Raw genomic sequence first — 116,381 nt, forward strand, 5'->3', positions numbered from 1 at the left:
TATGACCTTATAGTTCATAACCATATGCTCTAATCGACTGAGATTTTTTTATTTTTTTTATTTTTTTCTTTTAAATCTTATAAGTAATAAAAGATATTATTTAAGGTATTTTTAGTCAAAAATATCTTAAATAATACAGTCTAAAAAATGGAAGAGAAGTATGTAATGCCTTTTTTTGCTAAAAATACCTTAAATAATCCCCTGATACATTTTAAAGGGGATTATTTAAGGTATTTTTTGAGAAAAACACTTTAAATAATCCCTTCATATTTTTTAAATGGCATTTATTTAAAGCACTTTGGGATAAAAAATGATTTAAATAATCCTTTTAAAAAAATAAAATAGATTATTTACACTACAAGAAATTTGACATATAGTGACACTAAAAAAGCATCAGTAAAATCTCAAAATCTATTAGTATAGCACCATAAACCCTATATAGATGGTCAAAATGAGTATTCCGATAAATTTTTAACCGTCAGTATATCTCTTGTCGGTATAAACCTATACTGATGATTTTTAAAGTGTTGAAATAGCTTACAAAGATATACCTATAATTCATAATTATTAGTAACTGTATATCTATTGGTATAGCATCTATTACGTGTTAAATCATTATACCTTTTATCAATGGTTAACATTTGTTAGTATAGCTTGTATGTTTTAATTTTTCTTGCCTATCTTGACGGTTAATGCTCATCAGTATAGATTGTTAGTATAGCCTGAAATATTTCAATAGTAAAATGTGTCAATATAAATTTTAAGACATCGGTGAATTTTTTTTAATTATATTTTTAATTATTAAAATTAAGTTATTTATAATTATAATATGATATGATTTCATATAAAGTAAAAATACACAAAAAAATAAAAATATTTAATAACATTTGAAATAAAATAACAACCAAATTATTTTACAATCCACAAATTTAAAATAAGTTAAGAACTAACAACATTGTGCCAAATCCAAAAAAAAAAAACATTAATCTATGATTGAATATCTACAAACATAGTGCTCGAAGTTTGCATAAAAGAATCATCTTGGTGTTATTACTAATGGCTAAACCTCAAATCTTTTATATATATTTTGAACAATGTTTTGAAGATTGTTCACATCATATGCATATTGACCTGCTGTAACTCTTGTTCCAATGTCAGTGCTACATAATTAATTTTTTAATCAACCAAATTATTATTTAAGAAATTCTTGTAAAAGTGAAGTAAGAATTGAAATTTCAGAAAGAAAAATTTTTTTTTGTATTGTTTTTATCTGAAAGGCCTAAGGATAAGCTGCTTACTAGATTAAGAAAAGAAGCTCTTCCCCAGCTACTTGTTACATAGTTACATTTATCAAGAAGCCATCAATCCATAGTATAACAAATAAAGTTTTCATTTGTTTTTCCTATTAAAGATGTTCCATTAACAAAAATAGTGCCGTTAATAACATTTTCAGGCATTCTTTTATTTTTTGAGGTGACAAATACTAAGCATAGATTTATCCAATATAGCCAAAAATCCCCCCCAAAAAAGGCATGCTCGATGACACAAAATTGAAATGCAAAAAATGAAAAATACCTTTGAGAAATGATGAGAGTCTTGATGTTTCAACTTTGATTCAGCTTTAAAACAAAATAGGTACCGATGAGTTTAAGTTTATAAAGTAGATGAGAGGTGGAGAGAGTTGGTGAGAGGTGGAGATTAAGTATGTAGAGTCAGTGAAAGGTGGAGGTAAAGAAAATGATTTAAATTCATAAGCCTACCATTTTTTTTTAGATTATTTAAGGTATTTTTTTACCGAAAATGCCTTGAATATTCTCTTACAAAAAATTCAATGGGGTTATTCAAAGCGTTTATTATAAAAAACGCCTTAAATAATTTCCTTAACAAATTTTGGAAAGGATTATTGAAGATATTTTTTGTTAAAAATACATTTAATAATCTTTCATAAAAATTTATTGAGGGGATTGTTGAAGGCCTTTTGATAAAAAAGGCCTTCAATAATCTCTTATAAAAAATTTAATGAGATTATTCAAAGCGTTTTTGATCAAAAACTCCTTCAATAATCCTTTGAAAAGTCCTTAAAACGCTAGAGAAATAGGTTGAACCTACGACCTTATGGCTAATAATCTTATACTCTAATTGACTAAGCTGCTTCAATGTTTTTGTTAATAGATTATTCAAGGCATATTTTGCCAAAATGCCTTAAATAATCCTATTTAATTTTTTGTATGGATTATTAAAGGTATTTTTTGTTGAAAATACCTTCAATAATTCTTTTCCAAAATTTTTTAAATAGGTTATTAGAGACGTTTTTAGCAAAAAATACCTTCAATAATCTCATTTAATTTTTTGTAAGTCAATAGTATATTTTTTTTTGTTTTGAGCCTATACTGACGATTACGTTAATAACCGTTAGTATATAACATATTTATACTGATGGATAGTCATATACCATCAGAAAAAGTTTATTTATACCGATGGTTAAATAAAGTATTAATATAAGTATGATATATTCTGACGGTATTAAAAATCCATTAGTAAAAGTTTATTTTACTGATGGATTTTGACCGTCAGTAAATAATTTATATAAAAAATTTTTTGCATGGATTATTGAAGACGCTTTCAGTCAAAAACGTCTTCAATAATCCCATTCAATTTTTTACAAGTCAATAATTTTTTTGTTTTGAGCCTATACAACGGTTATATTAATAACAGTCAGTATATAATATATTTATACTGACAGATAGTTATATACCATTAGAAAAAATTTATTTATACCGATGGTTAAATAAAATGTTGGTATAAGTATGGTATATTCTTATGATATTAAAAATTCGTCAGTAAAAATCTTTTTTACTAATGAAATTTGATCATCAGTATAACCAAGTGTCAGTATATGAAAAAATTTGTATAGTGTTAATGCGTTTCTCTATAAAAAACGATTTAACTAATTCTTCATATTTTTTTATTGATGATATTTTATAAATAAAAACAGTAATCAAATAAAATATTTATCTTCTTTCGTTGTTAATGGCATCATTTGTCGTTTAGGTATTTATTATTAATAAAAACTAATAAAAAATTATCATCATATATATCAAAAACTCCTTTAAATTTACTCATTCAAAAATTAATATATATGATTTCTCTCAATTAAATAAGTAAATTTGAACACAAAATACTCAAAAAATAAAAAAAAATCTTAAATATTGTATTTTTTCAAAAATCATATATTTTTTTTAAATTTAAAATTTCACGAACTAAACATCCTGTCAAAGTTTGCCTTTACCTAGAGGCTATATCCACATTCTATGGGAAACATTCTCCATATGTTTTCTACTTAGCAGTACAACTTGAAATTAAGCTAGGGCTAGAATCATCGAACTTTCTTGATAAAAAAAAAAAAAAAAAAAACTAATTACAATCTGATAGCCAAGGAAATGATCTGCAGTACGCAAGGAATGGAGAAATTATGATCTCTTTGTCTCTTGAAACTAACCCTTAATGGTTCAATATGACCATAATCGTTGCATCATATGCCAAATCTGAATAATAATAATAATATCCGGAAGATTCAAAGTCATAGCTGAGAGTTGTAAGTCTTTAACAGAATGAAAACAAATGTGTCAGTCAAGAAAGGTGGATTCCCGCGACTCACGTTGAATTTCAAGTTGCGTTGGAAAACATTGTTGAAAAGTTGGGCTCGTAGCATTCGGCAGTGGTTTCAGTGAAAATGACCATAGATTGCCAAGTGGTAAAGAAGGAGGAAACTAGTATAAAAAGTAACTCCATGTATTTGTTTACTGCTGCTTCTTGTAACCATGGCTGGGACAAGGCCCACAACCACAAACCTCTATAGGCATCTCTTTTTGTTTACAGCTGTAACCAAGAAAAGAAAATATATGAATGGAAGGGCAAAAATAATAGAAAATACATGAGAATTGAGTCCAAAATTGTAGTCCAAGTGGTTTAATACTACAAGAAGTTCATATATAAATGAAGCAATAAGAAGGAAAAGTAAGAAAGAAAAGACCAGGTCAAAAAAGATTATTTAAGATGAGCAAGCTAAAGCCTAAAGCCCCCTGCCCCAGACCCAGAGCCATGATCACAAATGTTATTCCACAATTATTGGTGTGGGGACGTACTGACCTCATGGTTATGGCTCATGATCTTCCGGTTCTTGGGAGCAAGCTGTTTCCCTCTGAAAAACAACACATTCCTCTTTCTTTTCTAACTCTCTCTCTCTCACATGCATCACGAGCATTTGCACGCATCGACTGCAATCTACACTCTACCAACCTTAAAGCAAAGAACAAGAAAAAAAGGACCCAAAGACAATCTCCTATAATATCAAAGATTTTGTCTCCCAATTTCAAAATCCCCTTTTTACTTTTTACATTTTTTATATGGGTTTTGAGTGGGTGCCCCATCAAACCACAACCACCAACTTATAGTTTTTCCATGTCACTCTTTCATCATTTTTGTATCAATTCTTTATTATCTTAATAACATGAGCAAGATTTTTCTCCTTTCAGTCACTTTTGCCATTTGCTTGTAAGATGGTTTAAACAAGGAATGTACCAAAGGAAACCAAATATTTTTCCCATCAAAAAGTGGGTAACCATGCTCTTTTTTTATAGATTGGGAACGCCCTGGAAAGAAGCCTCAAAATATTACCTTCCAATATATATATATATATATATATATATATATATATATATATATTCTAACACGTGAAAAAAGTAAAAGAAAATTCCTCGCCCTTATAAAAGACTAGATACTATTTTTTTTTTCTTTTTAAACAAGATAGATTCTATTTTTCAAAGGAAACCAAAAAAAAAAAAAAAAGAAAAGAATTAAAGTAGTAGTATAAAGTTTCTGGCATATCACAAGGATATAGAGAAAATTTCTTTTTTTTTTTATAATCAGATTTTTTTTTCGGAATATTTTGAAAGTAAAATGTTAAATATATTAAATTGATATAAAAAAAATACTACTAAAATCGTTCCAGAAAACAGCTCAAACTTAAACAAATTTGAAAATATTTATGATTGCATTATTAAAAAAAAAACTTAAAGATATTTGATCCACTCAGATTCATAGTAGACAAATTAGAAAAAAAAAAAGCAGGGAAGAAGAACATTGAAGCTCTATGGTAAAAAGAAACATGAAATACTAGTAGTAGTTCCTCTACTTTTCTTTTTTTATTTTTTTTTAAAGGAGTGAGAATAATTTTTGAACCTTGAATTTAAAATTAAATTTGAGTTTGAATTTTTTATTATATTAATTAGATTCAACTTCTTAGAAAAAATTATGGTGGGTTAAATGGGAGTTAGTCTAATCTGATTAAGTAAAGGATACAAAAAGGGAAGATTCGATCAAATAAAGTTAAGAAGGAAACATCCCAATTGTTTAAAGTGTAGATTGAGAATGGCAAAAGCATTTTGTGAGCATTCTTTTGCCTGTCCTTTACTGCTTTGCTTCAAATTCATCCACTTTTTTTTTTTTTTTTTTAACAAAAGCGCCTGCACTTCCAATTTTTTAATAAATTTAGTAGTTAAATTAATAATCTCAAAGTGTATAATTATTTTTGTAACCTTCATATTGAAATATTAAAATATTTTATATTTTTATTGAAATATTAAATAGTTTAATATGTTTTATTGGTTTTACTTCTTTTGTTCTTTCTCTCCCTCCAATAAATGTGTTGAAAATGAAATTTATTTGTTTAATAATAGTAATTAATTACAATGTAAACTAATAGAGTTTTTAATGAATCATTTATAAATAAATTTAAGTTTTTTTATTTATTTATATTCATTTATTAATAAATAACTGTTTATTAAACCAATCAAATATTATTAGAGGTTTGTTTATTTTATTTATGTTTATTAATAAATTTATTTAAAATTCGTTTAAAACTTATTTATTTATATTTATTTATGGTTCGTTTATTGTTCAATAATAATAATAATGTTGCATTTTTTCCTTTATCCTATTATTCTAATATTTTTACTCTTTCAACTTATTTTATAGTTTATGTTCGTTTATGATTCATTTATATTCATTTATTTTTAATTTTTAATTATATGTTTGTTTGTTTAAATTTATTTGGTAATAATTTATTTATTTTTCATAAACATGTTCATTTATATATATTTATAAATATATTTTTTTAATATTTATAAATGAATTTGTTAAATTTAAACGAGTCGAATATAAATATTTTATTATTTAAATGAATAAAATTTGAATATAATAAATAAATTTTTATCAAACACAAATAATTTAAAAAAAGTAATTATACTCTAAATATATATTTATTTATTCATATTTAATTCGTTTACATCTATAAACCCAAAGATCAAGTCAAGGCCCATAGAGGAAGAACAAGGTATGTGTGAAAAAAATTTTCATGAAATTTCATAGGTGAAATTTATGAAATTTTTTATTAAAAGTGAGTAAATAAAAATTAAAATAAAAAATTAAAATTGATAGATTAAAAAATTTTATCATATAAATTACAGGTATGAATTTTAAAATTTTTTTAATAAATTTTGATATATTTATTAAATAGATATTTTTAATAAAAATATTAATAAAATTTTTATTGTTAAATAAATATCGATTAAATTTAAATTATAAATAATTTTTTAAATAATTTTTTATATATTATCTATCTTTACAATTAATTCTATCAATTTATAAATTCAAAATTTTGATTAAAATATTTATTTATTTTTTTAATAAAAATTTTCATAAACTCTACCTATATAATTTCATATAAATTTTACCCATTAGATATATAGCTTCTCATGACTCTGATAAACAACTACGATCGAACTAAAAGAAAAAGCATGGAAACTCCCAGAGCGACGGTGTTTGCATAATGAAGAATAATTTTAAACATGATATAAAAATAATAAACTTAAAATTTTAATAAAAATATATAAATTTAATAAAATTAAAATATGTATTTCATATTCAATTAATTTGAGAGAGGAGAGGAACAGGACCATGGTCACCTCAACAAAGGGGAAGGTTAGCACTCGAAACGAGGTCAAAACTCCCAATCCAAAAGTCTAAAAGCCGAACCCCACTTGCCGACAACCTCTTCCTTGCTTCACATGCAAACAAACCCTCTTTTTTCTTCCTCTGTCGACAATTTTCCATAACCAAATACACCATCACATTAAATAAACAAATAAAATATAACCATTTTGTCACTCATTCTTGCTACATGGGTCTAATACTAAAGATTTTTTTTTGGGGTTCAATGAGAGGACTTCTCACAAACAAAAACAATATAATATCATCACGGATAAAACAAAATTATTCTGAATTTATTTTATATATGATGATATAATAGTAAAATATTAGATGTATGTCCATATAAAGTACTGCTTTGAAAAGACACTTGCAGATGGAAAAATAGAGGTGCCAAATATACAAAGAAATTGACTGCATACATTCTTCAATGCACCTTTTTTTTTCTTTTTTGTCTAATTTGCGACCCGTCTCTCAACAACTCTCTCCATCCCCCATTCCATCAGTTTGAAATAAGAATTTGGAGGATTCTTGGAATTGTAGAGATGGGAAGGCAAAGCAGAACTTTCTACTTTTGTTTTCTGTTTGAACCAAAAGGAGACATAAGCATAATAAATATAGATCTTTTTTGGACAGAGAGAGATTAAGATGGGCTGCCAACGACGTCTATAAAGACTCGGTTGAGTGATGGTAAACGCACTCCTTGTTCTTGGGCTCTGCTCTTCTTAAAGGGTGGCTCAGGTGATGAGTACACTGAGACTGACGACCCCACAGCCCAAGAATCGTTTGAGCTATCACTGCTAAAAGCAGCATCAATCACGCCACTTGGGCTGCCAGGAACCGTCTCAAGCTTCCTCTTGTGGAGATGAGGAGGATTGCTATCTGCATTATTTTGGGGTTTTGTTGATAGATCAAGAATGAGCTTGTAACAGTCATTTACTTTTTCCTGTTGCAAAGCAGTGGAGCAATTAATAAATTAAAAAGATGATACTAGTAATATTTAATAATGTGCAAATAATTGAAATAATTTGCAATTAATGGAATGATTTTTTTTACATAAAAAATGATGAAGAGGCCAAACTAACTACTTTAATGATCAAATACAACCTTGCTTATTTTAAGAACAGTCAGAAGTTGGTTCTGGCAGTCAATGGGATTGAAAGGCTCAACTTGGTCTATAACGTTCATCATTGTTGCAGTGGCCAATACAGAGGGGAGATAATGGACAGATCTTGAATCTACACACCCAAAAGAAAACATAATAGACCAAATGATGAGAAAAAAAAAACACAAAGGGTATCTTTTTTTTGTCCTTTTGGTAACTGTTCTCAATGAATCTGTCTTAAGTTAATATCAAAGTGAACTTGGCAGAGCAATAATGGAATGCTTACCAGAGATTACACAGAGGAGGAGACGCTCACATCTCCTTAGAAACTCCCAATGGAGATGAGTCCTCAGTCCAAGCCTTCTTATAATGTGATCAAGAAATGAAAGCGGTGTAATTGGATGCATCTTCCATTTCAAAGTGGAGAGAAGCAAAAGCTCCATTCTTTGAATAGTTTTGGCCTCAAAGACATATTTTGCCTCCTCAACCTAAAACGAAATGAAAACAATAGATGTCATGGACTCTCAAATTTAAGGATGACAATTTAAATGGAGCATGTTTGTCAAGATTGTTGTTTTGAACATACCTGTAGGTCTAGAAGAAGAGGCACTTGCGTCTCTTCAACTTTTGCAGCCAAAGAGAGACAAGTCACGGCTACAAGGTGGATCATCCAAGGCTTATCTCTTTGAAATTGAAAGCTACTTAGGAACCTATCCAGATAGTTAATGGAAAGTACAGCTGTAAGAGTGGTGAATCCGTAGCGAGCATTGACTTTTAGCATCCACTCAACGGCCTTACGGCGAGCCACTGCTAGAGACTCATCAGTTTCCACATTGTTGGGATTGAGATGAGCCGACTGTTGCTGAATTTCTTTAGAGAAGAGTGAAACAAGCTCCTCATCTTCCCAGACCAAATCTTGCTCCAACAAAAGTGGAAAAAGAGAAGCGTTCCTGGCATTTTTACAGGCTCTGGAAGTCTCTCCTTGTAAAACTTCCCCTACATCATTTTCATCCTCTTCCTCTTCCCATTTCTCTTCTTCACAGTAAAGAGCATCTAGCAAGAACGAAGGGTTGTTCTGTTCCTGTTGCTGTTGTGAATATTGTTGTTCATGTCGTTGTAATGCCATCTTCTTCCACTAAGAAGAAGAGGGTTTTGAGTCCACCTAGCTCATTAGACGAAAGAAAACAGCCATAAAAAAAAGCTGGCTAATAGCTGTAGATGGGGATAGACTATAGAGATTGGAGAAAGAGTAAAAGGCAGAGCTGAAAGAAAGAAAAAGAGCTGAGGGTTGATTTTTTTTTTTTGCCTACACTTGTCCTTCTGTTTTAATCAATAAAATATTTGTATGTTTGTGAATTGTGAATTGGCGATGGGATTTTATATGTAATTTTACGTTTGGGAAAATCTTTTCTGTGCTTTCGGTGTATTTCGTTGACAGGCAGAGAAATGTAATGGCACACACACCAAGCTGGACCCCCATGAAAACTACTCTTCTTCTAGTTATTATGCCTACCAAAATAAAGATGCACTGTGCTTTACCATTCATCCTTGAGGGGAAAAAAGAAAAGGGAAAAGAGAGAGCTTAAGCTTGCAAATTGCAGTATTGAAATTTCATATTTCTACTGCTTTATTTTAAGTTTTAATGTCAGAATGACAAAACTTCAGTTTATTTAAACAACAAAAAAAAAAAAATTTGCTGGCTAAAGATTACACAAGTAGCATAAAAAAAGACTTCAATGACAGATTAATGGTCCATGGCAATAATATTTTATGTTGAAAAGATTTGGCACGTTGTACTTTGGGGTCATTGATAAAACCACCAGCTTTTGTATTCGAGTCCATCGAAGTTCTCTTCGTTTAAGGCGAAAACGTCTATAACTCCAGGGGTCATTTCCCAAACCATGATTTTGATTAGAATAAGAAAAAAATTGTTTTCTTCTTGGACCACCTCTTCTAACTCATTGATACTATTTTTCCCTGTAAAATAGAGAGCCAGCCAGGGCTTGGCTATTCGGCAAAGTCTTTCCCTCAGATGGCCTGGCCCACTTAATCGTTACTATTTATATACGTTTAGCCTAGAATACAAAGATATTTAGGGAATATTTGAATCATGAAATTTTGAATTTCGAAAAAAAATATAATCCCAAAAAAATGTGATCCCTGAATAATTTAGGCTCTGTCCATTTTGTAAAAAATTATTTTTAAAATATAATTTTTATATTTTAAGATATTTATTTAATAAAAAATTAATTGATGGATGAAAAATAAGATAATTTTTTAAAAAATTATCTTCTCCTTTTTAAAAAGATAAAATAATTTTCGAAAAAGAGCTGTGTACGAATATAACTATTTATAAATGTGTTTGAAAATAATTTTAATCAAATTGGACCTTATACATGATTTTTAAACTCAAATTTAATTTGATTTGATCCAAAAATATTATTATATCAAAAAATAATTCTTTATTTAATTTTGCTAAAAATTAAAATATTAATATAAATGTCTTTTAATATTTTAATTTTAAATATTTTTATAGTTTTACTCAAGTAAGATTTTGAATATAACATTTTAAATTCGAACTTGATTTGAATCGACTTAAAATATTATTATACTAATAAAAATAATTTATTTAATTTTAATTTAAAAAATTAAAAAATTAGCATTAATAGTCTTTTGATATTTTAATTTTAAATATTTTTATTTTGTATAACATAAACATAAATATTTTTAATATTCCAATGATAAATAGTATTATATTGTTATTTTAATAATAAATAATAACACATATAATAATTTTTTATTATTTTAATAATTAGTATTAAATAATATAATAATACTATTTTCTTAATATGAATATTTTTAATAATTCCTTATTGATTTTTAGTTTAAAATATATAATTTTATATTCTATTTATTATGGTATTTAATTTACTATTTTAATAATAAAAATATAGAAAAAAGATTTTTGTTAGATTTAATAATATATATTTTAATATAAAATATAAATATTTTAATAATAAATATTATTATTTTAATATTAATAAAATAAAAATTTAAGAATAATAATACTCTTTTAAATATTTTAAAATATTAATATAAAGAATAATAAATAGTTTTATTTTAAGAATTTTACATTAATATAATATTTTAATTAAATATTATTAAAATATAATTATTCTTGAATATTAATAATTTTAATAATAAAGAATTTCAATATACATTAATAATAAATTATTTTAATATTTTAATAATTATATTAATATTAATTGAAAAAAATAAATTTTTTAAAATTTAAATTTTAATACGTACTATCTATTTCTTTATTAATAGGCATGGAAACCATCAGCAGCTGTTAATTACCCATCTCTACTTTTTTCTTGTGCATTTTTTTAGATTTGGTTCTCAATTACATAACAGATCAAATCTATCTTTTGGAAAAAGAAAAACATCAAAGTGAATGATTCGGTACTGCCGACCTAATTACCTGTCTGATCAACTGTTTTTAACCGGTGTTGGCACATCAATTAGGGCAAACATTTTGATTCGCTTATCAATTCGTAGTAACAATTCTAACATTATTATTATTATTCTTCTTCTTTTTCTTCTGTCTAGTTTGCTTCTTTTCATGCAACGTGGTGGCAATGATGGCTATAACTACCACTGATATTTAGATTTTGGGATGTGAGATCTCATACATTTTGTGTAAGAACCAGCAAATATTGCAAGCCAGCTTCTAGATGTTTTTTTTTTTTTTTTTTTCTGTATATATGTGAAAATTTTCTTACAATCTAAGTGATCGATGTCATTGTCGGCAATCAAATTTGTTGACTTCTATTGCAAACAGGAACAGAAGAAAGTTGACTTTTATTGTAGATTTTTTTTTTTGAATATTTTTGGATTCAAATTATAGAAAGCAATGAATTTTTTTTTATAAAAAAAGTCGTATCTTGAGGATAAAAAAAATTATAAATATTAAAATTTGAATGTAATATTTATTTATTTAATATTATCCGTTAAAAATGAATATATAAATCAATGTAATTAAATTTTGATTTTAAAAATTAAGATGTTATTCTATAAGTATTATCTACGTTATCAAAATTTTAAATAAGAACAAAAAACTTGGATGTAACATTCATCTTCGGAAAATTCTAAATTTAAAACCAACAAAGTCTAAAGTTTTGTTGCTTGATCATCACGGTGGATTGGTTCACAAAGTCAAAGCAGGAAAACATTAGAGAATATGTAACTTCATCTGCTCTGAAAGAAACCTGTTCGATATATTCACCCAATAATATCTTACATTGCTTTGAAAGTTTGAACTAAAAGGGAGAAAAACCAACCATCCCCAACTTATATATGTATAAAAAAAGGATGATCACTGGCCTGAGCTTGACATCTCTGACTCAATCCATCAATAAAAACAAGGTCCAACAACCCTCTTGAAATGGCATCCTTGGAAGAGAATGAGGTAGGAATGGAAGTTGTCGACAAACTCCATGGCTCCCACAGGCCACAGTTGCTTAGTGGGGGTACCCAACCAGGTGCTTGAATGTGACTTGTTCAATTCATTTTTAATCAATTTCCCCCAAATGTGTATCATCACTATTATAATCGAGAGAGTTTTGGAAGATTTCATGCTTTTAACCACATTCTTAGTAATATTTTTTTTCACTGGTTAGCATATGAATACAGCCTGGTTTGACGAATATAAGTCATAATTGCCATAATCAACGAAAAAAAATAAAACTGTATTCCTGGAAGTACAAAGTGGAAACCGATTATTATTATTATTATTATTATTATGCATGCAACTGTGAAACAACTGCTTCATGTAATCAAGATCGTAGCTGTTTTGTCTTTCCAAAACAGATGATTACCACGAAAACTCTCAAGTGCAGCTGTTCCATGGCAAACTCATAAAATTTGTCCACTAGCTGAACCTCATGCAAAACCATTGGGAGACAGTCCTTGTACATAGACAAATACATGGACATTACCACATAGGATTTCAGGATATGGCTGTAGACAAGTTATTTTGCAAGAAGGTATAGTCTTATGCAGTTTGTGCTTGTTCGGAGAACACTCCACAATTCTGCACGTTGCGCCTTGTAAACTACATTCCTGGAGTACTGCACCTCGTAACACTTATATGCTATCAAATAATAGCATGATAGCATTTGCAAGGCCCATGCAACGTTTGGATGATGGACAGTGTACATTCATCAAGGCCGTTATGGTTAGCAGAGGAAAGTTTGGGCTTCTAGTAAGTCCTATTAGAACCTAATTTCACTCCCAGAAAAGGCCCGACAAGCCGTTCCCAATTAAAATAGGGAGATCTCACCATCCATTGCAAAATGATATACACCAAAAGTTCTAGCTCTTGTTTCGTCACTAGGATATCTAGAATTTTAAGTACTTTTTATGGTTACACGTGAAAGCGTAATGCATTTGGGTTACACATCCCAACCCTGTCTCAAAAGATTCGGACCTAAAGACGTCTAAGTTCTAATAATTGGAATATCTCCTCCTTGAGGATTTTTAGTACGGTGGTGGTGGTGGTGGTGGATAAAGGCCTGGAAAAGGACCTGATTGAAAAACAGAACAGAATTTCAGTATTATAATTAACATGCAATTAGTAGTATCAAAAGATATGTAACACACGAAGGAAGTCACCTGGGTGATAATAAGGTGAAGCAGGTGGATATGTAGCTGGGGGATATGCTGAAGGTGGGGGAGGGGGAGGGTATGCAGAAGGTGGAGGAGCATACATGGATGAAGGATATGAAGGATATGCGGGATATGGCGATGGAATTGGATATGCCATGGCTGGTGGTGGATAAGAAGCTGAAGTTGCTGGTGGAGGTGCAGAGTATAGAGGTACTTGATGAGGAGGGGCCGCATAAGGTGGTGCTGATGGAGCATATGTTGTGGCTCGGTTCTGCAACAATCCAAATGAACATTTAGTTACACTTGTTAGAATAATATCAATAGAAATGGAAAATAAAGTACGACAGATGGGGCTTACTTTGGCGTTTCCATAATGCATTATGAGTCGCACTTCTCCTGCAAATCTGCAATTTTAGAAAATTAAGAGTCAGTAGATGCTCACGGATGTTTGGCTAAAAGCACTCATTAAAACTTCTAATACACTAATATCTTAAGAAAAAACCACAAAAAAAACCACAAAATGGTGAATCACATGCTTCACAGATTTTTTTTCTGTTTACTGCATAAATTCAAACATACTCCTATATTTTTATTTTCTGGAAACAAATTGTATTTAGATTGCCATTCTGACTAACATACATGTACTTCCAAGAAAATATTACGGTATTCCAATAAAGTTATAAGTTAAACCACCATATATGAGAAACTATGAAAATAAATAAAAAACAGAAAATGGTTTTGACAACCCAAAAGTATGAAATATGATGTGAAATTAACTTAAAAGTTAAAACTAATGTAGATTTATTTGGTTACCTTCTAAATCTAGCTTCTAGTTTTCAAATCAATAAATTAGTAAAGTCACTAATTCTTGAAACCAATTTTCTCATATTGAATAACAAATAATGCTTTGACAAACTCAACTGCTATTGATGAAAATTAATGAGACCTCAAAAATTCAAGCAGAATACACCTTGAAACTAATGAATCCAATTTGTCAAAGCCAAAAAAAGCATGCTAGCTCACAATGACCACAACCCTAAAGGCAAAATGCAATTTGATGTCAAAAACAGTATGTACATCAATGGGGCAAGACATTTCTGTAACACATGTTTGACAGCAACTATGTGTCTATGCCACGAATAGAAGCTCTATTAAGCAATATCTTTGTGTTCGAGGACAACTGTTACATGCATACATAACTATGAGAACCTATTTTCTTCCCCAAACTGTTAAGAGTAAAAATGAAGCCCAAAGCAATAATGTTTCAATTTTAGCAGTAATTATAGCATAAAAGACATTACATCATTGCACTTGTAAACTCTAGAGGAGACTAGGAGAAACTAGAAACAACAGAGATTCCAGAGTTACATGGGGAAATATGGTTTCATAGCCAATATTGCTACAGCATTCAAAGTGATTAATATACTATCTAATTTGTAAGATAGCGGAAACATCAATCTCAAGTGCCATTAGACTTCAATTCACATTACCTGCCAGTTTTAGTCTGAAGCGACCAAGGACTATCATCATAGCCCTGAGAAAGAACCTTCTGCAATTGAACCCTGTAAACCAAAAATCTCAACAAAAACATTAGAACCAAAAACCAAAAAAAGGACATATCTTCTCAAAAGCCAAAGACTTTAAACACAATTTTAAGGAGAATTCTTACTTTCCGTTGCCAATGAAATCATCGTACGTTAAAGTATTGCTGTTCCAAACCACTAAATTTATCTCTCCCAGCCCTTCAATCAGCGTGAAGGTAAACTTCTCCTGGAATGTGGGCGTTTTGCCACCATCTAACGAAAACTCAAATTATATATCAGACTCCAGAGATCAATTTTCGACTAAGATCCCATATCCCATATCAGATCAATTTTCGACTAAGATCCCATATCCCATATCATGAACAAAAAGGAAAAAAGTTTACATAAAGCAGAGAATTACCTGTGCAGGTTCTTGTACGGTACTTGGTGCTACCATATTCAAGGCAAACGTAGGGATCTTGCCTTGAAATCCATTCAGTATCCTTCAATTTATTACATCCGACAACTGCCATAAGTCCATAACCAAAAAAAAAAAAAAAACCCAACATCAAAACAAACAGAGAAACAAAAAAATGACAAAAAAACATAAGAATTACCCAACAAAACAGAAAAGAATAATTAAAATTTTGAGAAACATACATACATACCAGTGACCTCAAGAAGGTGGCCTTGAATACCCGAAACCGGCATGGAATACTATGAAGAAAAGTACTGGGATAAAAATTGGACAATTGTTACACAGAACGACTCTCAAAGGGCTATCCCTTTTATAAAGTACTAAATAAAAGATAGGTACTGGGAAAAGGACAAGAAAAATGAGTTTTCCCGAGTAATAATGATTAGATAATCCGCGTATAGTTTATTCCTTAATTTAGGCGTTAACGATGGTTTTTTTTTTTTTTTTGTCTGCAGGGTTATCTTCCTTGTAGTTTAATACGTATAAAAGTACGAATACGAACAAAATTTAAATTAAAAAAATGGATATTGTTATTTATTATATTTTTATATTTTTTAACATTTATTAAATTTATTGTTATATAAATCAATCCTTATATAAAAAAAAACTACTTATTAAATTATTAGACTAATCAACTTCATCAATAATAAATTAATTTTTAAAAATTAAAATTTTATCAATTTTAATTTAATTTCATGTTTTTATTTTATTAAAATAAAAAAATAATTAAATTTATATATTAATATTAAACTTAAATTTCAATTCAACTAGTTTTCTACTATTCAACTTTATCAAGTATGTATTAATATGAATTAAAAAATCCTATTAAATTTTAAAATACTTCTTAGACGATAAAGATTACAAAAAAAACAAACAAACAAAAACAAAAGTCCAACCTATGATTGGGAAACTACAAAATATTAACAGCGAAGAGGCTCTGGCAAATGACAATGGAATTGGAGAAAAAAAAAAGACAAGAATCCTTTTTCGTGACGACAAAAACGCAATCACCCGAACAAGGAGAGACAAGACAAGAACCAGGTCAAAATCCAACAGCAAAAGACAGACTAAAATGTTTTTTGCTGATCTTGATTTGACATTGTCGGTTGATCCTACAGATAACAAGAGAAATGAACAAAACAAGCAACTGTTCCAAGCTATCACGACAAACGCTGCAAAACAAGTAGATATATAAATGCAAATGACAAACTAATTTTCTTCATTGAATAATGAAACCAATTCCATTAACTTTAATTCACCATTTAATGCAGCGATTATTTTAACATCCACGTTATAATGCTACAAATGACTGTGATAATGATACAAATGAAACGAATAAGATTGAACATTACTATTAGGCACGTGTATAATTTGCAAACCAATTTATGTACAGAAAGTTTGACATCAGCCCTAGCTTACTCACTTTCATAGTCTTCATCATCTCCAAAAGTGAAAACAGATGCATCAGCAGCCATTGCCTTAAATTCACTTTCTGAGCTGGAAACCTGAACACCTGCAGCAGCAGCAGCAGCAGCAGCAGTTGCAGCAGGAGCAGCAGCACCAGCAGCTGCAGCATCTTTTCTCGGCTCACTAGTGGTGTGCATCTGTTGGGAGTTTGCACTTCCTAAAGAAACTTGTTCAGTATAATGCACCAAACTTGCAACTTGATCAGAACTGGTATTTGTTTCTGATTTGGAGGTGGCTGAAGGGGCAGCTGCTCCCTCAGCAGATTTTGCCTTATGCCGTCTGCTCTTTGATGAACCAGATTCTTCTGCCTCACTGTCTGAGAACACATCATCTTTGTCATTATGTCCAGGGTCTTTGTTTTTGCTTGATGGGGCTGCACTTCCATCAGTGGATGCAGCACCGGTCCCTGAGCTTTCATCTGGCTTATTGGTGGTAGTTTCAGTCTGGGGCTTTGTTGGAACAGTGCCATTATAATCTACTAGCACAACCTCAACCTGGAAACCTGGGGATGGCAATTTCCTCTGCACATATTGCCCAAAAGAAGACAGTAAAATCAGAAAAGACACTATTTGGGCCAGAAAGAAAGAAAGATCCTAAGTCATGATGACAGAACATCACAAATAAAAGTATCATCTCATCATAACACATTTCACGTTTTACCTTGTCAAACCAATCAAGATCACCGGTATTCAGAAATTTTCTGTTTTCAATCATTATTGTGTTTAACCAACTGATAAATCAGAAGGACAGAATCACAAAAACGATCAGTTACAAATCATAAATAGGTGTCAAGGAGCTAATTCTCTACAGAGGAGGCTAACAACAGACCAGTAAAAATCTCCTTGCCGATCATGAAATTGAATTTTAAAGTCCCCAGCCAACTCAGTCAGGCCAGGTTCCCCAGGCAAAGCAAAGACCATAACTCCTTTCTTTGGTGCGCTAAACCAAAAATCTTCTGGCTGTGAAGAACAATTACATGCTAATTATTTCAAATTGGCATAACGATGCTCAGAGCTTCAAAACAGCATTTTTTAAACGTATGGGTGGTGATCATAATAATTACACAAAACAATCTAACAAACATACTGAAAGATCCTTGGTACGTGGATGCTTCTTTGTGGAGAAGAGAACACCTGTGCAGAAAGAGCAATGAAGTTCATCATGATTTAATCTTAGGTTAAGAGCTAAGATGGCTTGACTATGACAACACAATGACCACATGTCACTTGTTAATTTTCCATGCTTTCTATCTCTTGGATTAAGTAGCATAATTAAATTGAAAACGCCACTGTACTAGAGTTGTAACCAGAGACAAAGATTGCATAAAACTTTGGGTCTGCACCTTAAACATAAGAAGCAAATGAAGTCAACAATGAACTTATGGGATTGCACGCTTAGCTGTTATTAGGAAGAATCAAATACAAAACAATAGTTTGAGATTACAGTTATAAATTTAAACACATTTATGCCATACCACAAAACAACACCAGTTAATATGATTTTGCAATACTAGTGACTGCCTGGAGCCCTAATAGTCGAGGCAGAAATCTCATCTTCAAGTCTATTCTAAAGGAAGGCCAAAAAAAGAGTCTATCCCAGGGAATTTGTTTATGTACCAAGAACATCTTATGTATCAATAACACACCCAAATGCAATGAGAAGTTCAGCATAAAGAACAATAAGAAAGCACAAGTCATCAATCAAATAAAGAAACCTATTAGCGGACAAAAAATAACACCATTATGATCAGAGACAGTGATGGAGGGCCTGATCCAATAAGGGCAACGATGAAGCCGGAATCCCCTAAGCATGCATCTGTATAGAAAGTGAGGTCAGCACTAATATGAAGGCCAAAGATGCAATATAAACATGGTATAGCAAGAGAATACCTGCGCCCAGGCTGGTTTTCACCATTGAAGTATGTTAAGGTACGTTCAAAGTATTTGACATATCTCTACAAAACATAACAAGAAATAAAGGCAAAGATAAGAAATAAACAGCTTGCCAGAGACCCAAAAAAATCCTGAAAATACAACTCCTCACAGAATATCATTAGAAATCAGTTGCTCACAATTTGACTTGGCAGAACAAGCGCTTTTCCATCCACACATCTTTTCTGGTTGTAGTAGTCAATTGACTCTTCAGCAGTGGGGAAGAACTGCAGAGGGATAGCAAATAAGTTATAAAAGCAGAATAAACCATTGTGGCCAAGAAATGTGAAGCTACATCAAATTCACTAGCATTTCTTCAAGAACACGTTCATTGAATCAAACCTTCAAGTATAGAAGAAGGCTAGAGATCATCAACCCAGTCCTTGCCATCCCAGCTTTACAGTGCACAACCACAACATTCTCAATATCCTCCTTCAGCCATGAATAAGCACTTTGACAGAAAGATATTATTAATTGAATTGGGGGGCAATTATGGTCATCGAATGGGAAACTAGCCACCTGAAGAAAAAGTTTTATACAAATATAAGAAGATGGTAAATGTATATTTCACATAGGTCATCCTACAGTCAGTTTTAGTTGATTTGAATTTCATCAACAGGCTGTATTAGCTGTCATGAATGCATCAATGGAAAAGAAAAGATGGTGAAGCTTCATCAAAGTTTGGGTAAAATTGACTCTTCCCAGGAATAATCCTCTCCTAATGACTGATTTTCATCATTAACTGGAATAGATTCCTCCCCATCCCGTGACATTTCTATTGACAAATAGTATAGCAAGAAATTAGTGGTTGATTTTATCAACTTGAGTTGAACTTTTTTTGTTTCTGATTTTTCCACAGGTCCCACCAAATGGGGTCTTTAATCTCTTTCTAATGTCAACATAGAGCAATATCATGGTTATTTGGTTAAGAGATCTCTGGGGTGATAAAAAAGGGTTCCTTTTATCAAAGCTAAATGATCGGTACATGGCATACAAAAACCAGCTAACCACAATTTAAGAAATAAGCCCAGGTGAAATATTAGAAGTAATCATGTTCCTGCGTGAGTTCCTATAAAAATCATAGCATACCTTTCCTTCAAATAATGAAGCATCATATAGTCTCTCAGAGCAAAGGTTATATACTTTGTATTTGCCCTGCATATAGAAAGTCAATTGATTTAAGGACCAAACAGTATAATGCATAACAATGGGTCAAGGATGAAACATACACATATATTAATAAGAGACAAAAAGGCCCCTTCAATCCCAATCTTTTCTTTTGAGTAATACAAACAAATATTCAGGAACAAGGGCTTTAACTGCCCCAGCAACCTCAACCAACAAGGTTCATAAAAATATTGAAGGAGAGGTGAACATAATGGGAAAAAGGTATAGGCCAGAAAGTTGACGATAGTATTGTAAAGTTTCTTTTTAAACACAGACAATTGATAAAGCAGGCATAGCACAGAGCAGAGTGAATGCCGAGCCAGTTATCATGCTCAAAGAGCTGAAAACATATTAAAAGAAAAGGCAAGAATAATCTCTCTCCACCAACATAAATCAAAATCAGTATATCAGTATTTAAATAAGTTGTTCTGCACACACACACACACACACACACACACCCCTTATCATTGTTGCACTCAGTCGGGTAAGATGTTTAACATATCACAAATACTGACAAAACCTTACAAAATAGACACAGGCTCTGTTTGTTTTGCAGAAAATGACTTTTGGAAAATAATTCCCACATTTTCACGTGTTTGTTTAACAGAAAACTGACTGGTCAACGGAAAATAACTTACTGGTCAATGAAAAATCAAATCATTTTTCTGGAAACTGTCTTACGGATTTGAAAAGAAGAAGATATTTTTCGGAAAAAAACTGTCTATGAGTATAACTATTTATTAATATTTTTTAGCATAATTTTACTTATAAATAATATTATATAAATAAATAATATACTATTAATATAATATATTAATAAAAATATTAATATAGAATATTATAATATATTCATAAATAATAAATAATATTATATTAATAAATAATATTATAGTAATATTATAATATATTAATAAATAATATTAATTTAATTAATAAATATTATAATAATATAATATTAATAAATAATATATTAATATATTAATAAATAATATAGAGAATAATAAATAGTTTTATTTTAAGTATTTTTTATATTAACATAATATTTTAATATTAAATATTATTATAATATAATTGTTTTTTAATATTAATAATTTTAATAATAAATAATTTTTAATATTTTAATAGTTATATTAATATTATTTGAAAAACAAAAAGATTTTCCATAAAACAACCAAACAACGGAAAATATTTTTCATTAAATCATCCAAACAATAGAAAATTTCTTTCAATTCAGAAAATGTAAATATTTTATAAAAATCATTTTTCGGAAGTCATTTTTTGCGAAACAAACATAATCAAAGTTTTTATTTTCATTCAACTTATGAGGACAGCACAAGGTTCCTGCCATCTATGAGGTAATAAATGGTAAAGCAACAACAAAGAAATGGTTTTAGAAAAATCAAATCATCTTAGTCAATTATTATATGCAGCCATCATAAGACAAAATTTGATGTAAAAAATTTTAAAATAAAAGCACATGCATTTGGGGAGAAAACCAAAATGTAAAAAAAATGATGCAGGGAGTGGCAAATTATATATCAATAGACATGTCATTACCTTGTGATGGGTTTCAAAAAACTTAATCACTTCTTCCATGTGATTTCGATATAACCCCTGTATCATCGAAATTATAGAATTTTAAGGTTAATTATAAAAATATAGCCAAATTCAACCATTGATTAGTTCAGCTACCTCAACAAATCCAAAAAACCCAGAGCTCATGTCACCAGCAGGGAACCCCATAGCAATTATGTTCTCTGTGATGTATGTCATATCTAAGTCAAATCCTCCTTCCTAAAGTCAAGGTGCACAGGTAAGTTTACAAATATTGAGATTCAAATCATAGTAAAAGACGACAAATACAAGATATGTCACATATGAAATTCTTCATTTTACAAAAAAATGAAAGGCTGGGGATACATCTCTATGCTAAGAGAACAGTATAAGCCCCACCTGGTATCTCCTTTTGTTCTGTGAAACAACATGGCGAGCCTTGACCTGTACAGCTTTCACTGCATTTTTAGATGAGTCGACTATGCCTTTTGTAATTGTTCCTAGAAAACCAGGTTGTGTAGTTGTTGAAGCCCCATCAGAACCATCCTTAGCGGGAGGAGATTTCAGAGGCGAGCGCAGCCCTAGCCCACTAGTAAACCGTGAAAAAGTTGATTTTCCATCATTTCCTGTTGGTGAGTCCTCTTGTGAGGCAGCAAAAGGCTGAGGAATTTTTAAACTTTTAGCCCATGACGGCAGCTTTGATGGTGCATCATGAATAGAATTACTTGGTCCTGAATCTGTGGCAGCAGGAGTTTGTACATCAGGAGATTTAACAGGAGGTGAACTTGTTGAGTCAGCAGGTACATTATCCATTTGCCGTTGCAGAGGCCTCAATAATTATTGAAGGTCAAGAGTTCATAGACCCAGCATATGAGAAACCAGTTTATGTACTCAGAATTACAACTGCAAGCATAAGGTATAAGTTCAGCCAAAAAATAGTAAATGCTATGTAATAAACATGGACTTCTTGTTCTTCCTGCCGTAACTAACAAAAATCATAAATTTCTAAATACCATATTCATTTGACATAATGCCCAAAAGCAAGTAATATACTAAGAAGGAAATGTATAAAGTAAAATAGCCATGCAATTCTACTACTCTTCTCGGGTCTACATTATGCATTGCAATTCATGCCTTGCCAGTCTCTTATCCTCCAGAGAAACAAAGAAGGAGCCAAAAGACATAACTGCATTAACCCAAGGTATAGAAGGAGTCACTGTTGGATTTTTTAGTTTGTGCATTCATTTACAAAAGAAATTCCAATTGCCCAATATTAACAAGTAATAAAAGCCAGTGATTACAGCATGTTAGGCAAGCAACTGTCCGTACCGCATTGAAGCAACTTATGTCAGCCCACAACCAAATTCATTAAGTTAACAGGACAAGTAATTATGCAAAGTATTAATTCAACTGATCCAGAAATCAGTAAAACTGTGTGGAAATTAGAAACTAATGTAAAACAGCAACTAATATAACTGTTTCAAATGTGGGATTAACAAATAACAATCACTGATTACTTACTGATTACTTAGCACCCTGATTACTTACTGATTAACAAATAACAATCACTGATTTTTCACTCCAAAGATCAAAAGACTACATTCCATTGGTATCTACAATTACATTTAACTCTTCAGCATCGAATCAAAATCAAATCACAATTTTAGCTCCCAAATCAAAACCAATCAAAAAAAGAATATAAATCAAACTTCGAAAACTCAAATAGTTCAAAACCTAACACTGAAATAAAAGAAACCATCGATCGCCTTCAAAAAATCTACGGCAATGGTCTTACCTTGTATCGAGACTACGGAAAAAACAGAAGCAGGAATTGCAAAACCGGAACCTTTTAAAAACACGTAGGGTTTCTAGATTTAACACGGCAACGGAAAGAGAAAGGGTGACTGAGACTGGCGCTTCGCGACTTGAAGGTGCTGGTTTTTCCGTCGCTTCACGTGCTTTCCGTGGTCAACGAATCTGGACCGCTGATTTGGCGGAAATTGTATTTAAGATCGAAGTTGGACGGTAAGAAATCATGTTTTCCCAATTAAGAATCTTGTGTACGGCTCATATCAAGAGAAATGATCCGCCTCCGCCGTCTTGATCTAATCTCTTTTGGATTTTTTGTATGGCCCCACATTTTCTTTCTTTTTTTTTTCTTTTTTTAATCTATTTTCCACATTCTTTCTTTATTTTATGTTTTATAAATATATCAAAAATATTTTTTTGTCTGAAACTTTCAATATTCTGTAATTATTTTAGATTTCGAAATTAAATCGGATCAAATTTTATAAGGGAGATAAATTTTTTTAATTTATTTTTTTTATTTATAAAATTTAAAATTAAATTTTAATTTAAAAAAATTAAATTTTGTATCATTCAAATCAACAAATATTGATAAATTTATCAAATTATTAAACTTTAAAAACCACCCAAAAAATCCATATGAAAGATATGCTCTGAGCCTTCTCTTAAAGCATCTCTTTGCTTCTTCTTTCTCTTTTTTATGGGAAAGGATCGAAATTATATTTTTTAAGAAGTTTTTCTTCTTTTCTTGTTATAATCGCATTCAAGGTTTTTTGTTTGTTTTATCTTATGAATTGCAGAGTTAGACACAGACAGATTAATATGTCTGTATATGTGGAAGAAATAGCTATGCTAGGTATCATTGATCAAGAAAATATTAATAAAATACAACCACACGTCCATATACAATGTAACACATTAGTTTTACCTTGCTGCTATATTTAATAGAAAATGATATATTAATATTCATAAATTATTTGAATTTGATTACAAAAAAATTTAAATTTGATTTAATTATTATTGAATCGAATTTAAATTCGAATAATTTAACTTATCAATCAAGTACAATTCAAACATTCTTATATCTAATTTAAATTATTTGTTAGTCTAATCAAATTTTTATATTTTAATATATTTTAATTGATAAAATATATTAAATTTAAATTCAAACTCGATTACAAATAATTAAAATTTTATCAAATATAAAAATTAAATTTATTTTTACATATTAATTAAATATAATTGAATGAACTTCAATAATTTAATTTTTATCTTAAATTAAACTTAAATTAAAAAAAATGATCAAATTTGAATTAAATTTTAAATTTCAAATTTAAAAATAAATTTAAATTCAAATTTAATATTATATTGAATTGAATTCAATCTATTTATAAAATTAAATGTTAAAGAGATTGATGAGATTTGAAGTGTCCATGTCACCATTTAAAATATTTTTTTAGTTTCATATTATTTTTTATTTCACTTTTTTGTTATTTTTTTTCATTTTTATTTAATTAATAGAAGTCCTATCATGAGTCATGTCAATCAGTTTTGTTTTTTTTTTTCCAAAATTTTAAAATTTTTTAATTTAATTGATAATGGGTTCGATGTTAATTTTTAAGAAAATGAAAATTTAGTTTTTTATAATAAATTTATTTAATAATTAAAGATATATTAATTTTAAATTTGAAAAAGAAAGAATTAATTTTTTATCTTAATATTTAATTAAATATAAAATTATTATACTTATATTTATTTTTTGTTTACTTTTTTTTCTTTTTATATATATGCTTTACCTTTTTTTTTTGTTCACTTAGTTTTATTTTACTTTTTATCTATTCTTTCACCTTTTTACATTCAGATGATTAGTGTTTTATCTCAAAAAGAAAATTGTGATTGAAAGAAATTATGATATTGGGTGGGTGAGGGAAGTTGATGACAAACAAACTTTCAACTTGTTATTTGCTTTTTTTTTTATTTATAATTTTTTATTTTAAAAAATTCATAATTTATACAATTAAAATTTTAAATTTTTTTTTAAATTATGAGAATGTGATTTTTTTTTTTTCTCTTTCTTTTTCAAATATCATTTTCTTTTTGATTACTTTCAATGAATACCAAACATACATAATTTTTTTCACATGCCACCCCTGTTATTAATCCATTAAAATTTTATATTCAAAATCCATAAAAATATATTTTATAGATTTTTAAGCAAAGATAGACTATCCACGTGTCAATCTGGAAACAAAATTCAAAACAATTTCTGAATTTAATAAGTTGATTGGCTGTTGACACTTAAACAGGTTAATTACTCTTATTTAATATGAATAATAATTTTCTATTATTAAATTATGCTATGATGAAGACAAAGAGAAATGAATATGGTTTTTTTTTTCACATGTAATATTCATAGGTGGCCTAACATAATTAAAGAGCATAAGGTGTTAGGACTAAAAAAAATACTTACTTATTATGTACTTGCTTATTAATTAATTTTTTAATATTTTAGTATGAGTGAGGACAGATTAAAAGCATGCTATATTAAAAGTACAAAGTGGTGGTGATTATTAATTAACACATTATATATTTCATTGAAAGTATATATTTAATATATTTTATTATGATTTTGCTTATTATTTCACTCATATATATTTTAATATGAGTTGGCCTTGATTGTGTGTTTGCTTATTAACTTAAATGTATGTTTCTTTATTTATGTAGTTATTTGAAGTAATTATCTATCGTGATTATGCATGAACAGTTGACTTAAATTATTATTATTTTGGGTCATTTTGCTCCTATGCTCTGCTCCTTGAATGGATTAGAACTTAAAATATTTATGCAAATATTGATATTTGGGAAAAGAAAATAAGGTATCTACTTCTTAATAGACCATAGGCCTAATGGGCCTATAGTCATTCACTCTCTAATCTCTATATTTCTGGGTCTCAGGCGTGTGAACTGTGAAGAAACCTTGAGCTGGGTAGTGGGGTTGAGGTCCTTCAAGCTGATTGTTACGTGTAATAAATTAAATATGGGCTTCGGTCATCGTCTGTCTAGTTGCTTTAACCCATCGACCATTACTTTCACAAATTTGTCTAAACCCACTTGTCATGTGGATATACACCTGCTGAATTATTGATTTGGGTTGTTCACTTGTTCTGCATGTGAAGTCGAACTGGCAGGACCATGGAAAAGCAGCATCAGCCACTGGGCAACCGGGGCTGCAGTCTTCAAGTATTTATTCCAGGGGTTGTACAATCAAAGCTACCAGCCTTGATGAATTTAAGACCCATTTTCTTGTGAAGTGGTGGAGCTACAGTTCTCACATCCCAATGGCAGGCCAGTTTCCATGTAAGGGAATTTTATCATGTGTATATCGAATTGAAAGCCCAATTTTCTTCAACTTTCAATTGTTTGAGATAAGAAGGAAGCATTAAGTTGACTGATGTGAATGGTGGCTTTGACACCAGCTTTCCCTTCCAAATAGTCTGGCCATGTCCATGAGACAACTGTGGAAAGAACAATATATGAAGGGAATGTGGTACTGATTCCATTTGGGCTTGTAGGAAAGAAAATGAAGGTCAATTTGAAAGGTTAAAAGCTGTGGAATAACCTAGACTAAATTTCTTATTTTTGACACTTACACAATGAGAAAAAAGTGAAATATCTATTAATCTCTTGGCTGAGACTGCCACATCCATTTTGCTTCTTAATAACTTTCTGCTTAAGTTTGAGTGCTCTTGTTCTATAGCTAGCCTTGACGGTAATTGCTATATGGGAAAGACCCCATAAATCGTAAAACTCACTCTTCTCTCTCTAATCTCTATCCAAGATGAAAAATGGAAATGCTACAGCTCTCCCTTCTCACCCATTTTTTTCCCATTTGTTTCTTAATGGTAAATGCAGAAATTGAAACGGCTAGCCTTAATTTTTCAAGTATTGTCACTATCCTTTCATTGCCCCCACGTGAATTTTTCCGTACAGCGTTAAAAGTTATAACACGCCCTTTTTTTTTTATTTGAAAAACTTTAATTATTGCAATTAAAAATTTAGTATTATATTAACAGACCATATAGCTATTGCCATTTGGCGAACCAGAATGTCTTAGAGTTTAAGATTGCAGTTTTTCATATGTAACTGTAATACAATACATTCCGACTGCTTCTTCTATCTTGTGTTCTTTTAAAAGAAAATTTCCTTGAATGGTGTTGCAAAATATTAATATCATTGATTGGCTCCTTGGTCGTTAGTGGTTTTCCCATCAAATCAACTTTTCTTTTGGTTTACCCCACATATCTTGCATAAAACGAATTGGCAAGAAAGATAAAGCAGTATTAATTTGATATTATAAACTGGGATTTCTTATAGATTTCTTATCTTATATTTAGAGATTAATGTACTTGTTCCGTTTGAAGAGGGATTATAATTAGAAGAATATTGAAAAGTAAGAAGCTTTTGAAGTGGGGTTTTCTTTTCTTTTGTTAATAGCTTTTTTTGCTTTTAAAAGTTGATGGTAAGCCTTTGTTTTCTTCCTTTTTCTTTTGTTTGAAATTGTCTCGGCATACTTTTTGACTCGTAACGTTTACGTCGAGCAAAAATGAAAAAGCTTTTCTTTTTGAGATAGATGATCCACTAATCACTGTTTTCAATAAACTAATGATAAAATAAAGCATGTCACTGTGCTGTTCCTTTGGATAGAACCTTTCGACAGTGGTGAAGATTAACTTACCTCAATTATGGTCTACTTCTTTCCCTACTTATATCCGACCCTACTTTTTGGGCATTCTCTCAAGGATCCTGTGAAAGAAAAAAGAAAAGAATGCATACCCTTTCTTTCTCTTCATTCTTATTGTTCACCGTCATTTTTCATTTGTGTTTGCATCACGAGGTGGCTTGTGAGGATCCATTGATTGGGACAAAAAGAGAAGCATTAGAAATAGTCATTGGTAGGGGTGGTGAAGCTTCTCCCCCTTCTACTGAAAAAGAGGACTGTATTTCATACCCTCCTCCTCCCCCGCCTGAACCCAAATGTCCACCACCACCCCATCCGCCTCCGCCTCCACCGCCTCCGCCTCCACCACCTCCATGTAAGTTCCCGACCGCAAATGGCTGCTTTGAAAACGCGCGACTTGCAAAAGCTCATGACGTAATCCAAAAGTTCAAGGAGAGAATCCACGTTGATGCTAATAGCATCAAATACATAGAGACATGGCAAGGCAACGACGTTTGCAAGTACAAAGGCTTCAGCTGTCGAAAGCGTCCTGACGTGATGGAAAAAGCAGTTGCTGCAGTACACTTCAATGGTGCTAAATTTGCTGGGCGTGATGGTTCCCTTCCCCTTGATGATTTCATTGATGAGTTAGACGATCTAACCATATTCCATACCAACTCTAACAACTTCACTGGTACAGTACCTTTTGGAGTATCCAAAATTAAATACTTGTATGAGCTTGACCTTAGCAACAACAATATATTTGGTGATTTCCCCATGGAAGTTCTTGGTGCCTTGAATTTAACCTACCTAGACTTAAGGTTCAACTCGATTAAGGGGGTCGTTCCACCACAAGTGTTCAAATTAGATCTTGATGTGCTCTTCATCAACGACAACAACTTTGAACAGAGGCTTCCTGATAATCTCGGTGACACACCAGTTCTCTATCTCACCTTTGCCAACAACAAGTTCACTGGTCCTATTCCACCAAGCATTGGCAGAGCTCGTAACCTGTTGGAAGTGCTTTTCCTCAACAACCATCTTACAGGGTGCTTGCCGTATGAGATTGGGAATCTGAGTCAAGCCACTGTGTTTGATGTAGGCAATAACAATTTAACAGGCCATATACCATACCCGTTTGGGTGCTTGAAAAATATTCAGATACTCAATTTGGCCAATAACGAGTTCTATGGGGAAGTACCGGAAATAGTTTGCCAGCTCTCTAATCTTCAAAACTTCTCTTTGTCAAACAACTATTTCACTCAGGTTGGCCCTTTTTGCAGGAATTTAATTTTGAAAAAGAAACTCGATGTCAAGAACAACTGCATTTTGGACCTCCCGTCACAAAGATCAAAAGCTGAGTGTGCTGCATTTTTCTTAAGAGCACAGTATTGCGAGAGGAATGAATCATTCAAGTGTGTTCCTTCCATAAAAGATGGTTATAATTATTCCAATTCAACGGGGAAATCAGATCAAGAATCAACTGCTTCTGTCCCATCCGGTAGAACTTATAGCACTCTTATTCCTCATCGGCTGTGACTTCCATGCTTTAGATGGACCTCATCAAGAACATCATGCTGGGTCATTGGCTACTTAAGCGTATATCTCTGTGCTGATACTGTCTGATATTTGATGCAGAACTTCAATGTATTAAATTTTTTAGTGAATAAATCAACATCCTTTTTCCTTCTAATTAAGAAGCCCTGTTTCCTTAAACATCCAAATTGCTTGCTTGCAAGAAGATAAGTTTTAAAAAAACTAGTTACAGGTTCAATCAAGTTCATAATTGCAGAACCTACTTGAAAGCTACGGTTGCTGTCTGTATATGTCTTTAATAAAAGTTTTCTCCAACATTTGGGACACTCGATTTTAATAAAGAAAATGCCCGAGACTTTTTTTTTTTTCGATCTTTTTCTTTTCAGCTTTCACACTTGGATTAATGATTGAATTACACAAAAAAAAAAGTAATCCCCTTATTTAATTCCATCTTGCACTGAAATTTCTTTTTTTGTTAAAAAGTGCTATCAAATCACAAGAATTTTGAGGAAATTTGCTTATTTTCTTTAAATATTATAACAAAATTGACTCTGCTGTCCGGTCACTGGTGTTTACAGAGTGCAAATAGAGGGGTCCACTTCTTAATGCCGACAGTTGTAACTTGTAAGAAGCAATCGACTCTTCAATGCCCTGCTTGATTACTTAATTAATGCAAGTCCTTGCTTGCTGCATGGGTCACTCAGGAGTCGAGAGTCAAGAAAAGAAAAATAAAGCCGAAAAATGTTGTCCTATTTCTCAGTGACTTTGATTACTTTTTGTTAATTTTGTTTTGGTATTTTTTTCTGTTAGTCTATATATTTTAATTATATCAAAATATAATATATTTAAAGATAATTTATTTTATTCAATTTAATATAGAGTAATATCAATTATTTTTATTTGTTTTGATGAATTTTAATGAAATAAATTATTTTGATTGATATATCAAAATAAAATATATTTTATAATTTTTTATAATTTTTATTATTTAATTATTTTTAATTTAATAAAAATAAAATTAATAAATAAAACAACTCGTGAAAGTTAAATATTTTTATTTTTTTACTGCAACGTATTTTTTATATTTTATTTTTTTAAATCAAAATTTATAAATATTTAAATCTCTTTCAAAAAAACAAATATACTTTCTCTCTAAAGTTTAAAATTTTAAAATTAAAATTATTTTTCATCTTTTTATTTTTATCTTAATATATTTTTATATTAAAAATAAAAAACTTATTTAAATATCATATGATCAAATTAAGTATTTAAAAATTAATTATATTATTTATTATATTTTTAAATTTATTTATTTTGTTTTTTAAGATACAATATATTTATTTTGTATATTATTAATAGTATTATATGAAAAAGGAGAAAATAATGAAAACTTTATTTTAATGACTTGTCTATTACAATAAGACTTAAAGTCTATTTATAAAGAGATAAAATGTTACAAAATAAAAAATACAATTAATCGAAATAATGACTAAATAAATTCTTATAACAAACTAAATCACTATCTAATATTCTTTAAATTAATATCAAATCAATCTAGAATATTGCTAAAATATTACTAAAATAATAACCTCTGTAAAATCAAGATGGTAGTGTAAAGACCAACTTAAGTTTAAAAACTTGGACAAGAAATTGATTAGGTGGATGTGATTTAGTAAAGGTTTTTGCTTTTTTATTAGCATTGGTAACAAGAACAAATCAAAGAGTTTGAGAAAGCAAATGATGACGAAGAAAGTGACAATTAATTTCAATATGTTTAGTACACTCATGAAAAATATCATTGTGAGCTATCTAAATGTCACTTTAATTATATCAAAATATAGGATTACTAGAGTGATGAGAAACACCTATATCATGAAGTAGCTATCATAACCATAGAAGTTCTAATGTGGCATCTATAAAAGCTCAATACTTAGCTTTAATGTTAGAGCAAGATACCATAGTTTATTTTTTACTTCACCAAGAAATAAGAGAAGAACAAAAAAAAAATAGTAGCCTGTTGTAGAACAACGATCAGTAAGATCTTCTGCCTAATTAGTATTATAATAACAATGCAAGTCTAAGAAGGAACTAGAGGAAAAATGCAAACCATGAAATATGGTACCCTTGACATATCATAAGATTCGAAAGACTGTAACAAAATAAGTAGATTGAGGAGCAGACAAAAATTGACTAACTAGATGAACAACATAGGCAATGTCTAGACGAGTAACTATCAAGTATATGAGATTACCCACCAAAGTTTGATACAAAAAAGGGTCTGAAAGTGGTGTACCATCAGAAGGAGAAAGTTTCAAATTCTATTTAAGTGGCAATGATGCAATCTTGTTATCAGTTAAACTTGCTCAAGCAATAAGATCAAAAGTATACTTTATTTGAGACAAATATAAATCGGTAGAATCACTGATGATTTCAAAGCCTAAAAAATAACTTAAAGGACCAAGATCTTTCATCTCAAACTTAAAATGAAAAAAATTTTTAGATCTTGAATACTATTTACGTCATTACCTGTAATGATCATATCATCCACATAAAGTAAGAGAAAAGTAGTACCATTTTTGGTAGTTTAAGTAAAAAAGATAAAATTATGATTATTAGATATAAAATCAAGTTGTGTAATAGTGATACTAAACTTCGAGAACTAAGCTTTAGGGGCTTACTTAAGACCATATAAAGCACATCGAAGATGACAGACTATGTTGAAAGGTACAGATAAACCAAAAAATAGCTTTATATAGACTTCATCGACAAGATCACCATTCAAGAAGGTATTTTTAACATCAATTTGAAATGTTAACCACTTTCTAATTACAGCAATAGCTAATAGTGAATGAACAGATGTGAGACGTGCAATTGAGGTAAAAGTCTCTTCATAGTCAATGTCATATTCTTAGGTAAATTATCGAGCAACAAGACAAACTTTGTAACATTTCACTAACCCATTAGATTTAGTTTTGATCTTGTAAACCTATTTACAATCAATCACTGACTTATCAGAAGGTTGTTCAACAATATCCTAAGTATGAATTTTTTTAAGAGCTTGAAGCTCTTCTGCCATTACTTGCTACCATATAGGATAAAAGACATCTTCATGAAAATTATGAGGTTCATATAACGTGGCTAAAGCATAATAATAGTAAAAATCACGAAGTTGAGTGTTGGGCTCTCTTACTTGGGTGAAACGATGAAGTGGAAGCGATATGTATAGGGAAGAGACAATTGTATTAATAGAAATCTCAGTCATATCAGATATAATAAGAGTGGAAGAAGACGGATCACTGTTTGAGAAGTACCTATAATAATCTTTTTGTTTGAAGAAAAATCAAAAGATGAATCTGTAAAAATACATAAAGAAGAACATGGTGAATGTAATGAGGACACATTAGTGAACTTTTTATGTTTCCAAATAATTACATGTCTTGGGATGCGAATACATTTAAACACTAAATCATAATACCTATACCCTTTGTGTTTTATACCATAACCCAAAAAATAACACAATCTAGCTCTAGGTTCAAGTTTCGTCTTTTCGTGAGTAGGAAGTAGAACAAAGCAAGCACATCCATAATTTTTGAAAGAATGATAATTAGATACCTTATTGTATAAATACTCATAGAGAGACTATGCGTCTAATACTGGTATAAAAACACAATTAATAGTGTAAATAGTAGTAAGAGCAGTTTTACCATAAAAAGGTTCAAGAAGGGAAGAGAAAATGAAAAGGGCATGAACTATCTCAAGAATATGACGATGTTTTCTTTTTACTCGACCATTTTATTGTGAAGTATATGGACAAGACCTATGAGGAAGAGTTTCATCATCTTTTAACAAGTTATGAAACTTAATTTTTGTATATTTAGTAGCATTATCAAACTTGAAAATTTTTATTTTTCTATAAAATTAAATTTGTATCATGTTGTTGAATTCATGAAAAATGGGTAAAAGTAAAGTTCTTGGTTTGAATAAATATATCCAAGTATAACGAGATAAATTATCAATAAATATGATAAAGTAACGTGAACCTCCTAAGGTTGGTATAGGAGTTGGACCCCAAATATTATAATGGACTAAATCAAAAGAAGCAGATGAGATAGAATCATTTTTATTAAAAGATAAAATAATTTACTTTTCAAGTTGACAAGACAAACAATCAAAAATATTATGAGAAACATTATCTAAGACACTAGTGAAAATAAGTGACTTTATTTGAGAAATAGATATATGTCTTAGCCTAGAATGCCATAAATGTAAAAAAACTACAAATTTGGTTGTAGCAGCAGTAAGCAAATGTTGTGGAATTTTTAAAGTTTCAACCTCAAATAGTATTTCAACTTTACACCCTGTCTTAACTTTCTGACTTGTTTGAGGATCCTGTATAATACAACTATATCGTTGTGAAAAATACAAATTAAGACCAAAGTCATAAAGTTGGCCAACATAAAGCAAATTTAAGGTAAGATTAAGAACAAGGTATGTGTCAGATATACATAGTTTTAAATTTTCAATATTACTAATATGACTAACTTCTAAGACAGATCAATTTGTTGTTTTAATGATTGGACCATTAAGTATAGGTATCTTACTTTTGAACAAATAAGGGTTAGTAGTCATACGATTTTCACATGTAGTATAAAATAACTAAACATTAACTAATGTGGCAACAAACATCATAAAAACATGATATCGAAATAACATTTAATTGAACAAAGTTTAAAGATCAATAATGAAGATTGTAATTGCCTCAGAAAAAGACTCAGAAGTGTTTGGTTCAGTTATTGTTACTACAGTAGGCATGTTAGTGTGAGGATCATGAATTAGACTACTATTATAATGATATTTAGCTTTATATTTCTGAATGGGATGATTAGTCCTCCTAAATTGTGAACAAGACTTATGAAAAGTAAAGCTATTACTTTTTTGAGAAACAGTACCAACAATAGTATAAACACCGTAAGTCTGACTCATACCCAATCGAAGTGAAAACTTGGTATTCTCAAATTAGTCTCGAAGTGCTATTATAAATTAAATAAGATGAATTTGATTTTGATAAATAATATCACTTTCATATTTGAATTTTGGCTTAGAATTTTCAAGCATGTTCCATAAATATTACATTTTAAAATGAAAATCATCAATTGACCTGGTTCTTGACAAAAGCGAGATAAAGTAGTCAAAATATGATATTGATGAGTAAGGGTAGCAAAGCTTTATCGTGTGACAAGAAAATTTTAAGCATCTTTAATAAGTTTAAATCATCTAAAATGTACATTGATAGAAAAACAGTGGTGTTGGTGAATCATGTCAGAATTCGATAATTCTTACTTTCTCATTCCTTTAGTCAATCTATAAATTTATCACCAGATTTTTCTTCTTTTCTTTTTGGTGCTTTGTGTTTTCTAATAATAACAAGCCATAATTTCATTCTCTTTAGATAACTATGCATAGCCATAGCCCATCTATTGTAGTTATTTTTATAATGGATAATGAAAATTGGTTGTATATTTTCTCGTTGAATACCTGTCATTAAGCTCTTGAAAAAAATAAAAATTTGAAAAGTTATGAATATTGATATAAAAGATGAATCTTGAAAATGGGAAGAAAAACTCAAAAAATGAATCACAGATGCAAAAGCTTAAGTTCAAAAAAAAAAAAAAAACCAAGGATGAGAATATGCAATATTAATTATTCCAAGATGATTCACTTTCGTAATAAACCATGAAATCGCTTTGATACCATGAAAAAAGAGAAAATGATGAAAACTTAATTGTAATAACTTGTCTTTTATAATGAGACTTAAAGCCTATTTATACAGATCTAAAATGTCACAAAATAAAAAAAATATAATCAATAGAAATAATAACTAAATCAATTATTATAATAAACTAAATTAATATCAATATTCTGTAAATTAATATCAAATCAATCTAAAATATTAATAAAATATTACTATAATAATATCATTGACATTATTATATACAAATCTATATATATTTATAAATATATTTATATTAAATTAAAAATAAATAATATATCAAAATAACTGATATCAACATTTATCATCTAAAAAAAATAAAAATATTATACGATATGATATTAATAATTTTGCTCTAAATCAATGGTAGCATTTTCTTCTTTGGGTCTTTGTTTAAAGCTAGTAGTCAATTTTATAAGGCCAAAATTGCTGATTTTGAAGGGCCTTTTTTTTCTTGTTATCATTTTTCTTAATGTACAAGCTTTGTTGTTTGAGTTTGAGTCCACCACTGCATCTCCTCTTCGCACATCTCTTGAAAAATCTATGTAATCCTTCGCTGTATGTTAGAAGGCCAGTAAAATAAATACAATTTTATATTCTAGCAATGCATAGCTATTTTTTTCCACATTGAAAAAAGAAAAGAAAGTGTTTTAGTAATTTTATTTTATTCTTTGTTCATTCCCCTTCAAAGTTTCATTTTATCTTATTTTCTACAAACAAGCACAATCTTACCTCCTGGGCAGGCTTTGCTTTATGTCTTAATTGACTACTAAATATATCAACAGTAATTGATTAATGGGGAAAAGATTGAACTCTTACGACTTAAAAAAAAAAAATCTATAAGATGATATATGTGATAAAGGCACAAAACATTTGAAACATTTTAAAAAATAAACCTAATAATACGTGTATTTGTATAATGTAAAATATTGATAATTTATATTTTTGTATTGTTTTTAACGAAAATTACGTGTCATAGTTCGTATCAACACGAAAATATGAAATATTTTTTTTATTTTATTAAATTTATCTATAATTTTTGCTAAAATTTTAAATTATATTATTTTTAAATTTTTTATTTCTATTATATTATCGTATCTAAAAAAAAAGTAAGATAATGTGTCCCAAAAAGGCGTATAAATGATTAAATTTTGGAAATTTCAACAAAAAGATTGAGGAATGGGAGGGAAATAGTAGGAGGCAGTGGGTGCATTAAGGGCAACATGGTTTTTTGAGTTGAGAAAATGCTTGGCACAGGTAGAAATAAGCAAACCATTTATGTGGGTGAAGCCGTTTGTACTCAACTTGGCTCCTTATGTCTCCCTAAATTTGCAAATAGAGCAACTGTTCAAAATACATTCATTGAAGAAAAAATTTGGGTAAAAAAATTTGTTTTTGCATGTGAACCTAATAAAATTTATGGCTTAATAATGCTGTGGAATAGGTACGGATTTTTTTGGGGTTAAGGTTGTCTATTTCACCTTTTGCGTGTAACCTTTTGCCAATGACAATCGAAGATAGTTAAGAGTTTATAAATGCTCATCACATCAATAGCCTGCAACATGCATGCAGTTCAAAAGTTTGCGACTTATTGGCGCACTAATTTCCCCTTAATGGTTGACACCACTTTTGCAAATATGAAAGCATCTCATCACTTCACCTAAGTGATAACAATGGTGGGCGATTGGGGGATTTTCTTTTCTTTTTTCTCCTTATCATTTGTGGAAAAAAAGCAACAGTGACCATTCGATCTAGCTGTCCCACCTAATCTATAAATCTTACAATTTTTTTTATATCTTTTTTTTCATTATTAATCTTATAAAAACTTTACTTATTTATAAGTATATAAATATGTTTATCAATACTTTATTTTTTTTTTAAAATTTTCTTCACTTATCTATTAAAAAAAAAAATTTTAATTTTTTTTTACAAATTTTTTTATCCATAAAACAATATTTAATTAATCTCCAACAAATTTTTTATAAAATTTCAGTCACTATTACCGACACATATTGAATGGGTGCAGCAGAATACCATGAAAGCAGGTGTGTAGGAGGTTTGTTACCAGAAGTGTCGAATCTTGGAAACCAAAATTGTTGAATTTTTCTGTTTCTTGGAAATTGCCAGATTGATGTTAACTACCTCTTTGTCGATTAACTTCAAAATCGAATTTGATTTGATTTCAATCAATGCCATGAAGCTCATTAGGGGCACTTCAGAGCACCACCCTGACCCTGACTGTCCCGGCCATAATCCATCAAACCGATAACAATAGAACCTCGTGGCCGATCAGTGGATCATGGATGACAAAGAAGAGAAATTAATCTCCATCCCTTAGCCTAGAGGTATTCGAGTACCTCAGGATGGTAATGAACATGATTCTGTGTACAAACTGATCTTAAAAAATGATAGTAGTATCATATTTATGGTAAATACTAAATGAAGATCGCTCCAGTAATTGCAGATTAGACTAGTAACATATAACGACCTTACAAGTCTACCTTTAAACAGATCATTCAAACTCTGGATCACGGACATAAACCAAATATCCACCTACCAAATCTAATGGGAACCATATAACATAATGAAGCATTCAACGTCTACAAACAGAAACCACATGAAAACATTTTCGTTTCGAAAATGATACCCAACAACCACACTAACCATTATATAACACCAACCTGTAAGATCTTTTAATCCTCAATCTTTTAATGTTATCTCCCCCATTTCCTTCACACAATCGATGGAAAATTTTACCTTCTTCAACAAAGCCTTCACTTACATTTCCATTCTTCTCCTTCCATTTCTCATTTCTGTGCTATGCAAGAATGGTTCTGAAAGTCCAGTAGTCCCATCTCCACTGGCAGTCACTGCACAATACTTAATCTTTAAAGACAGGCGGCTAGCTGTTGTGTACCCCATAATCCAAGCATTCAAGAGAACGATCACAGAAGATCCACTTAACCAAACCGGTAACTGGGTTGGTTCTGACATATGCAACTACACAGGCCTTCACTGTGATAATCCACCCGATAACGAATCAGCCCTTGCCCTGGCTAGCGTTGACTTCAATGGGTTTCTCCTAGCAGCCCCGACTCTCGAAGGTTTTATAGATAAGCTGCCTGACCTTGCAATCTTTCACGCGAACTCAAACAAGTTTTCTGGGTCCGTACCAGATGTCTCAAAACTCCCATATTTTTATGAGTTGGACATAAGTAACAATGTCTTCTCTGGCACATTTCCTACGACAGTTATTGGCATAAAAGAGCTCTCGTTTTTAGATCTTCGTTTTAATTTTTTCACAGGATCAGTGCCTCCACAAATTTTCGAGCAACCTCTTGAATTATTCTTCATTAACAACAATGATCTCACGGCAACACTCCCAGAAAACTTTGGTTCCACACCGGTACTTTATCTTACCTTGGCTAACAACAAATTAACTGGTCCAATCCCACGAAGCATTGGCAATCTTAACGCGACATTGATCGAGGTTTTACTGTTGAACAACAAGTTAACAGGTTGTCTTCCCTACGAACTCGGGTTTCTGAAAGAACTCAAGGTTTTCGATGTTGAACACAACCTATTAACGGGTCCATTACCCCGTTCCTTGGCCTGCTTGGAGAAAATCGAGCTGCTCAACTTTGCTGATAACCTACTGTATTGGGAGGTACCAGAGGAGCTGTGCGCACTGGCAAACTTGGTGAACTTATCGTTATCAGGTAACTATTTCACCAAAGTAGGTCCAGCGTGCAGAAAGCTGATCAATAATGGGGTTCTTAACGTGAGACAAAATTGCATCCACGATTTTCCCGATCAAAAATCGTTGCAGGAATGTGCAGAATTCTACTTGAAGTACATTAGGTTTTGCCCGTACCCTGCAACATATGAAATCATCCCTTGCAGGCCTAATGCTCCATGGCACAAACATTGGGCACCGTCCAAGAAAGCTCCAGTTACTTACAAAACTCTTTCCAGAAACAAGTTTTAAGCTCTTTTTTTTTTTTTTTTTGCATCTGTATTATTGCAAAGTTTTAATAAATTGATGCAAGCATCTAGCATATGCATTATATATGTAATCATTGGAAAGCTGAATAAACAGCAGTATGACTGTTATGATTTTGCTATTGGAATTGGCAGCACTCTTGCTGCAGTTGTTTACTTTCTTTTTCCACTTTTTATATGTGTTGGTATATACCATCATCCATTTGAAAAGAAACAATGCAATCTATAGCAGCAAGCAATTATGTCTAATTAAAAAATAGATGAACACGTGCAGATTTATTTACCAATAATTTGGAAGCATTTTTATTCTTCAAAAATATTTGAGGTATCAGATGCACATGTAGCTTCAAATTAATTCAGCATGCATATGAATGGAAATGGCGTGGATAAAATAAAAATGAAATTATCTTGTGCTGTTAAGGTATAAATTTTAACTAAAAGATTGACAACTGACATATCTCAAGGTTCAGAATCAAATAAAAATAAAAAAAGCAGAAGAAAATTATGTGATCAACTTGGATTATATGCTATCAACAAATGTTAGATTCAAGTTCAAATTCTTTAAAAATTTGTAAAAAAATAAGTTTTTATAAATTTATTAAATTAATAATAAAATTTTTATAAATTTATTAAATCAATCTAAAAAAAAATTATTAAGTAAAATTCAAAAATCTCTTTATCCTTTTAAAAAAATTAGGACTATATGCTGTTATCCACTAAAGTGAGGGATGGTGGCTGGTGCTGAGTGCCAATGCCCATTTGCTCCAAGTTGAAGACAATAAAGCGACAAATTTCAGAAAATTATAATTTGCCAAAAAGTGCTGTCGAAGAAATGTTGGCAGGTATGAAAGATGATTGGATCATCACCCATATAAGGCTACGGAGCCATTCGGAGGGGAAAGACCACAAGGAATCGGCAAAGAGCTTTGCTAATGGGCTCGGAATCGAAGCCGTACTCTAGCTTTGAGCAAAAGTCCAAATATGAAGCTAAATCCTAATTTAAATCAATAAATATATTAGTTAATTTAATAAATTAGTTATACCTTATTAATAATTTAATAAAAATTATTAATATTTTACAAATTTTTATATTTAAATAACATTAAAATTATTAAGTTGTATAACTATTATAATAATATACTTAATTTGATACTTTCAAAACAAAATAATATTTAATTTTCAATAATATCAAATATAATAATTTTTAATTTTTAAAAATTAATACTTATTAACAAAATGGTTAAAATAATTACTTTATCAATTAAATTATCATGATTTTTTAAAAATAATATTAAATGTTACCTAAAATATCATCTCCCTAAAAAAGAAGTGGATGATTCATCGGAGAGAAGATCTTTCACCATCGCTAAAAAATAAGTAAGATGTTCACTATTTCATCTTAGAGTGATTAATGAAAATCGAAATTAATTTATAGTTAAAATTTTAATTATTTTAAATTAATAAAAATAAATAAAATTAGTTAAGAAATACAAAATAATTAATATGAATAAATTCTGATTTAAGATTTGTTTGGAAGTATTTGTCTCAATCTATGATGAACTCCATAAATCCAAATCTACCCAACTCCAAGGCCCCATTTGGATGGAGGATATCAGTTCGCTGATTCACACTGCTCTGATAATTTTCCAGCAAACTTGTTCCGTAACCGGGCCCTTCAATTAAAATCAGATCCTGACAAGTACCAGAATGATATAGTAACCCCTGTCAATAAATTCTCAGTAAATTTATCTATTTATGTTTTTTTTTATATATATAAAATATTAATATTTATATATTTTTATTATATTTTATATAAAAATTTTATATCGATATAAAAATATAAAATATATTTTTTTATTTTATTAAATTTAAATATAATAATTATTAAAATTTTAAATAGTATTACATTTATATTTTATATTTATATCATATTTGTATTATATTATTATATTATATTTTAAAATATCATGTTTAATTTTCAAAAATTAAAGCAAACCCCACCAAAAATAATAAATTTACTCTGCCAAATTTTGTGATATAAATGAAGTATTTTTTATGCTTGGTATGAATTTCATCACATTTTTTCGTGTGTAACGTAATCGAACTCACTATACTATTAATTGAATGTAAATGTTAAATTCAATAAAATTTATTTTGTATTAAATTTTTTTTCATTCATAACTACAACAACTTATATCACTATCTATTCAAATAAAATCTTAATTTGAATAATAATTTATTTCAAAATTAAAAATAATTTGAACACAACTGTAACTTAAATATATATATATATATATATATATGTAGATGCCTTGAAGAGTCAATTAGGTGTTGTTCTACTATTGATCTTAATTAATTCATCATTTTCACTTATTAAAGTAATAACTTATTTTCATGAAAACAACATAATTAAACTTTAAATTAATTCACAATATTTTAATGTATAAAATAATAGTAATGGTTATTGATTAAGTTGTTATGGATTTCAATTATTCCTAAAGTTTTGTCAAGTTCCAAGTTAATTGTATTATAATTATATCATCCTTGGTTGTTAAATAAACAATTTCAATTGGACCCCAATTGGATAAATTTTCAAATTCAATTGAATTTTTGTCACATTCATTTTACAATCAATCAAAAGGGATTAGATCAAACTTATCATCAATGTATTATGATTTAATGTTGAATTTTGTCATAATATTTAAATTTTATTGAATTTTTTCATTACACTTTCCAATTTCAATGATTTTTTTTATAAAAATAACACAATTGGAAAATTTTACAAAATATTTCACAATGTGAGTAGAAAATTTTTGTCAATTTTGTTTTTTTTTTTATAAAAAAATCAATAAAATAAAAAATATTGCAAAAAATTTTAATAAACTTGAAATACAGTGAAAAATTTTAATATTAATCCACAATATAATGCAAAATTTGACCTTAATCCTCTATTAAGAACCCTTTAAGTTCAATCCAAATAATAATAATAAAAAAAGTTAATAACTAATATCATTTTAGGCTTCCAAGTGATAAAGTTGGATGCACTTATAACTTGTAAACTTAGATAATAAGAGTCAAATTTGTTTAAATTATGTGTTTTATTTTATATAAATAAAATAAAATAATAAATAATAAGAGTGAAATAAAATTTGTATAAGTATCTTATATTTAAAATTTAATATTTTTATAACATAAATTTTGAGATAAAATTTATATTTTAAAGAAAACAAGAAATTTCATTTTACACGTGTGAGTGAACAGTGAAACAAGTGCCATATCCACGTTTTATTGCCACACCGACACCTCACCTTCACTCTCCTGCAATAACGTACGCTTTTACTCACGTGAACCACGTGATCTGTATATTGTATTTATTCAATCACAATCCCGACCACGCAGCTTCTTATCTGCACGCTCCCCCAAGCCAATTATATTAAGAGTTAATAATCATAGAGCTTCGGAGCGCGTATCTCCTGGGCCCCACCGTTCCGAGGATTCGAATCTTTATTAGTAACATGGGTTTTGCTAACCGAGCATTCTGTCTCTCACCTCGCTCCAACGTTGGACATTCCTTCACTCAATCGGCCACCGACGCCTGCTGATACTGCCATCACTTTCCTTTTGAACTTTTTCTTTTTTTCTCTTTTCTCGTTTGGTTGCCGAGAAAATCTCAGGGAAACTAATCGAATTTTCGTTTTGCTTGGGATTTCTAATTTTTAATACTAATATATTGAGTTTTGGGTTTTCGTCTAGGTTATTGGTCAGAAGCACATCAGCCAAGCATAGTTAGGAGGTTTTAAAAAAAATATATTCCAATTTCAATTTCTTCACTTTCCCACCAGTTTTCTCAGCAATCAAATAGAACAAGTATTTCAAAGGCAAAAATTCCAGATTTAAATCCTGTTTTTTTTCTTTCCCCCCCTTTTCTCGGCAACCAAACAGAACTAATTGGCCACAAAAAAGTTAAAAGCATTCAAATCTCGTAAAACTTGATTATATTTTTTTCCGGATACATTTCCAATGGTTTAAACTTTTAAACCTATATATAAATACACTTTTGTACTGATAAAAAAAAAGTTGTAAATGATACAATTTGCAAAGAGAGACAAACCCATCTAAATCTCTCAATCATCATCTTCTCCTGATGATAAAGAAACAGACAAAGGCGACGATGATGTCAAATTCTTACAAAACCCAGACTTCTTACCATCATCACTCACTTCTTCTTTTTCCACTACAAAATGTCCCAAAGAATTCACTGTTTCCACCAAGTTTTCTTCACACAAAAACTCGTCGCTAAAAATACTTTCAACGTCCCTCTCAAAATCATGCACAAAAACATGCGTTTTTCTACCTCTCTTCTTGCTCCTTGCCAACACTCCCGCCGTAAATATCGGAGCCATCCTCCCTGGAGCATCTGCGAAGTAGCCACGTGGCCCGTCGATTAAGATTACATCCCAACTTAAATCGTAAATATGGTTTGGCATGTCGTTGATTGCGAGTTTACAATCAGAAAAGAGTAGGTTTTGGACTGGTTTGCAATCGTTTTCGATGTGGGATTTGGCTAGGGATAATAAATCTGACATTTGGTTTACTTTGGTGGTGTATTGGATGTCGTATGCTTCGATCTCCGGGTGGTTGCGGTCGAATGAGGAGACTAAGTACTCGCTTTCGTCGAGGAAAATGGTGTGGCCGTGGATGTTGAGGGAGTGCCATAGGAGGGATTCGTGGGTTAGACCAAAGACAAGGAAACGGCAAGGCGAGGAGGGGCAGTTGTGGAGAGTGGAAGCAATCAGGGAGAGTTCGGAAGATGACATGTGGTGAGTGGTGGTATTGATAGTGGCAGTCGAAGCATAGTGGAGGAGCGCGGTGGTGACGGAGGAAGGTAGGGAGGCCGTAGAGGTTGATAGGGAAGGGATGGTAGAGTTGGAAATGGAAGTGGTGGTGAAGAGAGTTAGAGTGAAAGCTAAAGCGAAGATAGAAATGAAGAAGAACAGGAAGAAGCGGTGAGAGTAAGAGGAGTATTTGTGGATCGAAGGGTGGAGGAGAATTAGCTTTGTATTAGGATTGCTCTTCATTTCTCTTTCTGAGAAAGCTGAAGGAGAGAGTCTGGAGTTCTTTTCTATTTTCCTCTGTTTCTTTAGCTTTTTGAAAACTAAGAGAGAGGGAGGGAAGAAAACCAAGAAAGGTGAAGGAGGAGGAGGAGGAATCACGGAGGAAATTGAGAGGACCAAGCACAAATTCCAAGGGATGGACTGTAGGAGAAGGAAATAGTAGCGGAAAATGGGATCGATCTTCTTATCGGGGGAGACGTGGATGGGGAAGAAAGGGATGGGTTAAACGGCTATCGTTGTTCTTGTTGTTGGCTTTCCCTTGGATTAAGTATTAATTAAAAATGGAAGCGAGACTGAAGGATGACAAATGGACAAGGTAATTGAGGGAGGATGTTGGAACCGCGAAGTATGGCTAAGTCAGCATTTATTACACAGCTTATTCTTTGTTTTACTTTTGAAATTGATGAACTCCCTCTTTTCGAAGTGAATTTTTCTTTCTTCAATCATTATTCCTGCATTATCATCAAATAATGAGATTGGAGATTTGGGTTTAGCCAAATTCCAGCATATAATAATAGTCTAATAGACGATAAGAGGTAATATTAAACCTTAACGATCCGTATACTCTTCTACTTTTCCTTTTCTGATGATTCCCCTCTTTTTGAAGTATGATTGCAAATTTGGGTCCTACAATAAATGGGTCTTTCCCTAATTACTTTGTAACCTACATGTTTGAATTTCGTAAGGACTTAATCTTTATAAAGAAAAAAGAGAAGGAAATTTTAACTCAAAATTAAAAATTTTATATTTTCATAAAAAAATTTTAATCATTAAACCAAGAGGTGAAGGATGATTTTATAAGTTTTAAATCTTAACAATAAATGCTTTTTTTAAATGATTGTTGATAAAGTTTTTAAATTTAAGAGGGCAATAATATGATACATATTTCATAAAATATATTAAGAATAAAAAATTGAAACATAAGTTTTTTTTTACTTCTTTTGTAAAATTAAAATATTATATAAATTGTGTATCAAAACGAATACTTGATACTATCAATTTTACTACTATCTGTTTAATTGATTATTTATCCTTTATTTTTAAGCATTTTTATTCTTTATAAAAAAATAAAAACAAAAATAATAACTAAATGGAATCTAAATTTTTCATTAATTTCTTGGATTTAAAAGATAAAAAACATCAATCCTGACAGAAGTGCGCTTCTGCCTTAACTAGAAACACTTGATAAGCAGTTACGCATCATTTTCCTGTCTTAATAAGAAGTTAGAAATTCTGGTGCAAGAAAATTCAAAGGTTTCAATTTCAAATTTTAAATGGAGGAGGAGGTCGTTAAAGGAATTTACTCCGCATTTCGCGGGATTTTCAGTTATACATGGTTGTTACTGTCATGGTCAACAATGGAAACTGTATTTGACCCCAAATTGAAGAATTTTTTAGGTAAAGGGAATCACTCAAAAAAATTTGGGTTAAATTTTGAAATTTAGATTTATTAATTTTTGTTAAATAACTATATGAATTAATTAGATAAAATTTTAAATTTTAAATTAAAAATTTCTTAAATATTTTATCAATAAAACGTGATAAATTTTTTTTTTTTTATCTTAGTTTCCAACATTAACTTAGAAAACTATATAATAAGTTAAGAAAGGCCGATTTATTTGAACAAATTTGGACGTCAACTTATTTATAACACGTGAAGGAAACTCTATGTTTGATGTAATTTTTTTTTTGAAGAAAACCGATAGCAAGAAAAAATAAATTAAAACTTAAATTTAAATAAAGTTTTAGTTTAGTAACAAGAATGAACTTTTAAACTTATGAGATTTTAGATTCATATTTTATTGTATGAGTTTGATTATTTAATTATATTATAATTTACTAATTGATTATTCAATGATTGTAATTTAATTATATATAATAATTTATTATTAATTGATTATATGATGTAATATTTTATTATGAATATAACTTCAAAAAAATAATTATTTTTTTAAAACTCTATGTAAAAAAAATTAAATTAAAAAATATATGAAATATAAATTAATTCTAAATTATATAATTTTATAATTTTTAATACAATTAGTTTCAAAAATAATTTTTTGGTTTTACTTATGTTTAATATTCTCTTGTTCGAACAATCTTGAGATTATACTTCACACAACGTCCAAATACATTTAAAATTTTATTTTAAAAATATTTTAATAATCAATTAAGCATTATCAAACCAGGTGCCAATGATAACAAGACTTAGTGTTGGACAAAAGCTGTCTTTGATTAATGAAAAGTTGGATTTAATGGTTGGAAATGCTAACTTTTGTATAAAGTTGTAGGTATCAGACCCTACACCATTCCAAAATTTCAGTTCCACTTTGTCATTTGTTTTTGTTGCCCCAGGCATAAAGCAGCCCTCTTTAGTTGTGAAAGAGGAATTTGGGCACGTGAGAGGCTGGAAAAACTCACCCTTCCTATAGCCATTCCCTTTTCTAGGTCATGTTCTCAAAAGGCTTAGGAACATTGGTATAAACGAAAATTAATGACAATTTAAATTAGTATTACGTAAGAAAAAAATTTTCTTTGATAGAGAAGATAAAACATTGCAATTGAATATAAAAAATAATGCTACAGATATCGAGATTTAAATCATAAAAATATTGAATGTTATTTTTTTAAAATGATACTTGAGCTTCAATTACTATTAAATTGAATCAACAATGTAATTCTTTTTTTTTCTTAATATTATTCGTTTTATAATTTGGAAAAGAAGGAATGGAAATGGAAGAGAAAACTTGCAAAAACAGAATATGATTCAAGAGGCAGTAACTTAGTTGGGCCAATGGATCTTTGCCGGGCTCAATGCTTTTTATACAGGGAGCTGGAAATCATGTGAATAGGCTAAAAAATTAATTGATAATACAATATGAATATGATATAAAAATAATATAATTTAAAATTTTAATAATAATTATATTTAAATTTAATAAAATAAAAAAAATATATTTTATATTTTTATGTCGATACGAATTATGACACGTAATTTTTATATAAAATTTAATATGAATATATAAATTTTAATATTTTACATTACATGAATACATGAATCATCAGGTTTAATTAATGAATGGTAGGCACTCCAATCAAGAGAGCCCACTTGTGGTTAGGGGTGTAATCGAGTCGAGTCGAGTCGAATAGTGAGAAGTTCGAGCTCGACTCACAACTCGAGGTTCGATACTCGGCTCGAGCTCGATCGAGTTTTATTTTTTAAGCTCGAGCTCTATTCGTGATTGAATTCGAGCTACTCGAGCTCGCTTGATTAAACTCGATTAATATATAAAAATAAGCTCGATTCGTATACTCGATAAGAGTTCGATTATTCATACTCGAACTCGGACTCGAAATATTTTATTAATTAAAATAATAAAAATATATTTAAAAATAAAAACTTGATTAGGCTCACGAGTTACTCGAGTTGGATATAAGAATATTCGAATTTAACTCGATCGATAAGTCAAGCTACTCGAATTCGAGTTCGACTCGATAATAATCGAACCGAATTCGAGTTTTTTTCGAATCAAATCCGAATAACTTGCTAGTATTAATATATCATTTACACCTCTACTCGTGTGATCAATGAAATTCCGAAGATTCTAAACCGAATAAGAGGCTGGATAAAGCCTTCTCTTCCTACTTCTTAGCTTCTTGTTTGAATCTGCTCTCAAACGACAATAATGTCGAAAGTTTTATTATTATGTCACTAGTATTATATATTGTATTCAATTATATTAATTTTATCCATGACGGCAAAAACTCAGCAGCATTATGCATTATAAAATAGTCCTGGGTTTGTAGATATGAGAACCAGGAAGGTGGGTGGGATATAACATTTAATCTGAGTTTTTCCTAGAGGATAAATACAGGTGAGTGGTTAAAATATTGATGGAGCACTTATCTTTCTTCTCAAGAATTATATTACAGTATATGATTTAAAAATGGATGAATTTGACAATTAATGTTCTTGTTGAAGGGATGATTCTCTAGGCAACAAGTCAGTTTCACCTTTTTTGTCTTACAAAACATTTCAGGGTTCAAAGCATTAATCCTGATTTTATTTTTAAAAATTATTAAAATTTAAACCCTAATTACTGAAATTAAGAGTAATTGCTCGTACAATAATAGATTTTCTTGACCTTTATAAATTAAGTTGATTCAAAGGTTACGGTCAGGTTAGTGGTATAAGGTACCGCGCAATACCATTTCTATTAGTCCATTGTAAACGCCTGGTCTACTTATTTATAAATAACGTCTGAAAAGAGGACGTACCTACAAAAGATAGCCATTACTGTAGCTTCATGCAAAACTTGCAGTCACCAACATGCTCAAATGACACCAGAAATATGCGATATGATTTTCATTTTTCCCATTGGTTCAATGGCGACGCAAATTCAGTTCTTCGATGAGAGAATTCAAGTCAGAGTAAGATGAACCTCCTTTTGCAACAGCCCCTTTTGCCATTGCTGCCAGGGCCTTGGCTCTGTTTCTTAGTTCCTCTGCTGTTTCACACTTCATTATCTTCTTGATTGCCTTCTCTATTGCTTCTATCTTCACAAAATCGCTCATTGTTTTCAACCATCGCTGAACACCGACAGCGACTCCAATTTTCAGGATTTGAGCATCAGCTCTTCATTGTAAAACTGCTCTGCGGAAACTGGCCATGTGACCATCGGTACGCCAGCGGAAACACTTTCCAAGGACGAATTCCATCCGCAATGAGTCATAAATCCTCCGATTGCTGCATGATCAAGAATCAAATTTGGTGGTGCCCATCCTCATATTATTAGTCCCTTGCTTGCCACTCTCTTCTCAAATCCTTCAGGCAACCAATCCTCCTCTTCTTCATTGTTTTTTTCTCTCTCAACCCAAATGAATTGCTGCCTTGACGCTTCAAGCGCCATTGCAATCTCCTTTAACTAATCAGAGCTGAAGTTGGTCATACTTCCAAAACATATGTAAACAACTGAATTGGGTTTTTTGAGCCAAGACAGTACTTCAAACACGTGTTCATCAACTGCAGATTTCTTTCCTCTTTCCGCTTTATCCTCAGTAGCCCTAATACACAGAAACGGGCCCAATGTGCCATGCCTTTCTTCCCCAAACATTCCTGTAGTAATCAGCATACGTGTCCTCAAGCTCGTAAAAACTATTGAAAATTACGCCATAGCTTTTTAGCTCTGATTCCCTGTCTTTTGCTGCTCTCAGCATCTTATTGAAGTCTGTTTCAACATTTTCTTTCCCATGATCTGGTAGCAGCTTTTTCGTTAACTTGATATCGCCCGGAAGGTTAGACACCGGAAATTCTTCATATTCAGACTCAAGTTTCTTGTGCGGCTCGTAGAGTATCATGCACTCCTTTCACATAATCTGATAGCAGCTTTTTCGTTAACTTGATTTCGCCTGGAAGGTTAGGCAATAGGCAGCACAAATTCTTCAGATTCAGACTCAAGTTTCTTGTGTGGCTCGTACAGTGTCATGCACTCCATTGTGCAGGATGAGAAGAAACTAATTCCATAAACCACCAAACTAGGGATCCCAAATTTATGCGCTGCATCAATAGCCCAAGGAAAGAACATATCAGCAACCAAGCAATGTGGTTTACATTCTTGTAGCAGCTGCTCCAGGGCTTCCTGAAGCATGACTTTGGCCTTGAAAAAATTTGTGACAATGTCCTTGTTTTCATCATGTGAAGTAGAGAGCAAGTCTGCGTCTTCGCACCCTTCAGGCAAGCCAGCCTCGTTATAAAACTTTAGGATTTTCATATCGATATCAAGACCTGATTCCTAGCTTCTTTGGATTGTCTTAGAGAAGAAAGACGCATCGACTGGAGTGGTGATTGTAGTTGTCTTCACTCCTCATGTCGCATACAGCTTGGCCTTGTCTACTGTTGGTATCATGTGGCCTTGAGTCATGATTGGAAAGAAAAATATATGACTTGCACTCCCCATAATCCTTGGAAGGATGCTTAGGTAAACTCTTTCTTGAATCTTGACCCTCAATTGTATTACTGATGTTACTAATTTGATTTGAAAAAAGGTTGAAGTCATATCTAGGGCAATAATAAAATTCATAGCAGTACTAAAATATTTTCCAAATCCTCGAGGCAACCAATCCTCCTTTTCTTCATTGTTTGCATCATAAGGAAATTTTAACCACTAAAGTTGGTAAATGAGATACTTCAATATATATAATTAATGAAATTCATATTGATGCAAACTTAACATAAATACCTTTTATCAGTTATGAATAAAATTGACATTTAGATACAAAACTTTTGGTAGACATTTATTACAAAGGCATTTCTGATTCTAGCTGATGTTGCCCTATTTCGACAGGCCTATGTATAAAGTTTAAACTAAAAATTAGAGGTTGAACCTTATCATCAGTAAGGCTCACTAGACAGGATTAAATTTCTCACTTTGCCGTGGAAGAATACTTGTATGATCCGCATAGTGGAAAAAGAATTGTGCCATCAATTTGACACCGAGATTATGATCTTCTGCAGATGTAGGCATCATGTCAACCTTTCATTAGCACGTTTTATCTGCAGGGTAGCTCTAACAACATTTCCCCTTGTAATGATTCCAACCTTTGAGATTTAAATACGAATCAATCAGAAATAATCCATAGCAAATTGTAATAGAGAACATATATTTAGGAAAAAATAGAAAGAACATGATATAAAAATTCTTACCAGCTTGCCATCACCATCTACCACTGTTAGTCAACGATACTTAGTTTTGAGCAACAACCTGATAAAAAACATCAGAATAAAGACATTCAGATTATAAAGAAATGCATTCAAAAGGCTGACAAAACGATACCCAGCTGCATCTTCCAGGTTTGTTGTTTCACAAATAACAAGTGGTGAAGGTGTCATCAAGTCCCCAACAGCTTTTCCATTATTTTTGCTCATCAATTTCTGTATTTCGTTGAATGTCTGACATGATTACCCAGGATCAGAAAAAGCAAAAGTTGTGCACACAATTCATAATTACAGAGCTCTTTGGCCTGAAATCAGGAATTAGATATATAAAAAGAGAGAGGAAAAAAAAGCAGGGCAATGGATTATGTGAACATGCCCAGGGGCAGGCAACCTTTGCTGTTAAGTAAATAAAATATTATCGGGGTCACAGCAGCAACATTAGAATTTCTAAAACGTTAAAGAATTTCACAGTCAGTATATATTAGCACTCAAATAGTTCTCCTAGCTAGAGATTACAACAAATTTCAACCAAAACCCAAGAACCAAAGAATCAGAAAGCAGAATGCTTACGTACTTTCCAAGAACTATCAACATTAGGAAACATGGTCGTGTCATTCTGACTGCTACCTGATAGTTGTTGGGATCAGGTTTACATGTGAGTAAAGAATCACATATCACTAAAAAATCTGAATGAGATATCTTATATATATATATATATATATATATGGATGACCCAAGAACCTAATAACTTAAGCTTTGGAGCTCAAGTGGTGTCCAATATGTATGTATGAGCTCTCTGCTCCCATGGGCTCTAAGTGTGGCAAATCTCCCAACAATAGTCATAAAAGGAACAAATCAGTAGCCATTTCAGAAAAATAACAAGAGAAACCAAATTTAAAACCAAGGTGGCAAATGCCATTGAGTGTTAATCACTAATGAGGAACAAAAGGAAGCAAGTAACACAAAAGGCAATATCTAACAAAAAATTGACATAAAAAGTCCTTGATATATCATCCAGCTTGAATGTGGATAACAGATAATATGAACTAAGAGAGGGAAACTAATAGACAGAAACAAAAATTCCATCTGCCACTCTGAAGTAAGTGTAGCATTCACCTCTCACTCCATTTCTAAGGTGCTCAGATTTCTCAACACTTTATAAACATTCAGGATAGAAACACTACTACAACTGAGCCGTGTACATAACTTTAACTTGTTACTAAGCATTTAATATAATTTACCTAGTCAAGGAAGCAAAGTTTATAGATAAAATGGAGCTTGTGAATAATAGTGACTTTACACTCTTTGTGTATAAATATCAGAATAGCAATCACTTACTTTTCAACATAATTTTAATGACAATCTTTTATAACAGCAAAAGTAAGTTTTTTTAAAAAAGATGTTAAAAATTGATATCAGTAAATTTCTTTCCCAACTATTTATAATAAATTTAATAATCCACTAGTAACCGGGAAGGAGAAAAGGCCAATTCAGGAATGAATAAACTCTTCTGTCACTAAGGAACTTTTAGGATGAAAAAAATTGTCTTCTTCAATGTTTCTAATCGATCCCTTTTCGTCCTTAAATAAACTCAAACGAATAGTAAGGAGAAACACCAAATCAACCCAAGAAGTTCATATTCAGTTTCATAATCATCGTATAAACTACCTGAAATAGAGTCAAGTGCCAACAAATCATAATCAGACACAACGCCAACCTGCAAAACAAAAACAAGTCAGTATTAATTCGAGGAAGAAGGTGATAGCTTAAAATTGCCATTCACACACCATTTTTGGACGGGAAAATTACCTTTTTCTCTAAGAAACAAATACATAGCCATCCGAAGAGACCATGATCATTAACAACAGAGCATTTTCCAACTCCAGTCAAAAATAGTGATTTTGTGCATCCATATATCAATAAGAAACCATATGTCCGAATGTCATAAGTTCCTCTCAGTCAAACCAATCTCTCCAAGAAACCATAAATGCCCCTCAGACGAAGTAAACAAACAAGATCATAGTCCATATGTGAGGTATCAAACATAGGATCAGACAACATTTTGTAAACGATTTTAAAAAGAACACAAAAACTTATGTTATAAATGAAGAAAAAATGTAAAACTACTTAAAAAGTTACCAATTTCCATTCATCATCAGTCACGGGGAAACCATTAACTCACAAGTGCCTCCAATGCTGCAATTGCAGAATTCAATACAAAATTAAACAAGAAAAAAAAAAACATAACATGGTGAATAAGTAGGGTTCTCAAGTATCAGTAATGCCTTTATCCACACTTGTTGTAGTTTTGACAACATGTAGATCCTCCTTTCTGGTCATAAAATCAGCCACAGTATAATTTCCGTTTCTTGACCACAAAAAACAATCCAAAATCGTTCCATGTAAAAAACAATCCTTTTTAACAAAAAAAAAAAAAAAGCCCAAAAAGAACAAGAAAAGAAAAAGGAGGGTTACGGGAACAGAGTTGGCGATGAGTCCAGCAGCACGGGGAAAAGAGCTCCTCTTGGGGGAAGGGACAACGGAAGTACTACTTTATGGGAATGATGGTACAAGGAGACAATGCCGGGTGGCTTGGGATGAAGAAAAGAGTTGAATGAAGGGAATAGCTTCAGGGTTTGATAATTAGCGAAAGAAATAGAACCCATGCTTGTAAAAGCAAATTGACAAAAAAAGAAAAGATGGTATTATTATGTTTATGTTATTAAAAGGTTATTGATTTTAGAAGAAGAAAAAGCAAAAGCGAATCTTGAACAAATATGGAAAAACCAAGAAGTTGGAGATAGAAAGAAGAAGAACCAGCGGAAAGGGTGATCAGTGGTTAATTGTTCCTCAGGAAAGACAAGTATGCTTTTTTAGGAGAGAGAGAAAGTAAATGGTCGGTACATTTAACGCCAATTATGTTTTTCTCTGGACTCCGCCGCATCTGAGTTACAACAAGAGTGTGAAACGTCTTTAATTCAACAGGTTTGTTAACTTTCTTTTTCTCAATTAATAAAAAGAGAAAAAAACATATATGTTTGTGGACTTTTATGAGTAATTTGATAACATTTTTAAACTAACTGTAAAATGTACTCCCTATTACTAAAAATTTTGTATGAAAAAAAAATGACATTAACACTTAAGACGTACCCACAAAATTTGATGTTAAAATTCTTTTTATATTTAAAATTATCAAAAATTAATTGATGTTAGAAATTCAATTCCTACCAAAACATTATGAGTTCTTTTTTTCTCTATTCACAGTTATATATATATATATATATATTTATAAGTGAAAGAAAAGTAAAGTAAACATTTCAAAAAGAAGAAAGTGAAACAAATTTTGCTTTTATGATGGGTTTTGAGTTTGGACATTGGACTTTGACGTATAAACTAGCATTATGCTAACTAATCCCAACAAATGCCAAATGCCAATGTCCATTCAAGGAAGTCAGAGGATGATTAAATGTGTAAATATTACAATTCAAATGTTCTAGCAGTTCATATAATTTAATTTTAATGATTATAATTTAAATTTTGATAATTTTAAATACAAAAAACCGACATTAACCATTTTGTAACAACATCGATTTATGTTGGGGATTTGGATTTGAGTGCGACGGGTACTCAGCTTTATGACAACTTTAACCAGGTGGGTCAAGTGGTTACGGTTCGGTTTTGCAAGGATTTGTCGACCCGGGGGTCTCTTGGTTATGGTTATGTCAACTATAGCAATCCCCAAGATGGTGAGTTTTCAGTTTTCACAGTTTTAGTTAGTTAGTTTGTTTTGCTAATGATTTTGTTTAGTATAGATTTGATGATTCTTACTTCCCTTTACTTGCCTTGTTTAATAATGGATAGTTGCTTTGATTAGTGTTTGCATGATTAAGGTTTTAGCCCTACTTTTTCATTTAGTTCAGATGAATTATAAAAGGAAAGAAAAGGTGATTAATTTTGGTTCAATTTGCAATGGATGATATTGATACAAGAGTAGAATATTTATGGTGTTAAGGTGCCATTCACCTATATAGATTTTTATACCTATTTTGATATCTATTTTCCAGTAAATTTTTTCTATTGTATTGTCAAGCTGATCTAAGCAGGTAATGAAGATGTAAGTTTTGACTGTGTTCTCTTACAGTTGTTCTTCACATGCACATTTTCACTGATGATTTTCTTCTTTAGATGAAACTCTCGACTTCTTATTAAAAATTATAGCAAACAACGTGTTGTCTCAGTTTGGCTTGAATTTCTGTGTATCAAGTAGCCTGGAACTTTGCGTGATGGAGCCTTGTTTGATACCAAAGTGAGCCATATTCATCAGCCAAGTGAACTCTATTCTTTATGTTGAGGGTATGATATTGCGTATTTAATTGGATTTGTCATTCCTGTTTATTTCCATATCTGCCCATGACAATCCATAGAAATCATACAGTAATATATACTTGGCCTTTTTTGGTTTCCTGTAATGGGTGAGGGGAACGACAAGCAAGATAGAAAGTGGGAAGTTTTTAAAGGTACTTGGGATTCTAGCCTAATCGAAAGAGAGTAATGCATAATATATCCTTATTTCCAAATGCTTCTTTGTTATCTTCTCAGGCTTCCATGTGAATTATCAACCGTTGGTCTCTATCAGTAAGGTGGAAACCAACTCAAGTAGCGGCTTTCCATATTAGTACATATTATTGAAAAGAACTTTACTAATATTTTTCCTCCACCATTGTTCCCTAGGAAAAAAAATGTTTGCTCTTTATTCTGCATGACATCTAATGCTGTTTATTTACAGCTGCAGGGGCATTGGACCTTCTGAATTTCACTCTTCTGAATGGAAAGCCTATCCGGATTATGTATTCCAACCGTGACCCTAGTCTTCGTAAAAAGTGGTGCCAGGAATATATTTATCAAGGTAATAAAATTTTGACAATCATGCGGTTTCATATGCAGCTTTGTTTTATAAATCTGTGCTTCTGAAATCTCATATGGTTTATTTTATGTTTGTTTGCCGTGCTTGTTGAATCTGGTAGAATTTAGATAAGGGCATTGACCACAAAGCTTTGCATGATACATTTTCTGCATTCGGGAACATTCTCTCTTGCAAGGTAGCCACAGACCCTCCGCCACTCAAAAGTTTATGGCTTTCTACAATTTGATAATGAGGAATCTGCCCAGAAAGCAATGGAGAAATTGAATGGTATGCTGTTGAGTGATAAGAAGTCTATGTGGGCCACTTTCTTTGCAAACAGGTAAGGGACACTTCTGTGAGCAAGGCAAAATTTAACAATGTCTATGTGAAGAATCTCTCAGAATCAACAAGTGACGAAGATTTGAAGAACATTTCGGCAAATTTGGTCCTATCACAAGTGCTGTGGTGATGAGGGAACCGGATGGGAAATCAAAGGGCTTAGGATTTATCAACTTTGAGAATGCAGATGATGCTGCTAGAGCTGTTGAGTCCCTCAATTTGAAAGAAATTTGATGATAAGGAGTGATATGTTGGAAAAGCTCAAAAAAAATCTGAAAGGGAGGTTGAACTGAAACTTCGATTTGAGCAGACAATGAAAGAGGCAGCGGATAAATTTCAAGAAGCAAACTTGTATGTTAAGAATTTGGATGACAGCATAGGCGATGGAAAGCTTAAAGAACTATTTTCTCAATATGGTACCATAACATCATGCAAGGTTTGTTAGTTTGTTTTATGGAATAGTTAAGTTAGATCAATTCTGGTAATCAGTTGGCTGAAGCCTATTATTAAATGTAACAAGTTATGCGAGACCTTAATGGGATATGTAAAGGATCAGGGTTTGTCGCATTTTCAAATCCAGAATAAGCATCTAAAGCTGTAAGTTGATAATGCTATCCCTACTCTCATGATCTTATAATAAGCTAATAATTATTTTTTGTTATGACAGCTAGCCGGGATGAATGGCAAAATGGTTGTCAGCAAACCTCTTATGTTGCACTAGCTCAAAGGAAGGCAGATAGGAAAGCCAGGTTGCGGTTATGTTCTCTTGATATTTGCTTTGAGCCTTGACCATACAGTAAAGGGGCAAAAGGATGGTTTTGATTCTCTATTATGCTAAAGCATGTGCTGCTCCTTCTGCAGGCTCAGTTTTCTCAAATGCGACCGGTTGCAATTGGCAACTTCAGTTGCTCCCCTTATGCCAATGTACCCACCTGATGGTCCAGGTCTTGGACAGAAAATATTCTATGGTCAAGCACCTCCAGCTATTTTTCATCCTCAGGTAACTATTTATTTTGCATTTTATTGCTTGGCATTGTTAGTCATTGGAGGTCTATTTTAACCTCCCGAATTAATCAATGTATTGTTATTTGTAAATTGCTTTAGAAATTTATGGTCTTGTTTATGAAATTTTCTTCCGTCAGCCTGGATTTGGATATCAACAGCATCTTGTCCCTGGTATAAGGCCTGATGGGGCTATCATGCCGAATTTCTTTGTACCAATGGTTCAGCAAGGCCAGCAGGGTCAGCATCCTGGTGGCAGAAGGGCTGGGGCTGTTGAGCAAGGTCAGCAACCAGTTCCATTAATGCAGCAGCAGGTTTGTTTCATCACTTCTTCGATTTTTGTAATATCTTCTATGCATATGTTCTGTAAATACTTCATCTGATGGTTCATTTAAATGTCAGACGCTACCCCGAGGGCGGGTCTATCGCAATCCACCAGGGCCTGGTCTACCTGATGCTTCAATGCCTAATGTTGCTGAAGGCATGCTTTCTGCTCCATATAATGTGGGTGGCATGCCAATGCATGATGCATCACTTTCTCTGCCAATTCCAATAGCAGCCCTGGCGTCAGCACTTGCAAATGCTACTCCTGATCAGCAGAGAACTGTATGTACTACTTTGCTTTATTTATTTGTTACTTCTATGTTTTATATACTGTGCTGTCCAACTTTAGATTATATTTGTAGCATAATACGAGGCCTTTTAGTCAATTTTAAAAGGATTAATTACAAAAATTAAGTTGAAGAGTATCCCCTAATAAATTTCCCCATATTTAGAACATATATAGAGTTCCCCTCTTGAGATGTGAACTTTTATTAGTGACATTTAATTTTTCTTCTTATACACGTCCCATCGGATCGGTTCAATGTTTGGATGATACAAAAAATTTGCTATGGTGTTTTTGTAATTAATCTTTTTAAAAAGATTCATTGCAAGTTTCCGAAAATGCATAACTTAGCACTGTTCTGGTTAACTGAAATTTTTACAATGGGTTAATATGTGTAGATGCTGGGGCAGATTCTGTATCCACTTGTTGACCAGCTGGAGCCTGATGCAGCAGCTAAAGTAACAGGGATGCTTCTGGAGATGGATGAGACTGAGGTTTTGCACTTGCTTGAGTCACCAGAAGCTCTAAAAGCAAAGGTTGCAGAAGCAATGGAGGTTCTAAGGACTGTTGCTCAGCGGTAGACTGGTGGTGTTGCTGATCTGTTGGCTTCATTGTCATTAAATGACAACCTTGTCTCCTGAGCTTAATGCTTGCTAGAGCTGTCTCCTTAAACACCGTGGTAGTGTGGCCTTTTTGGAGTTCAAATGAGTTACTTAGTTAGGAGGATAGGAGCTGGTTTTGATTCTGTACTTTATCCCGAGAGTTTTAGAACTTCAAAACTGTCACTTTCATGCTTCATAATTTATTGCTATGTAAGTATGCACTTCCACTAACTTCAGTTCTATCTGTTGGATTGAATTGATTTTGTGCCTTTTGGGTGAAAAATTCTGCTGATTCATTAGCTGATTGAAATTGAGATTACTTTGGTGTTTATTGCTTTTAGAAAGCAGATACATCAGCTGGTTCTATCCCGGGTAATAGCATGATGCTTTTTAATGGAATAAAGAGCCGTTATTTGAAAGGCTGTACGTACCTAGTATTAGACGTTTGTCATGCTTGCTGAAATGGCGGCTGTAAGAGCAAACTCAATGACAGTCGGAGACTGCAAATCTGCTATATGCTAGACACATTCAAGGGAACAACTCGGCGAATAAAACTTGTTGGAGACAGGATGGACAAAACTGCTACGTGTATTCTATGCACAAAAATGAGCAGTAAGCCAGTCCTGGCCACATTTCAAACACTACCTAACACTCTGTTTACCAGCTTGTCAAAATATATCGGAAACATCAAACATGCATTATACAAAGCTTTAAAGCTTTCTAACATCTTTTCATCAGCATCATTTTAGTTAGCATGCCTTAATCTCAACCCCACATCTGCGTCTCGGTCATGCCGGATTATTCCAGTTCCCCGCAGATTAGAGATGTGTGGTTCTGAGGAAGCCCCAGCCTCATTTTGCTTCTCTTCCGAGTGTTCCCCAAAGTTATGAAGTTGACGACCAATAAGATATCTGTCATCCCTTATAGAATTGTGGAGGTTAGTGAACCAGACATGAAATCTCCTAGCACAAAAGCACAACAAGCTGAAGGAAAGACATCCTAGCCAGGCGAAACGGTAGACAGCAGAGTTGACCACTAATGGGTAGCCAAGCACAGGAAACACCCCTCGGGCTAGTACATAAGGTACACACAAGGCTGTCAGCAGCTTCATTATGATGGGAAATACAATCTCCCGCAATACCCAAAGGCCCTGCAGTCTGGAAAAACCGTCTTCTCTCACCCTTTCAAATTTTATTCGCCAGCTTTCATCAACCAATGGCATCATATGATCCAGCATAACCTGTGCATATAAAAAAAATCTCAACTCTAGACCTTGTTGGGGAGTAATCTCCTCATTACAAGATATCAAAGAAACTAAAAGTTTTCCTATACATTTAGCATCTTTATTGCAAAAACCAAAGATACACATCACAACAATTTTTTTTCTGCTACACATCATAAAAGGTGGTATAACACTCACCAGTCTAGTCCAGATCTTAAGGAAAATGAGACCCAATGCCCAATCCTGATAGAGGAGGAAAACTGGGCTCTCATCTACAGGCACCCGCATTGGCACAATCACCAAAAGCTCAAAAAGCAGACCAATAAGAACAGGAATGACAAAAATCTGGACATTACAGCACCAATATAGAGTCATGAGTTGGATATCTGTAACTCTGGAACAAGTAGAACAAGTAGAAAACCAGATTACTGCAGATGACATACCCATATTGATAAAAGCATGGAGCTCTTGATGACAATGGAACCCCACTTGGAAATTTGGCTAAACAGAACTGCAGCCCTCTTTGTTCTAATGTGCTCGATGGAATATCTAGCCCCAGTTATGGCTGTCCAAATGACATAGCTTCCAATGATGAAAGCATAAAGGTCTATATGATGAGAAATAAAACAATAACCTGTTAGCACTGAAATTACAAATGAGACATTATAACTAGGAAAAAAAAGCCAAACCACATTACCATTGCACTTAATGCCATGAGTTATTGGGAGAAGAGGAATGGCATTAAAAAGGGCACGTCCAAGTGATATCGGTACAACTATCAAGGCAGAGTTAAAGATAAGCAAAGTCATCCAGGCAACCACCAGTAAGAGGACAATGCGAAGACCAAAGCCATACCTGCTAAAGAATGCATCAACAAAAATTAGAAAGTATAAAGTGGAGCCAGCTACAAGCAAAGATATTCTAGCTTAACAAAATGTAGTATAAGAAGATGAAAAAGAACAAAACAGAAATTGTGTTAAGTCTACAATAGTTAAAAATATTAAATGCTAAAGACCCAAAGATTCCAGTAACCAAAAAATTAATAACTTCTATGACAACTCTCTATTCCATATGAGAAATTAACTACCGAAGTGATATCAATGCTGATCTTTGCACACTACCAGGCACCGAATATACAGTCTTTATAGCAAGATTCAGCAATTAACTACTTAAGCAAATTTCATTTGGATGAATTAGATATAAAAGATTAATTTGAATACTTATTCCATAATATGGTAAAAGTTCAGGAAATAGCATATGCGAAATTCATATTGTTCTAATATGTCTAAACAAAATAAGTAGTTAAAATCTCTTGCACCATACAATATCTAACATCGAGAATAACTTCATTGAAAGTGCAAATTCAATGATCAAATAATCTTTATAATGTCAAATTCCAGTCATGAATCTACAATTTTAGAGCAAACATGCATGTAAATATACCACCAAAAAAAAAAAAATTCTGTACCACAATGAAAATCAGACCCATTTTATAATATTGTCTATCAAATGCACCATCTAACTTACTCTGAATCTGTTTGTTCATCCCCGTCAAACTCCTCAACAACATTAGTGTTCCCTGATGCAAGGAGACCTCTATTTGGGTCATCTGCAGCAGCAAATGCAACCATGGGCTGTTCCTGTCCACCTAGTTGCACAACTTGTAGTCTATCCCGCCGTCCTGGTTCCACATTGGCATTTTCCTGGCCACCGTTCTCCTCAGGTCTGGGAAGTAAAAAGTTTGTTAAGCCTAATGCCCAGCCAACTGCAATAAACCAATAGTGGAGAAGAGACTTGATTGTTGTCCGCAATTTAAAATGCTCAACGGCAAATGGAATGCATATTTGAAAGAGAAGCATGTCAGCTGGAATCTCAGTAAATGGATCAGATACCCTGCAACAAGCAAATCATTTAAATGTAAGCTAACAAGAAGTATACATTAGTGAAGGAATGAGAAAAGGTATGTGCAAATCTTACGATATATCAAGTGGGAAAATAGAGGGTGCCATCCTTATGGCAAGCTTGACTGGCAAAAATACCAGCATCACAATCAAACTCCCATAAACTGCAACAGATAACAAGACCCTCCGAGCATGCTTGTGTACAGGATCATCGATTAAATCACGGAAGGGATTGTAGTTTGGATCAGCAGGGTCTCGAAGGAAGTACAGAACTCCATTACGTAAAACCTGCCATAACAATAACGATATTATCAATCTCATGCTACAATACAACTTCCAAATAAACACTTATATTATAGGATGGAAAAGAGGATTACCCCTCGAAGAAGGCTGACAAAGATGCTTATTTGTAGCATGTATACAATTCCTACAACCCAATGAACTAATGAACTTGCTAAAGGTGAAACTGAGAAGAACTGAACTCTTTGAGACATTGATTTCCCAAATATCCTTATAGTACATACATCTAACCACCATCCACACATCAAAGGAAACACCCCAAGCTCAATTACAAGAAGGAAAGCAACTTTAATCATTGTCATCAAATGCCTCATTGCTGCCAAAAACTGCCTGAAGAGGGATGGAATTGTCTCAGCTATCGAAGCAATTCCATAGAACCTCCCCATTGTCAAAGGCTCGCCCCTAGAGTACCTAATCAAAGTGACAATACCCAGGTAAAAGAAGACTAAGAAGAATATAAACATGTATCCAATAGCAAGAGTTGTAACATCAGACAGCCTTGATGCTCCAATAGTTACTCCTTTCAAGAGATCTTCCGAAAATGGTGTGTTTGTGTTGCTTGAAACTTCACCTATTGCACTAGAGTTTGCTTTCAAGATTTCTCCAACCCGGCCAAGCATGCTATTTTCTTGGCCTTCAGATGTCAAATTCGAAACAGCAGTTAATGCATTCTTCAATGTAATGTTTGCTAAGGAAAGGGCAGCGTCTGTCAGTGGCATGACTGCTGACAGCATAGGACCACTTGCAGATGAGAAAAGCCAAGATATGTAATAGAGAATAATGCGTCCTAGAGAAAAAGGCACAAAAATTACGACGCCAAGGAATATCATATTGCTAGCTAGAACCTGCAGGAATGAATCATCAAGTCATGAAAGAATCACGCAAACCAGGGACAAAATGCTAAAACTTTGCATTTTGTTTCTTTTCTGAGTATCTACTCTATTACAGATTGTCACAATTAAAGCTCTAAAACAAGAAACGGTTTAAAGAAAAAAATTGCATTAGCATATCTAGACAATTGAGCTAATCGTACACAAGAGTGGAGATCCAGAAGTAGTACCATATAAAGGAAACAACAGCATAATTATAAGATTATAATTAGAGCCAGAGTAATGCATAGAATAATAAAACCATACACTGCCATCTAATGTCTGTCTTTTGGAAGTGGAAATATTTGAAGGAAAAATAATAGAGGCAAGAATTGCACTCTTTAACAAAGCAGATGATTCATGGAGAAAGTTTCCTCCATTCAAAATATATCAAGTTTGTTGCAGTAACAATGTCCTAAACTTTAAGTATTCTATCAAATTCAAATTTTCAACAGCCTATGCCACTCAACACATTCACACAAATGCAATCACACCAATCACCCTTTGTTTTGGGGATGATATGCAGGTAAGCTAGTCTCAGCACGTAAAGGTTCCCAAGAAAATCCCCGACAAAAAGGCAAGGCAAGCAATTAAATGACAGTGATAAAAGAATGTCAATTAGAAGTTAAGCATAGGTAGTACAATTGAAACAACCAAAGAGACTTACAGTGAATGCATTCTCAACCAAATGGAAAACAGGACCCTGCATGCCAACAAGCTCATCAAAAGGTACATCCTCGGCACCATCAGCATCATCCAGGCCATCAAACATCTGTTCGACATGAGCTTCAAGACGGGCTGCCCGTATTTCCCAACGAGCAGCCACATTTTCAGCATTTCTTCTGATCATTTGACCAGCTCCACCAATACCTTGCGCTACACCAGCATCTTCACCATTACCACCACCAGCAAAATTCCCATTAGCTTGTTCAGGTTGTCGCCTAGCAGCATGAGCACCATTCCTATCCCCGTCATCTTCTCTCTCGGCATCTTGTCCTCCAAGCTCTCGCAAATGCCGGAAATAATCTCTCAAAGAAGTGGCTCCAAGAAAAATAAACACAATGCTCGCAGAAAGTAGGAACCCATGCAAACAATCAGTAAAAATGGCTGTGGTTGAAATATGGCTTAAGAATAATCTTTGAGCTTCACCAAAACTCCTGACGAAAGCCAACCGCCATATCCAAAAGGTAATGAAAGGTATAATGAGGAGCCAAACTGAAAGTACAAAACTAAGGCGCAAAAAGAACTGCAGAACATGATAAGCTTTCATTGCCATCCCAACAACAAACTCCTGAAAAGGAAGCCTTGCTGGAGCATTCTCAGCATACACAGGGGAAAAGGAAAATGCACGCTTGCAAACCTGTAAAGAAAGCCAATTACAGTAAAAGCATTAAAATCACACAGCAAGTCTACCTTCTAAAGCATAACTATATTTAAAAAAATAAATAAGATGAGAGAGAGAGCGAGAACCACAAGGAAAATGTGATCTTTTAAAGAATAAGTTGAAAGAACAAAAAAAAAAATGAGAGGAGAGGGAGAGAGGCAGAGAAATAAACAGAGAAAAAGAGAGAGGAGGAGGTAGAGAACTAGCTCACACATGCCAGTATTATGAAATGCCATACCAAAATATGAATTGATAAGCAGCCATGCTCACATCATGGAAACAGAAAGTATTTTAGAGCAGCTAAACTCCCTCATGTGGCTTTGCAATGTGGTAATAATATGGAAACAACACTTGTACCTTATGCATAATCTTTAGCATTCAAAACCTAAAGTCCAAGGCTAATCTCTAACAGCATAACTTTGTGTCTTCCAACATGTGTTAGCGACATTTTAAAAAAAAAATCGAAGCCTGACTGCTTCACGAGAATTATTATTGCCATCTGTATTTATTCAAACTTAAAGAAGTTAGTTGTAGCTAATAACGTCTCCGATCATTCAAAACCCATGAAAATCATCAGAAAATCATGTGTTTCACCCCATATGACTCCAAATAACATTGAGTTGGAGACATAGCTTAGCACATACAACACAAAAAAAGTTGTTCTTTTCAAGTTTTCAAGACTCCAGCAATGGAAAGCTCTCAAGATTTGCAATTTTAATGACATTCTTCGCAATAAAAATAATCAGCAAAAAGAAATAAAAGAAAAGCCCAATATTGTCTTCATTTCTTAATCACATTTGTTAATCATTCAATAATCATAGCTAATTCAAACACCAAATCAAGAACTTTAATTAAAAAAATAAAAGTAAAACCCTAACTGAAATTAACCTATTTTACGAAAATACCTATCATGTTATACCAGAAGTAATTAGAAAAAAAAAAAAAAAAAAAAAAAACTAACCTCGCATTGGCGAGCATTGCTGTGATTGAGCCACTGAAGAAGGCAATCCTGGTGGACAAATTTGATGCTGCCGCTACACGCGCAGGGGTATCGAAGCGGATTCTGTGGATCTCCCGGGTTCCGGCAGATCCTGCAAACGTCTTCCTCTTCTTCTTCCTCCTCCATCTCCGCATCATACTTCGCCGCCGCCCCCACCGACACCGATGACGCCGTTGATGATGTCGCTTTTTCTTTCTTCACTGACGATGAGGACGATGTTGATGGCGACAGCTTTATGCTATCTACTATAACGGCTTCTGTAGAGGAAATGAGGCTTTCACCGCCCAGGGGAGGAGAAGGTGGAGCCGCGGGGGCGATCTCCATCGGGTTGAGTTGGCTCAGTGAGTTTGCGCAAGAGGGATCGTGTGAGGTGAGTCTTATGGTATTTTATAAGTATTTTACTATCTTTTCTTTTCTTTTTTTCTTTTCCTTTTTGTTAATGACGGACGAATGGCTATGGATCGAAGCAAGATTCAGATGAGTTCTATCTTCCTCGAAATTTTGTGCCGTCGAGTTTGTCCCTCCTGCTTTGTGTTTTTCTTATAACGCGGGTTATGTCGGTTACTTCCAGGAAGGAAATTTTATTTGCATGGAACATTCGTGCTGGCTGCCCCTTCATTTCCACTTTAGAATCATAAGCCCGTCATAATTTAAAAACTTCATTTTATCATTTATTTTAATTCATTTTTAATGTATTTTTTAAAAATAAAACTCAAGGTATAAGTAAAAATTATAATTATAATAACTATAATATAAAAATAAGTTAAATAAATAAATCAACCAAACTAATATATTATTAAACAAATTTAATATAAAATTAAATTAAAGTCTATAACAAAATCATGACAATGTACAAAGTACATAAATATGAAATTATGTTTGATTAAAAAAATCTTTAAAAAAGCAAAAAATAAAAATTGCTAACTTGTATAAATGAATGAAACAAGTGACTTAATTAAGGTTTCAATCTCAATTTGTTTAATTTATAAATCAAATTCTAACATTAATTTTAGATTTAATAATCTAAAATACGATAAGATAACAAAAATTTTACGATTCGTGTATTTATATGATATAAAATAATAAAATTCATGAATTCATGATGTATTTTACACAATAATTACATGTCAAAATTTATATCAACACAAAAATATTAAATATATATTTTTATTTTATTAAATTCATATATAATTATTATTAAAATTCTAGGCCGTTTCATTTTCATATCTCTTTTTATAAAAGTATTTATGTTGTGTTATCGTATTATATTTAAATTATCAAGTCTGCAATAACACAATGCGAATATAATATAAAAAATATGAGATTATATAATTTAAAATTTTAATAATAATAATTATATATGGTTTAAACAAAATTAAAAAATATAATTTATATTTTCATATCGATATAAATTATGATACGTAATTTTCGTATAAAATATATTATAAATATATAAAATTTAATATTTTATACAATAATAATATAGGAATCATCATGTCTAACTAATTTTAGTAGAAATTTACATATGAATACAAATTTGAACGACATGAATTTATATCTAATAATTACTTCCTCTTTTATTCTACGAATCGAAAATAAATAGCAAAATCACAACTAATGGTGCATTTGGATGCCATCGTATGAAGTGTGATGGCATTAAAGCTTCTTTTAGCTTCCTACTCACTGCATCGTATTGTGCATTGGAATAGCAAATAGTGATGTTATGTCAGATTTTCCAACAAACAGGGTTGGGAAATTACAGCAGCTTCAGTCAAGTTGGCAGAGTGCCAAGAAACAATTCTGAACCCAGGTAAACAAGTAATGGTGTTGGCCTCACCACAAGATGCAGTACTCCTTCACAAGGTTTTATCCAACAGTGGTGCTTCCACCACTGTCATAGAAGGGTGAACTCCAATGATTGCATGAACTTGCAAGCTTCAGGTTTGCTGTTACATACTTCTGAAGCACATCTTGGTTCCGAGAAAGTAAGTAGCAACACTGGAGTTTGTGGCTTTAACCAGAGAGTTATCATTTGTGCTAAAGCAGATGTGCTTTCCCTTCTCAAAGTCAACCTATCAAGTCTAAGATGATGCTTTACCAATCTCTTTCTATACAACATTTGTTTCTCAAAAATAGATAAAAAATTTGTTCCTCTCTGTCTGAATAAAGTCATTCAAAATTTGGCAACTTCTCAACCATTGGTTTCTTGTTACTCGTACTCAAATCTTAATCTCTATACAAAATAAAACTAGCAATTTCACTGAGACCAGCCTCTTTGTAACATTCTGCAACGCGGTCCGGAGAGTCACCCCAGGTTCCTTCAATAGAAGCCAAATCCAACAGAAAAGCATCCTCATCTAATGCAACCTACAGAGGGGGTTCATTATTAACTAAAATTAACAATCAACAAAAGGTTTTAAGCCCACACAAGTGTTTTTCCCTGTATCAATGGTTAAAATTTTGTATGACATTATTGTGCCACAATGTTACCTAGGCGGGAGCCTTCCCTTTCTTGAAGTCTCCTTGTCTACCTTCTTCTGTCACCTTCTCTTTGATGTATTCAATTAGCTCATCCTCCCATTGTGCAATACCAGCAACATCCTGATCACAGCACATCCTTGGAAAAGAATATTAAAAGAAGGGTGACATATTAAATCTGAAAGGAATGTGTTGATGATCAAGAAAAGTTCCTTGCCTGATATGCGCCGCCTAAAGTCCATCATGGTGATTTCAAAGCCACCCTCGCAGAATCTTTTGCCTCTGATGTACGCCCTGCTCTACATAAAGGGATTTAAAAAACCCTCTTTAGAACCAGTGAAGCACAATGAATTGATATTAAACATTTAATTATAAAATCTTTCTATTAACTTAAGTAAAATCTCCGCATTAAATACAAAGGGCCTTCCAAATCCTGGAAAGAGGTCCTCCTTTGTATAGAATTCCCGTCACCAAGCAGAAACCTTCCAAGTTCCAACCCCATGGTTGTCAAAAAGAGAAGAAAAAGGTTTAGCACAACTACAAAAATAGAATATGATGTTTGGGACCGAAACCAGACAATTCTTACTTGATCTCCCTCCTCAAAATGTCGCATAACTTTACGCTCCAACAAATCTGGAAAGAATCCAACTTTATGGCAGAACAATGTCTTATTGTGAACATGAACTTAGAGAACTGAGTTTTTGACTTAGGACTGTTTCATAAACAGTCTCATGTACCTTTTTTAAGAGATACCCATCAAGATTTGAGATTTGGGATTCAGCAAAAGCACCCCTAGTACAGATTTTCTAGAAATGTGAGAGTTCTAATACCCAGTTAATAAGGATCAAAATGGAAGATCACGAAATAAGCAATCAGTTTGTTAATACAAACATGATGAGAAAACCAATCTGCAGCAGACGCACATGTTCAAATACAGTTTATCTTTATATCAGGAAGCATTTGAGAAGAAATAATTCTAATGTTGCCCTGTGATTTAACAAATATCAAAGAAGTGCTATCAGCCGAAACTATGTCAAGATTAATCATGAAGTCAATCAGCATGAATAAATTTTCTCTGTGAAAAAACAGAAAAAAGGCCTAAGGAACTAAAACTTTTATTCCCAGCCAGTAATTAAAATCCAACACCATTGTCCTAGAATATATCATGTAATCAATGGTTTAAACTTTAGCAATAACACAAAAATTATACGAATTAGGTTAGAAATTCTTGAATAAAATATTGCCAAACCTTACTAATAAATGTAGAATGAGTAGGTAATATAACTGCTGCATACCTCTCGTTTGAAGCATTTTAAGCAAGTGATGAAGATTCTCAGGTGGCTGAATGGCAGCTACATCTTTAATGAATGATATATGGCCCGCATTTGGTTCACGAAACGTTTTAAGATGACAAGTTCAACATGCCCAAGAATATTTTGAAAGAAAAGAAAACTGAATTACTTGCTCAAGCTAGGCTCACAGCTAAGTGGAATGTAGTTCGACTGACTAGCTAGCTAACTACATATTAGGTTCTGGTTGTGCATCATATATCACAACCACTTCATATTTCCAATAAACTAGCCACCCTTTGCCTGCACTTGACATCCATTTTACCCAAACCAATACATTTGAAACTTTGAAATTCATACCAAATACCCAAGAATCCAACTGATTTGTGATTGACAGTGGCACACAAATATTCAACACTTTCTTCACATACAAGAACAAGCTGTCAAGCTATATCCAATAAAAAGAAGTCTTATACTAAACTCAAATCAAGAGATTCTTTAAAATAAAAAGCTAATCCTAATTACTTGCATAAATCTACCTAGTAGTTAAAAAAGTAAAATGAACCCATTTCCCAAACAAACACGCTGACATAACAACATCGATCAGCTTCAGCATTATCATGTTAGAGGGGCTAAATCAAAGTTGAGATGCAAAGCAAATAAAAGAAGAGCTGAGAAATGATGATGAGAACTATGATTTACAAGAGGAAGAAGAACATGTAACCCTGGCTCTAACGTTGCGGAGAGGGAGTGAGGTAGCACAAGCAGTTGTGTGCACCATTCCCACCAACCCCGCCTTCATGTTGCTTTTGTATGGACTGTGAAGTGTTTAAGGTAAGATGTCCCCCACCTCATGTATAATATATATATATATATATATATATATATATATATATATGAAACACAACCATGTATAATATATGTATATATTGTCTGTGTGTAAAATTTATGTACGGATAATAAAATTTGAGGAATTAGATTATGGGACTTTATTAATGAGAAATATATAAATAAATAGAGTAGAAATTTACTTATATTAATATAAGCGTTTTATATATTTTTTAATTTTTAAATCAAAATTACATTCATATTTGAATTGAATTAAAATAATAATTTTAATCTTAATCATTTTCATTCAAAAATAAAAAAATCATATAACATTAACATTAATGTAAGTTAATCATTTATTTTATATATATATATATATGCATGTAAAAATAAAATAAATGTTGTGATTAATTAAAGTATCATTAAAAAGATTATGCATACACAAAAATACTAAAGCGAAATAATTAAATTTTCAGTTTACTATTTTGATTTAACCTTATTCGTAAGCATTAAACAATAAACAACTCCATTATTAAAAAAATGTAGAATTAATTTGGAATAAAAAGCTCCTAAAAACACCAAACAAATCACAATAGATTATAAACTCTTATATTTCTTACAAAAGATCTCGTAATACGAAAATAAAAAAAAAATTATAAATGTTAAAATTTAAAGACGTGTCACCTCTTGATTGATTCAACCAAAATTGGATTTTGTCTGGCCCAAATTTTATCCGATCTAATCTCTTAAAATGGACAGTCCTTAAAATGTTATTAAATTCGGCTCAATTTTAGCCCAAAAAGAAGCCATGGGCTTTCAAATTACTGTCTGACACTTTCAAAACCCTAAACCACCGCCCTATATAAATCTCTTAACGCCTCACGATTGGGGTTTTCACATTAAGCATAGCGCAAAACTCTTATCTGCGAAACCCTAAACCAAAAAATGGCGGAAAGAGCTCCGGTGGAGTCCGTACAATGTTTCGGTCGGAAGAAGACAGCGGTAGCCGTAACCTACTGCAAGAGAGGTCGTGGTCTAATCAAGATCAATGGCTGTCCCATCGAGCTTGTTGAGCCCGAGATCCTCCGTTTCAAGGCCGTCGAGCCAATCCTCCTCCTCGGTCGCCAACGTTTCGCTGGCGTTGACATGAGGATCCGAGTGAAAGGCGGAGGCCACACTTCTCAGATCTACGCCATCCGTCAAAGCATTGCTAAAGCCCTCGTCGCTTTTTACCAAAAGTACGTCGATGAGCAAAGCAAGAAGGAGATTAAGGATATTTTGGTCAGGTACGATAGGACTTTGCTGGTGGCTGATCCGAGGAGGTGCGAGCCCAAGAAATTCGGTGGAAGAGGTGCTAGGGCAAGGTTCCAGAAAAGTTACCGTTGAAAAAATTTTATGGTTTGTTTGGAAAACTGGGTTTTGTTGTTTCAAGATATGATATGGTGTTATGCTCATTTTGAACTAAGTTCTGTTATGTGGGATAAAATTAGCTATGACTGAGTTTCAGAATTTTAAACGTTTGTTTTGCTTTAATGTTAATTCAGACTCATTGCATAAATCTATAGATATTAGCCTAAGGTTGTTGTGGTTTTTTATTTGATATATTCCTGCTGCTTTTCGTGTTTCGTTTGTCTATTCGAGGATTATTTATGATTCTTTTGAACTGTTTTTTCGGATTATCCAAAAAAACCGAACCACTGGTAAGAGAGACTAATGAAGACATAGTTGGAAATTATAGAAAAAGTGTTTCAATGAAGGAAATGGCCTTAAGTAGAGGTGTAGTGAATGAAATTGAATTGAACTCTCAAGCTTGAGCTAAAGTAAGTTATTTTTTTCGCACTAAAGCTCAGCTTGTTTAGGCTTGATTACTTCAAGTATGCATTTAATACTTTTTTGTTTATATGTAAACATGCATTATAGAAAATATACATGAACTTTTGAAGATTGAAGATTTTGATATGCTGAAACTGGGCATTAAGATCCATTGACAATTCCATCTGCTTTAGCTTAACTTGACAGTGAGAAATTAGTTGTAATATTTCTCATATAATTTTGTGTTCCTAGCTTCTCCCTTGTTCACTTAATCAACTGGTGGAACTCTGTAGGCAATGATATTGCATATCTTCTTGTGGTATTGTTATTCTTTTGGAGCTTTCCTCCTTTTATTTCCTATTTTCGGGGATAAATGGTAGATTTTTAGTTATCCAAGAACTTAAGGATGTAACTTGCTACAAAGAATAGTGTAGCAGAACTAACAAAGACCATACTGCAAGTATAAACATGTACAATGTAAACTAAAATTTACAAGGAATCAAAGTCTCCAATTCTGACAAAGAAAAACATGCTGTCCTTTCTTGCCTGAGAGAAGTCTTGTTATGTAAACTTTTCATGAGCTTTCCCTCCTCCAAACTTCCTTTTGTTCCTTTTCATCCGAATGAAATAGATACATGCATTTTAAGCTAGTTTGAATGTTACAACAGGCAAAGATTTAACAAGGGAAGAAAAAATACACGCTATCTTCATCAGCTTGCATACAAAGAAAGCAATTGGCAGTAGAAAGATGCCAAGAGGAAAGTCGGTTGGGAATAGGCATCCAGCAGCTTGTTTATGATAGCCATCCAAGCGAACAGCCCATGCTTGAGGATGTTATGGTGAAACCAAAGCATCTTGTCCCTGTCCACTCCATGTTGCTTGTCTGGTATAGCATTTCATGTTTCTGCAGTTTTATACATACCAGATCTTGTTACCAACCCACCTTAGCAACAGAGAGGGATTAGTGGAATGAATCTATTAGGGGAAGCTAGCCGTTTAAACTTAAGCAGCTTTTTCCATACCCAACTGCCACTTGAAGAACGTTGAATATGCCAAAAACTAACACTCTTCAACACTTTGCCCTATGGTATGCTTTTGTTTTAGATCTGATTAACCTATTTTACTCTCCTGGCTTTTCTATATATTAGATTTTTGCTTCTGGTACGGTGATAAATTTATCCATTATTTTATAAATTTTTAAAGAGGATGTTAAAAAAAACAAAACTCCTGAAAACACCAGGGAAATCAAAATAAATACACTCCTGTATTCTGATATTAATATACGAGTATGAAGTATTTGGACTTTAAGCCCGACCCAAAAAAATACACGGTTAGAAGTTTATTTTGATAAATTTAAGATATGTTTGATATATAAAATCGTGATATAATAATATAAAATAATATTATTAATAAGATTAAATTAAATAATATTAATTTATTTAATATTTGATATGTGTAAAATTTAAGATAAAATAATTTATTTATTGGATCAAAATTATTTTTTTTCAAATGTTATATAACTTAAATTATTGATTTAATTTTTAAGATATATTAAGATACGTAAGTTCAATCTTATGAATTAAAAATAATTATTTTTATTTTAAAAAGATTGAATCATTTTATGTTAAAAAATAATTAATTTTTTTGTAATCTTATTATTATTTTAAATATAAATTAAATATAATATAAAATAATTATTATATTATTTTATCTATCACTTATGTACCAAATGATTTAAAATATAAGAATGGTTCTAAATGCGGCCAATTATAATCCAAATACAGATATTTGGGCTTTTGAAACGCACCGCGATCCTTTCAAAAACCCCAAGCCCTCCCATGTATAAATATCTTAACGCGCTGTCATTTTCCTTCGCTAGGGTTTTCACTTTAGGCAAACGCAACGCCTTATATCTGCACTAAAAAATGGCGGAAAGGGCACCGATCGGGTCCGTGCAATGCTTCGGCCGCAAGAAGACAGCTGTGGCCGTAACGCACTGCAAGAGAGGCCGTGGTCTTATCAAGATTAGTGGCTGTCCCATCGAGCTTGTTAAGCCCGAGATCCTCCGTTTCAAGGCCGTCGAGCCAATTCTCCTTCTCGGCCGCCAACGTTTCGCTGGCGTTGACATGAGGATCTGAGTCAAAGGCGGAGGCCACACTTCTCAAATCTACGCTATCCGTCAAAGCATCGCTAAAGCCCTCGTCGCTTTTTACCAGAAGTACGTTGATGAACAGAGCAAGAAGGAGATTAAGGATATTTTGGTCAGGTACGATAGGACCTTGCTAGCAGCTGATCCGAGGAGGTGCGAGCCCAAGAAGTTCGGTGGAAGAGGTGCTAGGGCGAGGTTCCAGAAGAGTTACCGTTGAAAAAATTTTATGGTTTGTTTGGACTGTTTTAGTTCAGCTTTACTTCTAGACACATTCTGGCATGTTAATTTTGTTTTATGAATGGTGGTTTGAGATTTATCCATTTAGCAGAATTTATTTGTTACCAAATTACTGCTGTTGCTGTGATACTGTGTTTGTTAGGAAGCCAATATTACCAACTTCTCATAATCGTTTACTTATTCTTCATGACTATCATACTGTATTTTGTGTGAAGGAAAGTGTTTGGAATCAAGTGTTAAGGTCGCATCTGTTTCCAAGTCTTGGTAGAAATATTGTGGACATGAAAGGAAAATTTTAATTTCTTCATCTTGCTATTTATGTATATTTTCTTATTCTTGTTCTTGATTAGTTTAATTATGGGGTTCAGATAGTCGGTTTCTCTTAGGTGGTTTTAATGAATTAATGGTGCTTGATAATATAAGTAACGATCGAATTTTAATTTCATTTATATAAGAAACATTGTCGTGTGATAGCAGTGATGGTAAAGTGTTGGGAAATAATGTGGAAAGGGATGATTAAGTCTGATTATAGTTCTATCCAATGGATCCTTAGTAAGAATATTCGACTTTGCACCCTTATTATTATTGATTCATAGCTTTAATGGATGTGGTTTTGTTGGATTCTTAGGTCTTGTGCTTACGGAATGAGTTGGCTTTTGTTGATTGATTTAGTTTAATCAATATTTTTTTTTATTTTATGTATTGTTATTAGGAATGGCAGCCCAACTCATTTCTTACAGGTTTCAATCCGACCCTTTCTCATAGGGTAGGTTTATTTTATTTTTTAAAAAATTGGTTTTGAGTCGTGTAATAAAAAAAAATCAGGTTGGGTAATAGTTAAAAAAAAAAAAAAAAAAGTTATGGTTGGGTTTTAGGCAAACCAATCCTATATATTTATTTAATTTTATATTTACATTAAAAAATAATATTTTATATTAAAAATATATTATTTATATTTTAAAAAATATTATTTTATTAAATTTAGGTTGAATTGGATTGAATATAATTTTATATTATATCAGATCACGTCAGATTTGATTATTTATAAAAAAATTATTATTAAATTCAAATATTATGAATATAAAATTGGATTAAATTTGAATATTTAAAATTAAAAAAAAAATTTTGTTAGGTTTGAATATTATGAGTATAAATTAGATTGAATTCGAAGTAAATAAAAATTTATTTTAATTTGACTCGTTGTTATATTTAACTACGAATTTTTTGTGAATTTCTTGTAGATATGGCCTAAATAGAGGAATGTTGGATACAGTTGTGTCAATGCATATAAATCTCAAGCTTGAGCTCAAAGTAAGTTGCATTTTTTGTACTCAAGATCAACTTGTTTAGGCTTTGGTTACCTCAAATATCTATTTAATATACCTTTTTGTTCATATGTAAACATATTACAGAAAATACTTATTTCTCTTATAATTTTTGTTCCTCATTGTTCTATTCCCTTGGTTCGCGTTGTCACCCGCTGGAACTCACTCGTCAACGACGATCGCGTATCTCCTTGTTCTTCTTTTTCGTGTACTTAAATTCAGAATAAATAACTAAGAGTTAGATTGTGGTTATAATTCAAAAAAATTTAAATCAAATGAATAAGATTATATAATAGTTGAAAATTATAAAAAAAAAAAAAAACTTTCATTAGATTTTATATTTATTTAGCAATTGAAAAATTTGTTATTAGGACGAATAATTAAGTTGTAAAACATTTTTTAAAAAATAAAAATTTAAAAATAATCTTTAAAAAATAGATTATATAATTTTTTATATTAATATAATTTTTTTTAATATATCAAATGAATTAATAATAATCTTATTGATTTTTTAAGCAAATCATATGAATAGAGGTAAAAAAGCTCTAGAACACAAAAAGTTGTTATTATATATATTTTTTAAAGTGTGATTGATCACTTATTAAAATTTATTTTTTTAATAAAATTTTAAAATTAATTAAAATTTTATTAAAAATATAATTTTTTTTGTCTACAACAATTTGAGTAATCAAGAATCCTTCAATGCGATATTTGAAATTTTATTTTGCATTTTTCTAAAATGGTCATATTCAAAGGCATTTACATTTTTTTTATGGTAATATTTGAGTAATCAAGTTTTAAATAAATTCACTTGATAATGATATTTGAGTATTCTAATTTCATCAAAAATTTTCGATGACGATATCTAAAGATATTTATATTTTTTAGTGATGATATCCAGGATTTTCGGTAATGATATCCGAAGTTATTTTACATTTATCTTGATAGTAGTTGAAAATGCATTAATTGACAGTTGAATTATATACATTGCATTTAAAAATATTTAATGCATGTATCTAAAAATAAAAAAAATATTACAAATCCAGCATGGAGAATGCAGGTTTAAAATTTCAAATTTTCGATTAAGAATAAACTTTTGAGGTAAGTTTATAATCTTTGTAGGTCATAAGCAATCCAAACAAGATTCTTCTAATCAATTTAGTAATTCTAAAGGTTATGATTTCAATTTCCATTTCAAGCTTTAGCATCATATTCTAACATAGTATACTTTTTTCACCCTCAATTATTTTGAAACGCCAAGGATTCATTTACAATAGGTAATGAAACCATTTTAATTTTTTTAAGATCCAAATCAATAAATTCTTATATCGTATTCTAAGATTATCCAAAAAAATGAAAAATTTGTTGAAATTACAACAAAATTTTTTAAAAATTAAAGATTTTTATAAAACAAGATTATCCATTTATATAATCTTACAAATGAAATTTGAAAATCCCAATTTCAAGATAATAAATTTGTTTTTCAAAAAATATGTCAAAATTAGTGAGAATTGGCCAAACAAATTAATAGATTCTAAAAATTTTAAAATCTTATTTTAAATAGTTTAATTTTAAAAGATCGAGAAGATTTACAAATTTTTAAATTAGATAAAAAATAAAATTTTAAATTTTTGTGATATTTTTATAGAAGAATAAATAATTTTGTTCTTTTTTAAAAATAAAAAAATTATTTTCTATGAAAAATTTAACAAATAAATTTTTTAATAAAATTAAATATTTAATCAATGATGAAACAGTTCAACTACCTAATGCAGGGCACAGAATTTAAGAAATTTTTTGCCGCGGTAAGATTGGCGGTGATAAGCGGCTAAACAGATATATGTCCAACAAAGTGAATAAATGAAGAAAACAAAAAGAAACAATTTATTAAAAGAATTTATTAAGTACCTTGGTGTCCTAGGCTCGGATGGCGAGGTTTTCAAAGAGTAGGTCCGCGGATGGCATCAATGATGGGTGATTGATTGACTCCCTCTACCAACAGTGGGCGCCTTCGTCTTTGAGTGGTGTCTGTTGGCTCACCAGTTCCTCTCAAACCTAAATCTCCGCAGCCCCTTCGTCTCCCCCTTTCACTCTCTGCAGAGCAGATGTGGGCCAAATTCCAACGAAAAATAAAATAAATCAAGTTGCAACTGTTTTTTTATTTATCATTATTGTTTGGTTTATTTCCAAACTACTGAATAGACGGTCGGAAATCAGAGGTTCTTGGGCTTATATTTTTATTTCGTTCCTTTTTTGATAATTTAAAATATAATATAAATATAATATAATTTAAAAAATAATAATATTATTATTATTATATATAAATTTAATAAAAAATTATATTTTCTATTTTTATATATACATAATTTTATATAAAATATAATATAAATATATAAATTTTAATATTTTTTACGACACAAATATAAAAATTATTTGATCTACCTCTTTCCTTCCATTTTAAGATTAAATTCTAAGTTCTGTTATTTTTATAAATTTTTAGGATATATGTTTTTAGCCTCTTTGTCCTGTCGTTGGATTAATATCATGAAATAATTTATAAATTATAATATATTTAAATAATAAAATTTATTAATTAATATGATATTTATTTTTATTATAATTAATTTTAAATAATAATGAATAAATAATTCTTAAATAACATATTAATTGATTCATTTATAGTTTAAATAATAAATTTTATTAATTAAATATTTTATTATAATTTAAAAATCACCGGTGATAATAACCTTTTCTTCTTAAATGTAAAACAAATTCACTTAACAATTCAATCATTAATAAGCCACCAACTATGCCTTGAACATGTTCATTAACCAAAGAAAATGATCGCTATCCAAACAGTGAAAGATAAGAATAAAGGTCATCATTACTGGATATACGGTTGTTGGTAGTTGGAAGCCTAATTGAGTAATTTAATCGAACACAACAAAAATTAGAACCCCACCATGGGACAAAGTTTGTTGACCTTTAAATGATTTTTTAATTTTTTAAAATTAATTTAATCAATTTGTATTAAAAAAAGAATGAAATGTGATGGGTATTTTCTACAATTTAATTATATATTAATAAATAAAATTTATGTACTAATATGCTGTCATTTTGTTCAATAAATTAATACTCACAAGGTCCTGCCTTAACGAATTAATTGGCGGATCAAATTTGGGTCTTTCCCAAAATTTGATGAGATTTTAACACTTATATTTTGTTTTTTTAGGCTTGGTTTCTACTTGGTCTTTCATGCTGCCATCAAAATTTCTAGTGAAACCTCTCCATCAATCAGGTATCCTGAATTTAGGCCAGCTAGCCATGAATAATGATTCTTAATTGTAAAAGCCTTCTGATATAATCGTAGCTTGCTTGGAATCTAAACTATTTGTGTACAAGAATGAGTTTCCATATAATTGTTAAGATAAAGCATTGTAGATCTCGCAATCCTCGAGTACAAATAAAATAAAATTGATCAATTATAAAAGTTTTTTTTATACGTCGTATCTTACTTTAAAAATAATTATATAAATTAATTATATTAAATTTTAATTTTAATAAATATAAATATTTTATGCTGATTATTTTTTTAATTAATTGATATATTATTGAAATTAATATTTTAAGATTGCAGAATCGAGATAATTTAAGAATGTAATATTTTTTTAACTAAAGTATATATTAAAATTAGAGGATTTAAATTTATAGCTTGGAAATTAATTTGATAAGGTAGATAGGCATGTTTAAAAATATCAAATTGAGTTTACACCGTATTAATGTGGCATTCTTCAATCATCCACCGTGCATTACGATAAAATACACAATTTTAAGATTTGAAATTAAAAATAAAAATAAAAATAAAAAGATGGGAGTTGAAGATTGAAAATACATATATGATATTGACGTCGAATATTTTGTGCCGAATGAAAAGTGGTCAACCTTGGGTGGTGGTGGTGGTGGTTCATTTGATCCGACGGCAAAGGGTGATTCCATCACCAACTGGGAGCATGCAGATCTCAATCCTGGGGTCAACAGCAAGAGCCTTGTTGAGCTCCAACACAAAGTCTCTGTAATACCTGACATACTTCCTGAGAGGAGCATCAGGTGGTGCTACCACCGAGCCATTCCATAGGGTGTTGTCGTAGCCTATCAAACCACCTACTTTCACCAGATCGATTAGCCTCTTGTGGTAGTTCAAGTAGTTGTCCTTATCAGCATCCACAAAGATGAAATCAAAGGATCCATGATTCTTTTCCTGCCAATTTTTCCACATAGAAATAACTCAGTTTTTGACAATTTCTGAGGAAAAAGAAAAACATGGTTGGGGTTGGTGAAATTTACATCTTCGACTAGTTGATCAAGAACTGGCATGGCAGGGCCCTCTCTGAAATCAATTTTGTGTGCAACACCAGCCTTTTGGATAACTGGCAGACCCAACTCGTAGTTTTCTCTGTTAATATCCATGGCCAAGATCTGCAAACATGCAAAAAAAAAAATGACTTTAATTTCCAGTGTCATTTAAGGATAAATTCTTTTTGTGAGTGTCTTGAAATAGATCATTTGATTGTGTCTGGAAAAATCATTAACTACCTGTCCATCATCAGGGAGAGCAAGGGCTGTGGCTAAGAGAGAGTAGCCAGTGTAGACACCAATCTCCATGGTTTTCTTGGCATTGATCAATTTAAGAAGCATGTTCAAGAATTGGCCTTCATCAGCTGATGTAGTCATAAGGTTCCTGTTTCCAACCATTCCAATCAAATCAACAATAGTTAAAATCCCGATCCAAAAAAAAAGAGAGAGAGAAAAACACAAAGGAGGTCCATATAGTGGTGAAATTTTGAAAATCTGAATCAAGAAACGAACCATGGATGCTTGGCTGTCAACTCTCTGAGCTCCTTCATGGATTCAGGCTCCCTCGGATAGACACTAGTCTCCAGGATATACTGCAAAAACAAAATCCCATTAATAAAATAAAAAACTAATGTCAAAACCTCGATTAAAAATGAAAGTTTCAACTTAATCAAACAATAATTTAATTGGAAGCTTAAAGACGATACCTGGTAAAGAGCATCACTTTGCAAAAGGCTCTTGTGGCCAACTTCCTGGTGCCTACCAGCCTGTGATTGCTTCTCTTGTGTAGTGGTTGCCATTGGTACAGATCCTCAAGGGTTCTTTCTCTGCCTCCCTGTGTTCCTAAAACTGAGAGATTCAATTGCCTTTGAATGGTAACCTGAGTTGAAAAGAGGAAACGCAACGGGCTTATATGGAAATTGAAAATCCCGGTTGGACCGAGAATTTCGGTGGTTGAACCTTCTGCCAACCCGGTCGGGGGTTGGTGAAGTCCCAGAATTGCATGATTTTTGGGGCCCAGCCGATGAGTCATGACAGGATGATGAGGTCAATCCATGAATTATGATATCACTTTACTTTCTTACGCTTTATGATTTTACCAAACTTTAAACATTTTTTGAAGTTTTTTTATACCAATCATTGTTTAAATATTTATGATCATGTAACGGATTACCACCCTATCAATGCTTATTTAATTTTAAGTCAAATTGGTGTTTTGTAATAAAAATTAAGATACTTATTTTGTTAAAGAAATAAAAAAATAAGATACCTAAAATTAAATAAAGCTCGTGAATATCTATGACCATATTATAAAAATAAAATAAATTTAAATATCAGAATATTTAGTTAGTCATATAATTAATTCATCTTACTTAAAATATAATAAAATTGAATTATAATTTAATTAAATTAATTCTTTCAATTATCTTTAAAATATAATATTTAATAAATATGAAATTCAAATTTTAATACTAATAATTTTTTAAAAAAATTTTGATTGCAACCTCTTTAATAGTAGATTTTCGATTGGATGGTAGTGGGGGGGATCTACCATCATTATTGTTGGCTTATGTATATGTTAAGCAAATGGAGAGTTGGTAGGAGGTCGGTGAATTGGGGAAGCCTTGTTGAAAAGAGTGGAAAAGGAAAATCTAAAGGGAGTTGGTGTCAAGATGAAGAGCTAAACTACTTTGAGCTGCAAAGTTGCATTTACTTGAGATGATTCTTTCATTCTCAATACTCAGTTTACTGATGTTTCATGATTTTACGATTTTTTTTTTTTTGCGATAACATGTAAAATTATTATCAATAATCACGTAATCTATTTATAATATATTAAATTTTAAATTATTAATAAAAATAAATTCAAGTAAAAAAATATAAAGTTGTTAATTCTAGTAATTCTTTTTTTTTTTTCAACTTTTTTAATGGATAAGGGATTTTATCATGTTTGGATTGAAATTATTGGAAATAAGCAACTTTGACAGAAAGAAATTAACTATAGTTAATAAAAAAAAAACAAATTGACTTTCTAATTTCTAGTAAGAATGAAAGGAAACCCGGGGATGTTGATTTTAATTTCGTTACCATAAATAATAATCAAGGAAAAAAATTGAATACCGCGTTTGAGTCAAAGCTTTGGTGCTAATAACCCTTTGCCTCTGCCTTTGCTGGTCCTAGGACGGGAATCCAACCTGATCCCAATAAATTTTGATCCGATCTGATTTTACGAGATCGTTTTTTTTTTTTAATTCAGATTTTGGGTTGGATCGAGTTCGAATTTTAGATAAATCCGATCCGATCCGATATTATATAAAAAATTATTTTTTAATTTTTTATTTATATATATATTTATATAATGATATTTTTAAATATTTATATTTAAAAATAATATTTTATTAATTTTGGATCGAATCAGGTTGGGTACGATTTATATAGTATCGGGTCAAGATCGGATTCAAATATAAAAAAAAAAAAATTTTCGGGTATGATCGAATTCGGGACGAATAAAACCTATCATGAACCTGACCCGATACCAACCCTAACTAGACCTCTCTTTTTTCTTTTTTTTTATTATTATATTTCTTCGTTGGTTTTACTCATTTTGAATGAAAATGGATAATAAATAAATAAATATTTGTTATTATTCATTTATATTAGATTTTGATAATTATAAATAGATCATTAATAAATTTAAATAAAAATTTTATTATTTGTAATGAATTTTGATAAAATATGAATAGTTTCTCTTATATATTTAATATCAAAATTCATTTAAATTTTAATAAATAGTAATAGATATATGAATTTGTACCCGAATTTATTAATTATTTACATATATAGAATATATAAAATTTTATATTTGCTGAAAATTTCAAATTTTAACAAATAACCTTTATTTGTTACTAATTAAAAGTGAATTTAAATTTTAAATTAAATTTTTGTTTATTTTATTTTTTCACAAAAATTTTAAATATATAAATATTTTAATAGATTCAAATATTTAAACAAATAATGCTTATTTAAATGGATTTAAATTTAGATAATAATACTAAATTAAAACGAATTCAAATATAAAACTTAAAATATAACAAATCTTAGCTTTATTGTTATCCTATTTGTAATATTTGATAGGCAGTAGAGGCAAAAATACCAAAAATTAATTCAAAATCGCAATATTTGGTTTGAATTAATTTTTTTATTCAATTTGAATTTAGTTTAGATATTATATATATTAAGTTCGGATCGAATTTTAAATAAAAAAAGTAAAAAATAAAAAAATTAAATTATATATTTTTATTAGTTTTTATATATGTTTTAAATTTTTATAAAATAAAAATATTTATTGTATACTTAAATTATTAAAATAATATATATATATATAAATAAAAATTGAAAGTTAAAAAACTCATAAATCAATGATAAATTTTAATTTAATTTAAATTCAATCAAATTATATTATATAAAAATTAAATTTAAAATTTAAAATTTTATAATTTCATACGTCACTTAAAAAAATCGAATAAATCGCCGCTAGAGCGAATGTATTGTCTATTTGTGTATTAATGATGAAGCTGATTTGTAGTTGTAGCGTTTCCTTGAAGGGACCAGCCCATTTGCCACTCAACCCATTACCTAACACATTTTAATGGCATCACATGAATTTACGTATATATTTCTTTTATTTTCACCTTTTTGTACTTCTATAAGAAAAAAAAAAAAACTTTTTGTCAAATTTTCTGCCAAAATTTGAGGATTTGTTGGTCAGTATCCTCGGCAAAATTTTACCAAGTGCTTAGAATACAACATAATCGATCTCTTGAAATTATCTCATTTTTTCACTCTTTTATAAATTGAGGCTTTTTATTTTTTATTTTTTTCAGACATACATTAATTAATTTCTTTCCAGAATCCAGATAACACTAAATTAGTGATCATACTAATGGAAAAGAAACTCCTAAGTCATGCCGTCTTTGTTGTAGCCAAAACAACCTTTTACTCCGCCGGCAGCTCTGTTGTTCCCGGTGTACCTTGAGTCTTTAACGCATAGACCACAAATTTCAAGCCATAAGATGTAGCATCAGTTGACAATGATCTTTTCTCTCATATTTTGATCATCCACAATCTGAAAATCTTCCAGCTTCTGTCTGGTAAACATCAAATACACTGCTTTTTCTTGCTATGCTTCAGTTTCAAACTTTTTTATTTTGAGCATATCGAAATCTATGAGATTCTTATTGATTGGTGCAAGGTAACAATGAAGAATCCTGGTTTTTTTAGACTTCAGATGTGAGGTCTCGGCAATTGAAATTTCTTTTAAACAGTGCCTTTTTGAGATGTTGGTTCTGCTTGTAGCACTTCAAAAACAAGGTAAATTTGGGCTGATGAGCAGAATGCAGCAGCAGTGTTTTAGAATCAGGTGTCTCTTTCTGCCAATAAAGACAGTTCACACAATTGTCTAGGTTTTCCACAGAGGAGAAGTCTGATCTGTAAGACATTTTTACAGCACTCTCCTTGTAATTACTCCATGTCACCAACTTTTGGAAGAAGAATTGAAAGTTTGTGAAACTGGATTCAGAAATGAAAGATGATACTGATACATAATAAGTCAAATCACACAGTTAAAAGCCGCAATATCCTACTGCTTGCATCAAATGAGTTCCCTGCTGATTGTATCATTCAAAAATTCAAATACTATATCATATTTTTAAGCAATAAGTCTCCAATAATACATTTCAGCGAGTATCCAAATTTCAACCCTAAACTGAATTGTATTCTAGAACAAAGCACTCTGCTGCATGAGGTTCTGGAATCGCAGAGTGACCACATTTGGTCCTAAAATGGTCAAGGTGAGGAAAGCTACATTTCCCTCAGAGTGGGTATCCAAGCACGCCAACTGTTTTTTCAGTCGTTTTAAATCATAACCAACTTAATCATACATCTATCTTGGAAAAAAAGTAATAATCAAATTACGAAGGAACTTGAAACTGGGAAAACTGACTGTAACAGAATGAGTTGACTATGCCAAATTCTCTCCATCTTATGTCATATTTCAGTTAAATCATGGTCACAGCTCTACTTTGCAATGTGTGGTCTATCATCTACCGTTCCACTTCTCAATAGAGAGCAAAAGACTTGTTGCACCAGAAAACAAAGAACAAGCTTTTCATTGAATCAAAAATAGCTACCATCTAATAAATACTACTACAATCAGACAGAAAAATTCGTTAATGTTGTTCTTTGACATCTATGTAGGAAGCTGAAATAGATTCATCTTCAAAAATCATTTGGTACAAAGGAAGGAGTACCTTGTTGACATGACATGAGTGATGCCAGGAAGAAAAAATGTCTAGTCCTGATGAAAGTATTTTTGTTTCAAATGAGCAAAAGAATCGTCAATTACCTATTTCAAAATTGTTGAATCATCAATGGTCCGAATCTGGTAACGTTTAGACTCTGAAACTGAATCAAGCAATCTAGTTGAGCTACAATTATACTGAACCTCTGGGATCCCCTACCAAACTTGAAACATGAGCTTCTCTAGCTTCTGTTGCCAATGCAGCTCGAATAGCAGAAGCCTCTTTCCCAATTGAATTCTCCTCCAAGCTATATTCCTCGTAGTGCTGAGAGCTCTGATCATGCACCAAGTAATCTCCCACCCCTTCACACAATGCAGAATCATCCTCTCTCATAAGCAAAACATTGTGCAGAATCGAACAAGCCCCAATAATAGCAACCGCAGCCTTAAATTCTTCTTGCATTGGTTTACTCAAAATTCCCCAATTCTTCAAACTAGCAATAGTTTTCAATGCTGAAACACGCATTGCACTATGTGCCACATTGAACATCCTTTCGCTTGACCCTGGAACCACATCAACAAAAGGTACCATTAACCAAGGAAGCAAAGGGTACCCTCTATCACCAACCAAATATTGTCTTGTAGCCACTCCATTAACAAGCACAGGGCTTGAATTGAGTAACCTCCCTTCCTCAATATCTTTATACAGAGTTGAACATTTAAGGACTCTAAAATCTCTCTTATCTCCCTTTAAACCAGCAATAATGCTCAAAATTCTCGATGATGAATCCACCACTATCTGTGCAGCAATGCTATCAATGCTTCCATTGTTTTCATTTGCAATGTTGAATCTAGTGCAATCAATAACACCGCAACAATTTGGCAACCCCGTAAATTGTTCGAAAGATAAAGATACAGACTTTAGCTCCTCTGGACTAGGAAATGCAACCCAAAATCGAAAATTGGTGCAAAAAACGCGGCACAAATGTTTAGCACAGAAACGAGTCACTGACTCGGAAACCCCAAATCGTTGAGCGATTTCGGGGTAACTTGAACCGGTGGCTAACCTGAATAAACCAATACCAAGCCGTAACTCAGCCGATAGATTCAACGGTGAACCAACCGGGTCACGGCACTCTAGCAAAGGCTCGAGCAATCCAGCGAGCCATTCAAAGGTGGAAGATTTCATTCTAAAGAAGGCTTTGAACGAGTCAGGATTCCGAGTCAAGCCGAATCTGTCTCGGTCATCGCCGAGTCGATGTCCGAGTTTGGGGTCGCCTTCTTCACCAATGGGTTCAGAATCAGATTCTGGACAATGGGTTCTCTTCCGTTTCCTGGAAACAGAAACAAAGGAAAGAGTAGCGGCGATTTCTTGCGACGACAGCAAATAGTTGAGGATGGAAAAGGTGTTCCCATCCGAAACGAAATCATTGGAATTGTTTGAATTGAACAAAAGCAGAAGCAATAAGAGAAGTTGAGAGACAAGGGAAGAGAGTAAAACTGACAATTCCCGGGGATCCATAATAAGCCTTTTTGTCGGGGAATGAGGATTTTGGTCTTCTTGGAAATCGAGATTTGTGTCAGAGAGTGCTGGGTGGGTGAATCAGAGAGGACCAAATACTTAGACACATCTGGCTTTGTACCTTTTTGGAACCTTCGTTTGGGGCACGTGAGTTTTGCAAACTCTTATCACCTCCACTGCATTTTTTGGGTTGTCCATTAGAATTTTAATAAGGTTGGCTTTAGTCCATTTATATGATCCAATGGGCTTTTCTTGTGACTCCAAAGGATTAAATTCTAATTTATTAGGGATAAATAATATAAATAATATTAAAATTAAAAAATTTTTATGAAATTAAAATTCATTATTTTTAATATTAAAAAGTAAAAAAATCATAAAAAATAATTTTAAACTATAAAAAAATAATTTTAGATATTTAAAAAAATAAATAAGACATAAGTTTAAAACATGTCAAAAAGAAAGGATGGATAAAAAAAATGAGAGAGGCAGTACTACCAAATTTAGGATGCTTTATAGTACTATCAATACTTGTTAAAGATATTTAAATTACTTCAAAAAAATAAATTAGTATTTAAAATTTTATATTGGCTTGATAATTTTGAAGTAAATAATAAATTATTAAAGATATTAATCTATCAAATAATTGCATACTAATAAATTAGAAAGATAATTTTCTTTAAAATTCCCATAATTCTTCTGTATCTTTCAAACCAAACATGAATTTTATCATTTATAACTTTTTTTTTTTACAAAGTCATGAATTACAAATATTAAAATTAAAATTATAAATTTATTAAATATTAATTTATTAAAATAATTATAATGAATGTGTTGAAATGATGTTGGGTGTTGGGACAACCCAAAACCACTCTTGGCTTTCTAAAGCCTTGTTTGCCTATCCAACCGAACCAAGCATTGGTCGGCCCAATTGCATCCTCCCTTCACAGAATTGGAAATAAAGTAATTGCCTTTTGCTTGCTATTATATACTTTATCCCTTGCTGCGCTGGCTGTCTCCCCAATCATCAATGGCAGATCCCTCAGCTTCAGGGTTACTACTTTTCTTTTTCTTTTATTTATTAGACAGAAAATAATAATAACACTAAAATAAAACAAAAGGGAAATGGGGACAATGGTAATGCATGAAAGCTACGTGTAGAACAAAAATAAGACACCTTCCTCCCACCAATACCACCACTACTGATCTCACCCTCAATCTTAAAATTTAGACAAAAGCTTATTTCTTTATTTAAAAATTGTACCTTTTTTTTTTTTTTTACAAACTGTACAAAAAGGAAAAAGCCAATGTTACAAACAAAATGCAAGTTGCTCGCTTCGTCTGTTTCTCATCCATTGTTTCAGTGGTTTGATCTTGTCCTATTCTGATATTATGTGTCTCTGTCTCTTTCTTTTTTCTGTCGTCAGAAATAAAAAGTAACTGAACGAACACAAAGCAAAACAACAACGAGAAGGAGACCGAGAGAAAAGTCCAAGAACTCCCAAAAAAAAAAAAAAAAAAAAAGAAGAAACGCCGCTGATTCCGACGACTGTTTCTCTTAATACCCTTTTAAAGACCCAATTTTGTATGGCTTTTCGTTTCATCGTCTCAGCTCTCTTTTGCAGGTATTTCTCTTAATCCATGCAATTTTTAAAATAAAATATATTAGCTTTAATGATCTAACTTAGTTTGATTTTTAAGATCGTTTAATTTTACCTTATGGGATTTCTTAGTTTTTTTTTTTTTTTGCTAACTTTATGGTTGTTCACTTTATTTTTTTCTTCAATTTTTATGAAAGAATATGAGGGATAGAGGTCGACCCATGTTGGGTTTTTATTTTAATTGGGTATTTATATCTACAAGCATTTGCGATTTTAATTTTTTTAATAAAAAATTGTTCAAATATTTGGATATAGGCATTCTTCAATTTAATCTTCTGATGCTAATTTGGTTTTTTTTTTTTTTTTTTTTTACTAAAAAGAGGAAGAAACGGGATTGGGTTTTCTTGTTTTATCGCTTTTTGTCCAAAACCCAAAGCTTTACTAGTACAAGAAGCGGCTTACATGATTTCTAAAAGACTTTTTTTGGGGTTTTTTCCATTTAGTTTTATGGATTTGTCAATGTGATAAAGTTTGTGTTTTTTTTATGCAGATACTTAATTTTGCATACTTAGATGGCTGAGATCCTGCTTCTGCATATTACATTTTGTTGGTTTTGTAATTTGAGGCTTGAAGAAGCGACATTTTGATCTCCTTTTCTTGCTATCTCTTTATTTTATTCCTTTTGATCTGCTAGTTTTGCCTCGAAGCATTTCGTGCAAAAGCCTGAATGTTCTTCACCAAAAGATTTTGAACTCTTCACTGTCTGTGAGCCGAAGCTATGTGTTAAATAACGAGCACATTATATGTGGTAATAATTTAATATCATTGTTCTTCTATCAGATGTTACCTTTCATTGCTCATCCATTGTTTCTCTATTTTACTTCTAGCTTGCAGCTGGTTATGGATGACAATGCATGAAGATATTGAGAAATTTATGGTTGAGTTGTAGGCTTGTGGCAATGGCCTTGGTTTGTTCCCATTTGGTCATAGTGCCGTGAATTTGACTGGTTGACTCTGCTCTTAATGTGAATGACTAGTTTTAAAACATCGTGATTTTGCACATGAATTGAGTGGTTGTGAATAGAGTATCTTTATATTTCAAAATGGAAGGTGGAAAAGATATTGGAAGAAAGATTGGTTTGCTAAGCTGGCTTAAAGTTGGCATCTTGCACCCAAGTATCTAAATTTGCATTGTATTTACAGTTATGAGTCTCTCAAAGTCATTCTGAATATGAATGTTCAGCAGATGAGTTGATGAAAAGGCTGGTTTAATTAGTGTTAAAAATAATTTACCTTAAATTTGAGCTGGTTAGTTCAGGTAACTTGGTTTTGTACATGCTCTGATGCATTTTCATGTGTGCGGTTCTGAGCTGTGAGTTTGAGTACCTATCCTGCGTGTAACCTATGTTGCACGAGAGGCACTATGCTGATAAAAGAACAAAGTAACAGCCACAAGTATGTTAAATCTCAAGACAGTAGGATATGAATAGTAAAAACTATAATAATTTCTTGTTCAACTGGTTTGAGTCATTTCAATATATTGATAAACCAACGATTATAATGTATAAGGAGGGGGGGTTATGAGTGGAAAGACATAACAGTCATTCATCTTGGGCATATTAATATTTTATCCTTTACCAGTGCCTCATTAGGTGATGCTTGAGATAGACTCAAAGGTGATCTCTTGTAAACATTCTCTTTTAGCTGGTTAAGTTCTATTAATCTTCTTTTTATTTGGCTCTTCTTGTTATTTGCTGCTTCCTACTTCAAGAACTTAATGTAGTAGATCATCTACTATTTATGCTTGGGGTGTCCTGCGCCAGAGATTTACTGCCTTATGGATGCCATGCAGAAAGTCTCTGGGGGTAAAGAAGTAGTCAATCAACTGCTTTCCTTAAAACCATCTACCTCTCAATTGATATCAGTTCATATCTTGATCTCTAATTGAGTTGGCATGTTATAAACTAGAACTGTTGGTACTCTGTTTTTGTTTTGATAGACCAATATTCAGTATTTAACTTAATTTTGATCTACTTGAATTTCTTAGGATTTCATGTTGCATGCTATGTAACATGAAGTTATTCTTGCCTGCTCCTCCTGTCAAAAACCAATATCTGTTGTCACTGAGGCAGTTATTTCTTTAAGTTCAAGATGTTTACTGGCTGGGACTTTCGTTTGCTGACATACGTGACACACCAAATGGAATCGGTCAATCTTATATGACCTGGGAAAGCTATAAAACTCGGGAGTTTCAGAATTTATTTTGTAAGTTTGGGCTGCAATATTGTGGTTTTTTAAAAAATACTTTACATAATTTTCTTCCTGCATTAGATAACGCCTCTCCCACTTTTTTTTTCCTTTTTCATTTCTGAAATGAGAATATGGACATTGTAGCTAGAATGGGCATTTGTTTTGGAAAATTGGAATAATATTCAGCATCCCTGACATATTTCTAGGTGGAAGATATTGTCCCTGATGCAAGGTCAGGGGGGCACCATTGATTCCTTCCCTGAAACTGTTAACATTGATGAGGGATCTAGTCCCAATAACACTAATATCGGTCGACCAAATTCTTTGCATAACACGCTGAATCCTGTGGAACCTCAGTTATCCAATTATACAGTGTCTTCTGGTGGGACAATGCATAGAAACACTATTACTCCCGAAGTTCAGAGCTTTAGTGGCTGGAGTTCTGGTGAACCAAGCTCTAGATTGACAATGCAAAACCAGGTGATGCAGGACGTTCTAAATCACCATCTTAATGATGATGGAACAAAAATAGAGTGTGGTTGGTCTTCATCTTATAGTACTTGTGTTGGGGCTGCTCCAAGGCCAGAAGAAAGGCAGATCGAACCACCGAATGTCTTTTTTCCTGGGAGACTGAATAGTGGTTGGAGTGGCAATCAGGTTAGAAGTGGGCCCATATATTTGCAGGGTTCCAGCTCTAATCATAGCCCGCAGAATGTGAATCTAAATGAAGGATTTATTAGCAGCAGTGGAAATGGAGGGTCAGGTGTGGCAACTGGTATAGGTCCTAATCTCCACAATTCAGTTGGACTAGAAAGAGAGCAGATGTCTAATGCCTCTGTTTCATCTGATAATGTCGGTAGTTCAACTGGAAGCTTTAATTATGTGGGGGACGAAAATAATGATGGCTCTGGCTCTTCTTTGGGCAGTTGGGGTTTATCCTGCAAGAGGAAGGCCCTTGAAGGTACTTCTGGACAGTCTTATTCTGATGGTACTTCCAGCTCTTTTCAACAAATTGACAGTGCTGCATGGCATGCTGTTACTCCTCATAATGATGCTTCTAGCAGCTTGAGTTTAACACCCTCTTGGAATTTCCTTAATGTTAGTCCTCCTGATCAGCTGAATACAAGAGTGGGGCTAGGTATGAGAGTAGTTAGTGATGCATTTTCTTCTTCAAGTTTAAGAAGAGCCAATCCCGTAAACCAACAAGAATCTTTACCATATAGTTTATCATCAACTGGGGTTGCTGCGCATTCTAGTTTTGGCTTTCCTAGTCACCCTAGAGCTGCCCCATTTGGTGACTCTTTAGATTTGAGATCAACAGCAGCAATAGCAGGAAATTCTAGTTCTCCCCCTACTCAACCTCATATGAGGACTATTTCTGTTGTGCCAAGAAATGTGCATCCTTTCCCTTGGAATGGTACTTCCAGTTCAAGAGCTGGCAACCCATCAAGTTCTAGTAATTCTGGAGAGAGAGCTGCTGCATTACGGGAGGAACCTAACATAAGAAATATCCCAAGATACAACGCAGAGCATCCCATGTTTGTACCAGCAACTGAGATGAGAAATGTAGCACAAGATCCAACAGGTTGGAGTTTGGCTTCTGGAAATTTTAGCTCTTCTGGAGGTATTCCATCTTCTAATCGACCTGGGCCTAGTTCAATCAGCCATCATTTGCCCACCCCTGCCTGGATTCCTCCTCACAACCAGCCAATACATAATCAACAAAGACTATCAGAATTTGCTCCTTGGTCTTTATTTCCTCCAATTGATTCTGAATCTGGTGGTCATAGTGGCCATTTTCCACCATTTTCCTCAGGCCCTTCTGCTTCCTCACAGGAGACACTGGTGCCATCTGGATCTAACAGCCAAGGTAATAATCAACCATACCCAAGGTCAGCATTCATATTGGAGAGACAAGGTGATGATATTCTTGGGATGCCCCACTCATTGCGAGCTTTGGCTGCTGATATTGAAGGGAGACGCCGGCTAATATCTGAGGTTTGTGTTCTTAAGGGGTTTTTTGCTAATTTTTAACTTCATTGTTTTTGTGCATTTATATGTCTAAGGCTACCTGAATATGGTTTGCTTTCAATTAATTTTAATACTAAATAGTAACACTTTTGGCTTTCTAGATAATGATGATTGGTAGCGTTGTAGAATTATTGTAGTTATCCTATTCTATGATGTGCATTTAAATGTAGTATTTAGTATTGTGTTTATATGCATATAAACTTACACCCTTGTGTGCACAGACACATATGGTTTATATACTCACACAAACAAACATATAAATCATAAATAATTTCTAAGAAGACATTAGTTTCATTTCTAAATTGCTATTGATATTCTTCTTTTATTTTCCACATTTCATATTTGATGTTCTTCACAAATTCATTTTGCATAGGGTATTCGGTATGTACATTGCTTTATTTATCCATTTGTTTTAGATTGAACTGTCAAGAAGGACACAAGCAGATTCATGGATTATTTTCTTTCTATTTTTAATTTTTGATATTCCCCCCAGATTATCAGTTTGTAGGTGTTTATCTGAAACTTACATCCACCTCATTTTTATCAAAATATTTCTTCCTTTAAAATTATATCGCAATCTTATGCTTATTTTGTGAAAAGTTAACTTGTGTAGTTGTCTAATTTTCCCCCTTTACTTTGCAGTTTCATACTTGGTATCATGGCAACTATTTATGATTTGCACTTTCAGAATTAATCAATGCGGTGAACATGTCATATTAGTGCTCAATCTAATCATATTCTGATGTAAATTTTCCCTTTCTGAACCATGTCATCTTCAAATATCTGGACATAATTCTAAGTTTATATGATATTCTAGCATTAATATTAGAACGTTATTTATTTGAGAAAAAAAGAGCCAAAGGAAAACATGAAAATGACTTTGTTCTAAAAAGAAATAGAACAACCTGTAGTAAATCAGGCTTGTTATTACATCATTCATATGAGCATTTCTACAAGCTATTTGGATCATCTGTAATGATCATTTTTTCCTTTTAAGCTTTTCAAGGCTGTATACTCCATTAGACCCAGGGGATGTTCATCTAGTCTATATTTAGTTCCCATGCATATGAGTCATCAGTTTGGCATTACTTTCATGCCATTTTTATAATAGATTGAAATGTCATGATGCAATTCTGGATGCTGTGGCTTTTTAGAAAGTTACGACAATCATGTGGCTTATTAGTCCCTCTCCTACTAAAATGTGACATCTCTGTAGTTCTCTCTTGACCAGGTTAAGTTCATTTGTTTTTTGGTTTTTCATCTGTTCAATTTTGTTGGATGTTGGATATTTCTATTTACCTCTTCTTTTTTACTTTTGTTTCAAGTGCTGAAACCATCTCCATTTTGCTCAATTCCTAATTATGCAATTCATATCTGTTACATAACCTGTTTACATTGTTTTGCTTCTTAGCTTGTTAATTTATTTTTTTTTCAGAAAATCATGTCTATTACAGAAGCTGACCAATTAATTTTGAGATTAAAGATAGATGCTAGTAAAATTATAGTGTTTTCTATAATGGCAATTGAACTTAAGAAAACATGCCAATAACTTACTGCTTATTTTCTTCTCCATGTGTCAGGTTCGCCAAGTCTTGAACGCCATGCGCAGGGGGGATAACTTACGAATAGAGGTTTGGTTTTTGATTCATGCAATTGTTAGGTTGCCATGACATTTTCATAAAAAGGTTGTGAGCTTGCAGTAGAGATTAATTTTTTCTTTGGCTACATTGATAATGATTTAGCTGGCTAGGTTTGAAAAAATTCATTTGCTTTTCTTTTTGCCTTTTATCTTGCTCAACAGTTTTATCAATAGGTGATGTGGTTTCTATGCAATTCATGTCCTTACCCATTTATTGAAATTTTCTCACACCATATCTTCTCTAGATACAATTAAACTGCTATAAGAGCACTTTAACGAGCTTTGATTTCTTTGAAAATGAATTTATTTCTTGGGACTGGATTGAAAACTAAGTAGCTTCAAGCAGTTAGATGACTTCGGTGGATATGTATATTGGCTCTTCAAGGAAACGATAAAAGTTGGAGACATATTGGTGCTAAAGAGCAGATACAATATCATTCTGATTCTTTATCAGCCTCCTTTCACTAGTTGGGATAAATGCAGTATTGTAGGATATGTTTTTATTATGGAGAACAAATTCTGTGTGATTTATATTACTAGCTTAGTCTTGAATGATCTGTCAGAGTTGATTTCAGGCAAAGCATATTATTGGATAATTTGGTGCATAGGAGGTTTATTGATGTCCGTAGATTAATGACTAGATTATTTCAATAGTTGAACAAGCTATTTATGTGGGGATATGGTGATGTTCCCTTGTATCAAGCCTTATAGTCTAATCTTGTTTTTTATGGCTATCGGGTCACATGCATGGCTTAGTAATTGGTATGCTTTAAGATAAAATTTTTTTCTTGCAATCTTTGAATCTTAACTTTTATGGATAAAATTATACTAGGATGCTGCACTCTTTGGTCCCACAAAGGAAAAGAATCAGCTTCTCAACCTTGAAAATACTGAATACATGTTTAGGTACTTTCCGAACAGATTTCCACCAAATGAGAGATAAAGAGCTCTATTAGTGGAGCGCCCGCGTGGAAGCTTAGAAAGTGCTTAGTTGTCTGAGGATAATTGTTAGTCCTTTCCTACATTATATGATGTATGACATTAGATCTTTGTGTGATGCCCTTTCAGGATTATATGCTGTTTGATCCGTTCATATATCATGGTATGGCTGAAACACATGACAGACATAGAGATATGCGCCTTGATGTTGATAACATGTCTTATGAGGTAAAAAGGGATTGCTGTTTTAGGTTGTATCACTTCACATTGGAGGTTATTCTTCTCACATTGCAACTGGAACACTAGGAATTGTTGGCATTAGAAGAACGCATAGGAGATGTGAGCACTGGACTGAACGAGGAAACCATTCTGAAGTCGATGAAACAGCAGAAGTATTCATCCACTACAACAGAATCCGCACAAGAATTGGAACCATGTTGTATCTGTCAGGTATGATGCTAGATGAGGGTAGATAAGCTGCTTTAAATATCTTCATTCATCTTACCTGTTAGTTTTAGTCTTGTTTACCTTGTTTGAACTTCAACAATGGCAGGAAGAATATGCAGATGGGGATAATACGGGGACACTGGATTGTGGACATGACTTCCACACTAACTGCATCAAACAGTGGTTAATGCTAAAAAACCTGTGTCCTATTTGTAAGACAACAGGCTTGCTTAAGTGAGAGCAAAGGGTGTTGTCAGAGCCAGAACCTTAATTTTCTTCTCATGGGTCATCGGATCCAATAATTGGGTGGAATGTATATGATCTAAACCGGCTTTTCTTGCTCATGAACGGAGCAACTGTTAATGTTATGAATTGCAGGATGAGTTTGTGGAATAACTTGCATAATGCATCATGACGATGATAACATATTCGAAATAATATTTATGACATTATCAAAGCTTTAAGAATGTCGACATTAGTTCATTATGTTTCAGCAAGTCGTGACTGTGTTTACTGCCCAAATCAATCCCCTTGTTACAGAGGCAATGGGGTTCCTTTCTTAGCTATAATGGAAAGCCTGCCTCTTCCATGGAATAAGATGTTGTTGACTGTTGAGGCTAATAACCTAGTTCATTGATGCCGCATGTTGTGCTTTCTCCTGTAATTATTCAGAAGCCATTTCTTTTAAAAAAAACAATGAGATAGTTTTGGCATTGTCTGTCTAGTATCGAAGCTTGGACATATGATAAAAAACAAAGTGGAAAAAGAAGATAAAGGAGAAGCAGAGCATGAAATATTCAGCATAAAAAGAAGTAGCAATATTTTTAGTATGAGGCTTACGTTTGTCTTAAAAAAAAATTTCCAACATTAAAAAAAATGCTAAGCAATCAAGCATCCAATCCAATGCAATTCTAGTATAGCAATGTAAATGAAAGGGATAAAGGCATGAACTGCAGTTTCATGGAAAGATATTTGATGGTGATGATGATGATGATTCTAGGATTTTAGTGATATATGACGGCCATGTAAATGGCTTCTGGCTGTTTGATATGATGACGCATCCACGTTTTCTTTATTTTTATCAAAATTATTTCTTACTTCTTGTTATTATTATATCATCATCATCATCATTATCATCACTCCATCTTCCTTCTGCATTCTACAGATTGTAGCAGCCGTTTTTCTCTTACTGCGTCAACACCACACTTTGATTCCAGACATAAACTCTCTTTCTTTCAATTATTAACAATGTTTCGAACCCCAAACAAGTTTAAACTTTCTTTGTATTTTCAAAAACAGTCGAAGACAAAGTACCGTAATTTGTGAGAGAGAGTGGGGCACGTAATCGTAAACAACAGGTCTTGTAAGAAAATGGCAAATGGCAACATAAGGTGGGGTCATCATGAGTTGTGGAACCCTCAAATGTAGATAAAGAAACCTTCGTTACAACGCGCTTTAGGCTCGGCCCTCTATATATATATATATATACGTTTTTGTTTTGATTCTCAGTAACGGCATTGTATATATATATATACGTTTTTTTTTATTATCAGTAACGGCATTGTCTTATGATTGTATTTTGGGCTCTTCTTTCCATCCTTCCTCAAACACAATCCCTCTCTCCCTCTTTTGCCTTTTCCGTCTTCCTAGTTCGCCACCTTTGAAACGCCTCCTCTCTTCTCTTTCTCATGTTCTCACCTCTTTTCTAGTTAGCTACTTGGCCATGTCTGAAGAAGGCGGCCATGAAAGTTTCTTATTATGGGAAAACCAGTCATGGGCAGCTTTATCCAATTCAGATAATAATTCAGGTGGTACTGCAGATAGTGAAGAGAAATCTGACGGTAAAAACCAGCAAGAACAAGAACCTTTATTGCTAGACGAGACCAAGAAGTATAATAAGAGAGACCGCGGAGGAGGAGTTGGAAGGAATGGGAAAGGAAGTAGTGGAGGAGGTGGTGAATCAGATCATGAGATGCATATATGGATAGAAAGAGAGAGAAGGAAGAAGATGAGGAACTTGTTTTCTAACCTCCATGCTTTGCTTCCTCAGCTACCTCCTAAGGTAACCAAAAAACAAAGATAACATCTTTGTCTTGCTGAATTTTTATGAAAATAAATAAGAAGATATAATCATTCATAATGAGCAACTTCTTGAAGTTAACATTGCTGCCAAAAGGAAGCAGAAGCACTCACCTATCTGTTGTTGGTACGTATTTTGGTTCCTTCTAAGGTTGCGGGCAAATTTTAACTTAGTTTTTGACAAATTTTGAGATCTTAATATGAAGATATTAGGTTTCAGTTATGGAGAATGCTTAATTAAATGAGTATTCACATTGCCTTTTTCATGGATGGAAGTGTATTTATTATAGCTGAGTTGTCATAATCTGCATAATTTTCCAAATCCCAGTTTTAGTTGATTACCAGAATAATATATAACTAATCTTACGATTTGAATAGTTAATTAGAATTTGATGAATTAGATTAGTAGTATTAATTTATTTATTTATTTTCTTGGGTTTACTCCATTGAATTTATTCTGTACAGGCTGACAAATCGACCATAGTTGATGAAGTAGTAAAAGACATCAAAACCCTACAACAAACTCTCCAAAAGCTACAAAAACAAAAGCTAGAGAGACTCCAAGGTTCCATTAATTTTGATTATCGGCCCCCTATGATGACCACCAAAAAGCAAGCTTTTGATTCAAGCAGGGAGGCATTCATGTCTGATCAAGTATCTTCTAGTGACCTAGCCAATATTAGAGTAACAAAATTTTCGAATTCTCTTTCAGTCTCTCAATTTCCCTTACTATTTCAAACTTGGATTTCTTCCAACGTCGTGTTGAACATATGTGGTAAAGAAACAAATAAGCGTGTGTTCACCAAAGAAACCAGGGATCTTCAGCACGATTTGTTATATTTTGGAGAAGCACAAAATAGAGGTGATATCTGTGCATGTTTCCTCAGAGTCTAATCGGAGCATGTTTATGATTCAAGCGCATTTAAGTTAGTAATTCTCTGATCTCTGCCTCAAATTTTTTGAGTCTACATATTTCTTTACATATTGGAAACTTGCACCAAAAAGTTTTTTGTTGATTTAAGAATCAAAGCCTTTTATCGATTGAACTAAATGTTTTTTAGCACCAAATTTACATTTGTATCTTACACCAATTCTATGTTGGATGTGTATTAACTTGCAGGCAAGTACTGGAGCTTCTAATCAGCTGTCAGAGGCATTTCAAGTCGAAGAATCATTCAAACAAGCTGCAGGTGAGATCATGTGCTGGGTCTCTTCCTGATCATGCTAGAAACTAGACCCTCAAATATAATTGCTTCTTTCAGTAAAAGCTATCAGAGTTTTTCTGTAAGAGGTGGAGCAAATGGGCTATCTCCATATGCCTTTTTTCGACATATACTGAAAGGTAGCTTTGTTTGTTAGAACGAAGTTATGGTTCCAGCTACCCTCCCTCCATATATAGTCCATAGTTGAAGGCTGAAACTCAAACCTATTATCATGTTATCCAGAAACTATAGGCTTTCGTGCTTCGGAATTTGCAGTTAGAAATATTGTTAGTAAGATGACTTTTTTTTTTTTAATGCATAACAACATTTTCAACTCCTATCTTATCTCTCTCTCCTCGTACTTCATTGACAATGGTGGCAGACAAATGATGCCCGAACTCTCCAAATGTACGTGCACCATTCGACACTGAGTAAATCACCATTATCATCTATTTGTTAAAAAAAAAGAAAAAGGATAAATATTCAAAGATCCTTTCGAACTATATAACTACGAATCGCTTTATTACCTTGTATGACTTGGTTTGTGAACTACCCTATGATCCTGTGTTTGTGAATCAGTTCTTGATCTCTTCAAATGATTATAAATGGATGAGAATAATTTGGTATTGTGAAGAAGGCAATGATGAGTGAAACAGGCTTTATTTTGATTGAACAGATCCATGCACCGTGACTTGTGTTTGTTCGGTAACCACAACTAGGAACTAATTATATGTGGTCTTAATATATCATTTACATAGACATTATTATTAGAAATAAAATGCAGAACTTAGTCATTTCAACTTTAATTTACTTTAAAATCTGTTGGTTTGGGCCTTCCAACCGTCTTTGAACTCTGCTCTTTTGGGTCTATAGGTCCTTTTCTTAAATATTAATGTTTTGTGGACCATAATCTACAACCAAAAGTGAGATGAATTGGGCTAAGAAATGAAGATATCAATGTCAAGTTCAGTCTTATATAAGGTGATTCCTCGGCCCGAAACATAAAGAAGTAACAGTAAGGTAGGATGAGAAAGAAATCAAGAAAATGGAAAATCTGTTTGAAATTGTAATATTCAATTTGGTTAGGATTGATTTTTTTTATTCAATTTCGATTAAGTTTGAATATTAAATATCTATATATATATATATTAAATTCAGATTAAATTTTAGATTAAAATATAAAAAATAAAAAAATTGATCCGAACCTAATTATCTATTTTTATTAGCTTTTTGTTATATTTTTAAAATTTTTATAAAATAATAATAATAATTATATATAAATATATTAAAAATTATATTAAAATAATATATATATATATAACTTTAAAAATCAATGAACCAAACATGAATAATTTTGTTCAAATCAATTGGATCAATTTCAAAAAAAAAAATTATTTCATATTCGAATTAGAGTTTAAAATTTTATAATATTACGTATTATTCAAAAAATCTGAATTAAATTAAATTCGATTTCAACCATATAATCTGGATATCTTTGTCTTCCTATTCTGAAAAGATCTCCTTAGACAAAAGAAATCCCAAACATGAAGGATCAAAGCTTAATCTTAGGCCCCAAACTTTTTATGGCACAAAAGCATACCCAAACAGACTACAGATATATATTTCTTGTCTTGTACGAGGTTGGAGAAAAGCAGGTGTTGCTCTTCCATTGTTCCCTATTCACAACCTTGAATGGATAAACCTTGATAATTACTTCATACTTTCTATAGCTACCATGCAACACAAAGATCGATAACTGATCAAACCAAACTCGAATTACAAAGAACGATGGGAAAAAACTGTAAAAAGCAATGGGAATTTATTAGTTATTACTACAAGTTTAAAAGCCACTAAACAACAATTTGGTTCTACCCCAGTTGACTCGTCGTCTGGACGCAGTTGGCAGGTCATGGCACTGGCAACGTTTAATATGTTCATGTTCTGGCTCTGGTTGTTTTCGAGCAATGTGTCAAAGCACTAGTCAACTTCATGAAGCTTTTCTGTGGTTGTCGTCAACCTAAACCAATCCGGAGAGCTATACTGTCACAAAAACTTTCATCATCTAAAGATCGACGTGTTCTTCTGCAAACTATTTCCAAGCTATAAAACACGTGGGTAATTCTACTCGTGCCAAATTCAGAAGAGTTTAAAGGGAAGACTTTATTGGTTGAGCCCCAAATGCTCCAAAAATCAAAGAAGGCGCAGAGACAAACGAATTTCCAATCTGTTGTTGTAATCAAAATATGGTGACAATTTGTTTTTCGCGGCATGTGAGCACTAGTAGCCATCACTCACAGGGAGGAAGAACATTAACCAGCCCATGTGATTCCATCATCCATGGTTTTATTCCAACAACATGTGACCCATCATCTCCCCAAATCTTCAAGCCACACACTTATTTTTCCATTTCAACTTGGGATGTGGACCCTACCCTTCCCTGTTTGCAACCCATGATTCTTCTGTGGACCTGTCGCATGCACGCTGCGAGCATGAAAAGCTAAATATTGGCAGTCCTCGGTCAAAACCCAGTTCCAAGCTTTCGATGTTCCCTATCAAGCCTGTGCAGAAAGTGAGAAAAAAGAAAGCCAGGAATGAACAGAGTACAACCAAACCAAGAAATAAACAAGGAAACCACATTTTTTACTGTCAGGCCTCGGGAGAAAATAGGAAAAAGGGAGAGAAAAGGAACGATGAAGGGGTCTGGATTCCAGGGGACAAATTTTCAGATATGAATGTGGTTTATAAGGATCAGCTTTCTATAACCAGTTATCAGATAGTAGACCCACGTTTATTCTCCACTCTAAACTTAACACATTTGTTACATTTGATTGCCTGAAACTGATTCTGTACTGTGTTTGTAATTTGTACCGAGAAAATATCTATCTTTTTATTTGCTTTCCTGAACAAAAATTCTTACGTGCAAAATTGCATACAAGAACATTACAATACTCCTTTATGTTACCTCATCTAAGACCCTGAAATTTTCTTTTTTCTGTTCATTTAAACAAAAATAACAAAATCAAAATCTTTTCTTCTTAAAAAAAAATCTAATAAGCAGTATCATTCAAAAGGGTACGACTTCACTGCAAGCAAAAAATCATCCGAATTCTCGATAGAATCTTCAGGCCACGAATCCCGAAGCAACTTAAGCAGCATTTGAGCCTTCCTCTTAGCCCTGTCTGTACAATCACTTTGAACCAACAACAGCAACTGCGTCAGAACACCTGCACTTACCGCGTCTCTTTGACTCTGTTCCGACTCCGAACACAGTGCCAGGAGTGCACCAGCTGCGTACTCCGTAGCCCTGTCCGAAATTTTTAATATTGTTGTGACCAACAATGGAACCGTTAGCGCGTGTGCAACAAACGCAGAACACCCCGAGGGGATCCGGCATAATAACTCTATCGTCGCCAAAGCTCGTTCAGCGTCGCACTTATCCAAATCGGCTAACCGGTCGATCAAAGTCTCGGCTGCTCTGGTTTGAACCGCTTTGTGCCTGGTTTGTTTTACTAAGCATAAAGCGAAAAGAGCTCGAATGCCGATTTTTAACGCGCGTGGGTAAGAGTTGAGGCTTTTCAATACGTCGGCAACGCCTTCGAAGATTTCATCTACATTGCTTATCTGAGCTCGCAGATCTGACGATCTTGTTCCAACGAGAACGATTTCGACGAGCGAAGCTGAGTTGACTCGGACTTCAATAGAGGAATGGAGCAAGAGTTTTGATAGGTAGATTACTTTTTTCGAATCCGAAGCGATTGATGCGCACTCGGATTCGGTAAGTTGAAACATTACTAAAAGTGCAAGTGCCTCCTGGTTCAACTCCGACGAACCGGAACCAGTATCTGAAAATACGATGCTTATGAGTATCTCACGTGCGTCATGGGAGGATATCATGGAACGGTTTTTCTCGGAATCGCAGGCTAGTCCCTTGAGTCGACGCAGAGCAGAAAGACGAGACTGAAATGGATTCGAAACGGAGGAAGCTTGATTCAGTAAGGATCGAACCATGGTAGGCTCGGCAGGTTGTTTAGGGGTAGGAATTCGCTCGATACCAAAGGCCTGGTTGGCGACACACCAATCTTGAATAAGGCGGCGAAGGGTATGGTTAGGGATGAGAGTGAAGTCAGAGAGTGGGGCTCGAGTAACAGGACACGTTGTGTTACCGGTTGCAACCCATGACTCGATGCTAGTTCGGTCATAGGTTTGACCAGTGCAGACTGCAACAGGGTCACGCATGAGCTCAAGTGATATAGGACACCTGAAATGATAAGGAACTTGAACACCAACCAAATCTAATGGCTCCATACTTCCAGGCATCTCCAGAGAAGAAGGAAAAAGAAAAGAAAAGTAGATCAGTTTGGCGGCGAGACAACTGAAAATTCTGTGGAATTTTAGTATGGAGCCTGGTTTTGGTTTCACACTTGTATGAAAATTTTGGGACAGAGAGAGACAAGAACCCAACACAACAGCTAGAAGGGGGTGGTGGGATGGGACTGGGAAGACAGAGGGAAAGAGAGCTTGAGGAGGTCTGCCCTTATCTGAAGGGCCACACGTGTGGCATTTATAAGTCTGGTTTCTGGAACCTAACCAAGAGTTAAAATTGAGGAAGGGTTTGGTCAAAGGAAATGTGCCACTTCTTGGGTCCCACTCTTTTCCCGCCTAAGATCTAACTTCTGTTTACATCGACTAAAACACAACTAGAGTGTAGTGGGACTGATTGTTTATTACTGCTACTGTTTTGTTTTTTCAGAGTTGATTAAGATTCATGCCATCATTAATCATGGGTTGGAATTTTTTTTTTGCAATTGAGTCCTTATGGTTTGTTGTCTTTCTACATCATGCACTTTTGTTTTTCGTTTTTTGCGTTTTAAGTTTTTTCTTTTATAAACCGTTGAGAATGTGAGGTATTGGCACATTGCTTTTCCGGCAAATTTGAATTATTTTTACAGTTTAACTCAAGTTCAAGCTTCTAAGAGTAAATTCAAGGATTGTGTTTTATATTTTTTGACAAATATTATTTTTAAAAAAAATAATTTTTTTTTCTTTTTCTTATAAATTAGATACTTATTTTATATTAACCAATGGCTTTAATATAATAATAAAATAGAAAATGGAAAATTACTTTATAAAATTATAGCATTTTGTACAATAATTATTTATTTATTAAAAAATTGTGTCTGAATCTTTATTAATCCTAATATAAGAAAATAACGTATTTTATGAATATATTACGATTTAAAAATTTAAATCCCTTTTACTTTATATTGGGATAAGATTCACATATGAGTAAAAAATTCAATGAGATATCTTAAGACCCAAAAACTCAATAACTTAAACTTTTAGATTAAAGTGGTATCTAACATGTATATATAAGTTTTTTAGCATGCTCCGTGGGTTTCAAGTATGATTTATCTCTCCAATAACTGATATGAAAGCTGAAAGTTCAACTTGAATGTAGCAAGTATGTGAAATTGAAACACCTAAAAAGGCGATGTATTGAGTCAATCTATAATAGAGTGCAAGGTTGTGTGCTATAATTGAGTTCAAGCTTGAAAGTCATTAAAACAACCTAAACAGCAAAGTTGTATGCTATAATTGAGTTCAAGTTTGAGACACATTAAGATAACCTAGGCAACAAGATTGTGTGCTATGATTGAGTAAACTTGAGAGGCATTGAGACATCCTAAACCTATAGAGAGTTAAGATTGAATACTAAGCTTAAGATGCACTGAAACCATCCAAGATGTGAAGTTGTTTGATTCAAAAAGGTGTTTATAGGACTTATTCATACATGAAAGCTGATGTAAGATTTAATCAAAACTCACAAGTGAATAGGAAGCATCGAGACAATCTAGTCAACAAAATTGTGTGTTATGATTAAGTTCAAGCTTAATGGGCATTGAGATAACCTAAACCCACAAAAAGACAATGTTGAATGTTGGGCCTAAGGTGCACTGAGACCATCAAAGATATAAAGTTGCTTGGCTACAAAATAAGTGTTGATAGGACTTACTCGCATAGAAAATTTGAGGTGAGACTTGATCAGAACTCACAAATAAATAAGAGAGATTGTTGAGATAAAGTTCACATGTACAAATAAAAAATTTTATATCACTAAAAAATTTGAATGAGATATACTATAAATATATGAATAACCTAATAATTTAAGTTTTTTGACTCAAATAATATTTAATATGTATATATAAGTTATCTAATGTGTTTTCGTGAATTCTAAGTGTGACTTATCTCCTAAACACTTTGCTATAATTTTTTTTTTTTTACCATTTGTAAGTATTGAAAACTTGAAAAAATTACATTAGAAATTATAATCAGTGTATTTCTATATGAAAGTAGTGTGGTTAAAAGTAAAAAACATAACAAATTGCTATAGTAAATAAGGGAAGCAGAAATGAATTTACAGGCAGTATTGTCCGGTTAATGAAAATTAATTTTAAAAATATTTTAACAGGGTAATTTGTTGGTAAATTAAAGCTCTTTGTTTTGTAGTATCCAATTGGATGAACATTAAGTTATAAAGAATGTAAAGTCCATTGTGATTAGATTCTGTTTAGCAAACGAAAAACATAAAAAAATTTCTCGATTCACGCTCATAAATATAATATATATATATATAAGATTAAATGATAAGTAAGATATTATTATTTAAAAAAATATTTTTGCATTCAATACATTATTTTTATTTTTACCAAAATTCAAAAAAATAATACATTTTTAAAATATCATCCTAACTAGTACTATTAAGCATTTGTTAATATTTTTATTTAAAATGTTGAAAAATACTTAACGAAAAAAAAAAGGGAAAAAAGGTGTACGCAGAAAAGGGAAATTGATGATATGTGTTGAGTCATCAGAAATCCATTGGATAATGTTGAAAGGAATCAGAGAATTCCGTACTCGGGGCGCAAAGCACGGATTGTAACAGCAGCAAGCAACCCAAGTAAAAATTTTGTTTCTTATCTTGTTTTTGTTGTTTCAGATTTTTGAGAAAGAAAACAATGCTCACTCTCTCAAAGGTTATTTATTTATTTTATAGCTGGAAACACAAGCTGTTCTGCACGTGCATCGGGGAAAGCAAATATTGTGTAGGATGTAGCGGCAATGCATTGCGCGGTTGACCGGAGACAGCAGGGTCGTAGGGGGGGAGGCCTTGCTCGTGGGGCGGACCGTCCCCCAACACACGTCTGTTTTCTAAACAACACCGATTATTCCAGCTCTTTCTCTCTTTGCTCTGTTTCAAATAGACTAAGAAAAAAATCAAAAAAATAAAAAATAATTAAAAATTATATTATTTAATTTGATTTGATTTGAATTAATTTTTTATTTAATTTAAATCAAATTCAGATATTAAATAAATATATTAAGATTAAATTAAATTTTAAATGAAAATATAAAAAATAAAAAATAATCAAATTATATATATTTTTTAATTTTTATAAAATAAAAATAATTATTTAATATATAAATATATTTAAATATATCAAAAATTTTATTAAGTAATATATAAAAAAATTTAAAATTAATAAATTAATAAATTAAATCGAATAAAACTAATAAAATTTGATTTGAATTAAATTAATTTAAAAAAAATTCAATTAAAATTTAAATCATATTTTAAAATTTTATATTATTATAAATTAATAAAAAAATCAAATTTAATCCAAGAATCATTATTATCCCAAATTTTAGGTGCTTCTTAAATAGGGAATCTAAATACATGTTATGCTGAACAACAACAGTTGGCCTCACCATGGTTTTAATTCATATTTGAGAGTAATAAAAGCAGAAATTAGTTTCCATTAGCAGGCTCCCAAGTAACGTAATTGAGCACAGCCTCCAAAGACAGAAAGACAAGAAAGGTCCAATTCACTGGCTCCAAAGCAAAAAACATGCGACAGATTCTTGTTTCTCACTCTAATTTTTTATTTTTAAAATTTTTAATTTACCCTTATAAATCTAAATCTCTTTAATCTTGTATTTAATTGACTGAAAAAATTACACGAATAAACTCAACTTTCAAGTAAGCTTCACAAACAATAGATTGACGTACAGTCAAGGTCTGTAATTTTTTTATTTTATTTCTGTTTTGGGCGGGAACTGAAAAGTGGAAAGGGCATTTTGGTTACCATAGACTGAGGATTGTGGGACCCACTTGATCAACGTCGTCCAATTATGTTCGGTCCTACCCATTTATAAACGGACAATATTTACTAGAAAATTTTTAAGTAAATTTTATCATTTTTTTTTATTAAAAATAAATAAATAAAAATTTTAAATTAATAAATTAATAGAATTTAATGTAAAGATTAGTAAAAAAGTTCTTTATAATTTAATTTAGATATATTTTTATTCAATAATAAAAATTTTATTAATATTTTTATTAAAAATATTTATTTAATAAATTTATTAAAATTTATTAAAAATTTTAAATTTTATGCTATTAATCTATATGATAAAATGTTGTAATTTATCAATTTTAATTTTTAATTTTATTTATTCATTTTTAATAAAATCTTTACGTACCTTATAAAAATTATAAGTATTTTCCTTTATAAATCATCCTATCGATGTTATCCACGGTTTTTTTTTTTTTTGGGCTAATTTTTAATTGGTCAACCCGAATACAGAGGTGGAGAAACAACCAGGACCCGCACAATCCTCTGTGTATATCTTGACCTTTGACCTTTGACTGCCACTACTACTGTATTAGTAATAGACAATTCAAACCTAATTGGACTTATTACCATCTTTTATCATTCGAACTTTTTCATATTTCATTTTAATCCTTCGTAATTTCTATATCTTCTTTCCCATCCCGAAAGATTGTATGAAATTTTAGTAAATAATATTTGTCACACTTATTTTCTTCATGGCTTTTAAAAGCGACCCTAGGAAAGTATTATCAAAGCTAATTATAGACAACTGTCAAAAAAGATCTCGTCTAGTTCAAGGGTCTAATTAAACTAAATAAAAGTTTCTTTTTTTTTTTTTAATTTACTTCAAATTGAAGGTTTCACTTCCATCAGGTGCTGTTCATAACCTTTCTTCTTTACAAGTATTTTTTTTTTTTTTTTCAGTTTTTGCCACCTTTTTTAAGGCACAACAGGTTTAAGAGTATGTAGATTGTTTTTTTTTTTTTCTTTGGAAAAGCCCGTCAAAGTTTAAGATGAAATGTATGTTAAATTTGTCATAAAAAATAAGAAAAATATAAAAAATAGTATTTTAGAATACCTTTCAATATTCAAATCAACCAAATTTTAGAAAAAAAAAACAAAATAAAAGAGAAGAAAATAAAAAAATTAAAGTGGTACGAGAGTTGACAAAAGTGGTAATATGTGAATGTTGGGTGCATTAACATTTAGGTTCGAATCCTTTCACATTGCCTCATTGGTAGGCAATCTATAAGTCTAAAAAATCATAGATAAAAATATAATGAATCCATAAATCCCAATTTGAATTGGCAATTTACCATGACTTTAGAGATGTGATAATCTTCCCTACTGCTTAAGTTTTATCAAAAAAATTAAAATCCAACCAACATGCCTTTACAAAAAAATTAAAATCAAACTTTTTTCCTTACTATATATATATATATTTATTTTTTTTGTTTTTTTGGTTTTGCATATTCCATTGCCCTTTACGTCGCCCAACTTCATTTCATTGCATGCATGGTATTTCTTTGTTGTTTGATTTTAGTATTGTGGTTTACTAAATGGTTTTGTAGAAATTAGTTATTATATTTGTACTCATCATTTGTTTTGTATGAAACTTTTATGTAAAGTGAAAATCACAAAATGGCTTATACCAATAAAATATTATTGGTTTAGGATGTTTTATATATATTGGTCTAGTAATTGTAATTAACATTGGTTGTTTTTTACTGTGTGATATTTAGAGAGATAGCTTGATGTATTTCGTATAATTATGATCAAAATCGTCGATAATATGAAATTCGAAAAACATATATCTTATGCTATTGAACATGAAGAAAACATACTCGTAATGAAAAAAAGAAAAGCAAGGGGATGTGGTAAACAAATTAAAGCGATTGAAATGAAAACTCACATTGATTTCAATCAAAGTGGGCAGCCTATGTTGTATGGAACTGCCAAGTTGGCTAGTCACATTAAAATTGTCGTTTGTAGTAGTATTTCTATTATGTACCATAATTGGTGAATGGTTCCTGATGATAAAAAGGATCGTATATAGGAGTTGGGTGTGATATCTTTATTCAACAATATAAAAAATTTGTAAATTTAAAAATTTAATTAAAATAATTTGTTCATACTAATTATTTTAAATTTATAAGAATAGTTTGACGCCCAAATGAGTATAAAAAGCTTGTGTTGCAATTGGCTGGAAAAATATTCCATTCAAAAAATTTAAGAGCAGATTGACAATCTAATATATTTTACCGTTCATTGCTAATAGTGATTTATTGGCTAATCCTCTATCATCACATGCAGATATTATTAGTTATAAAGAGTGGACGCATTTTGTTCGATATTGTCTATTAAAAGAATTCTCGATATATATACCCAATATGTTAATTGTTTATAATATTTTGTTTAATATATTCGATATTTTAATATATGATTTACTTTATTTATTTTTTTCCAAAAATTAAAGAATAACAAAAAAATATTCGGATCAAATAAGTATATCACCATGGACTTTGAAAAAGAGTTATGCAAATACAAACATGATCTTGTAAGTATTCACACATTTTTTTTAATACTCATAGATGAATATTTATGAATACTTGTTTAATAGATTCTGATTCTTATATCGCCTTAATTTATCAAGAATCATCTAGCTCTAGAACTGAAGTTCCTAGATGAGATGTGTGGAAACAATGACATATGTGAAAAGATAGATTGTTCGTAGATGAAGCAATTGAAAATATGGCTAAAAAGATTATATATATAACTGATCAATTTTTTACGTATGATTGGCTTTGTGCTTGTATGCATGACTATATATTGTATAACTTTGTTATTACGCACCATCTTATTGTGTTTTAGGATGAATTTGCTACTAAATTTGATTTTGGTGAACTGTCAATCGATTATGACGAAAATCCCTTGTCTTTAGCATTAGGATAAAAAAAAATGATCGAGTTCATGGGGTTGGCAGATTTGTGTTGCCATCAAAGTTCTTTTGTAATTAACCCAAACCCTTTTTAATGAATAATGTAGAATATAAAGTAATTATTCAGCAATAATAGTAAAAACTTAATGAGCAAGAGCAATGCCTGAATGATTAACAATAACGACTCATAGCTTTGGAGCCGATGTTAGTAGCAATATAGCCTAACATGCTTAGAGGGGTAGTCTGTTACCGACATCTAGCAAGGATAAGCTTTCGCAAATCAAGTTTGGTAGCAAACCTAAACTCCAATAATGATCATTATTTTTATTTTGTTTATTCACTTAATATTTATTTATTTGATTTTAATACTTATATTTCATTAACATGATGTTAGGACTCAAAGAATGACCCCTGCTAAGGCTGCCTTTGATGGGTTATCTAATTATGTACTTGATCATTCATCCGGAGAAAATGTCATTACCGTTGAGTCCGAGAATGGGTTATTTGATCATCCATCCATTTCTTACATTCATTTTATACCCTGGATGAAATATTAACTTATGATATTATTGCCTATACAAGGTTACCTTATCAATTAATTTAAATATTCAAAGTTAATATTTATTATTCTATATTAGGGTGTATGACTAACTGATATTGTTGATTGTTATCGTGCAACTTTCTATATAGAAAAATCAAGACGATACAAATGACCAAAAGATTCAAATTCGTTGACCTAAATGTGATTAGTCAAAAGAGTGGCACTTTTGTTATTTCTAGTTGTCATGTGGGTCAATGCATGCAAAAATGAGCTATTTATTTTCTGGTGCCTTATAATGCTGCGTAAGTTCTATTCATACAATTAAACTTCCAACCTTTATGACATCTAAGATGATGCCTAATATTTGTATATCATGCCTATTATTTTGCAAGTGTCATTGGCAGTTTATTGTAATTGATACCAATTCCTGGCTGCCATACTTATTTAACTCCATTCAACTAACGGTGATACCTAATCTCGATATTAATAATTTAATAAATAGGTATTACATATTATTAATTAGAGATAATTAGATTATATTGTGTTTCTTCATAATTACTTTTATTTTTGCATTTACTATTATTTTTCTATTCAATTTAAGGGAATGACTGTAGTTGATAAGAAAGCAAAGACAAATTAGGTATCATAACCTAGTAAATGTGAAATATATTCTTTTATGCTGAGTTTGTTTAAATAAATATTTTTTAAACCCATTTAATTATATTTTTTAGGTACCTCATCAATCACGAGTTACCGAATGTGGATATTATATCCTTTGTTTTATGAAAGAGATGGTTTTATATGATTTTATGAGCACACCATTCAAGATAGTATTAACTTTATACAACAATAATATCTTTCAATAAAAAAAGCTAAACTTTGTCCTTGTTTAATAACATTGACTTTTGATTTTTTGTTTATAGTGGGAGTGTAAAGGAAGCTTCACAAAAGACAAACTTGATGAAGTTGCAAAGAGTAATCTAATTATGTATTATGATTCGCTACACCTTAAGGTTGAAGAATGTTGATTGGTTATAAATATATGCATTACATTAATTCTAATTTTTTTGTAAAAGCATGTTGATTGGCTTTTAAAAGTGACCATAAGAAAGCATTATTAAAGCTAATTATAGACAAATTGTCAAAAAGATCTCGTCTAGTTGAAGGGTCTAATTAAACTAAATAAAATTTTTTTTTTTAATTTACTTCAAATTGAAGGTTTCACTTCCATCAAGTGCTGTTCAAAACCTTTCTTCTTTAATGTAATTTTTTTATTTTTAGTTTTTGCCACCTTTTTTAAGGCACAATAGCTTTAAAAGTATGTAGATTTTTTTTTTATGGAAAAGCCCGTCAAAGGTTAAAATAAAAAATATGTTAAATTTGTCATAAAAAATAAAAAATTATCAAAAATAGTATTTTAGAATACATTTCAATATTCAAATCAATCAAAATTTTAAAGATAAAAATAAAAAATAAAGGAGAATGAAATAAAAAAAAATTAAAGGTCAACAAGGGTTGACAAAAGTGGTAAGATGTGAATGTTGGGTGTATTAACACTTAAATTTGAATCTTCTTATAGTACCTCATCAGTAGGCAACCTATAATTCAAAAAAATCCACAGATAAAAATATAATGAATCCATAAATTCCAAATTGAATTGGCAATTTACCCTGACTTTAGAAATGGGATAATCTTCCCTACTACTTAATTTTTACCAAAAAAATTAAAGAAAATTTAAAGTAAAAAATATTGTATACCTTTTTTTTTGTATAGAAATGCCTTAAATAATCATTTTATAAATGTTTTATAAATGGATCAATTAGTAAATATCCTTTAATTTATAAAAGGATTATTTAAGATATTTTTGTATAGAAAACGCCTTAAATAATCACTTTATTAAAATATAAAAATACTCTTATATTATAGTATTTTTGTACAAATGAGTAATTTTAAGGCGTATTTTTATATTTTTATAATATAAGAGTATTTTTATATTTTTAAAATATAAAAAGATTATTTAAGGTGTTTTCTATACGAAAACGCTTTCAATTATCTTTTTATAAAAATATAAAAAGATTATTTAAGGTGTTTTTGTATAAAAAAAAACCTTAAATAATCCTCTTATTTAAAATATAAAAATACTCCTATATTATAGTATTTTGTACAAATGGGCAATTTTAAGGCGTATTTTTATGTTTTAATATAATAGTATTTTTATATTTTTAAAATATAAAAAGACTATTTAAGATGCTTTTGTATAGAAAATGCTTTAAATAATTCTCGTATTTAAATATGTAAGGATTATTTAAGGTATTTTTCATATAAAAATGCTCTCGTATTTAAATATATAAGAATTATTTAAGACGTTTTTCATACAAAAATGCCTTAAATAATCATTTTTATAAAAATATGAAAAGATTATTTAAGACATTTTTGTACAGAGAACATTTTAAAATATCTTCTTATTTAAATATATAATGATTATTTAAGGCATTTTTCACACAAAAACGCCTTAAATAATCATTTTAAAAAGCTGCATTATGTGTAAACCCCTAAACCCATCAACCAATTTAGTTTGCCTTTTAGTTTCTTCATATCTTTCCTTGCCGCTAATTGTCAATAATGCAATGCCATCGCACTTTTTTTTACCGATATGTGTGTATTTATTATTTTTGTACTATTTATATTCTTCGATATAAGTATTTTTTTCTTCTTTCCTTACTATATATATTTATTTTTTATGTTTTTTTTTTTTTACATATTCCACTGTCACCTACGTTGCCCAACCTCCTTTATTGCATGTATGATGTTTCTTTGTTGTTTGGTTTTAGTATTGTGGTTTGCTGAATGGTTTTGTGGAAGTTAGTTATTATATTTGTACTCATCATTTGTCTTGCATGAAACTCTTAAGTAAAGTGAAAATCACAGTATGACTTGTACCCATAAAATATTATTGGTTTAGGATGTTTTATATATATTGGTCTAGTAACTATAGTAGATATTGGTTGTTCTTTATTATGTGATATTTAGAGAGACAGTTTGGTATATTTTGTATAATTATGATCTAAATCGCATGTATTATGGAATCTGAAGAATATATTTCTTATGCTATTGAACATGAAGAAGACACACCCTAGTGAAAAAAAGAAAAGCAAGGGAATGTAGTAAATAAATTAAAGCGATTGACATGAAAAATCACATCGACTTCAATCAAAGTGGGTAATCTTTGTTGGATGGAACTGTCAAGTTAGCTAGTCACATTGAAATGGTTGTTTGTAGTAATATTTCTATTACATATCATAATTGGTGGATGATTTATGATGATTAAAAAGATCGTATATGGGAGTCGGTTGTAGTATTTTTATTCAACAATATTGAAAAATTTGTAAATTTGTAAATTTAATTGAAATAATTTGTTCATACTAATTGTTTTAAATTTATAAGAATGGTCTAATGCTTTAACTAAGTACAAAAAGCTTGTGTTGCAATTAGTTGGGAAAGCATTCCATTCAGAAACTTTAAAAGTACATTGACAACTTAATATATTTTACCATTCGTTGATAATAGTAATTTATTGACTGATTCTCCATCGTCATATGCAAATGTTATTAGTTATCAATAGTGGACGTATTTTGTTCGAGATTGTCTATCAAAAGAATTCTCGGTATACATACCCAATATGTTAATTGTTTATAATATTTTGTGTAATATATTTGATATCTTAATATATGATTTACCTTATTTTTTTTCAAAAAAAAAATAACAAAAGAATATTCAGGCCAAACAAGTATATTACCATCAGACATCGATAAAAGGTTATGCAAATTCAAGCATAATCTTATAAGTATTCGCACACTTGTTTTATACTCATATGAATATTTATGAACATTTATTTAATAGATTTTGATTCTTATATCGTTTTAATTTACAGGAATCATCTAGCTCTAGAACCAAAGTTCCAAAATGAGATGTGTGAAAACAATGATATATGCGGAAGGATGGATCATTTGCAAATGAAGCAACCAAAAAAAGGCTAAAAATATTATATGTATAACTGATAATTTATCACGTATAATTGGCTTTATATTTGTATGCATGATTGTATATTGTATAACTTTATTATTACACACCATCTTATTATGTTTCATGATGAATTTGCTACTAAATTTGATTTCGATGAATTGTCAATCGATTATGACAAAAATCTCTTGTGTTTAGCATTAAGATAAAAAAAAATGGTTGAGTTTGTGGAGTTGGTAGATTTGTATTGCCATAAAAGTTCTTTAGTAATTAACCCAAACTCCCTCTAATGAAAAATGTATAATATGAAGTAATTATTCAGCAACCGTAGTAAAGACTTGATAAGCAAAAACAATGCTTGAATGATCAACAGTAATAACTCGTAGCTTTGAGCTGATGTTGGCAGTAATGCAGCCTAACATGCCTGAAAGGTAGTCTGTTACCAATATCCTGCAAGGATAATCTTTTGTGAATCAAGTTTGGTAGCAAACCCAAACTCCGATAATAATTATTATTTTTATTTTATTTATTCACTTAATATTTATTTGTATTTTATATTTATTAATTTGATTTTAATACTTATATTTCATAAACAGGATGTTGGGACTCAGAGGATGACCCCTGCTGAGGCTATCATTGATGAGTTATCTAATTATGCACTTGATCATTCAACTAGAGGAAACATCATTACCATTGAGTTCGATGATAAGTTATTTGATCATCAATCCATTTCTTAAATTGAGGAGCCTGAGATTGAGGCATTTTGTACCCTGGATGAATATCAACCTATGATATTGTTGCCTATATGAGGTTACTTTATCAATTAATTTAAATATTTAAAGTCAGTATCTATTATTCTATATTATGGTGTATTACTAATTGGTATTGTTGATTGTTATCGTGCAGCTTTTTATATAGAAAGATTAAGACGAGACAAATGATTTATAAATTCAAATTCATTGACCTAAATGTGATTAGTCAAGAAAGTGACACTTTTGTTATTCGTAGTTGTCATATTTGTTAATGCATGCAAAAACATGCCAATTATTTTCTAGTGCCTTATAATGCTGCGTAAGTTTTATTCGTACAACTAAACTTTCAACCTTTATGACATCTAAGATGATGCCTAATATTTGTATATCACGCTTATTATTTTACAAGTGTCATTGGCAATTTATTATAATTCATACTAATTCCTAGACGTCATACTTATTTAACTTCGCTCAATTAACGATGATATCTGACCTCGATATTAATAATTTACTAAAAAAATATTACAGTGATAGTTAGATTATATTGTGTTTTTTCATAATTACTTTTATTTTTGCATTTAATATTGTTTTTCTATTCAATTTAGGAAAATGACTACAGTTGATAAGAAAACAAAGATAAATTGTATGTCATTACCGGTAAATATGAAATATATTCTTTTATGCTAAGTTTGTTTAGATAAATGTTTCTTAAACCCACTTAATTATATTTTGTAGGTACCTCATTAATCAA

The 116,381-nt window shown here is 31.7% G+C and overlaps 9 protein-coding genes, 1 long non-coding RNA gene and 7 pseudogenes across 26 annotated transcripts; 7 read left to right on the forward strand and 10 right to left on the reverse strand.

The window, feature by feature from the left end:
- Positions 1-7,332: 7,332 nt before the first annotated feature.
- On the reverse strand, positions 7,333-9,503 carry LOC111282628 (cyclin-D3-3-like). The gene is made up of 4 exons (XM_022870789.2): positions 8,739-9,503; positions 8,439-8,640; positions 8,155-8,285; positions 7,333-7,993 (listed from the first exon to the last, which is right to left on the reverse strand). The coding sequence occupies exons 1-4, from the start codon at positions 9,276-9,278 to the stop codon at positions 7,691-7,693; spliced, it is 1,176 nt and encodes a 391-aa protein (XP_022726524.1). The 5' UTR covers positions 9,279-9,503; the 3' UTR covers positions 7,333-7,690.
- Positions 9,504-13,476: 3,973 nt separating this feature from the next.
- On the reverse strand, positions 13,477-16,172 carry LOC111282132 (16 kDa phloem protein 2-like). The gene is made up of 7 exons (XM_022870092.2): positions 16,014-16,172; positions 15,767-15,871; positions 15,492-15,618; positions 15,313-15,384; positions 14,181-14,226; positions 13,829-14,093; positions 13,477-13,740 (listed from the first exon to the last, which is right to left on the reverse strand). The coding sequence occupies exons 1-7, from the start codon at positions 16,054-16,056 to the stop codon at positions 13,694-13,696; spliced, it is 705 nt and encodes a 234-aa protein (XP_022725827.1). The 5' UTR covers positions 16,057-16,172; the 3' UTR covers positions 13,477-13,693.
- An 881-nt stretch (positions 16,173-17,053) lies between these two features.
- Positions 17,054-24,120, reverse strand: LOC111282581 (phosphatidylinositol 3,4,5-trisphosphate 3-phosphatase and protein-tyrosine-phosphatase PTEN2A-like). Of its 3 annotated transcripts, none has more exons than XM_022870723.2 (13): positions 23,738-24,120; positions 22,342-22,845; positions 22,081-22,182; positions 21,946-22,002; positions 20,311-20,376; positions 19,564-19,740; positions 19,362-19,448; positions 19,180-19,244; positions 19,029-19,105; positions 18,377-18,423; positions 18,119-18,249; positions 17,951-18,020; positions 17,054-17,811 (listed from the first exon to the last, which is right to left on the reverse strand). In XM_022870723.2, exons 2-13 carry the CDS (start codon positions 22,753-22,755, stop codon positions 17,239-17,241), a joined length of 1,866 nt encoding a protein of 621 aa, XP_022726458.2. In that variant the 5' UTR covers positions 22,756-22,845; positions 23,738-24,120; the 3' UTR covers positions 17,054-17,238. The 3 variants fall into 3 exon arrangements, with proteins under 3 accessions (XP_022726458.2, XP_089617265.1, XP_089617266.1); XM_089761139.1 differs by having other exon boundaries at positions 19,005-19,105; positions 23,738-24,055; XM_089761140.1 differs by having other exon boundaries at positions 19,005-19,105; positions 22,342-23,128; positions 23,738-23,990.
- Positions 24,121-28,518: 4,398 nt separating this feature from the next.
- On the forward strand, positions 28,519-30,157 carry LOC111282359 (uncharacterized protein At4g06744 pseudogene; annotated as a pseudogene). The gene has a single exon (XR_016342335.1). The product of XR_016342335.1 is annotated as an uncharacterized protein At4g06744 pseudogene (transcript).
- Positions 30,158-38,467: 8,310 nt separating this feature from the next.
- Positions 38,468-39,921, forward strand: LOC111281652 (uncharacterized protein At4g06744 pseudogene; annotated as a pseudogene).
- A 3,815-nt stretch (positions 39,922-43,736) lies between these two features.
- Positions 43,737-45,382, reverse strand: LOC111282963 (protein IRX15-LIKE pseudogene; annotated as a pseudogene). Its single transcript, XR_016342336.1, has one exon. The product of XR_016342336.1 is annotated as a protein IRX15-LIKE pseudogene (transcript).
- Positions 45,383-49,117: 3,735 nt separating this feature from the next.
- On the reverse strand, positions 49,118-50,857 carry LOC111281653 (scopoletin glucosyltransferase-like; annotated as a pseudogene).
- Positions 50,858-51,081: 224 nt separating this feature from the next.
- Positions 51,082-54,590, reverse strand: LOC111282583 (CBS domain-containing protein CBSX2, chloroplastic-like). 4 transcript variants are annotated; one of them, XM_089761144.1, is made up of 8 exons: positions 54,078-54,590; positions 53,888-53,970; positions 53,412-53,798; positions 53,271-53,319; positions 52,177-52,229; positions 51,721-51,836; positions 51,591-51,648; positions 51,082-51,485 (listed from the first exon to the last, which is right to left on the reverse strand). In XM_089761144.1, the coding sequence occupies exons 1-3, from the start codon at positions 54,266-54,268 to the stop codon at positions 53,776-53,778; spliced, it is 297 nt and encodes a 98-aa protein (XP_089617270.1). In that variant the 5' UTR covers positions 54,269-54,590; the 3' UTR covers positions 51,082-51,485; positions 51,591-51,648; positions 51,721-51,836; positions 52,177-52,229; positions 53,271-53,319; positions 53,412-53,775. The 4 variants fall into 4 exon arrangements, with proteins under 4 accessions (XP_089617270.1, XP_089617267.1, XP_089617269.1 ...); XM_089761141.1 differs by lacking the exon at positions 52,177-52,229; XM_089761143.1 differs by lacking the exon at positions 52,177-52,229 and having other exon boundaries at positions 51,721-51,907.
- A 1,480-nt stretch (positions 54,591-56,070) lies between these two features.
- LOC111281655 (polyadenylate-binding protein 2-like) lies at positions 56,071-57,409 on the forward strand (annotated as a pseudogene).
- A 2,118-nt stretch (positions 57,410-59,527) lies between these two features.
- Positions 59,528-66,242, reverse strand: LOC111283212 (putative E3 ubiquitin ligase SUD1). 2 transcript variants are annotated; one of them, XM_022871662.2, is made up of 9 exons: positions 65,693-66,242; positions 64,015-64,707; positions 62,556-63,323; positions 62,255-62,466; positions 61,805-62,170; positions 60,975-61,132; positions 60,721-60,884; positions 60,476-60,622; positions 59,528-60,295 (listed from the first exon to the last, which is right to left on the reverse strand). In XM_022871662.2, the coding sequence occupies exons 1-9, from the start codon at positions 66,053-66,055 to the stop codon at positions 59,801-59,803; spliced, it is 3,366 nt and encodes a 1,121-aa protein (XP_022727397.2). In that variant the 5' UTR covers positions 66,056-66,242; the 3' UTR covers positions 59,528-59,800. The 2 variants fall into 2 exon arrangements, with proteins under 2 accessions (XP_022727397.2, XP_022727396.2); XM_022871661.2 differs by having other exon boundaries at positions 60,975-61,135.
- Positions 66,243-67,305: 1,063 nt separating this feature from the next.
- LOC111281656 (uncharacterized) lies at positions 67,306-70,288 on the reverse strand. The gene is made up of 4 exons (XR_016342491.1): positions 69,133-70,288; positions 68,947-69,015; positions 68,222-68,842; positions 67,306-68,098 (listed from the first exon to the last, which is right to left on the reverse strand). It is a non-coding gene; the product is annotated as an uncharacterized LOC111281656 (long non-coding RNA).
- Positions 70,289-71,139: 851 nt separating this feature from the next.
- On the forward strand, positions 71,140-71,921 carry LOC111282622 (small ribosomal subunit protein uS9). The gene has a single exon (XM_022870779.2). The coding sequence runs from the start codon at positions 71,272-71,274 to the stop codon at positions 71,710-71,712; it is 441 nt and encodes a 146-aa protein (XP_022726514.1). The 5' UTR covers positions 71,140-71,271; the 3' UTR covers positions 71,713-71,921.
- A 2,097-nt stretch (positions 71,922-74,018) lies between these two features.
- Positions 74,019-74,704, forward strand: LOC111282624 (small ribosomal subunit protein uS9-like; annotated as a pseudogene).
- A 4,868-nt stretch (positions 74,705-79,572) lies between these two features.
- LOC111282333 (caffeoyl-CoA O-methyltransferase-like) lies at positions 79,573-81,096 on the reverse strand. The gene is made up of 5 exons (XM_022870373.2): positions 80,910-81,096; positions 80,716-80,795; positions 80,443-80,587; positions 80,194-80,325; positions 79,573-80,107 (listed from the first exon to the last, which is right to left on the reverse strand). Exons 1-5 carry the CDS (start codon positions 81,000-81,002, stop codon positions 79,814-79,816), a joined length of 744 nt encoding a protein of 247 aa, XP_022726108.1. The 5' UTR covers positions 81,003-81,096; the 3' UTR covers positions 79,573-79,813.
- A 7,343-nt stretch (positions 81,097-88,439) lies between these two features.
- On the forward strand, positions 88,440-96,394 carry LOC111281815 (E3 ubiquitin-protein ligase MBR2-like). Of its 8 annotated transcripts, XR_016342337.1 has the most exons (9): positions 88,440-88,645; positions 89,316-89,429; positions 89,509-90,886; positions 91,078-92,869; positions 93,545-93,646; positions 94,483-94,533; positions 95,610-95,708; positions 95,787-95,930; positions 96,034-96,394. XR_016342337.1 is itself a non-coding variant. In XM_089761149.1 (8 exons), exons 4-8 carry the CDS (start codon positions 91,097-91,099, stop codon positions 96,163-96,165), a joined length of 2,199 nt encoding a protein of 732 aa, XP_089617275.1. In that variant the 5' UTR covers positions 88,440-88,645; positions 89,172-89,429; positions 89,509-90,886; positions 91,078-91,096; the 3' UTR covers positions 96,166-96,394. The 8 variants fall into 8 exon arrangements, 6 of the variants coding, with proteins under 6 accessions (XP_089617275.1, XP_089617273.1, XP_089617276.1 ...); XM_089761149.1 differs by lacking the exon at positions 93,545-93,646 and having other exon boundaries at positions 89,172-89,429; XM_089761147.1 differs by lacking the exon at positions 93,545-93,646 and having other exon boundaries at positions 89,172-89,429; positions 90,669-90,886.
- LOC111282870 (uncharacterized) lies at positions 96,394-99,274 on the forward strand (annotated as a pseudogene). Its single transcript, XR_016342000.1, has 6 exons — positions 96,394-96,543; positions 96,884-96,992; positions 97,093-97,242; positions 97,481-97,989; positions 98,472-98,932; positions 99,127-99,274. The product of XR_016342000.1 is annotated as an uncharacterized LOC111282870 (transcript).
- A 1,555-nt stretch (positions 99,275-100,829) lies between these two features.
- LOC111282435 (U-box domain-containing protein 26-like) lies at positions 100,830-103,910 on the reverse strand. Its single transcript, XM_022870510.2, is given in 2 exon segments — positions 100,830-102,302; positions 102,305-103,910. Coding segments are annotated over 2 exon segments (1,251 nt in total). The 5' UTR covers positions 103,526-103,910; the 3' UTR covers positions 100,830-102,272.
- Positions 103,911-116,381: the final 12,471 nt, after the last annotated feature.

The sequence above is a fragment of the Durio zibethinus genome, chromosome 5 (genome assembly GCF_047325235.1).
Source record: "Durio zibethinus cultivar Kanyao isolate XHJ-2024 chromosome 5, ASM4732523v1, whole genome shotgun sequence".
NCBI classification, from domain to species: Eukaryota; Viridiplantae; Streptophyta; class Magnoliopsida; order Malvales; family Malvaceae; genus Durio; species Durio zibethinus.

What these genes read in the sequence shown, in the direction of transcription:
- LOC111281815 (XM_089761149.1), top strand. Translation starts at nt 91,097, where the DNA reads ATGCAAGGTCAGGGGGGCACCATTGATTCCTTCCCTGAAACTGTTAAC. An exon ending in TTGATAACATGTCTTATGAG is followed by an intron (nt 95,709 to 95,786) that starts GTAAAAAGGGAT and finishes CTGGAACACTAG; the next exon opens with GAATTGTTGGCATTAGAAGA. An exon ending in AACCATGTTGTATCTGTCAG is followed by an intron (nt 95,931 to 96,033) that starts GTATGATGCTAG and finishes CAACAATGGCAG; the next exon opens with GAAGAATATGCAGATGGGGA.
- LOC111283212 (XM_022871661.2), bottom strand. Translation starts at nt 66,055, where the DNA reads ATGGAGATCGCCCCCGCGGCTCCACCTTCTCCTCCCCTGGGCGGTGAA. An exon ending in ATTTTCCCACTTGATATATC is followed by an intron (nt 62,171 to 62,254) that starts GTAAGATTTGCA and finishes TGCTTGTTGCAG; the next exon opens with GGTATCTGATCCATTTACTG. An exon ending in CCATGCTTTTATCAATATGG is followed by an intron (nt 60,623 to 60,720) that starts GTATGTCATCTG and finishes TGTAATGTCCAG; the next exon opens with ATTTTTGTCATTCCTGTTCT.
- LOC111282333 (XM_022870373.2), bottom strand. Translation starts at nt 81,002, where the DNA reads ATGGCAACCACTACACAAGAGAAGCAATCACAGGCTGGTAGGCACCAG. An exon ending in AAAGTGATGCTCTTTACCAG is followed by an intron (nt 80,796 to 80,909) that starts GTATCGTCTTTA and finishes TTGTTTTTGCAG; the next exon opens with TATATCCTGGAGACTAGTGT. An exon ending in TTGACAGCCAAGCATCCATG is followed by an intron (nt 80,588 to 80,715) that starts GTTCGTTTCTTG and finishes GGTTGGAAACAG; the next exon opens with GAACCTTATGACTACATCAG.
- LOC111282628 (XM_022870789.2), bottom strand. Translation starts at nt 9,278, where the DNA reads ATGGCATTACAACGACATGAACAACAATATTCACAACAGCAACAGGAA. An exon ending in CTCTTCTTCTAGACCTACAG is followed by an intron (nt 8,641 to 8,738) that starts GTATGTTCAAAA and finishes ATTTCGTTTTAG; the next exon opens with GTTGAGGAGGCAAAATATGT. An exon ending in CCTCCTCTGTGTAATCTCTG is followed by an intron (nt 8,286 to 8,438) that starts GTAAGCATTCCA and finishes TTGGGTGTGTAG; the next exon opens with ATTCAAGATCTGTCCATTAT.
- LOC111282132 (XM_022870092.2), bottom strand. Translation starts at nt 16,056, where the DNA reads ATGCCGGTTTCGGGTATTCAAGGCCACCTTCTTGAGGTCACTG. An exon ending in CCACCTTCTTGAGGTCACTG is followed by an intron (nt 15,872 to 16,013) that starts GTATGTATGTAT and finishes GACTTATGGCAG; the next exon opens with TTGTCGGATGTAATAAATTG. An exon ending in GATTTCATTGGCAACGGAAA is followed by an intron (nt 15,385 to 15,491) that starts GTAAGAATTCTC and finishes TTTGGTTTACAG; the next exon opens with GGTTCAATTGCAGAAGGTTC.
- LOC111282622 (XM_022870779.2), top strand. Translation starts at nt 71,272, where the DNA reads ATGGCGGAAAGAGCTCCGGTGGAGTCCGTACAATGTTTCGGTCGGAAG.
- LOC111282581 (XM_089761139.1), bottom strand. Translation starts at nt 22,755, where the DNA reads ATGGATAATGTACCTGCTGACTCAACAAGTTCACCTCCTGTTAAATCT. An exon ending in TTTTTGAAACCCATCACAAG is followed by an intron (nt 20,377 to 21,945) that starts GTAATGACATGT and finishes TTCTATATGCAG; the next exon opens with GGCAAATACAAAGTATATAA. An exon ending in TTGTTCTGCCAAGTCAAATT is followed by an intron (nt 19,245 to 19,361) that starts GTGAGCAACTGA and finishes TATGTTTTGTAG; the next exon opens with AGATATGTCAAATACTTTGA.
- LOC111282583 (XM_089761141.1), bottom strand. Translation starts at nt 54,268, where the DNA reads ATGGGTTCTATTTCTTTCGCTAATTATCAAACCCTGAAGCTATTCCCT. An exon ending in TCATCGCCAACTCTGTTCCC is followed by an intron (nt 53,971 to 54,077) that starts GTAACCCTCCTT and finishes TTTGTGGTCAAG; the next exon opens with AAACGGAAATTATACTGTGG. An exon ending in TACAACAAGTGTGGATAAAG is followed by an intron (nt 53,799 to 53,887) that starts GCATTACTGATA and finishes CTGCAATTGCAG; the next exon opens with CATTGGAGGCACTTGTGAGT.